The sequence below is a fragment of the Grampus griseus genome (assembly GCF_964374135.1).
Source record: "Grampus griseus genome assembly, chromosome: 14".
NCBI lineage: Eukaryota > Metazoa > Chordata > Mammalia > Artiodactyla > Delphinidae > Grampus > Grampus griseus.
The window spans coordinates 37,369,304-37,485,165 of record NC_139008.1 but is presented as its reverse complement, the minus strand read 5'-3'; the positions used below and the strand labels follow the sequence as shown (position 1 = coordinate 37,485,165).

At 57.7% G+C, this 115,862-nt stretch overlaps 10 protein-coding genes and 1 long non-coding RNA gene across 27 annotated transcripts; 5 read left to right on the top strand and 6 right to left on the bottom strand.

Moving 5' to 3' along the window:
* Window positions 1-8,001: 8,001 nt before the first annotated feature.
* On the top strand, window positions 8,002-13,228 carry RAB26 (RAB26, member RAS oncogene family; the record flags this gene model as incomplete). Its single annotated transcript, XM_082670284.1, has 9 exons — window positions 8,002-8,196; window positions 9,258-9,368; window positions 11,797-11,838; window positions 11,931-11,997; window positions 12,182-12,234; window positions 12,637-12,702; window positions 12,803-12,859; window positions 12,948-13,024; window positions 13,126-13,228. The coding sequence occupies 9 exons, from the start codon at window positions 8,002-8,004 to the stop codon at window positions 13,226-13,228; spliced, it is 771 nt and encodes a 256-aa protein (XP_082526410.1).
* Window positions 13,229-14,300: 1,072 nt separating this feature from the next.
* LOC309832348 lies at window positions 14,301-22,561 on the bottom strand. The gene is made up of 3 exons (XR_014297679.1): window positions 22,356-22,561; window positions 22,040-22,127; window positions 14,301-16,503 (listed from the first exon to the last, which is right to left on the bottom strand). It is a non-coding gene; the product is annotated as an uncharacterized lncRNA (long non-coding RNA).
* A 456-nt stretch (window positions 22,562-23,017) lies between these two features.
* On the top strand, window positions 23,018-41,428 carry TRAF7 (TNF receptor associated factor 7). 5 transcript variants are annotated; one of them, XM_082671442.1, is made up of 21 exons: window positions 23,018-23,086; window positions 30,408-30,526; window positions 30,781-30,838; window positions 32,373-32,464; window positions 35,204-35,320; window positions 35,812-35,904; window positions 36,071-36,104; window positions 36,790-36,973; window positions 37,071-37,199; window positions 37,852-38,069; window positions 38,152-38,225; window positions 38,452-38,500; window positions 38,587-38,714; window positions 38,911-38,993; window positions 39,728-39,767; window positions 39,869-39,985; window positions 40,071-40,193; window positions 40,343-40,462; window positions 40,551-40,682; window positions 40,763-40,882; window positions 41,053-41,428. In XM_082671442.1, exons 2-21 carry the CDS (start codon window positions 30,446-30,448, stop codon window positions 41,065-41,067), a joined length of 2,007 nt encoding a protein of 668 aa, XP_082527568.1. In that variant the 5' UTR covers window positions 23,018-23,086; window positions 30,408-30,445; the 3' UTR covers window positions 41,068-41,428. The 5 variants fall into 5 exon arrangements, with proteins under 5 accessions (XP_082527568.1, XP_082527566.1, XP_082527570.1 ...); XM_082671440.1 differs by having other exon boundaries at window positions 37,071-37,205; XM_082671441.1 differs by lacking the exon at window positions 23,018-23,086 and adding an exon at window positions 28,077-28,284 and having other exon boundaries at window positions 37,071-37,205.
* Window positions 41,429-43,278: 1,850 nt separating this feature from the next.
* Window positions 43,279-59,816, bottom strand: CASKIN1 (CASK interacting protein 1; the record flags this gene model as incomplete). 2 transcript variants are annotated; one of them, XM_082670966.1, is made up of 20 exons in its annotated part: window positions 43,279-43,375; window positions 43,736-44,141; window positions 44,817-46,862; window positions 46,941-47,079; window positions 48,499-48,600; window positions 48,681-48,791; window positions 49,586-49,677; window positions 49,763-49,847; window positions 49,924-50,012; window positions 50,117-50,218; window positions 51,228-51,345; window positions 51,511-51,605; window positions 51,696-51,804; window positions 51,886-51,994; window positions 52,448-52,578; window positions 52,695-52,790; window positions 52,881-53,026; window positions 53,232-53,329; window positions 53,437-53,488; window positions 59,723-59,816. In XM_082670966.1, the coding sequence occupies 20 exons, from the start codon at window positions 59,814-59,816 to the stop codon at window positions 43,279-43,281; spliced, it is 4,317 nt and encodes a 1,438-aa protein (XP_082527092.1). The 2 variants fall into 2 exon arrangements, with proteins under 2 accessions (XP_082527092.1, XP_082527093.1); XM_082670967.1 differs by lacking the exons at window positions 48,499-48,600; window positions 48,681-48,791.
* A 6,206-nt stretch (window positions 59,817-66,022) lies between these two features.
* On the top strand, window positions 66,023-70,003 carry MLST8 (MTOR associated protein, LST8 homolog). 6 transcript variants are annotated; one of them, XM_082670627.1, is made up of 9 exons: window positions 66,023-66,051; window positions 66,603-66,775; window positions 66,901-66,952; window positions 67,037-67,199; window positions 67,646-67,721; window positions 67,804-67,956; window positions 68,871-68,995; window positions 69,164-69,327; window positions 69,421-70,003. In XM_082670627.1, the coding sequence occupies exons 2-9, from the start codon at window positions 66,647-66,649 to the stop codon at window positions 69,537-69,539; spliced, it is 981 nt and encodes a 326-aa protein (XP_082526753.1). In that variant the 5' UTR covers window positions 66,023-66,051; window positions 66,603-66,646; the 3' UTR covers window positions 69,540-70,003. The 6 variants fall into 6 exon arrangements, with proteins under 6 accessions (XP_082526753.1, XP_082526758.1, XP_082526754.1 ...); XM_082670632.1 differs by having other exon boundaries at window positions 66,026-66,051; window positions 66,702-66,775; window positions 69,421-69,999; XM_082670628.1 differs by having other exon boundaries at window positions 66,032-66,051; window positions 66,526-66,775.
* A 25-nt stretch (window positions 70,004-70,028) lies between these two features.
* BRICD5 (BRICHOS domain containing 5) lies at window positions 70,029-71,480 on the bottom strand (the record flags this gene model as incomplete). Its single annotated transcript, XM_082670633.1, has 6 exons — window positions 70,029-70,123; window positions 70,228-70,381; window positions 70,594-70,695; window positions 70,772-70,927; window positions 71,137-71,259; window positions 71,430-71,480. 6 exons carry the CDS (start codon window positions 71,478-71,480, stop codon window positions 70,029-70,031), a joined length of 681 nt encoding a protein of 226 aa, XP_082526759.1.
* A 1,056-nt stretch (window positions 71,481-72,536) lies between these two features.
* On the bottom strand, window positions 72,537-75,335 carry PGP (phosphoglycolate phosphatase). Its single transcript, XM_082671134.1, has 2 exons — window positions 74,681-75,335; window positions 72,537-74,581 (listed from the first exon to the last, which is right to left on the bottom strand). Exons 1-2 carry the CDS (start codon window positions 75,318-75,320, stop codon window positions 74,256-74,258), a joined length of 966 nt encoding a protein of 321 aa, XP_082527260.1. The 5' UTR covers window positions 75,321-75,335; the 3' UTR covers window positions 72,537-74,255.
* A 5,582-nt stretch (window positions 75,336-80,917) lies between these two features.
* E4F1 (E4F transcription factor 1) lies at window positions 80,918-91,863 on the top strand (the record flags this gene model as incomplete). Of its 3 annotated transcripts, none has more annotated exons than XM_082671131.1 (14): window positions 80,918-81,083; window positions 83,511-83,659; window positions 84,626-84,731; window positions 87,207-87,400; window positions 87,498-87,618; window positions 87,792-87,944; window positions 88,045-88,214; window positions 88,564-88,773; window positions 89,048-89,156; window positions 89,316-89,533; window positions 89,715-89,913; window positions 89,987-90,129; window positions 90,201-90,263; window positions 90,345-91,863. In XM_082671131.1, 14 exons carry the CDS (start codon window positions 80,918-80,920, stop codon window positions 90,699-90,701), a joined length of 2,358 nt encoding a protein of 785 aa, XP_082527257.1. In that variant the 3' UTR covers window positions 90,702-91,863. The 3 variants fall into 3 exon arrangements, with proteins under 3 accessions (XP_082527257.1, XP_082527259.1, XP_082527258.1); XM_082671133.1 differs by having other exon boundaries at window positions 80,973-81,083; window positions 83,511-83,593; window positions 90,345-91,862; XM_082671132.1 differs by lacking the exon at window positions 83,511-83,659 and having other exon boundaries at window positions 80,980-81,083; window positions 90,345-91,862.
* Window positions 91,864-92,045: 182 nt separating this feature from the next.
* DNASE1L2 (deoxyribonuclease 1 like 2) lies at window positions 92,046-95,134 on the top strand. Its single transcript, XM_082671136.1, has 7 exons — window positions 92,046-92,198; window positions 92,293-92,381; window positions 92,460-92,543; window positions 92,625-92,725; window positions 92,820-92,932; window positions 93,076-93,327; window positions 93,695-95,134. Exons 1-7 carry the CDS (start codon window positions 92,055-92,057, stop codon window positions 93,746-93,748), a joined length of 837 nt encoding a protein of 278 aa, XP_082527262.1. The 5' UTR covers window positions 92,046-92,054; the 3' UTR covers window positions 93,749-95,134.
* Window positions 95,135-95,285: 151 nt separating this feature from the next.
* ECI1 (enoyl-CoA delta isomerase 1) lies at window positions 95,286-104,918 on the bottom strand. Its single transcript, XM_082671135.1, has 7 exons — window positions 104,823-104,918; window positions 104,615-104,728; window positions 101,794-101,921; window positions 98,119-98,265; window positions 97,209-97,330; window positions 96,910-97,088; window positions 95,286-95,546 (listed from the first exon to the last, which is right to left on the bottom strand). Exons 1-7 carry the CDS (start codon window positions 104,872-104,874, stop codon window positions 95,380-95,382), a joined length of 909 nt encoding a protein of 302 aa, XP_082527261.1. The 5' UTR covers window positions 104,875-104,918; the 3' UTR covers window positions 95,286-95,379.
* A 1,201-nt stretch (window positions 104,919-106,119) lies between these two features.
* Window positions 106,120-115,560, bottom strand: RNPS1 (RNA binding protein with serine rich domain 1). 5 transcript variants are annotated; one of them, XM_082669937.1, is made up of 9 exons: window positions 114,650-115,018; window positions 113,536-113,644; window positions 112,303-112,490; window positions 111,918-112,073; window positions 111,066-111,257; window positions 110,774-110,876; window positions 110,317-110,470; window positions 107,651-107,792; window positions 106,120-107,053 (listed from the first exon to the last, which is right to left on the bottom strand). In XM_082669937.1, exons 3-9 carry the CDS (start codon window positions 112,371-112,373, stop codon window positions 106,954-106,956), a joined length of 918 nt encoding a protein of 305 aa, XP_082526063.1. In that variant the 5' UTR covers window positions 112,374-112,490; window positions 113,536-113,644; window positions 114,650-115,018; the 3' UTR covers window positions 106,120-106,953. The 5 variants fall into 5 exon arrangements, with proteins under 5 accessions (XP_082526063.1, XP_082526062.1, XP_082526065.1 ...); XM_082669936.1 differs by lacking the exons at window positions 113,536-113,644; window positions 114,650-115,018 and adding an exon at window positions 115,479-115,560; XM_082669939.1 differs by lacking the exons at window positions 113,536-113,644; window positions 114,650-115,018 and adding an exon at window positions 115,087-115,226.
* Window positions 115,561-115,862: the final 302 nt, after the last annotated feature.

Below are 115,862 nucleotides of genomic sequence, written 5' to 3'. Positions count from 1 at the left end.
AATTTATTTGGCTGTGCCAGGTCTTAGTTGCAGCATGCGGGGTCTTTAGTTGTGGCATATGGGATCTAGTTCCCTGACCAGGGATCGAACACAGGCCCCCTGCATTGGGAGCGTGGAGTCTTAGCCACTGGACCACCACGGAAGTCCCTCACTTTTTTAAAATTGATGAGCATGAAAAATCAAAATAGTATATAAGTTGAACATCCCTGTCAACATTCTAGAAAAACAACTATAAAATAAACCAAAAGAAAGTAGAAGGAAGGAAATTAGAAAGCTAAGAACAGAAGTCAGTTATTTTAAAAGAAAGAGAATTGATTAATAAAATCAAGAGCTGTTTTTTAAAATTAATTTATTTATTTTTGGCTGTGTTGGGTCTTCGTTGCTGCACACAGCCTTCTCTTGTTGTGGATCACGGGCTCTAGGCGCGTGGGCTTCAGTAGTTGTGGCACACTGACTCAGTAGTTGTGGCTCGCAGGCTCTAGAGTGCAGGCTCAGTAGTTGTGGTGCACGGGCTTAGTTGCTCCGTGGCATGTGGGATCTTCCCAGAGCAGGGATCGAACCCATGTCCCCTGCATTGGCAGGCGGTTCTTAACCACTGCACCACCAGGGAAGTCCCTCAAGAGCTATTTTTCATATACAAGGCTATTAATTTTTTTTAAAAAACCTGTTGGCAAGTGTAGCTGAAAGAGAAATGAAAATAAAATATAGTGCATTAAGATTGAGAATGAAGGTTTATTCGCAGAAATAGAGAGTGAAAAGTTACAAGACAATTATGTGTAACTGTTTTTGGTTTTTTTTTGCGGTACGCGGGCCTCTCACTGTTGTGGCCTCTCCCGCCGCGGAGCACAGGCTCCAGATGCGCACACCCAGCGGCCATGGCTCCCGGGCCCAGCCGCTCCACGGCATGTGGGGTCCTCCCGGACCGGGGCACGAACCCGTGTCCCCTGCATCAGCAGGCGGACTCTCAACCACTGCGCCACCAGGGAAGCCCAATTTTTAAATTTATTTTTGGCTGTGTTGGGTCTTCATTGCTGGGTGCAGGCTTTCTCTAGTTGGAGCGAGCGGGGGTTACTCTTCATGGCTGTGCGCGGGCTTCTCATTGCAGTGGCTTCTCTTGTTGCAGAGCATGGGCTCTAGGCACGCTTAGTGACTTAGTGTGGCTTCAGTAGTTCTCGGGCTAAGTAGTTCTGGCTCGCAGGCTCTAGAGCACAGGCTCGGTAGTTGTGGTGCATGGGCTTAGTTGCTCTGCGGCATGTGGGATCTTCCTGAACCAGGGATCAAAACCGTGTCCCCTGCATTGGCAGGCGGATTCTTAGTATTTGTTTTGGTTGTTTTTTTTTTTTTTTTTGGGCTGCATTGGGTCTTCATTGCTGTGCACAGGCTTTCTCTAGTTGTGGGGAGTCGGAGCTACTCTTCGTTGCGGTGTGCGGGCTTCTCATTGAGGTGGCTTCTCTTGTTGCAGAGGCACAGGTTCTAGGGGCGCAGGCTCAGTAGTTGTAGCTTGCAGGCTCTAGAGCGCAGGCTCAGTAGCTGTGGCACACGGTCTTAGTTGCTCCGCGGCATGTGGGATCTTCCCGGATCAGGCCTGGAACTTGTGTCCCCTGAACTGGCAGGCGGATTCTTAACCACTGGACCACCACAGAAGTCCCTGGCAGGTGGATTCTTAACCACTGCGCCACCAGGAAAGCCCTAGTCCAGATCTTTTAATGGAAAAATCCTATCAAATGTGGAAAGATCAGATAGTTATGATTTTATTTATACTCTTAGAGAACAAGGATCATATCTCAATGTACTTTATGCATATTTATGCATAAATATGCAATGTGTTTAGTAACATAATTTGGATACCTAAAAAAACTTCGACAAAGATAGAAAAAGGAATCCTTAGTCCAGTGACTTTTAGGTCTGTTCAGCCACAGAACCCTTGTTTCAAAGTCCCAAAATAGAAAACTTGAATGGCCCTGTTGCAGCTGAATAATGGACCCCAAAGATATACAGGTCCTAATCCCCAGAACCTGTGAATGTTACCTTCCATGGCAAAAGGGGCCTTGCAGATGTGATTAAATTAATGATCTTGAGGTGGGGGATGATCCTGGACTATCCAGGTGGGCCATAAATGTAGTCACAAATGTCCTTATAAGGAGATTTGGGAATTCCCTGGCAGTTCAGTGGTTAGGACTCTGCACTTCCACTGCCGAGGGCCTGCTTCAATCCCTGGTCGTGGAACTGAGATCCCACAAGCCGTGCAGCATGGCTAAAAAAATAAATAAATAAGCAGATTTGATGGCAGAAGAAGAGAAGTCCAAGTGGCTATGGAAATGGAAATTGCAGTGATGTGGCCATGAGCCAAGGAAAGCTGGAGGCCACCAGAAGCTGAAGAGGCAAGGATTCTCCCCTGGAGCCCCCAGAAAGAATCAGCCTTGCTGACAGCTTGACTTTAGTCCCATTAGACTCATCTCACACTTCTGGCCTCTGAGTGTAGGATGATAAATTTGAGTTGTCTTGTGCCACTGTGTTTGTGCCACAGCAGCAATAGGAAACTCACCCAGGAGTCATTACCAAACCTAATAGTGGTTACTCCTGAAGGACAAGATCTGGTGGGGGAATGAAGACTTTTATTCTTGCCTTTCCCTTTTGTGTTGTTGACATGCCTGCAAAACTCATATATTATTTTTATAATTAAGAGAAAAGAAAAGACAATGCAAGTGAAGCACTTGGCCCACTCAGGGGTACTCCAAGTGCGCAGACTTCAGTGGTTGTCATGGTTACACCAGGGTTCATTTTATTCCTTTACACCAACACCGATGACTCCCCTGCCATGAGGCCATGTGTGGTACCCTGGAGCCACGAGGCAGCTGGCAGTGTTCTGTGCTGCTGGAGTCCAGAGGTCTCACCCACATGGGGCCTCAGTGCAGAGTATGGATCAGATTGAGGCCTCCCCCCGCACCCACCACTCTGCGGCAGGCACGTTTTATGTCCTGAGACCGCCAAGAGTATTCAGGTGTGAGTACCTGAGCAGCTGTGGGAAGCAAGGACAGAGGGCGGACCTACAGGGAAACAGCCCTGTGCTCCAGCCCTCCCACCAATTGGTCCTTTTCCACTCAGGCAGGGATGGACACACACCCCTTACTACCTACAGGGCCTCAGTGTCACATGGGGAAGGGCGGGGCAGGTAGGTGTGTCCTCTTGGGAGCAGGACACTCAGTGTGGCCCCTGTGCACCCAGGCCTCTGGGGCGGTGCGGGGAGGGCTCCTCTGACATGAGCTGCTTCCTCAGGTAACTCTGGTGGAAGTCACATTCCGTGCTACTGCAGTTCCTCTCTGATGTCTCCATAGCAACGTTCACAAGGATTTCATGGAACATAAGGTGTTTGAGCTGGAAGGGACCTCGGAGATCAGTTCCTCCCGCCCCCTCATTTCACAGAGAGGGGAGCAGGCCCAGACTGTGTATGCTACACGCCCGGGGTCAGTCAGCAAGCCAGGGACCCAGCCGGGGCCTCTGCCTTCTGGCACCACTCCCAGCCAGGGTCCCTTGTCCTCAGATCGCAGACAGCTGAATTCCTTAGGACTGTCTTCTTGGGAGGTTCTCTGAGGGCACAAGTTTTGGGGGCTCTGCCCTTCCCCCTTTGCTAAAGGACACTGAAGCCCAGCCTCACTCTGCCCTGCTCAGTCCTGTAGCTCTCATTCCCGTGCTTGGTGAGGGCAGGAGTGGGCACGATGGGCACTGTACTCTGGAAGCTCACAGGCTGGCGTGGAGGCAGTGAAGTCCCCCAAGAACCACTGGAGAGCAAACGTGTTTCCGTATCTGCGGAGCAAGAGTTGGGGTGGGAGAAGCCCGGGAAGTTTGCCCAGAGGAGGAGGCTCCAAGCAGAGCCTGGGACAAAGGTCGAGGAGGACTCTCATTCCTGTCTAAGGCTGCCTGGCTTGAGGGCCACACCCTGTGGGTGACTGGGAATGTGAGCGTGAAGCTTGAGGGCTTGGAAAATCGGGTTCCAGAGAGAGACTGCCCCAGGTCATAGGTTCCAGAGGGTTCTCGTGTCTGGGGACTCATGGCACACATCACTCTAGGACAAGGGGGTCAGACACATGGAAGGGCAAGTCAGAGGGCAGAGTGTAGGAGCTGAAGGCCCTGGACATGAGGGGACCAGGAATCTGGGCCAGCAGAGGGTGCTGGGATAAGGGTTCAGAAGTGAGTCCTGGGGTTGTTCCATCCCTTTGCTGGGACATGGAACCATGTAGCCCCTCCCCTGTCCAGCAGAGCCAGCCCTATACCGGAAGGGTTGAGGGCTTGTAAGTCTGTATCCCCCTCCCCAGGGACACAGACCTCACTCCTCACCTGTACCTCAGCCCCAGGGCTCACTTCAACTCCAAACCCTGCTTCAGGGACCTGGCCTGGCCTGTGGGAGGTCTTCTCTCTAGATTAGAAGATCCCGAGAATCTGGGCATCCCCAGATCCCGCCAAAGCTACCTTCCTGAACTTTCCCACCAAACTGGTCCCTTTTCTCCCCCTTGCTGGGTACCTGTTCTCCTTCTCTATGCCATGTGACAGACATTTCCAAATGCTCAGAGTCTGCAGTGTGGCCGGGACGCAGTGCTCGGTGGGGACAGCTCACCTTGGCTCTGCATGGAACCTGCCAGGGTGTCTTCTTCACTCACGTGGATGGCAAGTGGGGTCCTCTCCACCTGGGCTTCTCCATGAGGCCACCTTGGCTTTCTCACAGTATGGCAGCTGGGTTCCAAGAATAAGTGTTCCAGGAGACAGGAAGGGAGAGCTGCCAATCTGGAAGGTCTGGGTCCAGAAACAGGCACACTTCCATTGGTCAAAGTAATCACAGCTCCTGCCAGGGTAGGAGACATAGACCCTCCCCCTCACTGGGAAGAGTAGCAAAGAATTTGCCATCTTTAATCCATCTTAGCACCCTCTGTCTCTGCCCCAGGGGTTCTGACTCTTTCTTGCCTCCCCTCTGGGCCTGCAGATTCTGTCTCTCCTGGAGTTCTCCTCCATCCCCATTACTTCCCCATGGGCTACTGCAGTCCCCTCAAACTCATCTCCCTGTCCACAGGCTGCACCATCCATCCCCTCCTGGCCACTCCCTGTATTCCTATAGCAGTGCCCTCTCTCCATTGCTCTCCTCAGAAACCATGCATGGCTCCCTACTTCTCACTGAACAATTTCCAAGCTCCTAGGCAAAACATTCAAATTCACCTTACAATCTAGCCCCCTCCTATGTTACCTATTGAATTAGCACCCATTTCTTCCAAGCCACTGGACCACACTTTGGCCTCTTCTGCTCAGGCTCTCTGAGCCTGAACATATTCACTCTCTCCACCTGGCAAGTTTCTCTATCTCCACCGCTGTTGGACTCCTGCTCAATCTTCAAAGCCCAGTGCAAATGCCCCTCCTCCACAAAGCCTTGCTCTCACTACTCATCACACTAGTCTTACTCTCATTGTATGTTGAGGCATGTTCTCCCTTAAATCCTTATTGGTAATGATGTGTCCTCTTGAAGTGGGGCCCACATTTTTAACTCATACTTCTTTCACCAATTTAATAACTGTTTGTTGCAGCCTGGAGCCAGCTGCCAGGGATATGACAGTGAGCAAGACAAGCTGTTTCCTGTGCCCAGAGAGCTTACATTCCAGAGAGTGAGACAGATGGCAAATAGAGGAACCAAGAGACATAATGATCAAAGATTAGGAGGACTGTAGGAAGGCAAGAAAGGCAAGAAGCGGTGCTGCGAGGCAGGGACCAAGAATTCCCTCTTTTCAAGAGAAATGAGAGACCTGGATTTTTATATACTCTCCTAATTTTAAAGGTTGCAAGGTCAAGTCTTTCTCCTCTGCTCTCAGCTTCTCTCCCCTCCTAGCTTCCCACTCTCTCTGGAATGCCTGCCTCCTTCTCTCTTCCTGGTTACCCTATCAGCAGCCCACTCCCCAACTCAGGACGCCCCACCCCTAGGGCACCCAAACTCCTCTGTGGTTCCCATGCCCTGGCCATGCTCTGGCAGCAGCTGGCAGGAGGATGTAGGGAGCCCACTGCCTAGGATGCTAGGGCCAGTGGGCATCCCCTACCTGAGACCCTGGGCCAACCTCCCTGATGTTGGCCTCCTGGGAGTGAGACACCTGGAGTCCCCAGGGCCCCAGCAGTGGGAACCCAACACCCCCACTGCAGGCTTCACTAACCGCATCTGGCCTGGAAGAAGTGAGGAGCCAGAGGAGCGAGACAGAAAAGGACGCCAGGGGACTCTCAGAGGGCTTCCTCAGGTTGGTCCCCAGCTCTGACAGAGCCCTGAGGGATAGGTCTCCGTCTCCAGGGAACCTCTGGGCAAACCCTGCCGGGAACAGTTTATGCTCTCTGGAGCCAGAGTTCCCACGTAGAAATCCCGGCTCTGCCACTTCCTGCCTGGTGACCTTGGACATCTCCCTTCCCCTCTCTGGGCCTCAGTTTCCCATCTGAACACTGGGGATCAGAGCAGCACCCACCTCACAGGATAGTTCTAAAGATGACATGCACCTGGCACACGATGGCGCTCGGTGAAGGGCAGCTTTCCAAAGCCTCTCCCATGCAGGGCCCTGCCAGGCCCTTTCGAGGAATTGCTTTGTTGGGCGGCATCCTTCCATCTGTGTTCTCCCAGACCTCTGAGCCCTAGAGACAGCTTCTGCCCATTATAATTATTTGGACTCTGGGCACTGCCAGCTGAGAGGGCTCAGGCCTCTGAAGGGCCCAGGCTCCCAGTAACAGCTGTCATGTCTCAGGACGGAGGAGGACAGAGCAGGAGGGCTGCCCTTCGTCTGCACCTGCTGCCCCCAAGCCCTGGGAGAGGGGCATGTCTGCTCACCACTCCCAGGATTCCATGACCACCTCAGCCTCACTCTCAAAACCCAGAGCATCTTGGGTGGGTGGAAGTCCTGGGACAGAGCCCCAGGAAGTCCAGGAGGGGAGCAGGTGCCAGGTCCTGGAGAGGAGTCTGCCAGGGACCAGCATAGGGTTTGGATTATCAGCACTTGAAAGCACTGGAAAGCCAAGGAGACAGCCACAGCCTGGCAGAGGGGCCTCCCACCTCTTTCACCTCCCAGATCCCTGAGGGCAGAACCCCAGGGGAGGGGACTCTCAGAGGGCCTGCTGCTGGCTGTGACAGTGACTTCCCTTTCCCCAAGGATCCTGAAGCTTCAGCCCAGCAGGCAGAAGCTGCAGGGTAGAGCGCCCTGCCGGCTCAGCCCTGCCGCTCAGCCTGGCCGCTATGTCCTGTCTCTGATAACCAGCTGTCAGCTGAGCCCCGAGCGGCGGGCGCACCCGGGTTTGTTTGCCAAGCCCGAGTGTTGGAGCTTCCTGGACCCTCCTGCCCTGGAAGGGAGGGGGTCGGTGCCGCAGCAGGCTAGGTGGCATCTCCGGCGGAGAAGGGACAGAATCCCAGGGTGCCTATCCCACGCAGGTCCACTGCCTCAGTGCCCCCATCTCACGGCACTCTCCTTGTCCCAGGCCCGGAGGCAGTCCAGTGGGGGCCACTGGGCAAGGGGCAGAGCCGGGCGGGGTGGTGCACAGCCAGCAGAGGAACGACAGGACGCTGGGTACTCCCTCCCTCACCCACCGCCCCCAACCCGCACCCAGGCCCGATGCAGATATGGAAGGGCGTCGCTGGCTCTAGGGCAGAGAGGTAGCTGCCCCCAATGGACAGAGGCGCTCGGACCCCGAGCACCCAGGGCAGGGCCCGGACCTCCTGACCCCGCCCCCGGGGAGGCCATTCATTTGCATGGCCCCGCCCGAGAGCGGCCATTGGTAGCGACGGCGGGAGGCCGGGCCTGAGTGGCTGCGGGGCTGCGGGGCGGCGGGGGCGGCGGGGGCGGGGCAGCGCGGAGCTGGGCGCCGGGGAGGTAGTTGCAGACGCCGCGGGACAGTTTCGGCTTAGGGTCTGGGTCTGGCTCCGAGGGCGCGGGGAGCAGGGTGTCCCGGGGCGCGGCGGCTGCAGCGGGAGCGTACTGAGCGCCCGCCAGCTCGCCTGCCATGTCCAGGAAAAAGACCCCCAAGAGCAAGGGGGGTAGCGCGCCCGCTACCTCCGCACTGCCCGCCACCCACGGGTCCCAGCCCGTGCGCCCCGGGACTGCGCGCCCTGGCCCCGAGGCACCTCCCAACAGGCCCCCGCAGCCCGGCCGGTCTTCGCTTGGCGGCGGCGGCGACTTCTACGACGTCGCCTTCAAGGTGAGCCGGGCACCCCCAGCCCCATGAGAGCGCAGCAGGTGGCGTCCGGTCGGAGCCGAGTGGGGAGGGTCCGGGGAAAGGGTGCAGGGCCCTGCAGACCTTTGGCGAGGAGCTGGCTCGAGCGGCACCCCGCAGCTGCAGTTGGCATGGCTGGCGCGGTGCATCACACACACACACACACACACACACACACACAGCTGTCAAACCCGGGTTTGGGATACCCAATATATGACAGGGCCTGCCCCCTCCCCCTCCCCACCTAGCTGGCATGGCCGGACAAGGGGTCCTGCGGAAGTAAGAGCCTGGCAGGTGTCCTCTCCCTGTTCCCTTATGCTTCTGCCCCCACCCACGCCCATCATTTCCCACATGCTGCCTTCTCTCACCCCCAGGGTCTTTTGGTCTCTTCTCTTTAGGAGGCGAGACTAAGAAGAGGTTTGCCAGTTTGGTGGGGAATGCTGGGGCCTCCTTCAGGCCAAGGCAGAAGCTTGTGAATTGTGGGGGCGGGGGTGGCAGGCCCATCTTTGGGTTTTGGAGCCTTTGGCAACAGGCTGGGGGAGGGGAGGAGAGGGAGGCCTGACTGCCCCTCCCTGTCCACAGACGTGGTCTGAGCCTCTCCTCATGTCAAAATCTGACCTTCACTTGGCAAATTCCTCTAGAGCCTTGCTGGGATGGGAAGAAGCCCCCTGGCACAGAGGCCCCCCACCCAGGCCTCCCAGCGGTCAACCCTCAGGTTCTGCTCCCCACTAAGCCCCAAATGCTCCCCTTCCAGACCAAGCATGGTGTCCAGGTAGCAGCCCCTGGATGAAGGCAGCTACTCCCACTCCCCACTGATGGAGACAGGCCAATGTTCAGGAGAGGGGACAGAACCTTCTAGAGGTGGAAGATGGAAGTCCAGGCTCTGTGTCTCCCCCAGGCCCTGCTGAACCTGCAGACTTAGGATACCTCCCTCCACTCCTGACCCTCACCCACAGCCCATCTGACCAGGCCAGCTCAGAGAAGACCAGACACCCCTCCGGGTGGGCCAGCACCCAGGTCCCCTCTGCTCTTTCTTTGTGCCCCAGGTCATGCTGGTGGGAGACTCGGGCGTGGGGAAGACCTGTTTACTCGTGCGCTTTAAGGATGGCGCTTTCCTGGCAGGGACCTTCATCTCCACTGTGGGCATCGACTTCAGGGTAAGAGTGGAGGCTGATGTCCCGAGCACTGACTGGGCCCAGCCGATGCCCTGGGCCCCCAACACCAGCTAATAGCTGCTCGAAACACCCCTGGGCAGCTGGTTCTCTGGTTCTCCATTATCCCTGTGGCACCGACAGGCTCATGAGGTGGAGCTCCTGGCTGGACCACCTGGCTCCCACGGTCAAGGTGGTTGAGGTGAGATGCCTTAACCACCAAGCTGCCTGCCTCCCGACATCTCAAGGTCCTGGAGAGAGGTGGTGGCTGTATACAATCGAAGCAGAGATGGTACCCCTGTGCCTGGGGCTGGCACGACCCTGGGGGCTGTATCTTGTGCACTGGGGGCGGTGGATGCTGGTGTCCCCATGGGAACTCAAGACCCGTGTCCACTCAGGAGGCCAGCATCGCTGCCCCACTGTACAGAGGGGCCCTGAAGTGCCAGGTGGCCTGCCCAGGCCATACCAGACAGATGGCTGAGGCATTGAAGCACACACCCAGTCTCAGAACCAGGGAGAAGTCCCTGCCCTTGGGTGAGGAGGCTTATGGGAAATGCTTCCACCTGGATGCTTTCCCTGGCGGAGCGCCCTCACCACCTCACCCCCTGCTAGAGGGCTATGTCCTGGGGTCCTTCTGGGGTATGTCCCTCGACTCTTGGCTCCCCAAGTGCCCTCCAGCACCCCAAGCAGCCTGTGGGGTAACAGGGGAATGATGGGGGCCACAGCCTTAGGCATGCAGAGCTCAGGCATCAGTCTAAATTCCACGTGCTGAGGTGATGTGTTCTCAGCAAATCCCAAATTTGCATTTTTCTCACCCTTTCATTAGACCCAGTCAGCAGAAGGCTGGCAGGGAGGCTCCTTCTGGGGACTGGGAATGGGGGGCTCCGTCCAGTCTGAGGAGCCATTCTCTACCCTATCTGTGGGGGCAGAGCCCCTCAGGTCCTCTGGGATGAAGTAAGGGTTGAGGTGACAGAAGGGGGAGGTTTAGGCCCAGTCCTCTGCCTGTTCTGGCCTCACCTCCCCCCTTCTCACCTCCCTCTTGGCTCTGGGGCAGGTGGTGAGGCTGTGTGGTTCACACCCCTGTTCAGGGTGCTAGGGAAGGCGGGATGTCCTCCCCAGCCTCCCTGCAGCGGGACAGATGGCTGCACCCAGTTCCCTGGAGACCCAGAAGCACCCTGACAGCAGGCGCTGGGTGAAGAGGGAGGTGGTGCTGTTTCCGCTGCCTGGGGCCTCAGCTGGTGGTTAGCAGCTCCTGTCCCCACCCCAGCAGATAGGAACCGGGGTTGAGCCACTCCCTGCCCTAGTCCTGAACTGGGAGGGCCTGGCTAGGGAGCATCATCAGCCAGCAAGCAAGCACATAATGAGCACCCACTGTGTACCAGGCCAAGTTCTGGGCTCTGTGCTTACTGCATGGGGCCCTATCCTCAGGCAGCTGCCGTAGGAGCAGGAAGAGAGGCTTTCAAATTACAACAAACACTTTAGCTCGTACCAGGCCAGACTCGTTTCTCAGTGCTTTGCATACAGTAGCTCATAAAGTAATCGGGGCAGCCAAGTGATGAGCACCCTGGCTACCCCCATTTGTGGATGGGGAAACTGAGGCACAGTGTTAGTAATGAGCCTGGGGTCACACGACTTCAAATTAAGTCGTGCAAGTGGCTCTAAGCAAAAGGAGCAGTGTGTGCAGAGCTGTGAGAAGTGCTGGTGGCCTGGGAGAGGGGGCTGGAGCAGGGCCTTGAGACCTAGGAGCAGAGTGCAGGGGGCAGGCGTGCAGTGTGAAGCTGAACCAGCAAGTAGGCTCAGGGAAGCCACCCACCAGGGCTGGGCACCAGGCGGAGGAGGGCAGCTGCGGTAAAGGAGAGGGGAGGGGCTGGGTGCAGGACTCAGTGAGTGACTGGAGTGGGTGGCGACCGGGGGCCCTGCAGGGCAGGGGAGCTGGTGGGGCTGTGTGTCAGGCCTCCAGGAGGGGCAGAGGAAGAACCACCCGGCCCAGAATGGACACAGCTGGCCATGGAGGGCGGCAACCTTCCAGTCCATCAGGACAGCCAGCTAAGCAGGGGCGGCCTGAGCACCCTCTGTGCACAGGTCACCAGGAGGGGCTCAGCAGCAGGAGATGTAGGAGGTATGGGGGAGGGCTGGGTGGACACCAGGACTTGGATTCAAGGGGAAGCGTTACCTGTAGGTAGAGGACAGTGAGGTAGTCAAGAACCAGGTGGGCCCTGGAGGCAGAGCCAGCTGGGGCCAGGGATAATGAATTAGGGACACACCGGGGTCCCCTCAGTCCCAGGCTCAGTCCTGGCCTGGCACCGCCTGCCTCCCCCACCCTATCCACCCCCTTCCCCCCATCCCCCACCGGAGGGTGGCACCGGTCTAGCTGCTGCCTAAGATGGTGCACTCGGCCCTGGGCCCTCCTTGGAGCTGGCTGGTTGTGTTTCAGAACAAAGTTCTGGATGTGGATGGCATGAAGGTGAAGCTGCAGGTGAGAGGTGACTGGGGGAGGGGGAATTGAGGGCAGGGGGCACCTGGGAAGGACTGGGCAGCCCTGACAGCTACACTATGCCCTTGCTGCAGATCTGGGACACGGCTGGCCAGGAAAGGTTCCGCAGTGTCACCCATGCCTACTACCGAGACGCTCATGGTGAGCTCATGGGCACCGTACCCTAGCTCCAGGGAGTCGGGGCCACACTCCCGAGGCTTCTGCTTGGAGTAGAGCACCCTGGGTGTGAGTGGGCAGAAGTGTGAAGGGTGCGATGCATGAGGGTGAGGGTGATGGGGAGCCGCTGTGGGCTCTGCAGGTGTCCTCACTGGCCCTCTGCCCCCAGCACTGCTGCTGCTCTATGACGTCACCAACAAGGCCTCCTTCAACAGCATCCAGGTCAGTGGCTTCCTTCCTGGTGGTGGAGACAGGCCGAGATGGGGCCTGACCCCATCCCCAGCCTCCCTCAGGCACAGATGGCATCAGGATCCCAGAGAGTTGAGGTCCCTACTGACAGTGTGGAGAGGAAAAGACTGCCCCTCTGGGCTCCTAATGGCCTAAGTACAGTGGTTCAGGTTGAGAATGAGCTGAAGGGGGCTGGGGTGACCTTCTAGTCCACCAGCCCAACTCCTTAGATAAGGTACCTGTTGGATCGCCCCTGCACAGCACATGGGGAGCACTAGTTCAGGGGCCCTCCTGTTAGCCAGACACTGACAGGCACTCTGTGGGGTGTGTCCTGGAGGGGGGCAAGGGGTGCCAGGAGCTCCAGCCTCCAGCCTGTCCTCAGCTCTCCCCCCACAGGCCTGGCTGACAGAGATCCAGGAGTACGCCCAGCATGACGTGGTACTTATGCTGCTGGGGAACAAGGTGGGCACCCCAGCCTGTCTCATCTACCCTGGCTCTACAGAGGGTGGAGGGAGGTAGGGGAGTGAGCTGGGGCCAACTCTCACCAAGACTGCTGTGCCAGGTGGACTCTGCCCAGGAGCGTGTGGTGAAAAGGGAGGATGGGGAGAAGCTGGCCAAGGTGAGCTGCGGTTGGGTGGGCAGCCAGAGTGCCCCTGGGGCTGCAGGTCCTGAGCTGTCCCCACCAGGTTGCCAACGGCTGTTTGCAGGAGTACGGGCTGCCGTTCATGGAGACCAGCGCCAAGATGGGCCTCAATGTGGACTTGGCTTTCATGGCCATAGCAAAGTAAGTCCTGGCAGTTATCAGGAAGACCCCCAGACCCAGCGTCTGAATCCCCTTGTTGGGGGTACTGGCCACCCTATTCCATGGTCATCCCTGCCCCACAGGGAGTTGAAGCAGCGCTGCATGAAAGCTCCCAGTGAGCCTCGCTTTCAGCTGCACGACTATATCAAGAGGGAGGGCCGGGGGGCCTCCTGCTGCAAACCCTGAACCTGGCTGGGGATGGCCACCAGGGTGTTCTCCTGGAAGACTGGATAGAGTCTACACACCCCTGACTTCACCACCCAGCAGCCAGTCCCAGGGTGTCTGTTTCTAGGAATCCCAGGCTGAGCCTTGCCCTTCCCTCGTCTGGGCAGCCATCCAGAGCCTCAGCCCCAACAAACAGGCTTCAGGAAGCCAGAGGGTCCGCAGCCCTCCTTCACCTGCTGCTGAGGGCTGTGCCCCCAAGGCCTTCACAGAAGAGCAACCAACTTCTTCACAGGAGGGCTACCCAACAACGTATAGACTGCCAGGCACCTGGTCCTCCGGACCACGGTGCCCGTGCCCCGTGTACAGTGCCTGAACACCTAGAAAGCCATGTCTGCAGCTGCACATCCTGCCCAGGCAGGATTCCTGCCCACACCTGGGGCAGAGGGCTTCACCACAAATCATATCAAGGACCAGAGCTGCCTGCTACCAGCCCACCCACCAGGAGGCCCTGGTTCAAACATCAACAGGGTCTTTCATGTTACCCTGGAGGATGCCAAGGCTGTGGCTTTGTAATGCAGTGAATAGCATGTGGGAAGCCACAAGAAATGTCAGGCAAACCAGGACTGCCAGCCCTCGCCTGCTGACTAGGGCACCATCTCAGCAGGCTGATACAGGGCCTGGGCTTGGCAAGGTCAAGCCAGGGGGGTGGGCAGGGCACTCCACCTTGTACTAAAATCTTGAAATGTTTTGATTGAGAGTTTTTGTTTCCAGTCCTAGTGAATAAAGTTGTGTTTTCTGGAATGCCTACCTTGTCCATTGAAAAAAAGCAATGCTCAGGGACTGTTAGTGAGGAATTACAGTAATTAAGAGTTCACCACCCACCCCAAGGCAAAGGCACAAAAGAAAACCTATCCTTACAGGTAAAAACAGAGAAGGCTGTCCAAATAGGTGGAAAGTCACTGGCGCGAACTTCCATTTTCATGCTCTGCCCCTAACCGAGACTGCCCAGAGATGACCCAGTCATCCCATGGAGTCCTCTGGGGTGCAAACAGGCATGAAAATAAAGACACGTGTGCTCCAATCAACTCACCACCTTTGCTTTATTGCTAAGCACTTCAGAGACTTATAGATGTCTTTGAGAAGAGAATCCAACGAGACCAAGAATCCAGAAGAGACCAAGACTGTGAAACAGATGTGTTGGGCTGGAAAATCCCCTTGACCCACAAGAATGAGGAAACTGTAGTTACTTTTGTCTTCCACCCAGTCAGGGCCTGAAGCTCCTGCTACTACCTTATCTTGAAGTGTCAGCAGGAGAAATGGTTGCAGCTGCTCAGCCACCTATCTCTTACCTCAAATCTCCCAAGTGACGAGGACCCCAAGAACTCTTTATTGGGAGGATGAGGGGCGGAGGTCTGTCTTCTGTAGCTTCTTCAGGCTGGCACTGGGCTCATGGACCCTACCTAATTGGGGCCACGGAACTCTTGCCCTGTTTTGTCCAGGGGCCCCAGGGTGACTTCTGCTATTCCAGTACGATCTATTCAGGGAATGGCTGGAATCCCTACATCACCATCATCTTGATGTGGAACTGTTGCAACCTGGAAGCAAACTTAACAAGCAGATTAAAAAGGCAGGGGCCAAAGTTCAGTAAAAGGATTATGGCAACTAGAGGTCCAAGCAGGGGGCAAGAACCAGGTCTCACTTGGTAACATTTCCTTAATTGCAGTCTAGGTCAGCGCTTGGGTTACCCTGTCTGAAGGAATGAAGCCATTTGGCGTGGTCACATTTTCTTGACGTCCTCTTTTACTAGCCCAGAGTTATTGATGTAGGTGCAACATGTCTTGATAACTGCACATACTCCTCCTTGTTTGGCTAGGAGGAAGTCTAAGGCCAGTCTATTAGCCATCACTTTACTAGCCAAGGAACTTAGAGACAATGAGAGTCTGGTGAGTGCATTCCCTGTGGATTCACTCAGGACAGGGCATCTGAAAGATTGTGGAGCACCACTTCACGATAAACAAAGCTTCCCCAAGGGGCCACCAAACCAATGGCAGCTCCATTTTCTGCCGAAAGGAGACCAACTGCCCTTTTGCCCCAGAGGTGGGTGATGTTATAGATGGCAATACCTGGGTTTGTTTGGTTACTCAGTTGGCCTAGTGTTACATTGTCCTGTAAACAGAGCACTGTCTATACAAGGAAAGGCCACAGCTAATCCCAGGAAAGGGAAAGAGGAATTGGGGTTTTTTGAAGAGGACAGTCAGTTTGCACCTGGACCACAAAGGAATAGATGTCTGGGAGGGGCACATGCCTGACATACTGTTGTGGAATTAAACCACTTCAGTAGAGTCTGCCCAAGGGGGGGGTTCCAGTACAGTTGGAAGAAAGGATCCCACCACTGAATAAGGGTGTATGAGTCTTTTCGAAGGCTTTGGGAGAGGCAAAAAACATGTACTACACGCAGGGAAGATATGTGTTAGACGCTTGGCGCCAGGCCTGTCCAGGAGACACATCCCACCAGCCAGCTGATCTTGGAGGAACCAATGGGTGGCGTTAACTGTTTGATCTTCGCAATTAAAATTAGGGGTAATGGCGGTGATGTCAACTGCTGGTGCATTGCAGAATTTAGTCCAGGCTTCTGGCATGGGCAGCAAGATGAGTTACCTTCATGACAGAGTAGAAGACAAATATGCTTTGAAGGGGGGAGCTTTGTGTGCTGGATGCACTAACGAGAGGGGTCAGGTCCAGGCATGGAAGCTGTGCCAAGGGCTGGATGTGGACTGAGGGGAGCAGGGGTTGCAGGACCTTCAGCCAGAGTAAGTTCAAGGTCATCATTACTGGATGTGTAGCTTAGTTCTTTAAGCTTATAGGCGTCGCTTTGAGGATTGGGATGTTAGAACCCAGCACTGAGACAGATTCTCTCCCTGAACAGTAATTCTTGAGATTTACTATTGCGTTGGATCCTCACTCCCCTGACATGAATCCCCAAAGGAGGGGGAGAAAAGTTGGGGTGACTAATAACTTCATAATGACATCAGAGTTCTAATTTAGGAAGCAACCGGAATGCAAGTAGTGTTGAAAGAAATCCTGCAGTAAACAAGAGCCCAGTAAAAAATACGGGCTCCCAGCCTACCGTCACTTATCTTGCTTTTGTTACCCAGAGAGCCCGAAATAAATTAATGTCAAAGTGAGAGTTTACTTATCAATGCAGTTGTCACTGGCTTGGGGATCACGTTCTTGAAGAGGTATTTGAGGTCTTGGGCAGGTTCACAGGAATAGCTGGGATGTGGGTCTTCAGGTTCCTGTAACAGATCAGTGGAAACAGGTTTAATTCTGGGTAGATGAACCCAACTAGTGACTCCATTAAGTTTAACCACTGTAGGGGTGCTTACCAAAACTTGATAAAAGACTGTTTTGCTTTGGGAGTAGCTGGTCACCAGGGGACTCATTTTTCCAGGTCTTTAAGAGCACCCAGTACCCAGGGTTTACACTGGAGTCACTGGGGCTGTTATCTGGGGAGAGCTGAACTGTTTCCATTCTTGAATAGCCCCCTTCCGACCTGGCCCAGGTTAATAATGTATTTAAGGTGTGCCTAGCTTTCTCAGCTGGTTACCATGTCCAGGGTGAGGAATAGCCTACCATGTCATTTCAAAGGGGCTCAACCTAGTTATTTTAGGGGCTGCCCCGCTGGCAGCAGGTGGCACCACCTGCTATTACCAGGTTCTGATATTTCCTGCTAAGAGCTTACCCAAGGTTTTCTTTAGGGTATGACTGGTCTGTTCCACCTTTCCTGAGGACTGAGGTCTGCAGGACAAATAAAGGTAGTATCTATTTCCTAGAGTCTTTTGGGTAACCTTTGCTATGAATTGAGGGTCCACTGTCAATCTGGAGGTGTCAGGGCAACCCAAACCTAGGGATAATTTCCTTCAGAAGTGCTCTAGCCACTTCAGTTGCCTTCTCTCTCCTAGTGGGAAAGGCCTCCACCCATCCAGTAAAACTAGCCACAAAGACTAATATTTGAAGCCCTGGAAAGAGGCCATCTGAGTGATATCCATGTGGCAGTCCTCTCCTGGCTAAGGCCCACGTTGCTGGACTGGGCTAACAAAAGGGGGGCGGGGTTTGAGATGCCCTCCTTATTTATGGGTGGCACAGGGCACAGGCTCAAGTAACCCTTTAACATCTGGGAGTCATTTTCTCGTGAAAAGCCAGAAAACCACTGTACACAGTATCCTTCCCCAGATGGAGAAAAATCACGTAGCCCTTTGATTTTCCATTCGTCAGAAAAAGCAATTTTTGATGCATCACCAGCCTTCTGTTCCCTTAGTTCACCCTTTTTCTTGCGCCCAGGTTTCCTCAGTAGTACCTGGGAATGTTGTAAGGGGTAAGGGATGGGATTGTCATTTGTTGTATCAGGACTTTCTCTGCTTCTCCATCTGCCCTATTATTCCCTTTGATAATCTGGGAGATTCCCTTTTGGTGTCCATGGCAGTGAATGACTGTTACTTGATTTGCTTGGTTTTTGAGCTGCCTCTGTGAGATCTCAGCCCCATACTTTACAGGGGAATATTTTGCATTCAAGTCCTCTTTCCATATAGCTCCATTGGCATGTAGAACGAGGTAGGCTTATTTAGAGTATGCTTACAATTTTTCCTTCCCCTAGGATTAAGGTTTGGGTTAGAGTTCGGCCTTCTGCGCTGCCATGGGCAGCAAAAGTTTTCACCTCTATGATGCTCTACCCTCCTGAGCCCGTCCTTAATGAACTGCCATCAGTAAACCATTCTTCCTCAGGATTGTCAATGTCTTGATCTGTCATATCAGGCCTATAGGGATAAACCTGGTCAAGGTAGGAATGTATTACCTTTGGGATTTCAGCAGGCATCAGTGTAGTTGGGTTGAGGGTGTAGCAAGTTAATTTTATTGACGTAGAGTTGATTTACAATGTTGTTAGTTTCTGGTGTACAGCAAAGTGATTCACTTATATGTATATACTTTTCCATCTTTTCCGTTATGGTTTATTACAAGATACTGAATACCGTTTCTTGTGCTATACAGTACCCTGTTTATCTATTCTATATATTAGTTTGCATCTAACCCCAAACTCCTAGTCCTTCCCTCCCCCAAGCCACCACAAGTCTTTTCTCTGAGCCTGTTTTTCACAGATGTTCCTTTGTGTAGTTTGGATTCCACAAATAAATCATATGGTATGTCTAACTTACTCCGCTTAGTATTTCTAGGTCCATCCATGTTGCTGCAAATGGCATTATTTCATTCTTTTTAATGGCTGAGTAGTATTCCATTGTATATATCTACATCTTTATCCACTACTCTACTGGACATTTAGGTTGTTTCCACGTCTTGGCTGTTGCAAATAGTGCTGCAGTGAACACTGGGGTGCATGTATCTTTTCAAATTATAGTTTTGTCTGGGTATATGTCCAGGAGTGGGATTGTAGGATCCTATGGCAACTGTAGTTTTAGGAACCTCCATACTGTTTTCCATAGTGGCTGCACCAATTTACATTCCCACCAACAGTGTTAAGAGGGTTCCGTTTTTCTCAGTGTTGGGAGTTTTGAGGGTTACCTCTGGGGAGTCAAGTAAACCCTGGTACTTAGTACAGTGGCCTCCAGTTAGCCAGTGGTGGCCTTTGATCTCTAGAAACCTTTGTACTTGATGTTGGGGGGCGGGGGTCTGGACTTCCAGTGGCCGTCCAAGGTAAGCTTGTTAGCTTCTTCCACTGATAAAGTGGTGGCAGCTGCTGGCCGAAAGCAGCCAGGCCAACCTCAGGGCACACCATCTAGTTGTGTGGAAAAATAGCCTATTGGCCGAGGAACTTCTAGTTTCTTTTAGGTCGCCCAGAGCTTTTAGGGGGTTAGGACTTCTTACAAAATGAATGGCTTTTTAAAACTGAGGAGACCCAGAGCAGGAGCTTTAATGAGGACCTGTTTGATACTATTAAAAGCCTTTTCCTGTGTTCCTCAGCCCGAAGTAATGGTTCGGTATCTGGGCTTTTAATGGCTTCATACAGGAGCTTAGACATTAGCCCAAACCCTGGGATCAAGAGTCAGCAAAACCCTGCCTTTTTACCTTTGTAAAAAGGTACAAAGAAACGTCTTTGGGGCACTTAGGCCTAACATACTCGTTTTCTATCTTGCGACAGCTGTCTACTTCCAGGGTTTATAATGTGTCCCATGTATTTAACTTGTTGCATTGAGATTTGTGCCTTTTTCTGGGAGATCCTGTAACCCTGGACCTCAAGGAAATTAAGAACTTCAATGATGTTCTCACTTGAGCCTCCACGGTGGGGCTACATATTAATATATCATCTGCATGCTGTAGCATAGCCCCTTTTAGGCCTATTTCCCTTGGTTCCTTTCCCAGGGCCTGGGCAAACACTGTGAGCTGCCCCCAAACCCGTGGTAGGTAGTGTTGTCCAGGTGTATTGTTGCATCTGGCCCGAGTGGGGGTTAGTCCACTCGAAGGCAAACAAATATTGTGAGGGATGAACTGGGATGTAAAAGAAGGCATCCTTGAGGTTGAGCACAGTAAACCATTTAGCATTTACAAGGTCTTGGGCTAATATATTATAAGAATTGGCCACAAGGGGGAGTATAGGACCCACTGCCTCTGTTACTGCTGAGGTCTTGCACTACCCTATATCCCCCCATTAGGCTTAACTGACAAAATAGGAGTATTGCATTGAGACTGACAGGGAACCAAGGGGCTATGTTTTAAAAATTTATGTATGAGGGGTTGTAACCCCTTTTTTGCCTAACCTAATGGGGTACTAGTCTCTGGTTAGGGTAAGCAGCTTCTGGCTTAAGGCTAGTTTCTGCAGGTTGGGCATTTATAGCCCTCCCAGGGACTCCTTTGTCCAGTTTGCTGCAAGGTTCACTGCTTGTAGAATATCGCTGGGAACAAGCCCTTGCTCCTGTGTTGATCTGCCTTAGCCAGGGTTAAGATAAGGGGCTGCTCTGCTCGGGGCCTCCTAACAGTATCGCCTTGAGGGAGCCCAGAAGATCTCTCCCTAGTAGTGGGGTAGGATACTCAACTAAAAAGGCATGTTCAAAATGGCCAGTGAGAGCCCCAGAGAAGTGAAGGGTACGAGGCTTTCCATTGACACCAGTCACTGCACTTTTTAGAGGAAAGAGGCCCAGCGTGAGAAATCAGGGCAGAGCAAGTAGCTTCTGTATCAATTTAAAAAATTGATCTTACCTGCCACCAGGGGCTCCTCAAAGGAGATAGACATCTTGTGGGGACGGGGGGAACCGCCAGAATCCCTGGGCTGCTTCAGTTATCCAGCATGGCCATCTCAGGAGCAGGAGCCCCCATTCCCCTTGGGGACCAAGGGCAGTCCCATCTCCAATGACTGGTCTGTTTGCAGACTGGGCAAGGCCCGGGAGCTTCTTCTGGTACTCATGGGCCCAATGGTCAGGTGACTTGCATTTAAAGCATCCCCCCTTGGTCTTGCCTCCGGACTGATGGTTGAACCTTCTTGCCCCCTTTGGGTTGCCCTGAGGTTGCAAGGCACGGCTGACAGCAACAGCTATCAGTTTAGCGTGAGCCTCGGCGTGCCTTTTTCCATGTTGAGTTCTATCCTCTTCCTCAGTTTGATCTCCATTATAAAATATTCCAAAGGCCCCCTCTAGGAGTTTGTGGGCCTAACTAACTTTTGGAGTTTTTGCCTAATATCAGGGGCAGCAGGGACTGAACCCTGGGAGCAGAGAGATCTGTTAGCAAATTTTCTAAAAAGCCTCCACAAGCTGTCCCTGAAAGAGAACAGGGCTTTCTTCTTCCTCTTGGGTCACTTCCTTGACCTTTTCATAATTGACTGGCTTCCAAATGCACTTTCTCGTTCCTTCTAATAGGCACTGGACCTCGTGATTCCTGGCCTTCCCCCCCCCAGGCAATTATAATCCCAAATGGGCTTATGATTTGGGACATAAATGTTGGGCTGGTCCCTGGCAAACTGGTCGGCGTACACCTGTGCTGCTGCCCATATCCTCTGCTTCTCCTCATGAGTACAGCAGGTAGGTAAGATCATTTGGACGTCCTTCCAAGTTAAATCAAGCGCCAGGGTTAGGGCCTGAAATCCCCCGTGAACCTACTAGGGTCTTCAGAAAATTGGCCCAGTCTTTGTTTGCATTGGGCTAAATCGGTTAAGAAGAAGGGCGCATGTACTCTTGATTGTGCCTTTGCCATATGCCACTTCCCTAAGTGGGCGCATTTTCCCTGGTCCTGGGCGATAGAAAGTTCCACTATGGCTTACTCCAGCAGGACCAGCATTTTCAACCTGGGGTATCGTTGGGTACAGAAGAGCATAGGGAAGAAGGGTTTGGGATTGGCCAAGGGAATCCGGAGAAGTACAGGTACTTGTAGAGTAGAAAAGGCTCTGTTTCCCCCTTAAGAGTTGGAATGTAGCTAAGAGAAGACTGTCTAGAAAAACGGGAGGGTTCTCTGATTCCCCACGTCTCGTGATTACAGGAGCTGCACAGAGTGGGATTACTGGAGTTGGGCGCACTGGAAGGTGGCACGAGGGCAAAGGAGTGTCGGTAGATGGCGAGATAGGAGGACTAAGCAACAGAAGAGTCCAAAGTCATTCACCCTGCTTTCTTGGTAACAAAAATAAAACCTGAAGAGTCCTGTGAATTCTACCCAACATAGCACTGGATTTCGCAATGTTGCGGGAGCAGTTTAGGAATGAGGTTCAAGAAATCCTTTCCCCAAATGGTGCAAAATCCCAGCTTCCCGCCAAAGAGGGAAGCCTTAGAAAAGAAGAAAGGCAGAGAGAGGGAGAAGCCAGAGGTCTCCACGCGCAGCTGGGCAAGGCCCATGATCTACCTTGAATCCAGGGATCCGAGTCAGGGGACCAAGGCCCCTAGACCGATGCTGATTTACCTCAAGGTCTCCAGCCGGATCACCGACAGTCCTGAAAGTCAGAAACCGCCCAAATGCAGACAGATGCCCAATCCTGCCATTTCCGGCAAGACCTGTTTTCACCCCCCAGGCCCTTCCATCAAGAAGGCGCACCCTAAAGCCTCAGTCTTGCAAAATAATCAGACTGCGCGTGCAGTTTTCATGCGAGGTGTCAGAAATTAAAGCAATTCATCACAGGCTCGGAACTGAATTTGGGAAACCAGGCCCAGCCCAGCCTTACCTATACAGGGAAACAGATCTGGAGATTGCGACTTCCCGACGGGACTGGGGGCAGAAACGTGTAGAATGCTGAGGACCAAGATGGGTTTCAGACGGAGGCTGGACCCGGGGTCTAGGTTGGCAGGTTTGGGCCACTTCCCCAACCCACTCTGGGCCCGGTTCCTCCCTTGACCGTGACGTACGGAAAAACGAAAAACAAACCTTATGACCTCCTACTTGATTCGGAAAGAACGCAGAAGCCTGGGGCTCAAGCTTTTATAGAAACTGCTCCACCTCTGCGATTGGGCAATCCCAGCGGAAGTATCTTCCCTCTTCACCGCTGATACGCTCCTTTCTCTACTCTCCAAGTCTCCACCAATCGAGCCTTGACATTTCTTTTGGGGGCGGTCTCCCTGACCTGACACCCGAAGCTCCACCCTTTTGCAGAGGCCATTGAACTTAACTGTGAGCGACGGATATATATAGCCAATCAGAGTCCGATCTGCAACATAGAGTGATTCTGAAGCCACCAATCCCGCCCCGCAACATCTGAGCCGCCGGAAGTCGTAGTTTCTGAAGAGCCTCGAGTAAGGCGGCCGCCTGGGGCCCCGAGAGCCAGGGAACTGCAAATCCCGGCGGGCACAGCGCCTGAGCGCTTCCGGCTCGAACGTCCTGTCCCTTTCCCGGCCAGCGGTAGAGGGGGCACGATGAAGCGGGAGGGTGGCGCTGCGATTCCCGAGCGGCCACGGGCGGGTGAGTGTCCTAGCGGCGTGCCGGGCCTGGGGCTCGCGCCTTGGGCCCGCGCGGTGGGGCGGAGGGCCGGCGTGTTGGTGTCTGGGGAATGGGTCGGGCCTGGGGGGCGGGGCTGAGACGCTCCGGGGTCTCCCCGGTCAGTCCGTCTGTCTGTCAGCTGGTTCGTCACTCATTCCCTTTCTCTATTCTCTCCTTTATTCATTCCTTCTTCCTGCGTTTACTGATCGCCGCCGGGTGCCCAGCACTGTGGTAGGCGCGGGGAGACTGCGGAGAGCATGATCCCAGTTCTCCTAGGCTCTTCTCGTTCAGGGTTTGTCACAACCTCGCCACTCTTGATACTTCGTGCCCATCATTCCCTGCTGTGCCTTGTAGGGTGTTGAGCAGTATCCCTGGTGTCCACCCACTGGATACCAGTAACCTCCCCCACCCCCGAGGTGACAACCAAAAATGTCTCCAGACATTTCCAAGCATACCCGCTTTGAGAACGGGTGATCTAGAGAGAGGTGCGGGATTGACAATGCACAGACACAGTCATGAGGATTTGTGATAGGTGCCATGAAAAAAAGAAGCGAGGTGTTAAGAAAGAGAGTACCAGGGGCTCCTGAATGGCTTGGGGAGGGGGCACCTACAGTGAGCATCCCGTCCTGGAAAGTTGCTGGAAGAGCTTTTTGGGCAGAGGTAGCAAGATGTGCAAAGGCCCAGGGTGAGGAAGCTCAGCGGACACCCGCGGGTACTGGCAACGTCATGAGAGGTGAATTGGTGAAGATACACCAGAGTGCAGGATGGGGATTGTATTGTGCTTACAAGGGAGGCTGTTGGAGGACTCAAGCACAGGAGAGAGGGCATCAGGTCTAAGTCTAATAAAGAGCCTCTGGTTGTGAGTGGAGGATGGACTGCTAGCTTCAGTGGGGAAGTAGGAGAGAGTGAGGAGGCTGGCTTGTGTGCAGAGGAGAGTGGGTTGGGGCCCTCCTCTCCTAGTTCTCACTGGGTCTGGCTGCCCGGGCCTGGTTGTCTTGAGCCAGGTCAGGGTGGTCAGCTGCGGATGAGTCTGGGGTCCTGCTGGATGGCACCCTGCTCTAGTGGGGAGGGGTTCCACCCTACTTTGCTGTGTCCCTTGCTTAGAGCTCTATGCTGCCCAGCCTGTCAGCACACCCTTCTCCCATCCCTCAGACCCCTCCCCCCCCAACAGGCCCCCTCTCCTGGGACCTGCCCACCCCCTGGCCTTCGCCAACTATGTGGCCTCTCTCTTCCTCATTCCTTTTCTTGGGCCTCTCCCTTCCCACACCCCTTCCCCTCTCCGTCATAAATTCCCACTTTTCACTGCTCTGCGGATTCAAGTTTCTCCATGGAAACCCCAGGCCCTGTGTCTCAAGGTGCCTGCATCCTATAGCAGTACTATCTCCAGGAAGCCAGAACCTCCCTCGGGGGAAGAGCAGGGAAAAGGGCAGTCTGGCTGAAAGAGACAGGCTGGGAAGGAGCGTAGGGCCTGGCCTGCAGTGGATGTGAACCTTAGCCAGTTGGCTGGACAAAGGAATGGACAGTTTGGGAAATGGAAGAAGATGCAGTTGAAGGGCCTGAGCCACTTGGGAGGCTTCGGCAGCCCCGACACGGTGATTTGGCCGCTAGCTGGCATGGCTTGGGGAGGGGCTGGCTTACATGCAAGGTGGAGCTCCTCAGCTTGCCTGCGGCAACAGAGGAAGCAGAAGGAACAGGGCTTTGGTCAGCCTTGGTCATGACCCCTCGCTGGCTGTCTGTGCCTGGGGTGGTCTCTCAGCTTCCATTTTCAGTTTTCAAGGAGGAGCTGATGTCAGTGGAGCCTTCACTGTTAACTCACATGGCATCTCGCACAGTTCCTTCCAGACTTGGGTACATCCACTCCATTTAATAGGTGAGAAATCCGAGGACCTGGCAGGCAAGTAACTTGCCCAGAGTCGCACACCTGTTAAGTAGCAGAAGCAGAATTTGAACTCAGGTCTGAGTCTGGCACTTGTGGGTGGGCACCTAGGACTTCAGACCTCTGGCTCAGACCCATGAAGATGGACCCACCAACCCCTCTCAACAGATGCCTTCAGTGTCCGCTGTGCACTGGCTGTGGGGCAGAAGAGGTATGGATGCTTCCCAGAGGAGCGTGGAGTCAGGTGGGGCAGGCGAAGCAGGAGGTGGGCATTGGGGTGGTGCTGACGTCACTGTGCATACCTGGCCCTTGGCCGCCCTAAGCAGGAGGAGGCGGGCTATCTGGAAGCCTTTTGGAGGGGTGAACAATCCCAAGAGCACCTAGGGAGGGCACCCGGCGGGGAAGGAGCAGCCCAGCAGACACCAGGACTGGAGGAATGTGCCAGAGGGCTGGATGGTGAGGGCTAGACAGAGGAGTGGGCTGGGCCAGACCTCTGCCCTCCACGCTCCCGGTCACCTCCAGACCCAGATCTGGCCCAGGGACTGCGTGCCCTTCCTGACTTCTACAGGGGAGCAAGAAGGAGGAAGCCCAGGAGACAGAAGCCACGCAGGGAGTGATGAGAAAACGGCCAAGGGAGCCTGGAGGTGCAGACTGGGCCCAGGCACTGCTGGCCACTTGGCTCTTGGGTGAAGACCCAGGGCCTGTTTCCATGAGTTTAGACCCACTAATTTAGGGACATGCTTCCCAGTTCCGCCCCTGCAGTCGAAGCTAGGCTGGGCACTGAAGTGGAGGGAAGGTGTGGACAGGAAAAAGTGGCCCTGCAGCCGGACACTGAGATAGGGGGATGAATGCCACCTCTTCCCAGAACATTCTCTCCCTGCTCTGGATCTGGCCAACTCCTTCCTCCAGGAAGCCCTCTGCATGTCCCCCAGGCTGGGCCAGGTTCCCACCTCATACATGGCCATCAGATGTGGGAGATAAATGATGGGGAGATGAGGCTGGCCCCAAGGGCACTGGGGAAGGGAAGGCATTCCCATTGCCAAGTGGGGGTTAAGGCCAGGCCACAGAGCAGGAGAGACTCCCTCCCTCTAGCACAGGGGCCCGGGGAGGCTGGAGAGGCTGGACCTGGACAGGAAAGGCCAGGAGCCTGGGTGGAGGGTGCAAGGGGGCAGAGCCCTTGGGAGGGGAGGTCACAGCAGGTGTCTAGGCAGGCAGCTTTGAAACCTCTGGGGAGTCCAGGCTGTGAATACCGAGGGAAGGATGGCAAGGTGAGGGCAAAGGTCTGGGCTGAGTGCTGGGAGGGAAGGGAGGCCGGGCAGACCTCAGATCAGGGCCTGCTGAGGGGGTTCCCAACATCACACCCTTCCTGTTTGGGATGGAAAAGGCATATGAAGGGGACTCCAGGAAACAGCCAGGGGAAGTGTGTGTGGCTTTGCTATGGCAACCGGGCCTGTGTCTATAGGATTTGGCAACCTGGCCTGGGCTTGGGCCTGGGGACCTGGGGGACCAGGGAAGGGCTTACTGGGGGGCTGTGCAGTCTGCAGGTGATGCCAGGGGCTGCACCTGGAGCTCCGGCCACAGTCCAGCCAGCTGGCCACCCACGGCTCCGTGGCAGGAAGGGCCGAGGATTCCCGAGCCACCCACGCCCCTCCCTGGGGCAGTCGGTGCCAAACGTGTGGCCTGACGACATTTATAGGGCAGTCCACCCCCTCGCTGGCTCAGCATGTGCTGTTCAGGGAACCCCACCACATCTGCTGCCTAGGGCTATCAGAGGAGCTGCCTTGAGGTGGGGCTCGGCCTCGTCTGGCCACCCCACTGCCCCCAGCTCTGGCATGGCCAGCCTAGGCCACCGCTCCACTGGCTGCCAGCCACGGGACCATGCCTAACCCACACCCACTCTGGGTACTTACTAAGGGAAAGGGGGGTCATGTCCCACAGTCCTGAGGGTGAGGCCCCAGAAGATCCCTTTGGGCTCCCTCCAGGGGACAGGCTGAGGAGGGGCCCCGATGGAGCTGGCCTGCCCTCCTGCGCAGGCTGCTCAGAGAAGGGGGCTGGTGAGGGGCTTTCCTGAAGAGGGGCTGTGGTGGAGAAGTGCAGGGGCTGGGGCATTCTGGGTAGATCGCTGGTTCCTCATTGGGTGGTGAGTGCACCGCAGACCCCAGGAGCCCCTTAGACATGGATGTGGGTGGACAAAGACCCCTGGGTCTTGACCCCTGGCTCAGGCGAGGCAGGAGACGGGCTGCTCCTGCACGGACTCTAAGCATCCGTTGGTCCCACTCTCCCATCAGCCTTATCCAAGGTGGACAGCCCCATTTCCATCAGGACCTGGGGGCTTTTCTCTTTCTGGGATAGAATCCCTGAGTCCCTCCCCTGGGCTCTGCTGAGGCACCTGGGAACAGGTGTGGGGACTTGGCACGAGTGGGGAAGGACTGAGGGGAAGCCCTTTCTCGCCCTCCCCAACCCCAGGTCTCCCTAGTTGGCCCATCCCACACGGCTTTTCCCAGTTTGAGAGAGGCCAGGCTCTGGGTTGGCTGAGGATTCTTGCTCTAGTTGACAACTTCCTGCCTGCCTAAGAGCCTCAGGCTGACTGTGGGGTGGGGAAGAGGCCTCCTTCTCTGGGGGGCCAGGGCACACCCCCAGGACGGCTGGGCCCAGCCTCCCTGTAGCCCCAACCAGGGGAGTGCTGCGTGTGCTGTTGTTTCTGGGGTTTTGGCCTCCAGAGCCAAAGGATACTGGGGAAGACTATTATTGCGAAATGCAGCCCCCAGGGACCGGCCTGAGGGCAGGCTGAGGGCATCTTGCTCAATTCTGAGATGCTCTGGATGCAATCTCTGGTTCTGGTTCCGGGTGGGCGGGGCGAGCAGGGTCTTCCCCCCACCCCCCTGTCCAGGGCTGGGGCTGCACACTGAACCCTGTGAACCGGGAAATGGTTCCCTCCCTCCTTCCCTCACTCAGCTTGGTTCACTGGCCGGTCTTGTACATCCCCTCCCGGGCCTGACCGCTATTGGCTGTCTGCGGACTTTCCGGCCTGATTTGCATGTTGCCCTGCGGGCCCTGCGTGCCTTTCTGTTTACTTCACTTCAGAGTGCAGGACAGCCAGACGCCAGCTCTCCCAGGCTGCAGCAACAGGCACTTGGGCACCCGGCACCGAAGGGGGCCAGGCAGCGGGCTGGCTGAGGTCCTGGGGGAGCGCCTGCTGTGGTCCTGGCCACCCGGACCGTGGGTGCCGCTTGCTGGAGCCAGCAGCTGGCTTCTTGTTCCTGGGAGCTTGCACTGGAAGGAGCAGATGGATTGTAAAATCCAGGTCAGTGTCAGCCAGTGGCCTCCCTGTGACACCCCCCACTTCCGCCCCCGTGGTGCTAAGGCTGGAGCCAACCCTGGGTTTCCCCAAAGGATGGAGCTTTTCATGCTGATGTGAGGAATCTTGGAGCTCCTACTCTCCACTGTCTGGGCCTCACTGCAGCTAGAGTGTCCTTACCCCAAGCAGGGCGGCCTCCAAGACTTCCTGCTTAGCATGCAGACTCGCAGCGGGGCTGGAGGTGGGCTTCGGGACAAGCCCCTTTCACCCCTCTGCCTGAGGGCCTGGCACTGCCCACTCTCAGGAGCCCCCGTCTCTCCCCTGAGAGGACAAGCCACCAGAGAGCCTGGACTGGGGCAGGCAGCCAAGCCCCTCGAGTCACACCAGGGAGAGTGGTGGGCAGGACAGGGGGGCTTTGGCCAAGCTCTCAGGACCCCCTATATAGCCAGACCCACAGGGGCTCAGAGCCCTGCGGGGGAGGTGCCTCATGGCAGTGCCAATTGCAGGGGCCAAGAGCCACCCTGTCAATGCCTGAGTCTCAAAGTTTGGGGGGGTGGCGTGCAGGTGGCATTTGAAGGGGTGGGCAGCTTGGGAGCACAGTGCAGAGGGCCGGGTATGCTTGAGAGCCCACCCCCTCCCTGCAGACCTGCAGGCCGGGTTGGGGGACCATTGGGTGGGCCCCAGGTCACACTGCTTGGCTGTGGAGGGGTGGGGCGTGGACATCGCTACATGGTCCAGGTCAGGAGGACCTGGTGTGGAAGGTGCCAGAACCAGCTGGACTGTACAGTTGCTCTCTGCTGGACTCACAGTAGGGGGCAGAGAGCATCTCCCGCCTTCTCCCACAGTGTGGGGGGCTTAGCAGCCCTTCCCCCCTGGAGCCTCACAGTCCTGCAGGACTCCAGACCACAGAGTGGGCCCCTGCCTGCCACGCGGCCCCAGGAGCAAGATGAGCCTGACCTCCTAGAGCAGTTCCTGATGCTGGTCTGATGGCTGGGCCGGGCACCAGGCAATGAGCCCACAGTCCCGGGGATGCTGCTGGGGGTCTCCTGAGGTGGAGAGCTCAAGTGGGCCTGTTGACAGCAGTCCTGAGCGTCTGGCCTTCCTCCCCGTGGGGAGCTTGGCTTCAAGCCGGCGGTCTCGTGGCTCTCAACACAGCCGACTGCTGCAGGGGGAGACTGTGCTCCTGGCTACAGACTGTTGAGGGTCCTGACATGGGGAAGACCGCTCCCAGGGGGTGCCTGCTGATAGGGCCACCACAGGGTGGGCACTGTCTCGGGAATGGAGCAGCTCTCCCTGGGGTCCCGTCCTAGTGTGAGCTGCTGACTGGGTCTCCTTTTCTTTCTAATCTCTTCCTACTCTGTGGGTACACCTGGGCCTGGCCAGCTCTCTCAGGGCCCATCTAGCCCCTCTCTTCTTGGATGGGAGTCACCAGAGACCTGGGATGATTCCCACTGTGCCTTCTCCCTGCCACCCCAGCCCTTGAGACTGGGTCACACTGGGGCACCCTTTGTTCCTGGAGTGGGTGACCTGTACAAGGTCAAGAGTCGGAGTTCTTCGCTCCTCCCCCACCCGAAGGGGCTTTCTGCATGTGATGAGGCTGGTGAGGGGCTGGGCTCCAAGTACGTCACCCACAGGTTCTCTGTGGGCACAGCCAGCATCCCCGACATCCTGCAGACCAGGTGGCTTCGGCCTGACCACACCTGCCCTGGCAGGAAACAGGCCTGTGGCTTTGTCCTGCTGTGTATACCCAGCCTTGGCCCCAGGGACATTCAGACCTCGGACCCAGAGGAGCAGACAGAGCAGGGGTGAGGGGCTCTCCAGCTCTGGGGTGGAGCTGGTGGGCTTTTCCAAAGGGTTAAGCCTTAAAGCAAGGTAGAACTGAGTGTCAGCTGCCTGCTTGAACCCAGGGTCTCCTCCTTTTCTCTGGCCTGTGCACACCTGGGACGGGAGGGAGGGGAAGGGACTTTGCCCGCATGGACCTGCCCTTGTTGGGATTGGTGGTGGAGAGAGACTGAAGCGTGCCTTGTGGTGGACTGGCCAGAGGGGGCCTGCCTCTGTGGAGCGGCCCCACCAACCGACAGGGGCTTGGCCACCATCTCCAAAGCCCTTCATTTGTGCTCCACCCATAGGGGATGCTACCCGAGGACCTTAGATGCCTCTCTAGAGCATGAGCTCGGGCAAGAGCGCCCGCTACAACCGCTTCTCCGGGGGGCCTAGCAACCTTCCTACCCCAGACGCCGCCACCGGGGTAAGGGGGACACCCTCGGGGAATGGTCTGCCTCTGTGCACACCCCACATACCCAGGGCCCCAGAAGAGCTACCAGAGCAGTCCTCTCCCTACCTGGAGGTCCCTCGGGTGGGCCATGCCGTGTGTGTGGTTGGCACGTCTGAGTATATGCACGCATGTGGACTCGTTAGTGAGAAAGCATGTCAGCTCATGTCCACGTGTGTGTCCACATCCTCGCTGGGATCAAGGCCAAGTCTCCTCTGTTCTCTCTCCAGACCAGAATGGAAACGACCTTCGGGCCCGCCTTTTCGGCTGTCACCACCATCACAAAAGGTGAGCCTGTGAGCCCAGGCCAACCTGGGCTGGGCAGGAGTCCCCCATCCTGCTCCCTCCTGTTCCACTGCCACATCCTCCTCCCACAACCCCACATCCTCCTGCACCTGCCTCCTGGGGCCTCGCCTGCCACCTCTCTGGGGTGGGCCGCCCGACTTCTCCGGCACCACTTTGCACACCTGTCCTTTATCAAGCGACCCCTGACTCGTCCCACACAGGCTTCTAGCAGGCCCTGAAAGGTCAGGACTGGGGACCAGGCTGGGCATGGGGAGGTGATAAGAAGTACTCACGGGGTCCTTTCCCGAGTCTGGTCCCATGGTTGAGCCCTCAGCACTGTGTGTTCTGGGAGGTGGTGAGGAACTAGACCACGAGGGCACAGCCTCCTTCCCGAAGACATGAGGGCATGGGGCCCCTCCTGTCAGGACCGGTGCTTCTGGGGAGCAGTGTGTGTTCTTTTGCCTTTTCAGGACTGCCCTTCGTAGGAGAACACCAGCTGCTAATTAGTTTTTTAATTGCTTTTCCACGGTATCTTCTGGATACACTTTTCAGTGGGATCACCAGGCCGCCATGGACATCTGCTCACACAGGCTCCTTTTTACCACTGGGTGACCCCCTCAGGGGCTGTGAAAGAGCCCTCCTTTATTCTTAGATGTTCTTTTCTGAGGAAAAAACAAATATACATACCCCTTAATCGCATCACCCGAGTAATTGTTCTTTAATTTCTTATCCAGCTTTAGAAACCATGTAGCACCCTGTTGTGGCAGTCAAAAGCTCCTGGGCAGAGAGTAACGGGGGCCTGTCTCGCCCGTGGCCAACCCAGCGACTCCCTCAGTATCAGGGATGGTCAAAGCCAGTGACCAGGCACGAACAGTTGCCTCGCCCAGCCCCTCTCATTACAGACAGAGAAACTGAGGCCCAGTCACAGGGCAGCCATTTGAAGCCTGGATCATGAACCAGGCCTTTGGGGCTGGTTGTTGTGACATCTGGCCCTGGCTGGGGCCTGAGACCAGTGTTGGCCACTGTAGGCCTCTGGCTGCTGCCTTCAGGGCCTGTGAGGCTGGCTCCTATTCCCACGTGGACCCCTGACCAGTGCCTTCTCTGGGCAGCTGGGGTGACGTGCAGGAGGAGGAGGACCATGCCTTCAGCAGCCTTCCCTGTAGGAGGCCAAGAGGGCCTGTGGCCGGTTCCTGATTCTGGCCGCACCAGGGGAAGAGGTGGGCGGAGAGGGGACCTAGACCACCAGGCTGCCATCCTGGCCCCACCACGTACCAGCTGAGGGGCCTCGGACCTCTCTGCCTGTGGGTGGCAGGGCTGGGGCTGGGAGCTTCTGGACTCAGCTCTGGGACTGTCCAGGGCAGGCTGAGCCCTGCAGGTGAGCTGCAGGCACTGGTTAGACCTGGGGAGGCAACCACAACCCCCAGCCCAGCCTCCGCCCCTGCCTGGCCCATCTGCGAAGGAGCCCACTGCCTGCCACGGTGGTCAGGCCTCCCCGCACGGCCCCGCTCGCGGCATCTCAGCCCTGTTTTCTTCGCAGCTGATGGGACCAGCACATACAAACAGCACCGCAGGACGCCCTCTTCCTCCAGCTCCCTCGCCTACTCCCCACGGGACGAGGAGGACAGCATGGTAGGTCTGCACCTCGCTCCCCCCTCCCCACCCCTCCAGAGCCTGCCTCCCACCATGCCCTCCCTCCAGGCGCCCAGGGCCCAGGAGGAGCTGAAGGTGGAGCCTCAGCCGCGAGCTCAGGTCTGAGGGTGAAGCGAGCTGGTGTCAGAGGCCCAGCATGTGCGACACCCTGAGGCCTGAGCACCCATGGCTGGGTTTCCAGAGAGGCGCTGGTGAAGGTGGCTGAGCCAGAGGGTGTGGCGCCTGCAGGCTGAGAGGAGGCAAGTTTGGCTCTATCTTGTGGGAGTGGGAGCCACAGAAGGTTCATTCGGGAGAGTAACTAGATCAGATCCCCTTTTAAAAAATATTTATTTATTTATTTTGGCTGCATTGGGTCTTCGTTGCTGCACATGGGCTTTAGTTGCAGCAAGGGGGGGCTACTCTTCTTTGCAGTGCGCAGGCTTCTCATTGCGGTGGCTTCTCTTGTTGCGGAGCACGGGCTCTAGGGCGTGCAGGCTTCAGTAGTTGTGGTTCACAGGCTCTAGAGTACAGGCTCAGTAGTTGTGGCGCACAGGCTTAGTTGCTCCACGGCATGTGGGATCTTCCTGGACCAGGGCTCGAACCTGCGTCCCCTGCATTGGCAGGCAGATTCGTAACCACTGCACCACCAGGGAAAAAACCCCATTTTTAAAGCTTCATCTGTTGTTGAGCAGAGGATGAATGGGTGGGTTGCCGGGTAGAGGCAGAGGCCCCGAGTTTGGGGTTCCTGACGAGGGAGACGGGGTTCAGCAGGTGGGGAAAGATGGATAGGCCCAGGCTGGGGTCAGTGAGGAAGGGCTTTGGGTCAGAGTTGGAGCTGGCTGTCGGTACCCAGGCCGTGTGGCCAGGGTCACAGTGGCCATTCCCTGTTTGTCGGTCCTCGCCCGGCTCTGGGACTGCTGCGGGAAGCGAAGGCTGGCCTGGCTGGTGGGGGTGGGATGCGAGCAACTTCCCACTGCCACTCACCTCTCCTGTGCCTGCTTTCTGCTTTCCCTCAGAGCCCCCGACAGACCCCGGTCAGTGCTCCAGCCCTTCTAGCCTCCCAGCACCGAAGGCTTCTCCTCATGCTGGGCAGCCAGGCCTTTGTTTCCTATTTAATAGAGAGAAAAAAAGTATTTTTAATTACTCAAACAAACACGTTTGTGTGCCCAGCACTGCACTAGGCCCTCCCTAAACACGAGCTCCCCCTTCCCTTGGGCTCTGCCTGCCTCGGTCTCCGGGACCTGTGACCTGCCCATGGAGTGAGGCTGGGAACAGAAGGCTCGCCTGCCCAGCTGGGCCTTGAAGGAAGTGAATTCCCCGTGCCTGTGGTTTCTGGAATCCTTGGGTTTTGGTGGCTCTAAGGAGGTAGGCGTGTGCTGTGAGGGCCCTGAGCCGCGGCCACCTGGGCACCATCTCTGTTGGATGTTCGGCCCCCACAGGCTGCCCCTCTGCTTGCCCTGGGGAGCCAGGCCTTCCCCCAGGCTCTGTACCTTAGGGCCAGCTACCCTGCCCCCAGCCCAGGCCTGGCAGCCACAGCCTCTTCACTCAGGAGGAGTGGGAGCCCAGCAAGGGGCAGGCGGGCAGGGGGGCAGGGGGCTAGGGGGGCAGGGGAGAACAGAGCCAGGCCAGGCCCCGTATGCTTAGTCCAGCTCCTGTCTGGACCTGCTCTCACCCTCTGGTTTCCATCGCTGCCCTGGGGATAACTTGACTCACTTCTTCTGATTTCCCCTCTTGTTCCTCATGTGGCATTTCCATGCAAACATGCCACTTGAGATGCTGTGACGGGAGGTGGGTGCTGCCCTGGTGAGGGAGGTCCCTGTCTGCGGGCATGCTGGGGACGCTGATCTCTGCTGCACCCGCTCGGGGAAGCCGGCCCCTGGAACTGCCCGGCCAGCCTCCCTCTGCCCGCTGTGGGTCCCACACCCCGGGCTGGCGGGGAGGGGATCATTCCAACAGTCCCCACACCCACAGAGGCTCAGACAGAGGCAGCCAGGTCCCAGAGTGGCTGGGACCTAGAGGGGGCAGGTGGGCTGGGCGTGGAGGCAGGAGGTTTATGGCTCATGAATGAAGCTTCGGGGCAGGAGGGGAAGAGCGTGGGGAGCGATTGCTCTTGGAGTATCTCTTCTGGAGGGTTCCAGGCCCAGAGGGGAGGAAGGGACAGTACCCCTTGCCCTGGCACTCCCCCAGATCCGTGTTTCTGGTGGCTCAGACAGAGACGAGCACCCGTGGCCCCCCCTCCTGCTCTCAGAAGCTTGGTTGGGGTTTGGTGGGGGTGTCCCCACCTCCCCTCAGGGAGCCTCACTGGCCTGGGCTAGTGTCCCCGGCCAGGACGGCCAGGCGGGTGGCTGAGCCCAGCGGGCACCTGGAGCCCTGCAACTTCCCGCGGCCAGCCTTCCACCCCCTTCCCTCCAGCAGTCTGGGGGCCGTGGCCACCCCTGCCCCGGGATTGGCTGGTGGAGGTGTCCCCTCTGCGGCCTACATTCCCTCACGGGAAGCAGGAAGCAGGCCGAGCGTGTCCTCGTAGAATTGAATAGCAGGAAGTCTCTCCATTTACACAAAGAAAGTTGGCAGATGTAAGCAGGCGTCCCAACCACAGGGCCGGGACTGCCAGGCAGGCGGGGCCTGGGCGTCACACCGGCTCCCCGCGCACAGCCGGGCTGTGGGCTAAGTGGGCGCCCACTGGGACGGGGGTCCGAGCCCGGCCCTCCTGCCAGCTGACGGCCTCCTGTCTGCCCGCAGCCCCCCATCAGCACCCCACGCCGCTCTGACTCGGCCATCTCCGTCCGCTCCCTGCACTCGGAGTCCAGCATGTCCCTGCGCTCCACATTCTCGCTGCCCGAGGAGGAGGAGGAGCCGGTAGGTGTGGCCGGGCAGGCTCGGTGCAGACTCCAAGGGACCCTCCCCGTCCTGGGGCGGTGGGGGCACCTTCCCCTCAGGCCCTGATCGGGGCCCCTGATCCGCACAGGTCCACGTCAGGGACTCGGGGGGCTGGGCTGGGTCCCCCAGGCACCTTCTTCTCACTCCCCACCCTAGGGGCTGCCCAGGCATCAGCTTTGGGAATGAAAGGTGGGTTCCACGTGGGGCCCTTTCTAGTCTCTGTCCCAGGGAGAGGGTAGGTGTCATGGGGTGAGGGCATGGCTGGAGGGGTCCTTCCTGCTCAGGTCTGCTGGAGCTCAGGCCCAGCTGTAGGCTTCAGCGGACTCCTCCTCTCAGGACACATCCTGGCAGAGGTGCTTCCACCCCAAGAGGGCAGCCCAGGCCCGCAGAGGAAGGGGCTGGGGCCCTGGGTGCCCGCACTCATGTCAGCAGTCCCAGGCCCCACCCTCACCCAGCCCTGCCTGTTCTAGGAGCCGCTGGTGTTTGCCGAGCAGCCCTCGGTGAAGCTCTGCTGCCAGCTCTGCTGCAGTGTGTTCAAGGACCCTGTGATCACCACGTGTGGGGTGAGGCTGCCCCTCCCCGACCTGTGCACCACCGTGAGGCCCCTTTCATGGGGAGCCTTGGCCTCGCTCACAGGCCTGGTCTGGCCGCCCAGCAGGTGCCCTTTGCAGTGGGCACGGGGTGGGGGCAGCTCTGCGCCACACCCCAATCCGCCCATTGTCTCCACAGCACACCTTCTGTCGAAGATGCGCCTTGAAGTCAGGTAGGGCCCTCTCAGCCTAGGCTCGGCCAACTTTATTCCCCAGCGGTGGGAGGTCCCTCCGGGGACGTCCGGCCTGGGTCCAGCACTGATGGAGACCCTGGCTGCACAGCCGCTTCTCCCTAGTCCTCCTGCGGCAGTGGTTCCTGGGTGACTGCTCAGGCCAGGCTCGGGCCAGGCTCAAGACCTTGACGAGCACGGCAGCTCAGAGCCCGAGCACGGCAGCTCAGAGCCCGCCCCACGGCGGGTGTGGGTGGGCCTTCTGGGCACAGTGCCCACTCTCTCGGATGCTGCCCCTGCTGTCAAGGCTGCCGGCCTCACCGTCTCAGGCCTTAGCAGCTGGCCCAGGACTGGCCCTCTCTGTGCTCTGTCCTCAGCTCTCTTGGCCCTGCCCCAGACTCTCGGGTCAACTGAGAGGCCTCTGCCACCACCTGCTCACCCAGTGGTCATTCTTGGTGGCCCAGCCGTGCACCCTTTCCTGTTACGGGCGCCCCAGAGGGGAAGGTAGATGGGTGGATTAGGCCCCTGACAGAGGCTCAGCCCACCCAGCTGGGGGAGCATGTTCCAGGCCTGCCGCCCACCAGGGAATGGTCTCCCCCAGAGCAGCCTGGCCACAGTGCCCAGGGCAGGGCTGCCAGGGGAGATGGTGGCTGGGTGGGCTGTGGGGTCAGCATGCCCTCCCCCCCAGAGAAGTGTCCCGTGGACAATGCCAAGCTGACGGTGGTGGTGAACAACATCGCAGTGGCTGAGCAGATTGGCGAGCTCTTCATCCACTGCAGGCACGGTTGTCGGGCAGTGGGGGGCGGGAAGCCCACTGTCTTTGAGGTGGACCCCCGAGGGTGTCCCTTCACCATCAAGCTCAGCGCCCGGAAGTAAGTGCCCCCCTCCATCCCCAGTCCCCACCCCCCAGGGGTACTGAGAACCAGTGCCCCTGGGGACTCAGCCCCCCCCACGTCCCACCTCCTCCAGGGACCACGAGGGCAGCTGTGACTACAGGCCTGTGCGGTGCCCCAACAACCCCAGCTGCCCGCCCCTTCTCAAGATGAACTTGGAGGCACATCTCAAGGAGTGCGAGCACATCAAGTGTCCCCACTCCAAGTACGGGTGAGTGGGCGGGGGTGGGCGCACGGGGCTGCCCCGGGGTGGGGGTGGGCGGACCTGAGGGGGCGAGTGGGCCTGGGCTGGCATTCACGGTCCCTCCTTCAGCAAACCTTGGTTGAGATCCACTTGTCTGCCAGGCTCTGGGGAGACGACCTTAGCGGGAACCACACCATCGTCTATGTAATTACAAACTGAGGTACAGGTGCTGAGGAGACCTGCGCACCATGGGAACACGGGGGACGGAGCGGTCAGGGAGCTGCGGGTGGTTGGGGAAGGCACGAGCTGAGAATGAATGCATGCGTGGGCACGAGCCAGGCAAAGACCTGGGTGAGGGCTTCCGGCAGCAGAGGGGAGGTGGGGGTGGGAGAAGAGGCAGCAGCTGGCTCTTTAGGGCAGAAGCTGGTGAGGTGGTGGAGGAGCCCTTGAAGAGCTCTGAGCAGGAGTGAAGTGACTGGATTGCTGGGTAGAAGCAGGGTGGGTAGGTGGGTTGGTGGGCATGCAGGTATGCAGAGGATGGTGGCCCATTGGGGCTGCAGTGGGCACACAAGTGGGATTTGAGAGAGATTCTTGGGGTTGGGGAGGCAAAGGGAAGGGCCCAACTGGGCGGGCAGTTGAACAGGTGGGCAGGGCAGCTGTCCTGTCTCTCCAGGTGCACGTTCATTGGAAACCAGGACACGTATGAGACGCACTTGGAGACCTGCCGCTTCGAGGGCCTGAAGGAGTTCCTTCAGCAGACGGATGACCGCTTCCACGAGATGCACGTGGCACTGGCCCAGAAGGACCAGGAGATCGCCTTCCTGCGCTCCATGTTGGGCAAGCTCTCAGAGAAGATCGACCAGCTGGAGAAGAGCCTGGAACTCAAGTTCGGTGAGAGCCTGGCCCAGAGGTGGCAGGGGTGCAGCCCCTCCTCCTGGTCCCTGACACCCTTCTTCTGGTCCCTGCTACACAGATGTCCTGGATGAAAACCAGAGCAAGCTCAGCGAGGACCTCATGGAGTTCCGGAGGGACGCGTCCATGTTGAATGTGAGCGGGCAGGGGCCTGATGCAGGGAGGTGGGGTGGGGTGGGGGACACAGGACCATCCCTCAGCTTGGGTCCCAGCAGGAGGCTTGTTCCCACTTATGATTAGGTGTCTGTGCTGGGAGGGCTGTTGCTGCATCTGCCCTGCCCTGGCAGAGCTCAGGCCTGGGGCCATGGAGGGCTGTGGAGCCCCGCCCACCCCACCCTCTGCTCTACTCTTGGCCTCGCAGGACGAGCTGTCCCACATCAATGCACGGCTGAACATGGGCATCCTAGGATGTGAGTATGGGCCCACTGCCGCTCCCGCCGCCATCCCCGAAGCCCCCTCCAGTTCCCCCATCACCAGTTCCCCCATCTCTCTGCAGCCTACGACCCACAGCAGATCTTCAAGTGCAAAGGAACTTTTGTGGGTCACCAGGGCCCTGTCTGGTGTCTCTGCGTCTACTCAATGGGGGACCTGCTCTTCAGCGGCTCCTCTGACAAGACCATCAAGGTGGGTAGGGTCCTGCCTAGGGGCTTGGCAGCCTGGTGGGGCAGGGGTGGGCATTGCACACCAGCCTCTGCCGGCTCCAGGCCTGCTCATGGATGGGGCTTTCTCCCCTCCCCCCATGCTCACGTCATTCCTGCCATGGTGCCCCCTGCCACTGGGCTGACCCTGCTGGGACCTGCCTTGATCCTGGTCTCTGCAGGTGTGGGACACGTGTACCACCTACAAGTGCCAGAAGACGCTGGAGGGCCATGATGGCATTGTGCTGGCACTCTGCATCCAGGGGTGAGTGCAGGCACACGTGTGTCCACAGACCACGGGGCCCATGTGGAGCCAGGGATGGGAGGTCCTGTGGGCTGTGAGCTTGAGTCCGTGGCTGCACGTGTCCTAGAGTGGCTCTTGTCTGCTCCTCCTGGGAGACGCCCTCCACCCTGAGCAGGGCTGAATCATGGGTGGCAGCATGTGGGCCTTCCACCTCTGAAGCCGTACATTCACAGAGCAGAGCCTTGGCCCTGGAGAGCCTCAGGCAGCCAGAGGACAGAGGTGGGACCAGAGAGTGGAGGCAGGGCCTCAGCTACTGCTGGCCGACAGCCAGAGCCCGGGGCGCAGCACCACAGAGAAGCCTGCCTGGCCACCCCCTCACCCCTAGGGTGCCCCTTCTAGACCTTCCCTCCTGTCTTGTGTCATGAGGCTTCTTGTGGGCGTGAGTGTGTGAGTGTGTGTGTATGAGAGAGAGATGCTGGCTCACAGGAAGCAACAGCTTGACTGCCAACAACACTAACGGGGGTAATTACCTCCCAGCTCAGCTGTCAGATGCTTGCCAGGCAGGCACGGGGCTGGGCCTCCACTTCCAAGGTCCCCTCGCTAAGGCAGGAAAACCAAGGCTGGGCTCAGCAGTGATCCTGGCAATGGCCCAGGCTGCTGGTTCCCAGTGGCCAGTGCTCCCCCAGCCTGGCCAGGGCATTGTCAGCGAGGGTACTGGCTTCTCGCACCCTGACACCTTGGCTTTGCTTCCCCAGGTGCAAGCTCTACAGCGGCTCAGCCGACTGCACCATCATCGTGAGTGGGGCCGGCGGGTGGGCCGGGACCCCCAGGCTCACTGTGCCATTGGGGCCTGGGCTCGACCAGGGCCTAAGGCTTCCCGTCCTCCCTCCCGCCAGGTTTGGGACATCCAGAACCTGCAGAAGGTGAACACAATCCGGGCCCACGACAACCCGGTGTGCACGCTGGTCTCCTCACACAACATGCTCTTCAGCGGCTCCCTGAAGGCCATCAAGGTCAGGCAAGGTGGTGTACGTGTGTGCGGGGCGGCAGGGTGCCGGTGCCTGCCCCCCAGGCCTGCGCTCACAGCCACTCCCACAGGTGTGGGACATTGTGGGCACCGAGCTGAAGCTGAAGAAGGAGCTCACCGGCCTCAACCACTGGGTGCGGGCCCTGGTGGCTGCCCAGAGCTACCTGTACAGCGGCTCCTACCAGACAATCAAGGTGCGCCCTCCCTGTGCCGGCTCCATCTGCCCTGCCCCCACGCTGCCAGCGTGGGGAGACCCTCACAAGCACCCTGGGTGGTGGGCTGCTGAGAGGCCCAGGGGATGAGGCGCCTGGCCTGGGACCAAGTGGCCCGCACTTGCCCATAGATCTGGGACATCCGGACCCTCGACTGCATCCACGTCCTGCAGACATCTGGCGGCAGCGTCTACTCTATTGCCGTGACGAATCACCACATTGTCTGTGGCACCTACGAGAACCTCATCCATGTAAGAGTGGATGCCAAAGGGCAGGGTCTGACTCTGGGCCCCTGTCTTCCCCGTCTGTGTCTCTGACCTGCCTGTGCCACCCCCTCAGGTGTGGGACATTGAGTCTAAGGAGCAAGTGCGGACCCTGACAGGACACGTTGGCACTGTGTATGCCCTGGCGGTCATCTCGACGCCAGACCAGACCAAAGTCTTCAGCGCATCCTACGACCGGTCTCTCAGGGTGCGAGCTGGCCTACCGACAGTGGGAGGCTCAGGGCGGGTGCCAGGCCTGGGCGGTCCTCATGTCCCATGTGCCCCCAGGTCTGGAGTATGGACAACATGATCTGCACGCAGACTCTGCTGCGTCACCAGGGCAGTGTGACTGCGCTGGCAGTGTCCCGGGGCCGGCTCTTCTCGGGAGCCGTGGACAGCACCGTGAAGGTCAGTGCCTTGGCTCAGGCCATCCAAAGGGGCTGCATGGGGGGAGCGGGGGTGGGGGAGTTGGGATCTAGCGGCCCTGGGCAGGGGGCAGTGAAGGCAGGTATGGACGGCAGCTGGCTCTGGGACTGGATGGCCAAAGGGGCACCTGAAACAGAGCCTTTCCCCTGCAGGTGTGGACTTGCTAACAGAATCCAGGCCAGGTCTTGGCTTCCTCTGGGCCTGACCTAGGCCTGTCCAAGTCCGGCGAGCCACATGACTGGTCTTGGGGTCTCTGCCTACCCCATGGGAACAGGCAGGCAGACTCAGCCAGGCAGACAATGCCCTCCCTGCCCTGCGCCCAGTGAGCCTCTCTCTGCTTGGCCTTGTCATCGTCACTGCCAGGACAGTGCCCAGACCGTCTGGGTGCCAGGTACGACGCTCACCAGGCCCACCCTCCATCCCCACTCCAGATGGACTGTGGGCCTTTTTACTCACCTTTTCTACTGTTTTTAGACTGTGTATAAATTTGATTACTTCCTGATTGAAATAAAAGCTGCACAGACTGTGGCTTTGAATGGGGATGGTCCTCAGGGGGAGGAAGAGGCCACCTGAGGACACTGGGGAGCACAGGCACCAGCAGCCAGTGTGAGAGAAGCTGGGGTGGGAAGCTGGGCAGGGACCACAGGAGGCTCCTGTTGATATCCCCAGGATGTACACTCTTGGTGACTTCTCCTCCCTGTCGGGAACAGGCTAGCCCCCCACTTGCCCCAATGTACATACCCCAAAAAAGTGAGCCAGGCAGCTCCATATTCTGCTGTTTATTGACAGCTGACAGTAGCTCCCTGCCCGGACCCCCCCTCCCCACCTGCTGGTCCTGGCCTGGGCCACCCACTGAGGAGAGGCCAGGTAGCTGGCCAGGCCCACCCACCCGGGGACGTGCCAGCACATGACCACTGGAAGGGGCCCCACACACCCAGGCACCACCTTGGCAGACCCCCTCAGCCCACCCGAATCACAATCGCTGGTTTTCGGCGCTTTTTAATTCTCTTTTTTGTTAAGAAATGTCAAAGTTGTGCCCAACACGTGGATCAGCAGACACGATAGAGGAGGCCAGTCAGTAGTTTTTGGAGTGGGGAGACGGAGGAAGAAGGCGAGAACGACCACACAACACGGCCTCAGACCATGAGCAGAGCGTCTGTAGGAACTGGAGCGGGGGTGGGCTGGCTGCGTGGGGCCAGCTCAGGGCCCCAAGGAGGGAGGGTTGGGCACACCCTCACACGCACCACACGCAGCTTGGCATGCATGCCCTGCACCCACTGCTGTCACCCAACTGACGCGCCCACGTTCACCACGCTGTGCACACAGCTCCCCTGAAGCCCAGATGCACCCTAACACCAGCACCCATGGGAGAGGCAGAGCCCTCCCCACTGTCTCCACGGCGTGGATGACACAGCCCAGCGGCGAGCAAGGCACATCCTTCAAGTTCTTCAGATGCAGAGAAGTTAGGAGAGAGAGCAGAGGGAAGGCCCTGGCGGAGCACAGACCCCTCCCCCAGACCCCAGCCTCCTGTTTGTGCTACTGGGCCCGGGGGTCTGGCCACTCCTGGACAGAGAGAGGGAAGGATACACAGACAGATGGCCGGGGCCTCTAACAGCTTTTGTCTTGAGCTGGACTCCAGCGTCCTTGCAGTTGGTAAATGGTTTTCTATAGAATCAATAATATTTCTTCTTTCTTTAAATATATATTTGTTAAAGTTATACCTTTTTGTTTCTCTGGGGAAATCTGCCTCAGCTTATTCCCAATAAATTAATACTCTTCAATAGCTTATATTTAGGGAGGGGGGTGCAGTGGGGCAGGGGGCCCAACCCCAGCCCCTTGTGCTGCGCTGGAGTGGCTGGCAGAGGTCCCCAATGGGCAGTTCTGTGCTGGGCATAGGCCTGTGCTCTGCCACAGATTGGGGAGGGGGCTACAGCAGCTGCCCCCCTCCCGCTGCCTCCCAGGGTGGACCCAACCTGGACTCAGGGCAGGCGGTTCAGGAGTTTCCCCTCCTCCACCCACAGCGGGCAGAGCCTGGTGGTGGGTGGGCAGGTGGCCCAGCAGTTATTGCACAGGGAGCAGCAGATAAGGAAGGGCACCCACAAGGCAGCAGCATCTGCCCAGAGCCCTTGGGTCCACCAACCAGGCAGTCCTCCAAGCTGGGCCCAGGGGCAGGAGTTGTGCTTGTGCGGGGTCTGGACAGAACGGCCCACCCCCGCCTCGTGCCCGCGGCCGCCTAGCGGGCTGCCCCCTGCACCCCTCCCCCTTGGTCCACCGCCCTGCCCGCTCGCGCCGCCCCCAGAGGTACCCATCCTGAGGTAAAGGTCAGTGTGCGGGCCGGAGCCCAGGCGGCGCGGGTGGGCCGAACTTGGGCGGCCGCGTCACTCCAGCATGGCGTCCAGCTGGTCGGCCAGGTCGTCAAACATGCTGCCAATGTCGTCCAGGATGCTGCCGGTGCTCTTCTCGGCGGCCGAGGGGCTGGGGGCGGGCGCAGCGTGAACTGACTGGGTCAGCGCAGAACTTCCAGCCCCCATGTCCCGCCCATTCAGCGCGAAGTCCCGCCCCTCGCGGAGGCCACGCCCCCGCATTCAGGGGCGGGGCCGGATCAGTCCACGTACTCCCCACATCTGCCCCGCTCCGCCCCCTGCCCACTCACAGTAGCCTCTGTCGGGGACTGGGGCAGCTCGTAGAGCCCCGCCCACGCCAGGCCGTGCCCGGCGCAACTCGGGCCCGGCGCAACTCGGCCCCGCTCTCGCCGGGCAGCCTCCAGGTGTGCACCCGCCGCGGGAGCGCACAGCCCCCCACCTACGCCCACGCCGGACCGGGTCCTGCACCTACCGCGAGCCTTGCGCGTCCTCCTGCCGGATCTTCTCTTCTACGGCTTGCAGCGCCGCCGCCAGGCACGCGCTTGTCTCCTCAAGCTTCTGCCTGGCGCTGTCCCCCGGCGAGGCGCCGTCGGGTGCGGCGGGGGGCCCGGCTACCGCTGCAGCAGCGCGCGGCGGCTTGGCGGGCACGTGCAGCGCGGGCACACCGGGGGACGGGGGCCTGGCCGGGCTGGCACTCAGCGAGGGTGGCGTGCTGGCGGGCTTGGTGAGGGCAGCAGGCGGCTGGCGTGCCGGCGAGGGCGACGGGCTGGCGCTGCCCGACTGCAGCCCCGCCGCTGCCTTGGCCGGCTTGGGCGCCGTGGGCGGTGGTGGCGGCTTGGGAGACACGGGCGGCGGCGTGCCGTGGGCACGCTTCACCTCTGCGGGGAAGAAGAGAGTCGCACCGGGGTGGGAGGTCGCGCGGCGCGCGCGCTGCCCATCCCGGCATAAGCCCTGCCCAGGCGCCCTGCCTCGAACCCGGAATTAGAGATAACGCCCTTTGCACTGCCGCCGGGCTCCAGCTCCAGCCCTCCGCCCCCGGCCTCCCTGAGGCTGCCAGGGAGCGCGCTTCCCTGTGCAGGCCTGCTTTGGTCACTGCTTCCAAACCCCGCCCGGTCCGCCCCCCACCTCCATTCCCCTCCAGGTGTGGCCTGTTGCAGACACCGGCCCTTCCGTTGCTTGAATGCCACAGGGCCTTTGCACCTCTGATCCTTCTGCCTGGAAGTATCTCCCCTCCCTCCTGTGCTTGGGTCATTTTACAGCCAGGTCAGAATCCTCCCTTAGCCTTCCAGCATCGTGGGCCTGTCCTCCTTCCACAGGTGCTGCTATTCATGGGTTTCTGTGTCTCCTTCGCTGAGGAATGTAAGGATCATCCACCCTTGTCTCAGCTCTCGTTGGTGAAGTGGTCCAGTGGGTGGATGGACGAGAGGGTCTGAGGATACTTTCCCACCCCACTCCGCCTGGCCTTCATCAAATCCAAGAAGTGGAAAACCCCTCAGACCATGGCATGGGGAGCTGGAGGAGGGCCCTTCCCCAGCTGGTTCCCTGCAACCTACCTGGGCTGCCAGGACCTGGCAGTGGCACCTTCTTGGAGGCAGGTGTGGGTGAGCCCTGGATCTTGGGCACGGGCTGAGCCAGAATGGGCTTGGGAGAGACAGGTGGCTTGGCCGGCTTCCGGGCATCACTGTCTGGTGGGGGCAGCGGGGGCAGGTGCAACAGGTCAGAGGGCGGGGGCTCAGCGGGTGGCGGTGGCGGGGGCAGCTCTGGGGGCCCAGCCTGCTCAGAGGCCGGACGGCGGCGCACAGTGCCTGTTCCATTCTGGTACACGGACAGTGGTGGTAGGGGAGGCTCGGGACCTGCCTCCCTCTCCTTGGCCTTGGGCCGGCGCTTGACCGTGTCGGACTCAGTGAGGATGAACTTGACATTCTCCTGCTGGCTCTGCTTGGCTCGGATGCGCCTCTTGAGCGTGGCACTGGCCTCCACCCTGGCCAGTGGTGGGCCCTCCACACCCGCCTCACCCTTGGCTGGACCTCGAGGCCGCTGCCGGGTAGCGCCATCTTCCACAACGTGGCCGTGATCTGCAGGCCCCCCTGGCTCTCCCGGACCCCGGCGAGCAGTGGCCAGAAGTCCTGTGACAGGCCCACTCAGTGTGCGGCGCCGGTTCACCACCTCGCCGTCAGGCCCAATGGCCTCCTTGTGCTTCACCGAGGCCAACACCGTTGCCACCCGGCCTGGCTCTGGGCTGGCGGGGCGAAGCATGGGGTGGCCCTCAGGGGGCCTGCGGGCTGCCCGGCCCCCACCCCCAATGGATGACAGCTCGAGCATGGCTGCAATGCTCTTCACGCTGCCAGCGCTTCCTGTGTCCACACTGCCAGCCAGGTCACTAGCCCGCCGGCGCTGTGCCCGGACCCCCAGCCGGCCGTCCTCAGCCCCAGCCACCTCAGTCTCCGCATCTGGCACTGACTCATCAGCCAGGTTGGCACTGGCCATGGATGAGCTGGAGCGCTTGGGTGGGGGTGGGGGTGGGCCCTTCTTTCGCGGCCGCACAGCAAACGACTGGCTGCGGTTGACGTTCTTGTCAGCGCCAGCAGGTGCCCGCACCGAGTGGCTGCGGCCCACGCGCCGCTGGACTGTGGCGTAGGGCCCCACCGTGGCCGGCACCAGCAGTTCGTCCCGCTCCGGCTCGCTGTCAGACGCCGCATAGCGATTCAGGCTGTGGGCACGCTTCTTGGGCCGCCCTGACTCCATGTCGGCCTCAGGGGGCAGGCACAGCGTGGGCACAGGCGCGGGCACGGCCGCAGGCGCAGGCCCCGGAGCAGCCGGCCCTGTCTCGCTCTCCACGGGTTGGGGCAGCACGTAGGCAAAGCCACGGTGTGTGGGTGACTGAGGCAGCGAGCGGGGTGACATGGGTCGCTCCATCGGTGGCAGCAGCTGTGGGGTGGGCTTCACCTTGGCTGTGGCTGGGGCTGGACCATGAGGCCCCCCCAGGGCTTGCGGGGAGCCTGGCCGGGCTTTTGTGGGAGTCTGGGGGGGCGTGAAGGGGCTGGTACCTGGTGGAAGGACCTGCCGCGGCTTGCCAGGCACTGGGGGCACACTGGCCCGCTTGACGCTGTGGCCGTGGCGGCTGGGCCGGGCCTCCTTGGGGGGGGTACCCGGGGCCGGCCCCTCCTCCAGCAGGTACTCCTGGCTTCGTGACATGGGGCTGCCAGGCCCTGGGGGCCCGTCGCCCAGCAGCTCCTGAGAACTGCTCATGTGCCGTGCCCGCCCACCCAGGCTGGGCTCCTGCCGCATGGAGGCCCTTGGGGTGGGTGGCAGGTGGTTGGAGGGCTTCTCAGTAGGGGCAGCGGCAGCGGCAGCCCCTTCAGCCGGGCCCGTCAGGACAGCCTGCAGCTCACCGCTGAGCTCACTGTCCTGGAAGGTGGTCATCTTAGGAGACTGGCAGTCAGCCGGGGCAGGCTCGGGTGGGGGTGGCGACTCGATGGCCATCACTTCAAGTGACTGTGGTACCTTCCGGCGCAGGGGTCCCCCCTCATACTTGGCGTACTCTGCCTTCTGCAGCTCTGCCAGTTTCCTCACTGCCAGCATCAACTTCTTCTGGTGTCCTGAGTTGGGCGGGGGGCAGGTCAGGCCAGGGAGGGTGGCGGGGACCAGGAGGCAGTGGGGGCGGGGTGGGGCCTCACCCAGCTTGGTGATGCCGATCTCCTGCAGGTCTTCCCAGGTGATGTCGGTGATGAAGTCGATGTTCTCGTAGCCGTTGTCCACCAGCACCTTGTAGTACTGAGCCAGGCCAATCATGGACAGCCACATGGCCAGGTTAGCCTACGGAGCAGGGGACACAGAGGGCAGCCCGAGCTGGCTGCCCACACCCTGCCTATTACTCAGAGCTGTCAGAGGAGAGGGCACCGGGCCAGCCTGGCACAGAGAGACGGAAGGACAAACAGACAGGCCCGAGGCGTCAGCTTTGGAGACAGTGCAGCCTTGACAGGAGCCCAAGGCCAGCTCACACACACTTGAGAACATATGCAAACACACACAGAGGGGTGACTCTCTCCTCAGGATACCCTTTGGGGGAGGGGGAAGAATGCACTTCTGGCGGAAGAATGCGCTTCCTCACCTGCCCAGGCAGCCATGGGGACAGCATCCACGTGGACACACCACACACGTCATGGACACAGATACACAGCACCACCGACCAGATACGTGTATACACACACCCTGCATCCCAGCCATCCACGGGCACTGACACCCCTCTGAGTCATGCTCACGCCCTCTCACCACTTCCCCACCAGCATCAGGCACACGTCACACAGCCTCGTCACACGCCTGGCAAATATCTGTGATGGTCTTCACCCAGAACCACCGGTGGCTGGCTCCCTGAATGGCATTCACCCGTCCACACTCCCAGCTGGATGTCACTCATGCACCAACACAGGACACTCGGTCACCTCCTTGGGTGCACAAGCAAAGTGAAGCCCCTGGGACCCAGACGTGCTGGCTGGGAGGACCCCTGAGCCACTGACTGAGTGGGGTGAGGCAGAGTGGATGAGCACAAACCCACCTGTCACCAACCCACAGCCCTGGGGCTCTCGGTGGCCATGGCATCTCCCTCACAGACGGGTGGGAGCCCAAAGCACAGCGCAAGGCCCAGAGAGGCAGCATGGATGTGACAGGCCCTGGGCCCATCTTCTCCCAGCCCAGAGCCTGTCCCACCACAGACTGCCTGTTCGTGACAGCACGGGCCGCGGCTGGTGCGGCTGTCAGCCAGTGTGTGCAGTCACCAGTGGGTGCCTTGAATGTATTTAGCATACGCGTGCTGGGTACCCGAAGCACACACAAGCGTCTTCCCCATACATGTGCCTGGGTGTGTGCAAGCACGTCCCATCCCCATGGCCCCCTGCAGTGTCTGGGTGGGTGTGTGATGGGCAGTGCTGTGGTGTGCCGGGTGGCTCCGGTGGCCCTGTGTGGCTGCCTGAGTGTGGAACACACAGTGGAGATGGGGACTCTCCAGGCTTCAGGCTCCCCTTGCCCTGACAGCCCTCAGAGGTGGTCACCACTGCCCCTGCCCCTGCCCCAGGGAGGCAGGCCCCAGTGCTCCTGACGGACAAACAGAGGTCATCCTCTGCTCTCCTCTCTCTGGACTCCCCGGAGGGCAGGGGTGGGCTGTAGCCAGGGAGGCAGGCTGTCTGTCTGTCTGTCTGCCCAACCTGGGACTGGCCACTGGGGTGCAGGGGGCCTTACGGGTTTGTGCTCAGGCAGCCAGTCGGGGATGCTCAGGCCGCTGATCTCTGCAGTGATCTTCTTCCGGTGGCCTGGCTTGGTGACCCCGATGGCCGTGAGGTCCTAGGTGGAGGAGAGGCCCATTAGCAGAGGCTGGGGGCCCATCTCTGGGTCAGCTGGTAGATAGCCTTCGGGCAGCTCACCTCAGGGGTCATGCGGCTGATGGTGGGCAGGTCATAGCCGGCGCTGATGAAGTTGGGGGCGTAGAGCTGCAGCTGGAACGTGGCAAGCCACTGGCTGACAGCCTCGGCACCCTGGAAGACACAAGGCACCCGCTGCAGGCTTGCCCGCCTGCTCCCCCGCCAGGCATGCACCCCAGCCACCGCGGCGCCTCCTTCTCTGCTCAGCTGAAGACCACGCAGTGCAATCTGCTGTCCGCTGGGCCGTCTGCAGCCAGGCCCCGTCAGCCTGGCCCGGGTGCTCCTCCTCGCTCTGTGGTCCTGGGTGCCGCTGTCTTGAGCACTGTCCAGCACCTCGGCCTCCTTCTGTGATCTCCACCAGGAGGGTCCAGCTGCTGTCCACATCACAGGCCTCCCTGACCGTCCCCCCCATTCCTGGACCAGAGACACCCTGCAGTGTGGCCCCGTGTGAGGGGCTCTGGGAATGGGGCCTCAGGCGGGGCAATTTAGTGCTTCCCCTCTACACCCCAGAAGGTGGGCTCTACCCAGAGGAATGCAGGAGGACTCAGCCAGCAGCTCACGCCCGCCCTAGCACGCAGGTGCATGCACACAGGACCTGTCTCACCCACATACACGCCTTGGCTTGACTCACATCCATGCCATTCCACACACACACATGTGCACATGTGCCCGCATCACAATCACACCAGCCACACAAACACACCCCCACTCACCTCACACCTGTGTCACACTTCCTAGACACACTAGCTTACACGCACAGCGTGTACAAGAGACAACAGCTACACACACAGACTGACAGACCAACAGAAGGACGGGCCCGGCCTGTCAAGGGCCCTGGCCATGCTGCGGCCAAGCCAGGCAGGCTGCCCTGGGTGCCCCCCCACCTGCAGCCGGCCCAGGCCTTGTACCTTGCCCTCCGATGCTGTCTCCAGCTTTTTGGATGGCTGCTCCCCATAGACCTGCCCGGCATGGGTCACTGGAGTCTGGGACCGGGTGGCACCTGGGGACGAGAGGGTATGGTGGGGCAATGGCTGCCTGGGGGCTACCTCCCGGCCAGGCCAGCAGTGCTGTGTCCTTGCTCTTACCTGAAGAGCCCTCCGGAGGCTTGACAGGGCTGTCCCCGGGGCTGGAGTCGGAGACAGACTTCTGGGAGAGCACCGTGGCCAGGAGCTGCAACCCAGACAGGCTGGCTGGCCAGTGCTGCTCTAGACACAGGCCATCCTGGTCCTGCCACCAACCCACCTACCTTGACCCCTTCAGAGCCTGCGTGCAGGGTGTGGCCCCCGCTGCTCCGGCCACTGGCCACACTGCTCAAGCTGCCACTGCGGTCCCCGCCTGCCAGCAGGAGGGAGCAGCATCAGCTAGTGCCAGCCCTGCATAGCCCAGGTGCTGCCTTGCAGAAGTGCCACGACCACCACCCTCCAGAGGCCCCCACCTACCTGCAAATGGCTTCCTCAGCACCCAGATCTCCTCGGGAGGTGCAGAGGGCCCTGCTGAGCTGCATCCCTGGGGTGGGCTTGGTTCGGCGCCTGCTCGGGAACCTGCTGGCCAAGCACAGTCTCCCTGAATCCTGGACTGGCCCAGGCCTGGGGCATCCCCTGGCCTGGCCCCCAAGTCTGCGCAGAGCAGAGGCTGGACACACACGTGCCTGGGGGGTCAGTACAGCCTCCTCCTGCCCTGTGTTCGAGGAGCTGAGCGACCCTCAGAAGGCCCTTCCCAACCTTGGACATTTGAGAGCAGGAGAGCATGGTAGAGAGGGGCGCAGGCCAGGCTATCCTGTGGTCCTGTAGGTGGGAGTAGGGAATTGCAGGAGAGTGCAAACCCCTCTGTGCCTGGGGAGCAGGGGGAGGGAGGAGGCCCCCAGGAGCCTGGGTCCAGGCTCCTCACCCCAGGGAACTCGATGACCTTGGGTGGATTGGCCACACCTCCTAACTGGCTCCCCTCTGCCCTCTCACCCGGCCTGTCAATCTCCATATCCTCTCTGTGGGGTAAACCAATCACACCAGTCCCCCATCTGAAGCCATTCCATGGCCCTATGGCCTCATCCTGCACCCCCTCCCTCTCTGTCACCAAGTCAGCCACACTGGGCTCCTTTGGACCCTTACACAGTCACACTCTGTCCTGCTTCAGTGCCTTTGCACGTGTGGTTCCTGCTGCCTGGAATGCTCTGCCTGTGGCCAGCCCCTCCCACTTCTCAGGGTCTTCTCTGTCCACACTTGTCTAAAGTGGGTCTCCATCTGCAATCTCTGTGTCACTGGTTGGTATGTTTCCTTCCACATTTATTTTACTGTTCCCTTCTCCCCTCCCTCCCCGAGGGCAAGCTCCTTGGGAGCAAGAATGACGTCCATCTACTCCTAGTGCCTGGCATGCAATGTCTGTTGAATACATGAAGGAGTGGGTCTGGGGACGCTGATGAGGAGACAGCTGGCAAGACACACTCTGGACCCCACACCTAGCAATGACTAGAGCTGACAATCCTTGCCCTACCACCCAAAACGCCGTGCACCTGCTTCCTTCTGGCCCGCGAGCCCATCCCCAGGTGGGACTTGCCTGCTCGCTTGATGATGGCCTCGCCCAGGGAGGAAGGGAAGTAGCCCACACGGTCATTGCCTGTCCTGTTGTCATGGATACAGCCCTTCCACCGGCCGTCTGGATGCTGCTCGAGGACCTGGTCAGATACGGTGGGAGGAGCATGCTCAGGGAGACACCCCTCCATGTCAAGTGGGTAGGTGGCCTTGGCCTCCTGCTCATACCCCCCAGTTGCTGCCAGGTGTTGCGGGGAGCATCCCAGGTCCCATTCATCCCTGTTCCAGCAGCCCCAGGCCATCCTTACTGTGATAATGTCCCCGGCTTTCACGTTGAGGCTGGTCAGGTCGTAATTGTTGCAATAATCCTTGGTTGCCCGGACCTGCAGGGCTGCCGAGGCCTCTGGGGACACAGGAGGTGGCAGACCCCCCAGTCCTGTGAGCCGGCCTGGCCCAGGCCCCAGCCCTGCCCCCTTGCCCCGCCCGGGCCCACCTCGCAGCAGCTGCTTGATCTCCTTGCTGGCCTGGGAGGTGGTGAATTGGTGCACGATGTCCAGGGCTGTCTGGCTGTAGGTGTTCCTCACGTGGGCATTGATCCCGTTCTGTATGTGCCAGAGGGTGAGGACTCTCAGGAGCCCCCTACACCCCCACTTGACCCCAGCTCCCTCTGGCCCCTAACTCACATCGAGCAGCAGCCGAACCACTTCCGTCTTCCCACAGAGTGCGGCCTCGTGCAGGGCCGTGCCGGACTTGGTCTGGCGGTTAATGTCAATGCCAGCTTGGAGGAGGAGTCTGACAGGGAGGTAGGAGGAGCAGGCAGGGCCCTGCACAGAGAGCCCTCTGCCCCAGCACCCCCAAGCCGGGCTCCAGTTCCTGGGGGCTGAGGATGAGCTAACCCTGTCCCACATCCCCGACAACCCCTCCCTGTGTTAACCCTTCACGCTCCTATCTCGTCTCATCCTAGTGTAGGCAGTGCTGCGATGCCCACTTTAAGGATGAGGAAACTGAGGCTCAGAGAAGTTAAGAGTCTCCTCAAGGTCACCCAGCAAGTGGCACAGGCTGTGAGGCTATAGAAGACCACTCCCCACCCCGCTCCAGTAAATCCTTTATGTGGGCGGCTTGAGGCATCCTTCGTATCCAGAGACCTCACCACATCCCCATGGCTCCCTTGGTCTTATTGCCAAGCCAGGAGCAGGAACCCCAAGGCTGGGTGCCCCTTACCCCGCCCCCTCCCCACGGCCATACCTGATGATGTCGATGTGGCCGTTCTTGGCTGCCAGGTGCAGGGGGCTGGTGCCATTGGGGTTGGTGGTGTCCCCTGGCCGGGGCTCTAGCAAGGCCGCACACATGTTGCTGCTCAGGAGCAGCTGGACCACCTGGAAGGAGGGGTCAGAGTAGGGGGGCCCAGGAATGGGGTGGGGAGCTGCAGTTTGTCTCCCATTCCCACCCCAGGAGTTGTTGGAGTCCCACTCAGCTCCCTGGGGAGACTTACCCCAACGCGGCCGAACTCACAGGCAAGGTCCAGGGGCGTCTTCCCCGAGTTGTCCACCATGCACGGGTTGGACTGGTGCTGGAGCAGCATCTCAGACTGCAGGGACCACAGGGTGTGGTCAGGCCCAATGCATCCGTCGGGCTCATTCTGCCCCAGGCACCCTGTCACCCTTGAGGTGGTCCTTACCACGTCGTAGTGACCATGCTGGGCCGCCAAGTGCAGGGGGATGTGGCCCTCATCAGACGGGACATTCACCGCTGAGCCTGCCTTCAGCACCAGCTTCATGGGCTCCTTCCGGCCCTGCCAGGCCGCATAGTGTAGCGGCCGCATGCCTGGGGGCAAGGGGGCGGTTGGGAGCTAGCCCCTGACCCTGAACCCAACCCTGACTTCTAGGACGCTGATCCCATGAGAACCTGCCTCAACCCAGACCAAGACCCGGGGCTGAGACCTCAGTTGAGGGGCCATCCTGGCCTCCAGGGACCCCAATTTTGACCTTGACCCCCTGCTTCTGGCTCTGAGGTCCCTGACAGGCCTTGCCTTTGTTGTCCTTGATGTCCACAGCAGCCTGGGCCTCCAGCAGCAGGGTGATCAATTCCGTGTTGCCATTCAGGGCTGCGTGGTGCAGGGCAGAAAAGCTGGGACAGGTGACAGACATGTATGGGCAAGGAGCCGGGCAACCTGCCTTCCCCAGGAGTCCTTGACCCCCATACCAGACTGACATCTCCCCGGGCTGAGAACTCACCCATCTGGGTCTTGGAAATTGACATTGATCTTCTTGGTGGAGCCCAGGAGCTCTGGGGTGGGAAGGAGACATGGTGAGGGAGGCTCCGTCCAGGCCCTACTGAGGCCTACCTGGGTCCCAGCCCCCTCTAGACAGAGAGCAGGCAGAGAGCGGCTGGCTAGCTCCCTGGCAGGCTCAGAGCCAAAGCTATCTAGGTCTTTAGTCTAGAAACGTTCATTCATTCAACCCTGTTTCCAGCACTCAGCATCAGGTACCAGCTTTTGGCCCTTGGTTTCCCACTGAACTAAGACGTTGGGAGGTTCATAGGCCCTGTCCCTGTCTGGGAACAGAAGCCAGGGCTGTACACCCACACAGGCGCACACATGTGCACATGAACCCCCCTCCCTTGAGACGCTGGCTGAGCACCTGCCAATGGTGGGAGGGAGAGAGCCAGCCCAATCTGTCTCTCAGAAGGACCCAGATGGGGCCGGGGGTGGCCCAGGAAGGCTGGAACACCCGGAAATGGGGGTATCTCTGGGGAAGATCTGCATTTCCAGGGTTCAGCCTCCCCCAACTCCCAGCCCCGGGCCTGGCCTGTGTAGATGAGCCCCATTTGGCAGGGCAGGATGGGGAGGCAGGCAAGTGGGCCAGTGCCTCCAAGCAACCACATTACAATGGCCCCCTCATCTATGGGGGCATGCGCAGGCCCCAGGGTCAGCCCGCCTGAAGCCCGAGGGGCTCCAGCCCTCCCTTGGGGGTCCCAGTCTCCTCCCGGGGCGTCCCCAGTCCTGGCCTCCACCAGCCGCCTGCCAGAGGAGGGGAGCCCACCGATGCCCTCCCCGTGGGCTCAGGTCCAGCCGGACTCGGGCCAATCCCCTGCCTGTCTGGGCCACGATTACATAAACCATTTGTGGGTCAGTCACTCTGTGAGGGAGGGGCTGGCAGGACAGAAGCCCCTTTGTCCAGGCTCAGGACAGGGATGGGGGCAGGGGGCTGAGGGAGTCGAGTCACAGAGGGGCTGCTGCAGGGCCTGCTCTGTGACCAACAGCAGCCCCGGCTGCTCCGGCCTCAGTTCTCAGCTTTTGGATATAGGGTGTGGGTCCCCCAATGGCCCACAAAGTCAGACGGGCCTGAATTCAAATCCTCCCTCTGCCCCTTACTAGCCCTGAGGCCTTGGCTGTGAGCTCGAAGGGTCTAACAGGGCCAGCCTCACAGGCCTAAGGGCGCCTCCAGACAACACATGAAGGGTCTGACACAGAGTCAGCTCAGCACGTGGCAGTTCCTAATACTAGCCCTATAGGAATCCCACCCCACCCTCCCCAGCAAGGGGCTTCTCCGGTGAAGAGCCGAAGAGCTGAGGCTCCAGGACAAGAGGCATCTCCACTCCCCTGCCCCTCCCCCCACCTCAGACACTTGGCTGATGCTACCGGCTGTCTAAGTTGGCAGCAGTGCCACCCCTCCTTCCGCGTGGTGGTCCAGGGAAAAACCTTGTAGGCAGCCCTGGGTCCTTTCTTGAGCCCTTATAACTTCTCCATCGGTCAATCCTGTTGGCTCTACTTTCAAGACACTTTCAAAGCACACCTGGAATCCTACCCTTTCTCACCAGTACCATCATCACCACCCTGGGCCAGGCCAGCATCCCTCGAAGGACCACTGCCATCACCTCCCCCTGGCATCCCATTTCCACCCTGCCCCCTCCAGTCCATCCTCCATACCCACTGAGGTCAGGGGGACCCCGTTAGAACATGGGTCCGGTCCCATTGCTCCTGTCTCAATGGGGTTGGAGGTCAAAGCCGGACAATAGCCCTGTATGATGCAGCCCTCCTTTCACTTCGACTTCCTCCTCACCCCTGTTCCAGCCACCTGAGCCTCCTTGATGGCACTCCAACACACCTGTCTCCCCTGCCACAGGGCCTTTGCACATGCTGTGTGTGTGTGTGTGTGTGTGTGTGTGTGTGTGTGTGTGAGCCATTCTTCTCTCAATTATCCCCATTATTCCCTCTTCATGTCCTTCAGATCTCTATCCAAGACCTGCTTGTCAAAGCCTCCTCCCCCATCTAAAATGGTAATCCCCTGGGAGTTTCCTGGTGGTCCAGTGGTTAGGACTCGGCACTTTCACTGCCATGGCCCAGGTTCAGTCCCTGGTTGGGGAACTAAGATCCTGCAAGCTGTGCGGTGTGGCCAAAAAATAAATAATAAATAATAAAGAAAACGGTAATCCCCTTCCCATCTCGTGTCTGTTGTATTTTTCTCTTTAGCCCTCATACCACCATTTATCTTGTTTATTGTCCATCTCCATCACTAAATTACAGGCTCCAAGAGGACAATGGTTTTTATCTATTTTGCTCACTGCCGTATCCTTGCTGGCTAAAACAGTACCAGGTGCACACACAGTGCTCAGTGACTGGTGACTGAACTGTACCCTCATCCCACACACTTTGTCCACCTGCCAGAGCCGGCTTCAAGTGTGTCACCTGTGCAACCACTCAGAAGAGTCCCACACCTGGCTGGATGCTCTGCTGTTACGAGATTGTTATTTTGTTTGTTTTGGGGGGTTTTTTTTGGCCCCATCTTGTGGCATGCGGAACTTCCCTGACCAGGGATTGAACCCGCGCCCGCTGCAGTGGAAGCGTGGAGTCTTAACCACTGGACCACCAGGGAAGTCCTATTATTTTTTTGGACAAGTCACCCCCCCACCATTTTCATTTTGCGCTGGGCTCTGTGGATTATGCGGCCGGGCCTGCCACGGTCCCTTGTCGTAAAGCTGAAGGGAGCCCAGGCATCGCTGTCCCCAAGCACCCCTGCCTTGCTCAAGCCCACCCTCAGCACATTCCCCCACCAAAAGGCTCTGCCCCCCAACTCTAATGTCTGCTGCCCCCCACCCTTCTTAGTTCCCATGTAGCCAGTTCTCAGCTTCTCCCCACAAGACTTCCCAGGCCAGCTCGTTCTCCTCCCTCCCGCAGCCAGGGTGCCCAGGCAGCTACGGAGCCAGGTGCTCTGAGTGGCGCCCGAGGCCAGGCCCACCTGCTTGCCCAGTCACAGCTGCAGGTGCTGAAATCTCAGAGGGGCTGGAGATTGAGGCCCAGGAAGTGACACAGACACCAGTGGGGAGAGGGTGTCTCCATCCAGAAGGGGATCACTCCCCACAGGAGAAGGAGCATCTTGCTAAGGTCATCTTCCCCGCCCCCCTTCCGGCCACTGGTCTCCTCAAAGAGGAAAAGTACTGGAATTGGATGAAGGGGGGCTTGAGGTCTTGAAGCACCCCCAATTCCCATGGGGACACTGGACACCCGGGAAGGTCCCAGAACTTCAGCCTGCCTGGGGCTGGGGGGCTGCACCTCATGGAGACAGGTGCCCTGAATGAAGCTGGAGCAGAGCACGGCTTCAGGGGCCTGGGTAGGTGGGAGAGAGGAGGGAAAGTGGGGATAAGCTGAAGGCCCCAGGAGCCCCTTTCCCTTTTCCACAAGGGCACTAAGTCCTACAGATTGCCATCAGTCATAGTGCATATGCCTTGCCCCTGACCGCCCCCATGACTTGGGCTCTCCGGTCTCCTATCACCCCAGCCCTCTAACTGCTCTCCTGATACTACCCCTACCTTTTTTTTTTTTTTTTTTTGCGGTACTCGGGCCTCTCACTGTTGTGGCCTCTCCCGTTGCGGAGCACAGGCTCCGGACGCGCAGGCTCAGCGGCCACGGCTCACGGGCCCAGCCGCTCCACGGCATGTGGGATCTTCCCGGACCGGGGCACGAACCCGCGTCCCCTGCATCGGCAGGCGGACTCTCAACCACAGCGCCACCAGGGAAGCCCTACCCCTACCTTTGAAGTCACCTCCAAACTCCAGCTGCAGAGGCCCTGAGGGGAGCCCACCCCAGACCCTTTTCCACTCTACCCTTGTGGCCTCCCTCCACCCCTCTGCCAAGATGCTCCTCCAACCACGGAAGCCACCCACAAGCCACCTCCACAGAGCCACATCTGTCTCCTACAGGGACGTGGTCTTGGCCTCCTCTGCTCCCACCTCAGATTGGCTGAGCCCTGTGGCCTCCAGCATAGAAAGGCACCCTCTCAAATCCCCCAGGGCAGGCAGCTCTGAGCCAGACGCTGGAAGGGAACTCTTAGTGGGCCAAGGTGAGTGAGCACAGGAGTGCTGGCCGTAGTCTTCAGTGAAATGGAAGAAAGGGGAGGTTGGGCCCGAAGGAAGGGCAGGGTATCTGCCCACACCCCAGAAGACCAACCTCCACCCCAGTATTTTCTCTCCCTGGCAGTCTCTTCTTCACTTCAAGGATGATTGCTAAGGGTGACGGTGCCTGTGCCTGTAAGTGGAGGCTCCCTTCAGGCAGGATAGGGGTGCTGACAGAGCCTGGGGTGTCACTGGGGTGTGGGGTGAAGGGAAGGTGTCAGCACAGGGAGGAGACTGTGGAAACAAGAATCGTGGGAACACCTCTGGAGTTGGGGGCCCCAGGGAGCACCGCTGGATGCCCCTACCCCATGGCCCAAACTCCAGCTGTACTTTGCTGAATCAAAATACATCTTACTCCAAAGCAGGCCAGTGTTGCCATGACAACCGAGCTAATTCATGGAGGGATTTCTCCATCTGATTTATTATGCCCGCCCCTGTGAGTCAGAGAGCCCAGATTCGGGTGCCAGGGCAGGTGTCTCTCCTACCCGGAGACCAGGCCATGCAGGGTCAAATGCAGAGATCTAGGCGGAGACACAGGTAGAGGTAAAGGTCCCCACACCTCCCCCAGATGGCCAGAGTAGAAGGGGGGAGGAGTCCCCAAATCTGATGCCCCCCACTTCCTTGGCGCACCGCCCTGGGCCGTCTAGGGAATGGCCACAGTTAGCACTTCCGGAGCACTTACTAAGTGCCTGAGCTTCATGCGTGTACTCGCTGTCCTTACAACAATGCTACGAAGCAGGGACCACAAACGTCCCCATCCTACAGATGAGGAGACTGAAGCCCAGAGACTGGAGATGCCTGTGCCCAAGGTCGATGGCCACTAGGTGGAAGACTTTGCCTTGCCTTCCACCTCTCAATCCCTGAGCCTGCTTTTGAGGCTCAGCTAAGGTTGCCTCTGCCTGAAAGCCCTCCCTTTCTGAACACTGAGGCCCTGAAGCCAGCCCTAACTGGCAGACTATCCCTGGGCCTCCGGTGTGGAAGGCAGGGCCCACCTGTGTATGTGTTCTTGCGAGGCACAGATGTGTAGCTCTCTAACTGCACAGAGCAGATAGTAGCAGCCAGGCAGGGGCTGCAGTGGGAGGGGTCCTCCTGGGGCTCAAGGACCTACCCCCACCTGCCCCAGAGGCTGTCTCAGTTCTCAGCATCTCCCCTGGAGAGATGGGAGGGTACCTCCCTGGCTTACATACAGTCCCAGGGGGTGGCATGGGGAGTCGGGGCACCCAGACCCCACCTGCTACCCAGCAGAGCCCTGCCCGCGCCCGCACAGGTGCCCTGACACACTGACACGGCCATACATGCGCAGTCACACACGCGGCTGGTCCACACGCCCATCCATCCATCTCCAGAGTCCCCGGGGGAGGCTCCAGGCTGAGCTGGGATGAGTGCTGGGATCAGGGCACCAAGCTTCCAACCATCCCCTGGTACCCCCACAGAACAAACCCAGGATGGCCAGTGGGAGACCCCCTCCCCCCCCAGTCTCATTTTCCAGCAGGGAAGCCAGAGAGGACCAGGGTCTGCACCTACCTCGAACTCAGCCTGCCCTGGGCTGGGCGACCTTGGGCCTCTGCTCCCCCTTCAGTAAATGGCCCCCAGCCGGCCATGCCTGGGCAGCCACACCCCCAGCATGGTCCTGCCACCCCCCCTTCCTGCTAAGCACGTTATTAAACATGGGGCGGGGAGAGGGTCTGACAGAGACTGTCAGCCCTGTGGTCTCCCCTTACCGCAAGAGGCCCCTCCCTCTCTCCATGGCGTGGGGGGGAATCCGCCTCGCCCTTTAAAGGCCCAGAAGAGACCTCCAGCTGTCAGCCCGCAGCCCGGGAAGGGAGGGGAACGGAGGCAGGAGAGAGGGATGCGAATGCCTGCGGCCTGGAAGGTGGGTGCCGCCAGGTGCCCGCTGGGGGGCTCAGGTGACGGCCTGGCACTCGATACAGCCCCTCCTTCAGTGCTGGCAGCGGGGGGCGCAGACGGAGGGTCTGGGCACTGCTGGCCCCGCCCCGCCCCCGGGGACCCGACAGCATCCCCCTCCCCGCCCTGCACCGGGCGGGGTGGGGGGCTCGGCGCTGGAGACGGCCCCGGGGCGCGCCGCGGCTCGCGCCCGCTCTCCGCGCCCCCCGTACCCCCCGCACTCACTGGCCTTTCCGGGCCGCGGCCTCTGCAGCAGCCTCTGCGCGGTCCCCACGTCCTCCGCCTTCACCGCCTGCACCAGTTCCTGCTCCTTCCCCATGGCGCGACCGGGGCCGCAGCGACGCGGCTGAGCTCCGTGCGCTCGGCGCGGCTCAGAGGCGGCGGCGGCCCCACGGCACCCGCCGCATCCTCCTCCCTCCCCCGCAGCCTCCTCCGCCGCCCGCGCCCCTCGCTGTCCTCGGGCTCCGGTTCGGTCTCGGTCTCCCGGCGCGGAGGGGGCGGGGAGCGCGTCACGGGCGGGGGGCGGCCCGGGGGCGGGGGCCGGCGGCGGCGGGAGCGGGGCGGGGGCCGGCGGCGGCGGGAGCTGGGTGGGGGCGCGGCACCTGGCGCCACCTCCCGGACGCCTGGGTCCCCCTTCCGCGGCCGCTGACCTCGGTGCGCCCGCGCCGGCCGCGCGCCCGACTCCTTGGCTCCGCCCCTACATTAGGACCCGTCCTCCCGAGACGCCCCCTCCCCACGTGCGGGCCGCGCGGATCAGGCCCGGCCTCTGCGGACCCCCCGCGGCCCCGGCGACCGCCAGGGGCTAGGGACAGCAGCTGCCGGGGGGCCGGACACTGAGCCCCGAGTCGGCGGCGGCGCCAGGCAGAGCCTGAGAGAGGCTTCCAGAGGCTGCGGGACCCACGGGGGGAGGGACTCAGGCAGTGGGCGGGCGGGGACCTGGGCATGGAGATACCCGGGCATCGGCGGCACAGAAGCCGGCCCGCCGGGGGCTGTCAGACATTTCTGGCCCGTGGTTCCCGTGGGAGGTGTCGAAGGACTGTGAAGAGGAATCTCCCAATAATGAATTCGGTGTCAGGGAACCCGCCCTCCCCCTCCCGCAACTGCACCTTCATGCCCTGCAACCTCTGGCTCTCTCCACAAACAATGCTAGGCGACCCCCCACCGCCCCCTCCTCAGTCGAACCCCAACCTCAGTGCACCTGCCCAGCACCAACTGGGGTTCAGCCCCTCACACTTACCACTAAGAGGGGCTCGGCTCCCCCATCCCCAGCACCAACTGGGGTGTAACTCTTCAGGTCTACCACCCAGGGGGTTTCAGTCCCCCCATTCGCAGCACCAATGGGGTTACAGCCCTGCCCAGCAGCAGTATGAACCCCACAGAAGCCTGTTTACCCCCAGCCTCCAGGCACAGATTCTGGCAGCCCCACAGGGAACTGTTCTGCTTGACACTCACCCTCCCCCCACCCACCCCCCACACATCCAGAGGTCTCTCCCTTCTGACCTCCTGGGTCTTAGCCTCCGGTCTTCACCTTGTCATGGCTGCAGCATTCTAGAGACAGACTGGTTGGGGTCTGTGTCCTGGCCCAGGTTCAGTTTCCTCATTTGCAGGGAGGGGCATATCATCACCCCAACCAGGCAAAGTTGTTAGAACCTTGGGAAGGTTCACACATATGATGGCTGGACACCCCCCCATCTCCCTATGGCCCAGGCCATCAAGCTGGTCCAGGAAGAAGGTGGCCAGAGTGTGGAGGAGGGCAAGCAGCAGGCACTGGGAGTCCCTGATCTGGACAGCTGGTCAGTCCCCTCCGTGGACTCTTCTGTGAAATTTAGGGAGCAAGCCTATGCCTCCCACTGTGCTGGGCTCCCACAGGGGTCCCTAAACACAAGGGCCCTTCCCCCCACCCTTTATGGTGACCAATTCCTGGGCACCTGCTGGGTCAGGCACCATGCTGGTCACTTCATAGATGAGCTTGGACTTACTGTGCCCTTTTTACAAATGAAGAAAGTGAGGCTCAGAAAAGCCAAGTGACTCACCTGAGGTCCCAGAGTCTCCAGGTCATGAGTCTGAGATTTGAACCCACATCGGCCTCTTCATTTGTCCCAGATCTGCCTCTTACCAGGTTTGTTTTTCCAGTCACTTTGTCTTTCTGAGTCTCAGTTCCCCCTCCATAAAATGGGGGAATGATACCTCTCAGTAGATTATTTGAGGATTAACTGTGATGCTATTCATAAAGCACCTCACAGAACTTAGTAAGTTCTCAGCAAATAGCTTCTGTGGATATTGTGATATTCTTGGGCCTTCCTACCTGGGCCATCTGGGTAGCAGTTGCATTTTATTCATCTTCGTGTCTGCAGAGCCAAGCAGTGTGCCTAGCACACAGGAAACACTACAAAAGAAAAAAAAAAGATAGTTATTATCCTTACCATTATTTTCATGTTTTGGCTAGCTAAGGCAAACCACTCTGGCCTGAGCCTAACATTTTCAGGGCTGGGGCAAGAGTACAAACAGAGGCCCACACACCAAATGTCTAAGTATTCAAATGTTATAAATCATGCTAATAATGTATTAAATAAAATATATTCTGTCATCCTACCTTGACAAATACACCTTCATCATGAACTGAAAGGCCAAGTTCTAGTTGCGAATTATCGCATAGCTCTGGGAAATGAATTGGCCCCTGCCTCCAGCTGCCTCACCTCCGTTCTCTGCCCACTTCCAGCTCCAGCTCCAACTCCACCCAACAAACAGGTAGCCCTTAGTCACTCCTCAGACCTAGGCTTGGGCAACTTGCTGTGTGGTCCACCTTCTGGAGGACAGACCTGGGAAGAAAGCTGTACAGAGTCTACTAGATTCATCCTGGTAAGTGAGGCTAACGCCCTAGGAGGAGTCAGGAATTCTAGATCTGCTACCCACCAGCCCAGTGAACCTGGGACAAGCTCCCTAAGCTCAGCTGCCTCATCTGGAAAATGGGTCAGCAGCTCTGCCTGCAGTCCAAGGCTGATGGGAGGGTCCATCTGGAAACAGAGATGTGAATCTTCCTGGGGTCCCCCCAGCCTGGGGACGGGGGCAGCACAGCAGGCCATCTACTCTGGCTGGGGGTATGAGGATGCAGAGGCGTGGGACTTGGGCAGCCCTCCAGGAAGTCAGACCTCCGAGGACGATCCCAGGAGGAGGGGCCGCTGAGCCAGCAGAATTGCTGAGGCTCAGCCTGGAGTAGAGCTGGCTGCTGCTTCACTGCAGCCTGGGCTGGCCCCCTTCCCAGCTGCACGGCAACCTCCCCCTTCCCCTGGCAGCAGCGCAACCCCTGCTCCTGTCCACCAGCTGTGCGCCCGCTCAGGGACTCCCTGGTACCCCTCCCAGCCCCCCAGAGCCCTGATGCCCAGCCCCTTAAGTATAAACTGGGGATGACGAATGTACCCTCCTCACGGGCTGCTGGGAGCATGAAGCATGATAGCTGCCAAGGTTTCCATCTTCTCAAAGATGCCACCTCTGTAAAGTGCTCAGCTGATGCTTGGTACATAAGAAGGGATCAACAACCATGGGTCCTATCTCCCCTTCCTGCCCAGCAGAGATGCTGGGGCTGCTCAGGCTGGGCATGGAGCCTGGCCTGGTCTCTCAGTTACCCATAGGCATGGGACATGTGCAGCCCTCCACCCAGAGTCCCCACAAAAAGGCAGACAGCTCAGGACTTGCCCCCCTGGGCCACAGATACCCCACAGACATCTGGCTGAGTCTTCCAGACCTCCTTTGCTCTCACCTCTCTCTCCCGCTCTCAGGCTCTCAGGGTTTATCCTGCTCCGGACATCCTTCAGGTGCTAGGGTTCACAGGGCTCTTCCTCTCCCAGGCTTCCAAGCCCACATATCCATCTGCCACTCCCCAGAGCTGCCTCTGAGCCTGGTGGAGCTGCCCTGGGGAGCTCCTCTACGTAGAGAGGAAGATGAAGAGGATGTATGAGGTGCGGAGGTTGCCTGGGAAGTAGTCACCTCAGTCAGAAGGGGGGAGATCAGGGGAGGGATGAGCCCAGCAGGATGGGTTCTGCCATGTTCTAGCCACGTGCCCTTGGATACATGACTCTACTTCTCTGAGCCTCAGTTTTCTCGCCTCCAAAATAGGGGGTGGTTCCTCCTTGGCAGGGTTATTGTGAGGACCCAATGCAGAATGTGGGTAAAACGCTCAGCATAGTTTGGCGGTTCCTCGAAAAGTTAAACATGGAATTACCACACGATGCAGCAATTCCACTCCTAGTATATACCCAAGAAAAATTAAAACGTGTACTCAAAGAGATACTTGTACAGAAAATTTCATTTGTAATAGCTAAGAAGTGGAAACAACTCAAGTTTCCATCAATGAACAGATGAATGGATAAATAAAATGGGGTCCATCCACACAATGGAATATTATTCAGCCATAAAAAGGAATGAAGTACTGACACAGGCTACAACCTGGATGAACCTTGAAAATGTTATGCCCAGTGAAAAAAGCCAGACACAAAAGGTCTGTTGTAGGATTTCGTTTATATGAAATGTCCAGAAGAGGTAAATCCATAGAGACAGAAAGCAGATTACTGGTTGCCAGGGGCTGAGGGGAGGTGGGGTGGGGGGATGGCGAGTGAGTGCTTAACTGGTGGTGGGGGAGATGGGGTTCTTTGGGGATGATGGAAATGTTCTGAAACTAGATAGAAGTGGTGTTTGCACAACTGTGAAGGTACTAAGTGCCACTGAATTGTTCAGTTAAAAATGGTTACTTTCATGTAATGTGAATTTCACCTCAATTAAAACAAAACACCCAGTATAGCCCCCCACACAGAATAAGCTCTCAAAATGCTATGAAAAGTCCTGAAAAAAACAGTTCAGCAGTTGAAGAGGTAGAGGTGAAGCATCCTAGGTGTGGGCAAGCATTCAAAGAGAGGGTATAGTGAATTCTGAGACTGTTGTTCACTCATGGCTTGTGTAGTGGAGAGAAGGAGAAGCCGCAGGGTTGGCAGGGGCTGGGCCCAGGAGTCTGGAGGGTAACGGGGGACCCCTGTAGGCTTCTAACAGGGGTCAGACTTAGGTTTTTAGAAGACCACTCTGTAATGTGAAGGACAGCCTGGAGGGGGCAGGAGTGGGTGTGGGGAGGCTGTTCCAGGAGAGGGAGTGGTGGCCCATCTTGCCTCACTGTCATACATGGGTGGGCACTGCACACAGAAGGGGAAGCCTTTGGGGGCAGGTCGATCATGAACTGTCTTGGCCGTGGAAAGTGGTGTCCATGGGGCCTTCAATGGAAAATGTCAAACAGGGAGCCGGATGTGAGCTGGAGACAGGGTGGAAAGGCCCCGGACCAGGGATGGTACTGAAAGCCCTGAAGAGTGGGCAAGAGCCCCCAGGGATAGTGTGGAGACAGGAACTCTGGAGGCCACCAGCCTTTAGGGGAAGGCAGAGTAAGAGACTGAGTGCAGGGCAAGAAGCTGGGTGGCGGTCACGGGAGTTTTCTAGGAGCAGTGCTGTCAGCCACTGTGCAGACAGCTGTGGCGAGATGCAGAAGGAAAAGTATCCACTGGGTCTGGCAATGTGAGATGGCCAGGGACCTCGTGAAATTTTCACTGGAGAGCTGGGAGTAAAAGACATGACAGGGTCAAGCAGTGAGTGAGAAGTGAGAACAGATCTTTGAAAGAGAGCAGGCTGGAAAGAGTTTTGAGTTGTTTTATGGTGTTGAAATGCTGAGGGGAAGGAAAGAGGGGAGGTGGGGAAGGTACAGGAAAGAAGGTTCCCGGGACCCAGGGCCTGGGTGGATAGGCAGGGGACATGGCCTTGATCAAGGGGCCTGAGGAAGGAAGGGGGGGTGGAGCTGCATTTTTAAGCATGGTGAGAAGAAACCATGGGAGAGCCTGTCTCAAGGACTCTTTCGAGGATGAGGCCACGTGTGTAGAGTGTGGGAAGGCTGGATGGAAAAAGCAGCAAGAGGGACCCCAGTTTTTGAGGGGTCACTGGGATTAGTGAGGGGACCCGAGGGTCAGACCCTGGCTGGACAGTCCTGAAAGGGACCAGAGTAGGGTTGCCTGATCTAGCAAATAAAACCACAGGACAACTAGCTACACTTGAATTTCACCTAGGCGATGAAGAACTTTTTAGTATAAGTATATCCCATGAAACATTTGGGATATACTTATACTTAGCAAAACAAAACATGTTGTTTATCTGAATTCAAATGCAACTGGATGTCCTGTAATTTACCTAGGAATCCTAGCCCCGCGTGGGAATCAGGGGATGGATGGGAGGGAGTCGATGGTGCAACCCGGCCTGGAGAATGGGTCTCAGAAGGGTGAGGTGCCCGAGTGGGGAGAAGGCTGGGGTCGCTGCTTCGTCCACCGGCGCCGCCCGATACCGCAGAGGCCCGTATTCAGGAGCCCCTGCCCCAGAACTCTAGTCTCGTCCCCCGTGCCTGCTCCCCTTACGCCCCTTGGTGTCGCCCTAATGGCCCATCGATAACTCTACGCTCAGCCTCGGCCTCTATCGACTTGCTCCGGCTCCGCTAGGCGTCCTGGACCGCGGCGGAACGCAGAGCAGCAAGTAAGGTACGGAGGCCGCGGGGCGAGGGCTGGAAAGCGGCTTTCAGTGGCCGGGAGAGCGCGCCCGGGGGAAGCTGGCTCAGCGGGACGGAGTCAGGGTGGTCGACGGAGCACCGGGAAGCTCGAGGGTCCAGCCAGAAAGCGCCCCCGCCCATCAGGTCCAGCCACCGGCCTGCTACGCATGCGCAGCCGTAGCATTCAGGCTTTTCCCTCCGGCCTGCCCGCTTCGCTGCGCATGCGCGGCCCGGCCCTGCGGCGGAGTGGCGCCCCGGACGTGACTGTCCCCTGCCGGCCGCGGGTAGGGTGGCATTCCGGCAGGGTTCTTGGGACGGGGAACGGAGCATGCGCCTTGGAGCTCGGCGCTGTCCTTCGCCGGGTGTCACGCGTATCCCTGAACCTCTCTGAGCCTCAGTTTCCCCACATCTAAAATGGGGATGATTTTATTTTTTAGCACCGAGTAATCTGTTGTAATCTGTTTAGGACATAGAGAGTATTCCCTAAACACTGCACTCCTCTCTCTTCTCCGGATGCTCTGATCTCTGACTCCTGCCGGTCAGAACTAGGGCCCTGTGTAGATCCGAGTCTTTCAAGCAGCCACACCATGAACACGTCTCCAGGTACGGTGGGCAGTGACCCCGTCATCTTGGCCACTGCAGGCTATGACCACACGGTGCGGTTCTGGCAGGCCCACAGCGGGATCTGTACGCGAACGGTGCAGCACCAGGACTCCGTATCCTCCACTGTGGAATTGGGGCAGGTGGTGCTGGGCAGGATGCCTGGTAGGGATAACAGTCTGGGCAAAGGCCTCCGGTGGGAAGGATGGGCTCTGTTTGTCATCTTCCTTAACAGACCTAGCAGGTGAACGCGCTGGAGATCACACCTGACCGCAGCATGATTGCTGCTGCAGGTACCTGTACTCTCGACCCCAACCCCTGATTTCTCATAGGTCCATCTAGGCGCAGCCACACTTCAGTTTGGCCTGTGCCCCTAGGTTACCAGCACATTCGCATGTATGATCTCAACTCCAATAACCCCAACCCCATCATCAGCTATGATGGGGTCAACAAGAACATCGCGTCTGTGGGCTTCCACGAGGACGGCCGCTGGATGTACACTGGTGGGGAGGACTGCACTGCCCGGATCTGGGACCTCAGGTGTGGGGTACTGGGCAGGAGGGGTCTGCTGCCTGGGTGTGTGGGGGTGAGGGCCAGGCTGGGAGACTGTCTTAGGTCAGGTCCCCTCCAAGCAGAGGCTGAGACGGGGTTTTCTGTGCAGGTGACTTACTGAGGGCCAAGTGAGGAAAGATAGGGCAGGGATGAAGACCCACAGAGACAAGCAGAGCCTCAGCCTGATCCAATAGGCAGCTCTGGAATGAACTGCATCAAACAATGAGCCCCGCCTTGAGGCAAGGGGCCACCCTTTATGCCCCTCTGAGTCAGTTATTGGCTTCAAGCTGCCCCTGGGGAGGGCCAAACCGCCCAAGTATTTCCTATGGGATAGCGCCCATCGTAGAGAGACAAGATAAGTAGCCAGGGAAAGGGCCTTTCGGTGGAGTACCAATGGCATCCACTATAGACAGAGTGTGTCCCCCACCTCGAAGGTCCCGGAACCTGCAGTGTCAGCGGATCTTCCAGGTGAATGCGCCCATTAACTGTGTGTGCCTGCACCCCAACCAGGTGAGGGGGAAGCACAGGGCTGGGCACCCTGGGGCTTTGGAGGGCAGGGGTCCTGCCCCACCTCACATCCCCTGCACCTCAGGCAGAACTCATTGTGGGTGACCAGAGTGGCGCCATCCACATCTGGGACTTGAAAACTGACCACAACGAGCAGCTGATCCCGGAGCCTGAGGTCTCTATCACATCGGCCCACATCGACCCGGATGCTAGCTACATGGCCGCGGTCAATAGCACTGTGAGTCCCAGGGACGGGTGTGCAGCTCAGCTCCCAGCCCCTTACCTCCCTTATTCCCTGAAGGTGGGCTTATTCCCCAGATGTCCCTCCCCTCCCCCCACAGTCCTGCTTCCCCGTCCTGGGCTTCAGCTCTGACCCAGCCACCAAAGCCAGAAACCTGGGTGTCACTCCTGATGCTACCTCTCGCTACCTGCCATAGCCCACCCAGCAGTCCAGTCACCTCCATCTCCAGAGTCCTTCCAGTTGTCCGTTTCTTTCTCCTCCCTGTCTCCTCCTGATCCAAGTTTCCCTCATCTCTCCCGACGGTGATTGCAGCCTCTCTGACCTCCTTCCTTCCTCTGTGACCTCCCCCTGCCCCTAACCCATTTTCCCTCGACTGCCAGAGCATCCTTCAGCAGTACCAGCCTGACTGCATCCTTCCCTGGGTGAACTGCAAGATGCCCTAGGCTCCTTACCAGGGCCTCAGGACACTGTGATTTGACCCCTGGACTCCTATCCAGCCTCATTTTCTTCCTTTAACGTCCATTCAGTCTCAGCAAATCAGTTGTTCCCGACATCCCCAGACCGCCCACTTCCAAGCCTTTGCCCTGCTGTTCCCTCTATCTGGGTGCTCTCCTCTCATCTTGTTCTTCACATTCTTGTTGGCCAGCGGCATCCTTCAGGAAGGCCAGGCATGGCCTCCTGCCCTCAGCTCATCAGGTATGGATGGCCCTTGGTTGGGGCCAGGTCACCCAGGTGCTCCTTGCAGGCAGGGCCAGATGTGCCTGTCACATGTCCCCTGGCCCCCAGATCCTTGTGCACAGCCACAATGTTGGATGGCAGCCCCTGGATCTAGGTCTTGCTGCCAGGGCATCCTTCCCCACCTGTCAGACCGGAGGCTCCGGGCCTCCCGTGACTTCCCTCCTACACCACAGGGGAACTGCTATGTCTGGAACCTGACTGGGGGCATTGGTGACGAGGTGACACAGCTCATCCCCAAGACCAAGATCCCAGCACACACCCGCTACGCCCTGCAGTGCCGCTTCAGCCCAGACTCCACGTGTGTGCAGGGCCTGGGGGGCCGGGAGCCCTTGCATGGCTGCGGGGAGGAAGCAGTGTGCCTGGGGCTGAGGGCCTAATGCGTTGGGCCTGCTTGGAGGACGGCAAGGGGGTACAGGATGGGAGTGGCCGTTGATGACACCCCTGCCACGCTCACACCCACCCCCAGGCTCCTCGCCACCTGCTCGGCCGACCAGACATGCAAGATTTGGAGGACGTCCAACTTCTCCCTGATGACGGAGCTGAGCATCAAGAGCAGCAACCCTGGAGAGTCATCCCGAGGCTGGATGTGGGGCTGCGCCTTCTCGGGGGACTCCCAGTACATAGTCACCGGTGAGCCCCGCCTGCCTGCCGTGCCTCCCCGCACCCGTTGGCCCGGCCTGGGGCTGCACTCTGAGCCGCCACCCACGCTCTCCCTCCCTGCAGCTTCCTCTGACAACCTGGCCCGGCTCTGGTGCGTGGAGACGGGAGAGATCAAGAGAGAGTACGGCGGCCACCAGAAAGCTGTTGTCTGCTTGGCCTTCAACGACAGTGTGCTGGGCTAACCTGTGTCCCCTCAGGATTGCAGGCAGCTGTCCAGGCGGCACCAGCTGGATGTGTCTGTCCAGCTGCCCAGATCAGAGTGACACCCCATGGCTGGTCTCTACCATCCTAGGCTCGCTGGACCTGACTGACCTACCCTGGTCCCTGGCCAGACTAGACTGGCCAGGCTGGTCCATCCTGGGACTCTCTCAGCCCCGGCTGCTTACATGGATGTGAGGAGGCTCAGGAGGCCCACCCTAGGCAGCTTGCATTCCCTTCAGAAATTCTGGACCCACAGGGCCTAGAGCCGCTGAGGGGGATCCGAGGCTGGTGCCCATCCCCAAGCCAGTGCCTCCTCCTTCCCCTCCCTGCCACTGTTTCGTGTCCCGAGGCCACAGAGGACACCGTCATGGCCAGGTGGAGTTGTTTATTAGCCCCGCCAGCGGCTACCCTCCATGGACTGGTGATCGCGCTAGCCAGCTGGCTGGCCTGAGGGGCTGCGCTGCAAGGGCTTAGTCCGGGAGGTAATAAAAGCAGACGGACATGCAGATGTTGCTTGGGAAGCAGATGTCGATGCATAGGTAGATCAGCCGCTGCCTCTGGGGCCCTGGGGGGAGGGGCCTCCATGATCCCTAAAGGACTCCTTCCCCACCCCGCCACCGACTGTCCTGCGGGAGCCCAGGCCCCTCCGCACAGCCTGCCCCAACTCACTCTCTGCTCGTCGGGCCCAGTAAATGGGGGTCTTTGCACAAAGGTTCCGCACAGAAGCCCCCACCTGGGCAGGGTCCACCTCACGGCTCCCAAGCACTGCCAGCAGCTCCTGGGCATAGTGGGTGTCCTGGCTGGGGCTGCGAGTCCCTTGGGGCTGCAGAGAAGGACACTCGCACTGCCCCTGGCTGGGTTGGGCCCACGTCCCTGGACATGCTGGCATTGTGCCAGCCCTGCCCTGGCTCTTGTCAGCAGCCTCAACCAAAGGAAGATAGAGCTTCTGTTCCCCTGAAACTGGAGCCCCATCCTGCCCCGGGCCCAGACCACACACAGGACCCTTTGTCTGGCCCCTGGCTGGAGGCTCCTTACCCAAGAGGTGTTCACCAGCAGCTGCAGGGTCTCGCGGTCTCGGGGTTCCATCAGGCGGAGGAAGCAGGCCCGGTGCTCTGAGGGGCGGTAACAGACACAACCCTGGGAAGGCAGGCAGGTGAGGCAGGGCCACCTGAACATCCACCCCCGCCCCCACCCCCCTCCCCAGGCCACTCACGCTCTGCCCGTCGAACAGCACTGCCCAGCTGCGGTTGCTCTGAGCTGGAGTCACCCTGATGGTTGCCACGTTCTGGGCCACGTCCACCTGTTCGGTTTGGTTGGACCAGGGTACCCTGGGGCTCGGGAGGGTCAGACGGAGCGTCTGCAGCAGTGGCTAAGAGTGGGAAGCAGGAGCTCAGCTGGCCAGGCTGGAGCAGACCCCAACACTCCCCCAGCCCTGCTGCGAGGCTTCTAACCCCGCCACCCCTCTGGTCCTCCTGCTGTCTGCTCCGAGCCCTGGCTCCACTGGAAGTGTGGGCTATGCTGGTCTCTCCTCCTCCTCCCCACTGTCTGTGCCCTGCCCGGGTCCTGAGGGGGCCTCACCTTGAGAGGGCTGTGAGCGAAGCCAAGAAGCCCTCCAGCCACAGCCCCAGCGGTGGCCAGTGCCAGCAGCAGCAGTAGGAGGCCAGGAGCTCTCCAGCCCCCGTGGCAGGGCTTGGTCTTCACGTGGAGGCACATTGCAGTCAGTGGGGCCTGGAGTAGAGACCAGGCAACAGGCTGGCTCAGGGAAGGAAGGGGCTGAGGAGGTATGGGAGGTGGACGCTTCTCCTGCCCCTGCAGGACAGGCCCTGGGTCTTTGTCCAAGGAGAGGGCACCGAGTGGTGGGAGGCACTCACCCCGACAGGTCCAGACCCGGGTCTCTCGGCCCGGCAGCTCCCCTGCTCCATGATGCAGCCCTGGTGACAATGTGCTGATTGTCTGCTGCAGCCCGGGAAACCTCAGGACACCTCCGATGAGTCAAACAATCGACCTGGCCCCTTCCCCTCCTGACCCCCCTGCCTCCTCCCCAGCCCAGCTACCTGATATCCGGGTCAGAGACAGGTCACTTGGGGAGGCTGCTCGTCACTGTGCCTGGCTCTCCCAACACCTGGCCTGTGCAGACCAGAGCACACATGGTCACGGGAGGTCATGAGAGCGTGGCCACTGTGGAAGTCAGGACCCAGCGGCTGGCACAGAGAGCAGCTGAGGCCTGGCCGACTTTATATAGGGAGTCTAGTTGGGGGCAGATTTAATTTTTCCTAAAGAAGCCTGTTTCTAGTCTCTCGGGTTACCTCTACACTCCCAGGACTGGGTACAGGGCCTGGCACGCAGCAGACCATTAACAAGTGCCTGTTTCATGAATGACAGGCATGGGACTCTGTGCCACTTCCCTTTCCTCCCCATGCACCCCAGCGGCTCCCAGCTGCTTCCCAGCCCCCACCAACACAGGGCACTCCCCCAGGTAGGTGCCTGCCTGAGACCAGGATGGCTTCCAGGAGGCTCCACTGCGGTGAGGACAGCTTCCTGAAATCTGCACGCCCCAGGATGGTTAGGTCAGCCTCATGTCCACTGACCCCTGCCCTGCCCAGCGTGGCTTTCTCTGACTGGTGCCGTGCATTTCTAGCTGCTTGATGCTGTGGATCCCAACAGTTACTGGCCCTCAGCACTGGCAGCTTTCAGGAAGTGCATTCCTTAACCGGCTTCACCCCATGGCCCTTTCATACTTTCTTTGTCCCTTGTTTTTCCTGATTCTTCAGAACCTGACTCCCTGCAGTGGGCCTGAAATGGGGTGGAGTTGCTGTGGTCAGCGTCCCAACTCTGGAATTGGAATCCCAGAATGGCCTTGTACTGAATGTACCCGGCCCTGCTGCCCTTTCCACTGCCCAGCTGTGGTGAGACAGCTGCACCCTGTGTGAAGGCTGCTGTCTAGGCGAGAGCGAGGAACACCAGAGTCAGCTGGGGTTTGAGAGTTTAATATACCTTTGGGTTCACACAGTGCAATGGGGTGTAGACATGATGCACAGGGCTCCCGGGCCGCCGCCCAGCAGAAAAGGGAGGTGTTGCTGGCTGCTGCACCTGCCGCGTGTTCCTGGTGTGGGTGACAACGCCCTGACAGGCCTGCTCAATATCCTGACCCACCTTGAGCCGACCTCGCAGAGCCAACGTCAGCACCACCAACCTCACAGGCGCCCGCTGCCCTCGTGTTGCCCACGGCAGAGTCCGAACCCCAGACACCCAGGCCTGGGGGGAGCTGGAGGCTCAGGACACCCTTTATTGCTCTAAGCACTCTTACGAGAGTTAATGAAGGAGCACTGTGACCCTGGGGCTAGGAGAAAAGTCACAGGATCTGGGCAGATGCCACTGGGTGCAGGGCGAGGCGCCAGGAAGGAGTCGGCCAAAAGGAACAGCTTCCCAGGCCCTACCCTACAAGTGCGGCCAGAGAGTCTGCTTATCAGGCCTATTCTCAACGGTCAGCAACTTAGGGAACAGGCAGAAAAAGCACGGCCCCCTGCCAAAAACCCTTGGCTAGCCAGTGGACCCTTCCAGTCCTCCAGATGGCAACTGACAAGGGACTCCAGGGTCAAAATAGGTGGCCTCATGGACCATTGACATATGACACCCATCCCAACCAAGACAGGAAAAGACTGGATGCTCTGTAAAACGACTTCCTGTTTTGAGGGACACCTCTTTCCTCCTCTACCCAGAGGGAGCCTTGGGTGACAAGCATTCCTTAGCCAGCACATGCCTTTGGCCATACTGCTGGCTGCAGGGCACGGAGACTTCTTCAGTGGGATTTTCCCTACAAGACAGAGCACAGCTATTAATCGACACGCTTACGGTTCAATTCCACCACCTGACAAAGTTGTTCAAAAGTTAAAAAAACTTTTGGTACCAATGCTGCTCTGAGCTCCCTGCACGGCAGCCCAGAGTTCAACGAAGGCATTCATACCCTCCTGGCGCTCAGCAAACAATATGCTCAGTCCAAGTCACCTGGGTTTATATGCACATTTGGAAAAGATGAGGTTTAGCCAGGCTGAGTTTACAGAACTGCACAATCGTGCATGAGGAGTTGCAGCCCTGGGTATCTAAAACGGAACATACACTCAATTGTGACATCAGAGTGGTTTTTAAGGAAGTGTGGGGTGGTGGTGAGGGCAGCACCCACACCCCATGGACAGGGAGACACCACCTGAGACCAGCCCTTTCCTCCACTCCCAACCTGCAGGTGAGGGGCTGAGGCAGCAGTAGGCTCCTCTGCTGATGACCACACAGACGGGGCCCTGGGTTTCTCACAACAGTCAAAATAATCAGCCCCTCCTCCCCAAGATCCCTGAAATTTTCAATAAAATACATGACACCCCTAGACCCACCTCAGTCCCATTAGCAGGCCCCAAGGTTACCTGAATCCTAGACATATGCTGAACCCAACTGCAAGACCAATTGGCACCTAAGGCCCAGGACCCCCACAATGCCCTCCAAGCTTAAAAGTGCATCTTAAAATATAAGCATTTGTAAAAATCCAACCCCCCAAACATTTACTTACAAGGTTAACAACTAGTACCTTTGCTTAACTCCAAGTAAGCAAACTTGAAGCCACCTAGCTGAGTGATGCTTAAGCCCCACCTATTAATTTGGGTGATTTTCAATTTTTTTTTATTCTGGAGATTAAAGACACTAAATCTTTAACCTTGAAGGGCAGGCAAAAGGTCGGCTATGCTGTCAACATAGAAGTCAGGGACCATTTTCTTCTTAGACAGGCAGTCACTTTCCTGATTACTCTTCACATCCCGCAGAGTGGAGACCCCAGTGAGGGTCAGGATGGTCTTCAGACCACAAGTGACGCCCAGGAGGATGTCTGTGTCCAGGCGATCACCCACCATGATGGTGCGCTCCGGGTTGATGCCATATTCCTGGGACACGCAGTCGAAGATGAAGCGGCTGGGCTTCCCTATAACGTCGGCTTGGCGCTGCGCGGCCATCTCCACGGCTCGGACCAGACAGCCGGTACCTGCGGGGCGGAGAAGGAAAGGAGGAGAGTGCCGGGGGTCAGAGGCCGGGAGGGACCCGTCGCTCGCCCTCCAGCCTCCCTCCCCCGGGGCGCACGGACCCGCGATGAAGCGGCCGTTCTCGAGTGGGAGCCGGTTGTCCATGTTGGTGCCCACGAGCAGGCAGCCGGGCTGCTGCAGGTAGCGCACAGCCTTCGTGAGCTTCATGTAGCTGAAGTGTGGGTCGAAGCCCACCACGACGGCGCGCACATCAGGCTCCAGGGGCTCATCCAGCCAGGCGCTGGGGCCGTCGCCCTGCAGCGGCTCGGGCCCCACGCCCACGCAGGAGACGCCCACGGCCTCCAGCTCGGTGGCCAGGGCCACGCTGCCCAGTACGTAGGCCTTGGGGGTCGGTAGACCGGTCAGGCGCTGGCGCAGGTAGAGCGCGGTACAGTAGGCCGTGCCGAAGACCTCGCTGCCGGCGCCGGGCCCCGTCGGGCCGCCGAAGCCCAGGCGCCGCAGCTTCTCGGCGTAGGCCTCGCGGGTCTTGCTGCTGTTGTTGGTGATGAAGCCGAGGCGCTTGCCGCGGGCCCGCAGCGCCGTCAGGGTCTCGGGCGCGCCGGAGACCGCCGTCTCACCGCGCCACAGCACGCCGTCGCAGTCGAACAGCACCGTGTCCACGTCGGCCAGCAGCTCCTGGGCCCGCTTGGCATTCAGCCGCACGCAGCGGCCCTCGTCGCCGCCGGCCTCCACCTCCGCCATGGCCCGCCGCCGCCGCCACCGACCGCCAGCTCTTCCTCGCAGCCGCCCGCCACCGCCCCCGCCCCGCCCCCGGCTCACTCATTGGCCACGCGCCTCGCACTTGCCGCCCATTGGACACCGCCTGCGCCAATCCGCCCCCGCCTCCCGCGGGCTGCAGGAGCGCAGCGCCAACCTTCACGGTCCGGCGCGGGCAGGCAGGCAGCCATTGGCTGTCAGGCCCTAGGCGCCCCGGTGACTGGCTGGCAGGGAGCCAACCGGCATTCTGCGTGGGACGCTCACTGCGGAAATTCAGCGGAGGAGCTGGAGAGTCGGCGCAGGACGTAAGCCTGCCGTTCATTGGCTGCCGCGGGGCAGCTCGCCCATTGGAGGCTCTTGGTCAGCTTAGGTGACGGAGGCCCTTAATCCAGTGACCCCCCCCCCAAACCGGCCGAGCCGGCTGCTGATTGGCTGGCTTGTCTCCGATCTTGCCGGCGGGGCTCACCGTAGCACCGCGGCAGAAGGCGGGGCCGCGGTCCCCTTTTAAGCCGGAGTCACGTCCGCACCTTTGCCAGGGCGGGGCTGGGCTGTGCCCTCCGCCGTGGACACAGTCCGGACGGTGTCTGCGCGTGGGCCGACTACGGCCATTCCTGAGAGCCAGCCGCAGGCTCCTTCCCAACAAGCGTCACGTTCTCATTTCCAGTCGTTCGCAAAAACGCTTTCCTTGTGCCTTGGTGGTCATGTGGACGAGTAATTACAAGACAGTGGCTTTAGGGTCTAAGAGAAGGGCAGTAGTGCCTAGAACAAGCACTCAACAATTGGTCGCTATTATCATCATTATTAGGTATTATTAACTTTTATGGAGGCGTAACATACAGTAAATTGCATAAACTTTAAGTGTGCAGCTTGATGGAATTTTTACATCCCTGTTATGCGTGTGTAAACATAGCCCAGGACTTCCCTGGTGGCTCAGCGGTTAAGAATCCACCTGCCAATGCAGGGGACACGGGTTCGAGCCCTAGTCCGGGAAGATCCCACATGCCGCAGAGCAACTAAGCCCGTGCGCCACAACTACTGAGCCTGCGCTCTACAGCCTGTGTGCCACAGCTACTGGAGCCTGCGTGCCTAGAGCCTGTGCTCTGCAACAAGAGAAGCCACCGCAATGAGAAGCCCACGCACCGCAATGAAGAGTAGCCCCTGCTCGACACAACTAGAGAAAGCCCCCACGCAGTAACCAAGACCCAACGCAGCCAACAATAAATAAATTTATATATGTATATAAAAACATACCCTAGATCAAGGTATAGAATATTTCCATCACTCCAGAAAGTTCCCTCAAGTCACAATCCAGTCCATAGCGGTACCCCTCCCCGAACTGCTTTTCTGACTTCTGTCACCATAGAGTGAGTCATAGCCTCCTTTGCCTGTTCTAGACCGTCTTACAGGAGCTTACCCTGTGTACTCCTCTGAGTCTTACTTCTTTTGGATCAACATAATATCTGTGAAATCCATTCTTCTGTTTTTTTTTTTTTAATTGCCACATGGGTCATTGTAAGAATATGCTCCCCTGATTTTTCTCCAGGTGATGGACATTTGGGTCGCTTCCAGTTTGGAGCTATTGTAAATAATGTCCCTATGAAGGTTCTTGTTCCTACACACTCATTTGTGGATGTGGGCCCTCATTTCTCTTGGGTATATACCTAGGAGTGGAATTCCCAGTTCATAGAGTAGGTGTATGTTTCTCCTTATTACTTTCACTAGGGCCACGTGACAGAATAGCAGGCCCCAGCTTCCTGAGCGCTTACCCTGTGACAGGCGATCCAGGCCTCCAACTCCTAGCGTGTCAAATCCCTGCTCCTCTCTTGGGCCCCAAATCTCCATAATGTCTACTCTGGACACCCCTCACCCCCAAACCCATGAGGTAAAGCCAGTAACCTCAGTACCCTTAAGGCCCTGATTGTTTACCTTCAGCCTGTTCTTTGGTCTTGGCTGGCCTGGGAACACCTGGAGGGCAGGGGCCATGGCCCACGAGGGCAGGATATGCAGTGTTCCTGCCTGGCGCACCCACTAGCCAGGAGGGGAGCAGCACCTTCCTCCCTGTGTCTTCCCACTCAGTTTTGTTGGTGGAGCCGACTGACACTGGGAAGAACTGGATTTGACAGAAGATCACAAATCCTGCTTTACCACCCGGAAACATTCAGTGTATGTGGTTCACTGGCCAGAATGAGAAAACACTGCTCTGTTCAGCCGTAGGCTGCCTGGTGCAATACTTGCCCGGTTGCCTTGGTTTACTGGGCACTCAGTAAGCATCTAGGCACTGAGTGCTGCTTCTTACCTGCATTACCTTGTCAGAATCACAGGACAACCCTGAGAGGCAGAGACAATTAGTGTCCCCATTTACAGATGAGGAAACTGAGCCACAGAGAGTCACCAGCTGAACAATGCAGAGTTGGGATTAAACTCAGCTGACCCCAAAGCTGAGCTCTGTTTGGTTTAACATCCCCTGTAGGTTGTAGAGTCTGAGCTGGCATAGTGGGAGAGATGGAACGGCCAGTATCAAGAGAGGGGATGGCTGTGGACAAGGTCCTGAAGGAGGTTGGAAAGGACGGTGCCCTTTATTGGGGAGGACTGTCCTTGGACAAGGTGCCATGCATCTGGATGGGAGAGGAGCACAGCATGATCAATCGCTTTGTGTCCCTGACACACAGTAGGTGCTCATTATATACCTGCGAATGGACGGCACCAGGGTCCTCCCAAGTGAGGAAGCTGGACCACAGGTGGAGTGGGGCGTGGACTTAGGTGGTACAAGGACACTAATCTTCATAGCATTGCATGGATTTGAATTGTATTAGAAAATACCAATAGCCACTGAAAATGTTTTCACAGATGTTATCACTTCCAATGAGCTAAGCAAAAAAGGGTGTCATTGAAAAAGGACTGAAGGGAATTCCCTGGCAGTCCAGTGGTTAGGACTCCGAGGTTTCACTGCCGAAGGTGTGGGTTCGATCCCTGGTTGGGGAACCAAGATCCCGCAAGCCGCACGGCGCAGCCAAAACAAAACAAAACAAAACAACAACAACAAACCCTTAAAAAAAAAAAGAAAGGAAAAAGGACTGAAGTGGCAAAAAAAAAAATTGGAAGCAACCTAAATAATCTTCAACATGGGATTGGTTGAATAGATTTAAGTACATCCAAGGAAGGGAGATTGAGTAGCCATCATAAAGGATAATGGAGTTCCTGTCAGGCTCTGACCACAGAGAAGCCATTATTGACTATCAAACACACAGTGTGCAGGTGGAGCCCACGCCGAGGGCAGGGTGGGAAAGGAGGCCATCTGGAGGAAGGAGGACTTTGGGGAAGGGAGAAGGCCTGCCCCTGGCCACTCCGCCTTCCAGTGACCTCAGGCCCACTCCTGTTGCCGCTGGTCTGCCTGGGCTTCAGCTGAGGTGGGGCCTAGAGCTCACTGGGTCAGGATTCCCTTTTCTGACCCCCAGGGAATAACCAGGCAGGAGCCCTGGCCCGTCCCTGACAACTCTGTCCTACAGGCTCTGGAGCATGGAGCAGGGCAGGTTGTCTGTCTCCCCGGGGCCAGCTCCTCCTCATGTCCATCCACAGCCAGGCTGTGCTCTGTCTTTGAAATCCACCCCCACTCCATTCCTCTAGTGGTCTTCCTCTTCCTCTCTGATGCTGGCTTTCCCATCACTCCCCCACACATCCTCAAGTGAGGTGTCCTCCTGGTCCTCTCTTCCCAGGTGCCCCCTAGATCCCTCCTGCTCCATAAGTACCCACCTGCTCCTCCGCCTGTTTGTCCCTCTCAGAGACTGTCCATCCTAGATCTTCCTTTCCCGCACCACAGTCAGGAGGATCCTTCTGAAACACTGTCACTCTCTGTTTAAATGCCTGCAATGGTGAGCAAGCCCCCTGCAGAAAGCAGCCCCATTTTTACCCCAGCCTGACTTCTGGTGATCCAATCTGTGCCTCACACATCCCAGCTCCTGACAGGCTAAGGGTCCTCAGTTCCTTAGCTGGGCAGCCCCAGCATGCAGACAATCTCTGCTGGTGTCCTTCCCAGGGCAGAGCTGCCCACTCTCTGTCTGGGCCCTTGTGTCCGTGCTTGGTCTTTCCCGGAGATTGGCCTTCCTGGAGGGAACTGGGTCTGATTCACCTGAGTCTTTGGAATCTAGCACTGGGCTGAGCCACAGAGAATAATCAAGCTGGGAGAGCACGACCTGTGGGTTTCTAGCCCATGACTCTGGACAGACCTGGGTTAGATCTTTGGTCTGCCCTTGGGCAAGTGTTCCATCAGTTCTGTGCCTCAGTTTCTTCTTCAAAATGGGGATGATTGGTATCTTAAATGAGAAAATCCTAGAACGCACTTAGCTTCAAAGAACTAATGCTACCTTAAAAAGAATAAAAAGAATCTGTATGCACATGTTCATAGCAGCACTATTTACAATTGTAGATTAGGTGGAAACAACCCAGACGTGAAAAATGAAAATCAGTCTATTCATATAATGGAATATTATTCAGCCACAAAAAGGAATGAAGTACTGCTGCATGCTACAACCTGGATAAACCTCAAAAACATCATACTAAAGTGAAAAAAACCAGATGAAAAAGACCACGCGTGTAATTCTGTTTATATGAAATGTCCAAAAAAAGCAAATCCACAGAGAAAGAAAGTGGTTTGCTAGGGGCTGGGGGGAGGGGAGAATGGGGAGTGACTGCTAATGCGTACAGGTTTCCTTTTGGAATGATGACAACGTTCTCTAACTACATGTTGGTGATAGTTGCACAACATTGTGAATGTACTGTCACTAACGGTAATTTTTATGTGTACTTACCTGCTATCTAGAGCTCGTGTGCCACAACTACTGAAGCCGGCACGCCTAGAGCCCGCGCTCCACAACAAGAGAAGTCACTGCAGTGAGAAGCCCGCGCACCGCAATGAAGAGCAGCCCCTGCCCACCGCAACCAGAGAAAGCCCGCACACAGCAACGAAGACCCAACGCAGCCAAAAATAAAAATAAAAAATAAATAAAATAAAAAATAAATAAAGAATGAAAGGGTTAGTGAAGCTACCCGTGAGCCATCCCCAACTCGGGTTTTCCCCTGTGGCTGGGTCAACCATCAAGGGAGGTTCTGCCACCCGAGGGGGTCGGGGGCGGGCAGCGAGCACCACTCTACTGGTCCGAGCTGGGGCGGCGTCTCGGCAGCCGCCCACTCGAGCTCGGATCGCGGCTGGGCACCTGCGGCGGCAGCACCGGCTCAGGGCCGGTCAGTTGGCTCCGCCAGTTCGCTAGAACCTTGAAGGAGCTGCCGGAACCCAGCCCCAGCCACGCCCAGCGGGCCCTCCCAGGCCCCGATCCTCCTCCTGTCAGTCCTCTCCACCGTAACTACACCACTCCCAGTAGTCCCGCCCCGTCTCTTCTCTCCCTGAGCTTGGCCCCGCCTCTGCGGTTCCAGGCCACACCCTTCGGACTCCGCCCCGCCTCCTGCCAATCAAACGCATCCTGGCTCCGCCCCATCGCCCTCCTCCCGTCTTCTCGCTAGCCTTGGCGCGGCCCGTTGTTATGACGACACGGTCGTAAATCCGCCATCTTCCTGCGGCGCGTTGCGACATGGAAGGCGCGATGGCAGTGCGGGTAACAGCCGCGCATACGGCAGAAGCCCGGGCCGAAGCCGGGCAGGAAGCGGGCGAGGGCGGGGTGGCGGCGGCGGCGGCGGCGGCGGCGGCCTTGGCCCCCGGTGGCTTCCTTGGCCTCCCGGCGCCCTTTAGCGAGGAAGGTAACAGGGCCGGACGGGGCCGGGAGCGGCCAGGGTGGGGACGGCTCAGCTTGGCTGGTGGAGGCCCCGAGGGCCTGAGCTGATGGCGCGACAGACCCTCCCAGGCCCGGTTCCTTGCAGACCTCACAGGTCCCCACGGCACCCCTCATAGCCTTCCACGAGCCCCCTGGTTTCCTCAGATCCTCAGGCCTAACCCTGGAGGGGCGCCCATCACCCCCGTGGGCTCCAGTGCCCACCCGCGGATACTCACCTGTGTCCAAGCCACCGGGGCTGTCAGTGTAGACCTCGGCGATCGCCTCCACTGCCTGCCCCGCCCTCAGGCCAGCGGCCCGGCCCCCCTCTGCCTCCCAGTCTCGACAGGGCCCTGCCCTCCTCCGCGCCCCCTCCCACTTCACCTGATGGGCCACTGGGGCCCTGGCCGGGGTGTGACTGGAGGCTCCGGGAGGGCGGGGCCTCGGGTCTTTCCAGCACCCGGGGGGAGGCAGCAGAGCCCAGTGCTGGAAAGCTGCAGCCAGCTCTGTCCCAGACCTGCCACTTTCTAGCTGTTTGATCCTGGGCAGGTAACCACATACCTCTCTGAGCCTCCATTACCCCTTACAGAATAGGGATGCTACTGTTGAGGATAATGTATCGAGTACTTTCCATGCATCAGCATCTTTTCATTCTCAAGCCAGCCCTAGATGCCATTATTATTATTACTATTATTATTCCCATTTTGTGGATGAGGAAAATTGAGGTTCAAAGATGTGAAAGTGACCAGGTCACCCAGCTAGTAAGTACCAAGGACTTGTTGGATACCAGGATTGTGTGACTCCTCAACCCACTCCCTTAACTTCTGGGTTCTGCTGCCTCATAGGATGGTGGTGAGAATCAAAATAGAGGATGTATGTGAATCTCTGAGAACAGTTCTGGGGACACACAGGGGCACTGATAGCTTTTGGAGACAGAATTCTGGTCTCTACCCTCTGAGCTTGTCCCAGGAAGCTTTAGACTGGGCCAGGCAGGAGGGGGTTGGTGGTGATATCGGGGTGGTGGTCTTTGTCCCCACAGGATTTGTAATTCTCAGTACATCATTTCTTGCTCCTTATTCCAGCTTGGGTAGGTAGCTTGGCATGGGGGGCAGTGCTACCCGCAGAGGGGTCTCTTTGGAGGTTGCTGTGCCCTGCTGGGCTTACCCAGGGCCTTATCTCACTCAGTGTTACAGGGGCCGGGTGTGTCCCCTTCTGTGGTGGGGATTCCTTCAATGGCAACACGCTGGTGCTGAGTCAGACTTGGGGAGTGGGGTGGGAGGGTTAGGAGGGTACAGTCACCTCAGTGCTTGGCTTGTGACTGTGAACCATCTGGAGGGGACCGTCCTCTGTCAGGTGGCCTTCTGTGAGTCTTGGCTGTAGTTTGGCCCTTTGCTCATTAATCCAGTAGACATCAACTGGGCTCCTTCTGTCCTCCAGGCCTGGGTTTGACCTTGATGTGGGACTGCAGTGAGGTGGTGGGAACTGGCAGACGTTTATGAAAGCAGAAGGAGCATCCCCCTATCCCTTGGGGTAAACAGCAGGGTGTCTGGGGTAGATCCTCAAGTTCAGGTTCTGGCCCCAACACGCACCAGCTGGGTGGCCTTGAATCTCAAGTTGTTTTTCTAGAGAGGGAATAGTCACTTCTGTTTCCTCAGGGTGCTGGCCGGATTTGCTGTTGGCCCCAGTAAGATGCCCAGCACATAGTAGGGGACTCAGTGAGCTGGAAGTCTCTCCTGCAGGACCTGGGGCAGGCACTGGCTGGTCAGCCCAGATGGTGAGGGGCTCAGGTGCGGTGGCCCATGGCCCTGGGGTGTGGAACCCCTCTGGGAAGTCCCACCCTGCGCGTCTTCACCAGAGTACGGAGGTGCCGCCTGTTTGGAACCAGTGAAGCAGAAGTCAGAGTGAGAAAAGAGTGGTCATGGGTTGAGGGTGCCCTACCTCTCCCATGTTTGCTGAGGACTGGCCTCTCAGCTAGAGCCTGTACACACACACTGAGTCAGCCCATTTTACAGATGAAGAAACAGACCCAGACCTGGTCACTGAGGTGCCCAAGGGCACATGCAAACCCCAACCAGTCTTAAACCCTGGTCCTCCACTGTCCCCAAACCAGCTTGGCTGAATCCCTCTGCCTCCCAGCTGCTCCCTGGGCCTCTCTCCCCTTATCTGTGAAGTAGGGGCTTTGGATCCCTACAGCCTAAGTGCATGGTCAGGGTTATCCCCTGCTGGATGCTGCTCTTCCTAGGGTGGGCACTGCTGTAGACCCCCGGAGAAGGCCTGGCACCCTGGGCTCCCAAGAGTGTTCTCAGCCCCTTTGGAAGGGCTGGGGAAGGCGTCTCTGGTTCTGATGCCACCCTTGGGTGCATCTGCCTGGAGCTGGAATCCCTCCCAAGCCCCACTGACCGCAGGCTCGTTGCAGATGAGGATGACGTGCACCGATGTGGCCGCTGCCAGGCGGAGTTCACTGCCTTGGAGGACTTTGTTCAGCACAAGCTCCAGAAGGTCTGCCAGCGGGTGCCCCAGGAGGCCCTGCCTGCCACCAATGCTACTGCGCTGCTGGGTCAGGAGGTAGCATCCCCCTACTGCCATTGCACACGTGCGTGCCCTCCACCCTGCCCCTCGGCGGACAGCAGGATGAGGAGGTGGAGGCATGTCGAGACGGACCTGTGCCACCGGGGTGGGCAGAGGGCAGGCATCCGGCTGTGGGTGGGTGACTCCCGGCGGTGCTCTGGGCTTTCCCGGATGGCCTGGGATGCGGGCCCTCTCAGCAGCCTCTGGTTGAAGCCTGCACAGTTGGGGCCTGGGGTCCCTCCTTTTTTGAAGCCTGAGGGCCTGCCCTGGCTTAGGGATATCATGGTGGCTTTTGTCCTTTTGTCTCCTGTCCTGTACATATGGTTCCTGGGGATCCCACAACTCTGTCATAAAAATGGCCAACTTTGTTGCACTCGGTGTGTACTCGGGCTGTATACGCACAGTCTACTGAGGCCCATGGCACCCCTGTGGGCGCTCTTGTCATCCTCATCCTATGGAAGTGGGAAAGGAGACTCCAAGAGAAGTCAGGTGCCTCTGGTCACCCCGGGAATGGCCCAGAGGAGTGGGCCCAGAATTGTCTCACTCTGACTCTGTGCTCTTTTCCTGCCCCTCCCAGAGGTGTCCTCTCCTCCAGAAGGCCCCCGGCCCCACATCCCTGGGGGGCCTTTGCCCCGATCACCTGGCTGGGCTGTAGGTGGAGGTGCTCACCTTCATCTCTGCAGAGCCAGCTGAGCCTCAAGCTGGAGCTTCTAGTCACTTCATCCTGGAGTCCTCCCTGAGGGTGCTCAGGGCTCCCCATGGGGCCCTTGGTGGCTGGAGGCATTAGAGTGATGGGGCCGACCCCTGGGCCTGGGGTGGAGGGTTCAGGCTGGGAGTCAGGCTCAGAGCAGTGGTCCGTTGGGGGAGATGAGAGGCCCCACCCCAGCCATCCTGCATGGACATAAACCTGAGCTCTGGAGCCCTGGAGACGAGTCTCCTCTGTCCCCTGTCACCCAATGGCAGGTGGAGCCAGCAGCAGCAGGCTCAGAGGAGCCCATCACCGTGGCCCACATCGTGGTGGAGGCAGCCACTCTCACGGCAGACATCAGCCACACTCCTGACATTGTCGGTAAGCTGGTTTGGCCCCACCATGGCTGTTCACGTGTGGCTTTCTCAGTGCTGAGGCATTGCTGACCTGTTAGTCATCCACGGTCAAGGCTGGAAGCTGGGGACCTCTGTTGCCTGTGCCCCTCTGCTGTCCCGAGAGCAAAGCCTGGCTGAGGAGGGGCTGAGACCTTGTGTGCACCTTCCCCAGGGCAGGGCCTGCAGCAAGAGCAGGCATTGGCCACCAGGCCCTGCCCTGCCCAGAAAGCGGAAGCCCAGAACCTGGGCAGCCCTGGGGGACACCTGGGCCTCGGGGAGTCTTCACTTTGTGCATAAATCATCAGCTGGCTGCTCTCACCTGCTGCTGCCCCGGACTGTCTCTGCCCTGGTTCTTCTGGAATCTTCCCTACTTTTTTGCCACCCTCCAACCCCAACCCTGGTTCCTACTTCCCACCCCACAGTTGGCTCTGGAGGGTCAGGCTGGGGTGTGCGTGGGGTGCACCTGCTGCTCCAGCTCTGCCCTGACCTGCTGCCCGACCTTGGCCTTCACCTCCCCAGTGCTCACTCCCTCCGGCGTGGGGGTGGCGATTCCTATCCTGATTCTCACATGGCCTTTAAGAGCATACAACGCCAAGTCAGGCTCTTTGATGGCTTTTTTAAAGTGCAGTAGGGCAGGGAGTGTTGAGATGTTGAGCGGTCTGGATTGGGTCACGTGCTGCTTAATAGGAGGCAGGTGAGCGTGCAGCTGGGACATTCAAAGGGCAGCCCGAGGGAGCCGGGGGCTGGGTGTGAGTGTGGCAGTGCAGGGAGGCTGGACTGGGCCTGATGGCACGGGAGGTTGGGAAGGGAATGGGCAGGGGCCTTGGCAGGGACGTGAGTAGGTGACTGGACAGGAAACAGGTTTGGGCAACAGGTAGAACTTGGCCTTGGGAAGCCCTTGGGACCAGCTGGAGTAGGAAGAGGTGGGGAGGCGACCTGGGGGAGGGGAACCTCAGAGCAGGCTGTTCTGCCAAGGTCCCATCCCAGGGAAGCTACAGGACCTGTCCCTGTCTCCACACTGTCTTTCCCCCGACATTCCTGTGGACGAGGACGGTTGCCTGTTGCTCCTCTGGGATAAGAGGGCTGACGTGGGAGGTGGGGCCATGCCCAGCCCTGGTGTGGAGTTTGGCTTCTTGGGTGGTGGTGTCATATGGGAAAACAGGTTCCCTGGGTTCAGGCAGCATCTCCAGGCTCTGGCCCCCTGGCTAGCCAGGCCCTGCCTACCATCCAGCCTCCAGCTGGCCCAAGCCCGCGGCTGGGCAGCTCCTTGTGCTCCAGGAGCTCCTCTCTGGGCACCCGCAGCCTCTCTTGCACCCTTGGGAGTTTCCCCTTTGGGAATTTCCCCTTTGCAGGCATCCTGGGTACCCCAAATGTCCCTTTGGCGTCAGCTGCTCAGCGATCTGGAGCCCAGGCCAGAGTCCTAAACCACCAGCTGCTGGCATCACAGGGCTGGGGGTTCTCAGTCCTTGCTGGGCTGGGGGGTGCAGTTCCCAGGGACTGCACAGGGGGCTGGATACCCACTGCAGGCTCTCCTGCCTCTTCCCTGGAAACAAATATGCATTCTGTCTCTGGACTCGGGGCAGCCACGTTCCCCCCTTCTCTGATCCCTCTGTCTGCTGTGCCACACTCAAACTCAAGTCCTAGCCTGGCAGAAATCCCTGTTCTTTTGGAAATTCACTCCTGAGGGGGAGGAAAAATAAAGCTTCAAGCATGTCAGCTAGGGCAGGAGGGAGAGGTGCCCTTAATTGTTTGAGTCACGGCACTTCTGTTCTGTTTTGGGAAAATGGCTTGTCAAAACACGATGCCAGCCTGATTGAGATGGTTTCTAAGAAGCGGCTTCACAACCGATTGCCACGTGTTGTTTTCATGAGCAGAAATTGTGAAGTGTGTTTACAGCTTAGCTTTGCACAGTGTCAGATTTCTTCAACCCCCATGAGAGCTGCAAAAGCACAGCCTTCCTTCCTCAGACTGTCCTAGGCGTGTCGAGCGCTCCCTCTCCCAGGCTGGGTCTCTTGCCTGCCTGTCTTGAAACCGATGCTGGTGGGTGATCCCCAGAGGCATTTCCTCCTCACGTTAGCTGGAGCCGGAGCAGCGAGGAGGCCGATGGTGGCGAGTTGGCCTGTCCACTGCCTCTGTGCCGGAACTCTGCCGCCCTTGGACACGGCGGGACCCCTGTGCACATCTAGTCGTGCGTGCCTCTTGGCTGAGGGGAGGGGGCATCCGTGCTCATGGTGGGTTTCCCTGCTGAACACATTCTGGAGGCCTGGAACTCCTCTAGGCAGCTCCATGGAGTCAGAGCACAGTACCTCCCACCCTTTCAGGCTGAGCAGGCGCCATGTGCTGGGGCTGGGGGTTGGTCAAGACAACTCCACTGTGCCACAGCAGTGTCCTCGGGCTGGGATCCGAGGAAGCAGCAGGGCCCATGGCATCCCAAGGCTCAGGCTCATCTGCCTCTCCTCAGGTGGTGGACACATCAAAGAGGTCATCGTGGCCTCTGAGGCGGAGCCGGGGGACAGCGGGATGGCAGAGGCCCAGGGCAGCCCCAACTGTCAGGGGCCTGGGCTCTCTGGGGAGGGTGAGCAGGCCCAGGTCAAGCTGCTGGTGAACAAGGACGGCCGCTACGTGTGCATGCTGTGCCACAAGACCTTCAAGACGGTGAGGCCCTGGGGCCGCGGGCGCACTGGCTGTGGGAGCCAGGCCTTCCCACTCCTGCCCAGGGAGGTGCCTGAGCCTCGCCGCCCCTCCCCCACAGGGCAGCATCCTTAAGGCCCACATGGTCACCCACAGTAGCCGAAAGGACCACGAGTGCAAACTGTGTGGGGCCTCCTTTCGCACCAAAGGCTCACTCATCCGGCACCACCGGCGGCACACAGGTGAGCCGGCCTCGGGCCTGGGGCCGGGAGCTGCACAGCACGCTGCCGCTGGCCCTGGGGGTGCCCCGGCTCCTAGGCTTCGTGGCCCCTTCCTCCTGGTGGTACTCCAGGCCTGCCTTCCCCTCAGAACCAAGTCAGCGTCCCACCCGAGGCTGACGCCATTCTCTCTGCAGATGAGCGTCCCTATAAGTGTGCCAAGTGTGGAAAGAGCTTCCGCGAGTCGGGTGCGCTGACCCGGCACCTCAAGTCTCTCACCCCGTGCACAGAAAAAATCCGCTTCAGCATGAGCAAAGATGTGGTTGTTGGCAAAGAGGACACTCCCACAGGTCAGTGTGGTCGGGGGCTCCCTGCCCCGGCCCTGCCTGCTCTCTGAGTGCCACCCTGGTTGGGTGTTCCCTCATGGATTCTCTTGGTTCTGCCTTAAAGGGCCTGGTGCCTCCACCGTGGGGACTGTTACATCATCGGCAATGACAGGTGGGCCCATGGAAACTTCGCCTGTGATTCACCTGGTGACAGATGCCAAGGGCACTGTCATCCACGAAGTCCACGTCCAGATGCAAGAGCTTCCCCTGGGCATGAAAGCCCTCACCCCAGAGGTGGGGATAGGTCAGGGGAGGCCTTTGTCTGCTCAGCACCAGGCTCTGTTCTGGACACTGGCTCCATTGGGAACAGGACTGACATGGGCCTGCCTTCCTGCTGCTCAGTCTGGTTGCTGGGTGGGGAAATGGGAGACCCAGGTCATGGCAGGGAGGGGCAACGGAGAGTGAGCTGGGGATGAGGTGGGGCAAGGGAAGGCAGGTGGAGTGGGCTGTGGGGCTCCCAGGGGCATTCCTGAGTGAAGATGCCAGGTATGCACGGGGGCCCCTGGGGCTGCCCTGTGCGGTGGTGGCGGGTGGGTGCTGCGTGCCGGGCTGCCTGGCCAGCCTCCCTTTGCCTCCCCTGCAGCCCCCCGGCCCTGAGGAGCTTCCCTGTTCCAGCGAGGGCAGCCGTGAGAACCTGCTGCACCAGGCCATGCAGAACTCCGGCATTGTCCTTGAGCGGGTCCCTGGGGAGGAGGGAGCCCTGGAGCCAGCCCCTCCCACTGTGTCCAGTCCCCAGCCCCTGGGAGATGGTCCCCCAGAACTGCCGCTGCTGGAGGTGGAACAGGTGGAGACAGTAGGTGCCTGCGCTGCCGGTGTGCCCCTTCTGGGGGGCTGGACCTTGGGTACGAAGTCACCATGCTATCCTGGCCGCCACCAGCCTCCTTGCTGTGCTCCCTGAGGTGGAAAGTTGCATCACTGTCTGCAGTGACTTTGTCCCCTGATCTGTTTATCGCCTTTCTTGGGCCCATTATGGAGCCTCCCAGGGTCAGGGTGCCTCTGTCTGGCCTCCACGGTGCTGCTTGGGCCCAGCCCGCAATGGGTACTAGAGGTGTGCTGTGGTCCCCCAGCAGGTGGCCAGTGAGGCCTCAGCTGTGCCCAGGACCCACCCGTGCCCTCAGTGCAGTGAGACCTTCCCAACGGCGGCCACCCTGGAGGCCCACAAAAGAGGCCACGCAGGTGGGTGGCAGGATGGTGGGGGTACTGGGCAGTGGACGGCCGTGGGTAGCCAGGAGGGGTTCTCGGGTGTGCCGTGGATGGTCAGGGTTGCCTGTGGGCAGGTGGCTAGGGTGGCGCCCTTGGGTGGTGGTCCCGGCCTGACACGGAGTGTGGCCCCAGGGCCGAGGCCATTCACATGCCCGCAGTGTGGCAAGGCCTTCCCCAAGGCCTACCTGCTCAAGAAGCACCAGGAGGTGCACGTGCACGAGCGCCGTTTCCGCTGTGGGGACTGCGGGAAGCTCTACAAGACCATCGCCCACGTCCGCGGCCACCGGCGTGTCCATTCAGATGAGAGGCCCTACCCCTGTCCCGAGTGTGGCAAGTGCTACAAGACCAAGGTGGGCCCCTGATCCCCCATCTGTGGGCTCCCTGCTCCCTAAGCCAGATTTGTCCCTTGTTCCGTGCCCCCAGACCTCCCTCCTCACCCCTCACCTGACAGCCTGCTCAGTCCTAACCGGGGCCCTCAGAGGGGGCTGGGAGAGCCAAGGCCAGGCTGGCCCTGATGGTGGGTCTCCACAGAATGCCCAGCAGGTGCACTTCCGGACACACCTGGAGGAGAAGCCGCACGTGTGCCCGTTCTGCAGCCGAGGCTTCCGGGAGAAGGGCTCGCTGGTGCGGCACGTGCGGCACCACACGGGCGAGAAGCCCTTCAAGTGCTACAAGTGTGGCCGCGGCTTTGCCGAGCATGGCACACTCAACCGGCACCTGCGCACCAAAGGTAGGGCCAGGAGGTGGCAGGGACGGGGTGGGGGGCCGCGGCCGTCCAGCACTGACCGAGCTCCCTGCCACAGGGGGCTGCCTGCTGGAGGTAGAGGAGTTGCTGGTGTCCGAGGAGAGCCCTGCAGCAGCCGCCGCCGTCCTCGCCGACGACCCGCACACCGTGTTGGTCGAGTTCTCATCCGTGGTAGCCGACACCCAGGAGTACATCATCGAGGTGGGTATGGGGCCACCAGAGTTCGGATGGGGCCTGGGGCGGGCAAGGCTGACTTCTGATCCTCCGTCCAGGCCACTGCGGATGATGCAGAGACCAGCGAAGCCACGGAGATCATCGAGGGCACCCAGACAGAGGTGAGGGGCTGGGGGATGGGCGGGGTGGGGTGGCCTGGCACCCTCACCAGACTCATGGGCTGAGCCTTGAGCCACCCACAGGTGGACAGTCACATCATGAAGGTAGTGCAGCAGATCGTGCACCAGGCCAGCGCCGGGCACCAGATCATCGTGCAGAATGTGACCATGGACCAGGAGGCAGGGCTGGGCACAGAGGCAGCTGCTGCTGACACCATCACTATCGCCACCCCCGAGAGCCTGACGGAGCAGGTGGCCATGACGCTGGCCTCGGCCATCAGCGAGGGCACTGTGCTCACAGCCCGCTCGGGTACAAATGGCGCCGAGCAAGCCACTGTGACCATGGTTTCATCAGAGGACATTGAGATCCTGGAGCATGCGGGAGAGCTGGTCATCGCCTCGCCGGAGGGCCAGCTTGAGGTGCAGACAGTCATCGTCTAACACGGGCGCCTGCAGGGTCCCGGGAGGCTGGGCTGGGGCAGGGGGTGAGGACCCCGAGTGCCCTGCCCTTGCCTGCCTGGCCGAGTACAGAGAAGATGGGCATAGAACTCAGGCGTTCAGAGGAGATGTGGAAGTGTAAATACACAGAGTTTTTGGTTGCTTTACAATAAAACATGAAAACCCGCCGCTTGTGATGTTGCGGCAGTGGCAGCCTCAGGGGCTGGTGCCACTGCCCTGGCAGGTTCCTCTGTGGCAGCCCCTGCCCGCCCAGGGATCCCAACAGGGCTGGCGGCACCTTGGCAGTGTGTGGGTGTCATTGGTATGTGGACAGGCAGCCTCCTGCTGCTGCCTTGCCCAGCTGGAGCTGTGACCCCAGCTTCCTGAGGCCCATAGAGGTGGGTGGGAGGGGATGCTGCTTCCTAGCCTCCAACCCTGGGGCCTCCCTGGGGCCGGGGAATGAGACTGGGAGACCCAGGAGTCTCGGCTTTTTACCTTGAGGTGACAGCACGTGGAGAAGCAGCAGGAGATGCTGGGCCACAAATGGGGCCGGTCTTTCCTGATTGTGTTGACTTAGTTTCCCTGAAGAGATGCAGCTTGAGGGAGATTCTGGGTGACCGAGTTTCTCGGGGGCAGGGACAGGAGCAAGACCTGGACCATGGGCATGTCTGGTCCTCTTTCCCAGTCCTGATGTAGCTCTTGGGCTGGCAGGGCCTTCTGAGTCCCTGTTCTAACAGGCTTGGGGGCACCACAGCAGTCTCAAGGTGGATCCCCTGCCGACTTGCCCTGCGGGGGTGGGGGTGGTCTCTGTGGGAATGGGAGCTAGGAGTTACAGTGTCCAATTCGTGGAGGGGGCGGGACCCAGTGCAGTCCCGGCCCCTCCCTGGAGCAGGGTTTCAAATACTCACGGAGCTGGGGCGCCAGAGCTGCTGCTAGACCAAGCCCTTGCAGTCTGTCCTGTGCTGCAGACACACCCCCAGCTGGGACCTCTGACTTCTACTGGGACCCAGATCCTAAGCCTCTGACACAGCCAATCCACATCCCTCAGGTGAGTCTGGAGGGGGGGGGCGGGGTACTGAGCCGGGGGCTGGATGTGAATGGAGTCTCAATATTTGGGCCTCCGTTTCCCCACGGAGGAGAACGGCCACGGCCGTAAGCCCAGCCCACCACTTTGGGGAGACCTGGAGAGTGGCAGGGGGAGGATATGCCTTCCTGCCAGCCACCAAAGGGTGGCAGAACCTGCCCAGCCCCCGCGTCCCAGCAGCCGGGACTGAGAAGGGTGGCCTGGTGTGTCCGATTCCACGTCCGCGCTCACGCGGGCTGTGTCTGTCCCTCTAAGCCCGCCAGCTTTGCGCCATGGGCAGGCCCCTGGCCTTATTGGCTGCGCTCTGGGCGCTAGGGGCTGCAGGAGATGCGGCGCTGCGCATCGGAGCTTTCAACATCCGGAGCTTCGGCGACAGCAAAGTGTCAGACCCGGCCTGCAGCGGCATCATCGCGCAAGTGAGGCTGGGGACCCTGGGCGGGGTTGTAGCTGGGCTCCGCGGGCTAATTTGCCGCGCACACGTGACCCCGCACCTGCCGGCCCCTCCCCCAGATCCTGGCTGGCTATGACATCACGCTGGTGCAGGAGGTGCGGGACTCCGACCTGAGCGCCGTATCCGCGCTCATGGAGCTGATCAACAGGTATGGCGGGCAGGGCCCAACGTGGGCCCAGGTCTCCGAGCGATGCCTTGACCCCGGGCTTGGCCGGTGTCTCCGCAGCGTGTCCAGGCACGAGTACAGCTTCGTGAGCAGTAAGCCCCTGGGTCGGGACCAGTATAAGGAAACGTACCTGTTCGTCTACAGGTGAGGGGCGGGGATGCGGGGGAGGGGTGCGCAGGGCAGGAGGGGGCCCACTTGGGGCGCCCACCCACCCTCTACACCCAGGAAGGACACGGTGTCGGTCGTGGACACGTACCAGTACCTGGACCCGGAGGACGCCTTCAGTCGTGAACCTTTCGTGGTCAAGTTCTCGGCACCCGGGTCAGGTGAGGCCCCGCCCGTCCCGCAGGCCCCGCCCGTCCCGCTGGCCCCGCCCGTCCCGCAGGCCCCGCCCCAGCCCCTGACATCTACCTCCTGCAGCTGCCGAGGAGTTAGTGTTGATTCCGCTGCACGCGGCACCGCACCAAGCTGTAGCCGAGATCGACGCGCTCTACGATGTGTACCTGGACGTGATAGACAAGTGGGGCACCTACGTAAGCCCCTATGTCCGTGCGGCTCCGCCCTGCCCCACGGCCCAGGGTCCCGGAGGTGCGCCCTGGGGGTCGGCCACAGGCGTGAGGCTCTGCGCGCGCGGCCCCTCCCGCAGCCTCAGACCCAGTTCCGCGGTGCCCCACAGGACATGCTGTTTCTGGGCGACTTCAACGCCGACTGCAGCTACGTGCAGGCTCAGGACTGGCCGGCCATCCGCCTGCGCAGCAGCGAGGTCTTCAAGTGGCTCATCCCGGACAGCGCCGACACCACGGTGGGCAAGTCAGACTGTGCTTACGACCGCATCGTGGTCTGTGGTGCCCGCCTGCGCAGCAGTCTGAAGCCCCAGTCGGCCGCCGTATACGACTTCCAGGAGGAATTTGGCCTGTACCAGGCTCAGGCGAGTGCTGGGCCCAGTAGGAGCAAGGCCCAACCTCAGTACACCTGGCGCTCCCCTCCCTGCACTGTTTCTAGAAAAGGCCCTTAGAGGTTCAGTTCTGGCTGAATGGAACAAATCTGGGATGGCAGTACAGGAAGCTCTTTACCTCCCCAGAGTGGGGTCCCGAGGCCATGCTCCCACCGAACCCGCACAGCTGGGATGGATAGCCCAGGCCTCGCTGTTTTGTTCCCCCACCCCCAGATGCAGTGGTTTGTGGACACCCAGTGGGCCCCTTCCTGGGGGGAGATGGGGCAGTTTTCTGGGGGTGGAGCCTGAGGGAGGACTGGCTGCTCAGCAGGGCCTCAGAGTTGGCCCCTTCTCCCTTCAGGCCCTGGCCATCAGTGACCATTTTCCTGTGGAGGTGACCCTCAAGTCCTACTGACAGCCCTGAACCCTGGCCAGGGCAGGCTGCCTGCAGACTCTGGCCACAAGGAGGAAGCCCCACAGGGCTGCAGGGTAGGGTCAGCTGGGCCTGGACAAGTGATGGGACTACTCCGAGCCTGTTTCCCCATCGTGAAATGGGCCGCCACCACTACCTCATAAAGTTGTGAGAAGCACCTCGTAGAGCACTGGGCATACAGCTGAGCTCAATGAACAGTGAACCCTCAGCCAGGACCACACACACGTGTTGGCTCGGAAGCCTTCATGTCCTTTCTTAGGACTCAGCTCTTCTGGGGCACAAACCTTCGTCTTGCAGCCAAGCAGGTCCCCGGTCCCAACCCATTTAGGGGACAGGGACAGCCTGGCCTGCCCATTCCACATCCTGCTGGGAACTGACCACCTCCAGACCAGGCTGCCTCCAGAAGGCAGATCCTGTGCTCACTGGCTGAAGCTCCCTGCTCGCTCTTTGTGCAAACTAAATGCTTTCAAGCACCTGTACTGAGTGCAGCTGGGGTAAGTGCTCACACAGGGTGTAGGGTGGATGTGCGAGGCCAACCTCCCAGTCTTCAGTGTTCCTCCTATGGCCCCGGTTCCCAGGCCTGCAGGCCACTCACAGGCACTTGTGTATGAGGGTCCTTTCCTACCCAGCACTGCAGTTGGCGGGGGGGAGGTCAAGAAGGCTGGCCCCCTGCAACCAGCCGGCTGGCGGCGCTGGGACATGTGGAGAGCCTCCTCAGTGGTGAGCAGGCAGGTTGGGTTAAGGTCCTGTCCACAGAACCTGAACAGCTCACAGTGGTTACAGCCCCTTCAAAGGTGCCTTCCTGGTAGCTTCTTCCTCAGGAGCCCTGGGCTGGGCAAGGACTCAGCAGGGAGGACAGTGGCCTGCACCCTGAGTAAACCCATCACCTGAGGATTGGGAACAAGTAGAACTGGGGTACACAGTGTAAATGACAGGGGCCTGATGAGGTTTCTGGTTTTCGAAGCGTCTCACCTTCGGCAGGATTTAACTGGCCTGAATTGTATGGGAGAGAAAAACCTTTGTTTCAAGAATCTGAACAAGCTTTTCTTGTTAGATCTTTCTAAAGTCAGATTTAGGACACCTGTGATGTAAAATGCCTCCCTCCTCCCTCTCCAAGTCACCCAATTTCTCTGAAATTTATACAGGCTTTCCATCCAAACAGAAAACCATGGCAGCCCAAGGGCTTTTCCCTTTTCCTTTTCTTGTGTGGCTTGCCAGGGCCCACAACTACCTGGCCTTATGCCTCCAGCAGTCAGGCATCCCACCAGCCAGGTATGGGAAACTCAAGGGCTTTATTCTGCTCTGGGAGAGGAGACACTCAACAGTGACATCGCTGAGGTCCAGAAGGGTGCCATCTACTACTTTATGATTCCCAAATCAAGACACTGCTTGCCAGCTGTGCCCATCTGCCCACCCGCCAGGCACAAAGGGTACTCGTGAGTGGTAACAGGCCTTAGGACTATGGCTACAAGGAACAGGTCTTTTAGGGAGATGAGCAAAACAAAGAGCTAAAAGTACATTTAAATTGGAAAACACCTTCTTTAAATCCCTTGGAACCATAGGGCCCCCAGAAGGGTGCAAACGGCTAAAAACCCTGCATGGCAGCCCAGCCCTTAGCCTTTCTTTTGTTTGAGGTTTTCTAAGTACATTTGCAGGGACTTCTGGATGGAGTCTCTGGAGATGAAACTGACAAAGTTCTGGATGTCCGCGTCGCGCTGCTTCACCAGGCGATCTACCGTGGTCTTTCGCATCATGTTCTTGGTCAGCTGTCGAGCGTGATCTAAAGAAGATGGGTCCCACCTGTGAAAACCCATGCTCTTCTCTGGGACAGTGGTATTCCCAAGCTTTCCAAGGGAGTTCCAACTGAAACTCCGGTAGAAAACTTAGAAAATTCAAATGAGCAAAGAGAAGAAAATGAAAGCCACCTGTTCCCTACTGTCCATCGATTTCCTTTAAAATCATACAGGATGATATTGTGAAAGTTGCCTTTTTAACCTGTTATTTTCCCTCAACTATATTGTCGGCAATATTTTCCATGTCACTACATACTCTTTTACAACATAATTAATGGCTGCACGGTATTCAGGCATTTGTCTGTGTCAGGCATCGGCAAACCTGGCCCCCCAGAGCTCAAGAGCCAAGAATGGTATTTACATTTTTATATAGATGGAAAAAATTTTAAAAGGGTAATATTTTGTGATACGTGAAAATTACATGAAATTCAGAATTCGGTGGCCTGGTTTTATTGGAACACAGACACGCTTGTTAGTTCACGTGCTCTAAGTCCGCCCTCCTGCTCTGGCGTTATGGCAGAGACCATGTGACCAACAAAGCCGAAAATCTCCCTGGCTCTTTACAGACAGCCTGCTGATCCCTGGTTTCTACCATAGTTGATATAAGCAGCCCTATTTCTTTTTTGGCCACATTGCATGTGGGATCTTAGTTCCCTGACCAGGGATCGAACCTGCACCCCCTGCAGTGGAAGCAGGCAGTCTTAACCACTGGACCACCAGAGAAGTCCCAAGCAGCCCTATTTCTATACACAGACACACAAGCTGTTTCCAGTTGTCTGTGTAGTGGGTTGAACAGTGGACCCCAAAAAAGTATCTGCAAGAGACCTTACTTGGAAAAAGGTCTTTGCAGGTGTAACTGAGATCATCTTGGATTCAGGGTGGGCCCTAAATCCAGGGACAGGTGTCAGTAAAAGGAGAGGGAGCTCTGAGATATAGAGACACACTGTGGGAGAAGGTCATGTGAAGACACAGCAGGGATGGGAGTGACGCAGCCACAGCCAAGGACACCTGGAGCCCCCAAAACTGAAAGAGGCAGGAAGGAGCCTCCCCCAGAGCCTCTGGCAGGAGCGAGGGCCTGCCCACACCGATTTTAGACTTCTGGCTTCCAGACTGAGAGAGAATGCATTTCCCTTGTTTTAAGCACCCCCCTGCCCCGCAACTCCCCCTCTTGTGGTAATTTGTTACATCAGCCTCAGGACACTAGGTCAGTCTGCTATTGTGAATGGCTCATTTGTGAATTGCTTGAGAACCTCCTGTCTCACCAGAAGCTCCAGGCTGGGGAGGGGACGGGGCTCTCTACTTGCCCACCGGTACCCACAGCTGTTGCCCCCCCCCCGCCACGCCCCTCACCTGGAATGGCCATCCACCGGGCCATCACCGAGAGCGCTGTGCTCAGCACCTGGTCCTCAGGCACCACCTGGTCCACCAGGCCCACCTGGAGGGCCTCTGCTGGCAGAAAGAGCAACCCCAGCTGCAGGGCCTGCTCTGAGGCACGATGCCCAATGGTGTTCACAAGGGTGTCTTTGAACCTGGAAGCAGACACCCACTCACGGTGGGCTCAGGGCTCCCGGGGAATGGGGGTCGGGGGGGGGGCGGTGGTGGGCTCAGCCCTGGGTCTGGTGGAGTGTGGGTGCAGCCCCCGGTCTTACCAGAAGGGGGCGACGATGCCCAGCAGGGTCTCGTTCAGCCCAATGAGGTACTTGGGGTTGTCAGCCAGGATCCGGTAGTCGCAGGTGAGGGAGATAAGGCAGCCTCCGGCCGGGCAGGCTCCCTACAGGGGAAGCAGGACCAACGGGCTCTGGGTGCTGCTGTGGCTGGTTCCGGTCATCTTCCAGAGACCCAGGGTCCCAAGGAAGGGCCTCAGGTGGCCGTGAGCTCTTGGGTGCTTCCAGCCCCCAGGATGCTGTACCAACACTGGGGGTGTGCGCACAAGGGGCTCCGGCTTGCCCATCAGCCTGAGGCCGCGGGCACTGGCAAGGTGGCCAGCGCTCAGGCCCAGAACACCCCCTCTTTTCTCACGCACATGTCAGGGCAGCAAGCGGCCTCTCCTCTCCTCCAGCAGGAGGTCCTCCGAGGCCCGACCTCACCATGCCCTCATCTCATACATCCACTGCCCCAAACAGAGGCTGTCAGCGGCCACCACACCCCATGGAGTCTTCCTGACTCTGGCCATCCCTCCTCTCCACCCAGCTCAGGCCCTCCTGGCACCTCTCTGGCCTTAGCCCCACCCCTGCCTTCCCTAGGTTAGGCCAAAGTGATATTCCCAAAATGTAGATCTGATCCCACTTGCCCCCACCCTCATAACCCTCCTGCTGGACCACGTTGACCATGGGCCCTGGTTCCTGCCCCCACACTCACCCCCACCTCAGTGAGCCAGTCCCCCCCAGCCCCACCCCTTCACCTGGTCTGTAATGGCAAGCTGACCTGTGCACCTCTGAGGGTCTCCCGACTGCCCCCTGCCTCTCTGAGGGCTTTTTGAGGGCAGGGCCACATCCACACCCACCCTAAGGGCTGGCCCCCAGCGAGCCATGGAGGCCCCTCGGGAGCGGGGACACTCACGTTGATGGCGGCGATCAGCACCAGGTTGGATAGGTACAGCCGCAGCCACAGCTCCTGCACCGCCTTCCAGTACTCGGCGTAGTGGGCCGGGTTCTTCCCGCACATCTCTGTCAGGTCCAGGCCTGCGGAGAAGACCCTGGGGCAGTCCTGGGGAGGTGGGGGGGGTGGGCAGGGGCCCCGTCAGAGTCTGCCCCACAGTGCCAACACAGCCCCAGGGCCCAGGGAGCCCACAGGTGCTCAAGAGACAGGGGAACTGAGGTCATGCTTGGGCAGCAGGATGCTGCCTCCAGGAGCCCAGAGCTGGGGGCTCCAGGGAGGCAGCCTGGACCTCCCTTGGACTCTGTTCCTTCTGCATCCTGGGATATTCTTCCCTTTCCAGCTTCAAACTGGAAGAAAAGGCAGCAGGGCCAGGTGCTCCCCCAGGGACATAAACACACCGGACTCTGTGCATACCTCTGTACTCATCCTGGGCAGAGGAACTCAGGGGCGGGGGAGGACTCCTGACAGTCGGAGGGGACACATGTTCTGATGTACCCCAAAAGCAAACTGCAGACTCCGGTGCAGGCCAGAAGGAGCTGTCAGGACCCGGCCAGGGAAGGAGGGAGTGGTGAGCAGTCAAGAAGACAGACCTCGGGACTCCCCTGGTGGTCCAGTGGTTAAGAATCTGCCTTCCAGTGCAGGGGATGTGGGTTCGATCCCTTTCGGGGAACTAAGATCCCACAGGCCGCAGGCAACTAAGCCCGTGAACCGCAATGAAAGATCCCGCGTGCTGCAACTAAGACTCAACACAGCCAAAAGTAAATAAATAAAATAAAATGGTTTCTGTTTAAAAAAAAAAAAAAAAGATGGACCAACTTATGTCATGGCTGCAGTCTGGTCATCATGCAGTTAGCTTTTTTTTTAAAAAAAGAAGACAGACCTCTGCCCTGGGCTGTCACACGTGAGACATAAGCCTGGGGAAGGATCTGTAAGGCACGTGTGTCCTGTGTGGACGCCCCAGGCCCCAACACAGCCGCTGAAGTGGGGGTGGGGAGCGCAGACCAAGGCAGAAGGTGCTTCTGGGCATGGGCACCAGGTTCTGGGTGCTCTGTCAAGAATGCAGGCCAGGGGAGGGGCAGCTCCCCAGCCCTCACCCGAGAACACCGCACCTGGGGTTGCTGATCACTAACCAGCACTGGCCGCGGTCACCATGTGCTGCTGCAGCAACGACCGAACCCCCTCCCCTGCCTGCAGTGTCTGTGAGGAGGGGCAGCCACACTCGAAGTCCTCTACATCCTTATATTAAGCGACAAAAGCAAGTTGCAGTGCAGGGCATAGATGCAGCCCCGTGTTTCTCATATACACACGTGCCTGTGTGTGCACTGATACCAGCAGGCTGGCCTTTTGTTTACGTGGAACGTGTTCCACTCCTGTCACTAAAAAGGCCCCACAGGGATGGAAAGACTGGCGGTCGGTACACCACGTCCTGCTGTCTCACAGGCCGAGCAGGGACCCGTGAGCCAGCGCCTGTTGGGGGTGGGACGGCAGGGGGATGGAGCTGCTCCTGCTCTGAAGATGTGGCAGGACTGACGTTCAGCTTTTCAGCCTTCCTCCTTAATCTCTTCCCACCATGAGCTCCTGGCTCCCCCCTCCTCACTGCCTCCCCAATTCATTTTCTCAGCACAGAAGCTGGAGGGGCTGACAGCACTTGCCCACAGTCCTGGCGCTGGAGGGAAGCAAAGGCAAAGAACTCTATTCTGGATGCGAGAGAAGCGAACACATTAATCCCAGCTGGGGATGGCCTCTGCCAGACAGATGAAAATGGATGTGGGTTGGCCTATTTCCGTGATTTCTGTGATTCAGCAACGTATCTGTAGTGGGCCGAACTGTGTCACCGAAGAAGACAAGGTCAAGTCCTCACCCCAGTACCTGAGAATGTGACCTTATTCAGAAATAGCATCTTTGCAGATGAGATCAAGTTAAGATGAGGCCGTACCGGAGTATGGGGGTCCTAAATCCTTTGACTGGTGTCCTTCTGAGGAGGATTCGGACACAGAGATAGGGCAGACAGCCACGTGGAGACAAGTACAGGAACCCAGGGGCCCCCCGAAGCTGGCAGAAGCAAAGGATTCTCCCCCATGGCCTCTAGATGTGATTGGCCCTGTTGACACCTTGATTTTGAACCTGTGGCCTCCAGACCGTGAGGGAATACATTTCTGTTGTTCTGCCCCACTGCTACCCGTTGGTGGTCCTTCGTTAAGGTGGCCCCAACTAACACAAGTCCTTCCAAAACATTTGCTGAGGACCCACTTTGGGCCAGGCCTTGTGCTACGTACACAGGAGGAACTTGATACAGAACACGAGGCGCAGACACATTGCTGGAGGGGAGGACACTGTCACAAGGAGAACGCAGGCTCCGGAGGGACAAATGCTGGCTCCCTGTCCCCAGAGCACAGGGGCTGGGGGCCTGGACAAGCGACAGGTCTTCCCCTCTTTCGTTCTAAAGGTCCTATCTCTGGTGACACGCAATTCTCTCATTTTCAGAGCATAATAAAGAAAACGTCAGGCTATGAAATGACACCTTAAATGGAGTATTTTCAGGAATTATCCAGGGTGAAAAGTTCCTAGGCAATTTCAGCATCTCTAGGCAGGTTAGAAAGTTCCCTCAAATGATCTACACCCAGTATAAGTCCTACCCTTGGAGCAATAAGGTCATCTCACTCCCATGGGATGGGGCAAGGCTTGGCTCTGCAAACCCCAGCTTCACGGGACGCACTGGGTGCGTGCATCAGGCCAGCCCCTGAGGGTTCCCTGCTGGTCCGTGCCTCCAGCACAGTGATGGGTCCCCTCGTCAGAGGCAGCCAGGCTCTCCAGAGCTGCAACTCCAGGCCACCCCAGGACAACCTGAGGGTTTAAGGAAGCAGGTGCGAGCCCACAGTGGACCTTCCAAACCTTGGCCTAAAAGGTGCAGGAAGCAGGCTGTGACCGTCTGCTTCCTGCACCTTTAATGACGGCAGGGCCAAGGTGTTCCCATTGGTCTCTAGTATCGTGGCACTTAGCTTTGGGGGACGCTTATGCTGTCTGTGGCTCCTTCTAACTTGAAAGGTGACCCCAGTGCTCTTCCTGACCCAACAAAGTCCTGTTGTTACCAGCATTTGCTGGCTTGTAGGGGAAATGCTGCCGTTCCCATTCCCCTCGAGAATTCAGAAGGGAAAAGCCTGCCCTCTGAGACCTCAACTCTAGGACCTGACCAGATGGGAATGGAGGGCACAGCTTTTGGGATGAGCACCGTCACTGGGGCTGGCCTGGGTAGGTCCCCAGGAAGCTGTTGCCAAGTTTGCACAGGGTCCACCCTTCGTGAGGTCGAATGGCCTCAAGGGTATCCTGCAGAAATGTCACCTGCCCTCACCTACATCCTGGCCCTGGGTGTGGAGGGCCGAGGCTTGCCCCAGGTCTGGCTCCACAACCGCATGACCTGGGAACTAAGGATCAGCCTCCTGCAGGAGAACCAGCTGCCCATGGCACGGCCCCCTCGAGCCCCCACACCCAGGACTACAACCCCTGGAAGCCCTTTGTGGTGGCACCCACACCTGGGCCGCCTGGGTTTTCTCCACCATGTGAAGTGTGTAGGAGGGCTCCTGAGTCTGGACTTCGACCTGAGAACTTGGGGCCTTGGGGGAGCTAAGGAGCACCTACCGAAGTCAGGATGACGCCTCGGAAGGTCTTGTCATTCTCCAGCTTCTCCAGGCTGATAATGAACTCTGTCAGCAGCTCTAGGCTGAGGCTGTTCACTGGGGGGTTCTTGAACTTCATCACGGCGACCCCTAGTTTGAAAATGAAAAGGACAAAACTCATACCCAACATGGGAAAGGTACCCCCAACTACCCTGCACCCTCAACCAGGCCATGGGAAGCTACACAGATTTTGGGTTTTTTAAATTGAGGTGAGATTCATATACCTTATAAGAAAGGGAACCCTGTACCCATCAGCAGTTACCATTCTTCCTGTTCCAGCCCCTGGCAATCAGTAATCTCTTTCCTGTTCCTATGGATTTGCCAGTTGTGGACATTTCATATAAGTGGAATCATATGTGACCTTTTGTGTCTGTCTTCACTGTTTTCAAGGTTCATTTATGTAGTAGCATGTGTCAGTGCTTCATTCCTTCTTAAGATCAAATAACGTTCCATTAACTGTGTACAGCATGTTTTGCTTATCCAGTCACCTGCTGATGGACACTTGGGTTAGTTCCACCTTTTGGCCATTGTAATACTGCTGTGAACATTCATGTACAAATTTTTGTTGATCTTTTTCTCCCAGATGTAAGTCCTATATCCTCAGGGGAGTAAGAAATGGCCTTAGTTTCTTGAGTAAGTGAGCAAACACTAAACCAGATGTGCAAGGAGGAACGCCAGTGGGGGCCTCTGGTTCATGCTTGTTTAAGGATTGAGAGTAAGAATATCAGGGGTCAGATGTTCTTAAACACTCCATCTATTCATTTATACTGCCAGCAGCAGGGAAAGCAAGAGTGGTAGGGCCTGCCCTTGTGGACAGTGCAGCTGCTGGCCTGGGCCGGCTGGGGCCATCTGTTCTCACTGCCTGGCCCAAGGGCAGACCCCAAGGGCTTTAGAAATGCCACCGTTCACTTTGGGTACATCTCCCTGGTCAAGGCCTTGGAAATCTCTGGATAGTCAACACAAACCATTCTCTAGGAATGAGAATTAAGTCCTGAAGGCAAGGAGACTCTTTTGAGACCTATGATTTATGAGGAAGAGGTAATTATTAACTGGCTACAGGTATGTACATGTAAAAATAAGAAGCAATCAAAACTTTCAGAAGTGAGCTCCCCAAACTTGGTTCGGAGGTAAGTTTCTTTTTTCTTTTTTTAAAATTTATTTATTTATTTTATTTTTGGCAGCATTGGGTCTTTGTTGCTGTGCGCAAGCTCTTCTCTAGTTGTGGCGAGCAGGGGCTACTCTTTGTTGCGGTGTGTCGGCTTCTCATTGCGGTGGCTTCTCTTGTTGCGGAGCATGGGCTCTAGACACATGGGCTTCAGTAGTTGTGGCACGTGGGCTCTAGAGCACAGGCTCAGAGTAGTTGTGGCACACAGGTTTAGTTGCTCCACAGCATGTGGGATCTTCCCAGACCAGGGATTGAACCCGTGTCCCCAGCATTGGCAGGCAAATGCTTAACCACTGAGTCACCAGGGAAGTCTCAAATGAAAACATTTAAAAAAGTACTTTTATTCCATTAATTCCTCCAAGCCTCAAGATGCCTGAAGGTTACCCAGGTCTGGCAGTGAGGACAGAACCAAGCCTGGCTTTCTGACCTCAAACTCAACCTTCTACCACGATAAGCCGGTGAAGCTAGCGAGTTCTTCCATGGTGGGGTGGGAAAGCACTTTGGTAAAAAATTGTCTCACTGATAATTTTTTTCTTACTTGTTTACATAAAAGAAAGTCTACCATTCAAACCATTTTTAAGTGTACAACTAAGTGGTATTAAGTATATTCACAATCTTGTGCAACCACCACCACCTACTTCAATACTTTAAAAATGTGTTTTATTCAAGTTCTGATATATATTCAAATCTGTCACAGAAACAATCCTTTCAGAAACTCAGGTTTTTGTTGGACTTGTAGTTGGGCCCCTCATCACCTGGCTCGGGCAGCCCCCAACCCAGAGAGGAGCTAAACTAGAGAACTGAACCAAGGAACACGGTGGGTGCCCTGACAGCAGTCCAGGCACAGGCAGCGATGCACAACCTGTGCGTGTCTGGGGGGCTCTGGGGGGCTGAAACTGTAGCCCCTTTTGGGGAGGAGCTTGGCTCCCTGCCAAGCCAGAGTGGACTGGGGATGGGAGGCATCTTGAAAGGCTGAGGCCAGGAGCTGGGAGGTCATGAGACAGCTTGTCCTAAAATCTGACACTGCACGTCTCCGATGTCAAGCCTGCTCAGGACCCAGCTCTGAAGTGCCCTCTGGTAGAGAAAGCACTGGTTTCTCTTTCAAAAGTGCTTTTTCTATCTTTTTAAAATCCCCCTTGGAGACTTTTAGGAGGTGTTCTGATGGGAGTGGGTAGGAGTGACTTCACTTGTGGCTCCTGGCTTTAATTAAAAAAATATCTGCTGGGTTCTGTGCCACTTGGGAGTATTAAGAAAAATTAAAATATTTTATTCTGAAATACTTCCAATTATTTTAGTTCCCAATTTAACAGCTAAGGAGCACATGCCCCAAACTTTAAAAACTGAAATATTTTTATCTTCATAATGAACTGGGGGGCGAAAACACCTAGACTGATGACCCTTAAGCTTTGAACTCAACAGAAACTGCCTTTAAAATTGGGCTTTATCCCGTGGCCTTTAGAAATTCGAGCGTTCTCCCGAGTCTGGATTCCAGGTCTGGGCCTGGAGCTGGGGGAGATCAAACGCACTGCCCAGTGAAGCCCGCTCTGCTGCCAGCGCCCCCCTCTTTCCCCACAGCCGGGCGGCCGGGCGCTCGGGCGACCGCGCTCCGGTCGCTTACCTGCGGCTGCGTCCGGCTCCACCAGCACCCGCTGGGTCCCGAAACGCCGCGCGCTGTCCCCGCTGCCGGCCGTCGGCTCCGTCCGCCTGATGGTCGCGCCCCGGAGCAAGGCCCCTGCGGAGGGCAGCGCGAGGCCCGTTAGCCTGCTGCGCCCCTGCCCCCCTCCCCAGGCCCTTGCCCAACCCGGCCGCCGCCCCCAGTCACGCACAAGGGCAGAGCAGGGCACGCGACAAGACGCGCGCTCCAGCCGCCAGCGCCATCTTGACCGCACTGGGTCGGGGTCGCGGCGCCGGGGTGTGGCCTTGCCGCCCGCCCCGCCCCCAGGGCCTAGGCCTCTCCTCCGGGAGGCGGGGGCTACTGCACCCGACCAAGGCCGCGGTCGGAGGCCCGAGCGGGCGGAGCCTCGGGCTTAGCTGAGCAGGACGCTGGGGCTGCGGGGTGAAGGGTCGCCGATAGGGAAAACCGGACAGGCCAGACGCCGCACTCCCCACGACCTCCCCACGACTCGCAGCTGCGCCACCACGCAAAGATCGAGCCGCCCAGGCCCGGGACCACACGTAAGTCACGGAGTGTGCGAGTCCCGGAGAGGGTTGTGAACCGAGTGGTAGTCAGGGACTGTGGGGACCCCGGCAGCTTGCGGCCCCGCAGAGCCGTCAGCAGAGCTGTGGGCACTGGAAAGGATGCTAGAGGGGATGCTGATGGGGGCCAGTGTGAACTCCGCCTCCTGCCTGTGGGGGGGACCAGGAATCTCAGCTGGTGGTTTAGCCACAGGCGTGGGGCAGCATAGCCTGGTGACTAAGAACTGACCCTTCACCTTCCCCAAGGGGTGAGGTGCTCTCACACCACTGTGGGACTGCAGTGCTCCCCACAAGGAAGGGGAAGGAGACATCTCGTGTTTGTATTTACTTGATCCTGCCTGAACACTGTTCTGACCATTCAGTTTGAACACTGGACCCAGTAAGGGCCAAGGGTCAAGTACGGGGGGGGGGGCAACTGAGACTTGTTTTTGTAACATCTTAAGTGTTTTCAATTGTTCCTTGTGAAACAAACCAGTTTTTGAGGTGGAAAATAGCTTTTCCATGGCCACCTAAAATAGCAGCAGCAAATGAAATCCACATTTCTGGTCAGGCAGAATTCAAAGCTCCTGTAATATAAAGGTGATAAAACACCTCTTTCTGGGACTTCCCTGGTGGTCCAGTGGTTAAAGACTCAGCACTCCCAGTGCAGGGGGCGGAGGTTTGATCCCTGATTAGGGAACTAAGATCCTGCATGCTGCATGGTGTGGCCAATAAAGAAAAACAAAAAACACCTCTTTCTAAAATGTGTCTAGCCAAGGAGCAGCCCAACACTCATAAACACTTCCAGTGTTTTTCTGGTTGAGAGGTTTTGGAGCTGTGACTTTGGGAATGAAACCAAAACATTTTTTAGACAATCATGTTTAATTACCTCACAACTGAAGCTGCCTTTGGGGCCAAGGGACAGGAAGGAGGCAGCGAACCCAACACTCGAGCTGCACTCTAATCCTAGGTTTATTCAACACAATTCTTTTCTCTACAGGACAAAGTACAAACACAATATTATCTAAAATGCTACAAAGTTACAAAACTCAAAACAGAAAATGTATAGTACTGACTGTACAATAAAAGCCAAAAAAGCAATGTACACGTTGCCAAAGTAACCTGCACCACCACCATGAATACCAACACAACAGGGGGTTCTGTGATGACCGGACAGAGCTGGCTCTCAACTTACAAGTTTCAGAGAGAAAGGGAGACATGGGTTTGTCTGTGTGTGTGTGTGTGTGCACGCACATGAGTACACGTGAAAAGAACCATTTTGGGTATTTGGCCCTAGAGGTCAGAAGAGGACTCAAGCAGGGGAGCAGGGCCAGGCTAACAGGAATGGCAGCTGCGTAAAAGCACACCCTTTCCTGTGGGACCCTGCAGGCCAACAGGTTAGGGCACGACCAGCCCACCAGATGGACCCCACGTCATCTGTGGAATGGGAAAACATGCTCCCAGGCTGGGGCTGTACCACCGCCTGGAGCCCCCTGCTCATCCCTGCTGGCTTTGCCACTAAACTGACTCTCAGGAACTAGAAATGTGGAAGCTTTCTAGCCAGAAAACTGGAGGGCATCATTATAAGCACGACCCCAAACCAACAACACTCCTGCAGCCGGAACTCTGCCGCCAGGGGAAATGTAGCAATTACTGCCTTCACCTTCGAAGCCTGCCCCTGAGTGAGGGATTTCTTTCCTACCGATCCTCCTTCTGCTAGAAAAGTGACAAAAGTGAGTTGGATGGTATACAAGTCACAGGGCAGAGCTTCGGTGGCCCTGCTTATCGGGAGGAGTTGGAGCTGGAGCGGCTCCTGTGGCGGCGGCGGCCAGGGGAGCGGGATCGCCGGCGCACGGGGGACCTGCGCCGAGGGGAACGTGACCTGTGGGAAGAGGAGAAACCACATCAGACACGAAACCCACGCCCCGGGAGCAGCTCCGCATCTGGAATCACAGGGGTAAAGCTGCCTTCTTTCGGGAACAATTCTACACAGCTTCACACTCCAACACTCCAGTCAGGACAGCTCCCTTTGGATGTCCCTGACGCAGAACCCTTGGGAGACACACAAATGTTCTGGAGACCAAGGGCATGACCCCAGGCACTCTCTTCTTCGAGGGCTGTGCAAAGTGCACCTTGACACCGCTAGCAGAGGACAGCCTGACACTGGCCTCTGCCAAGGGTGTTGTTAGCCTCTCCCCTACTCCTCTGACCCTTCCGGTTTTCTCATGGAGGGAGGGGAGGGGTCACACCTCCCGAGGGTCCCTCAATCAGGCAGCTCTTCCTTTCCCCAGCTGGAAAGAACACGATGAGCTCTGAAGACTGCCTATGCCAATGCTGCTTTCCCACCCCCATCATGAGGCACAGAGGACAGGCAGGGCTGGACAAAGTCCCAAAGTCATCATCCTAACTTTATGTTTGTAAATAAGATAAATGGAAACTGGCCCTAACCAGTCCCCTGTGAGACCCCGAAGTGATTCACCTTCTCCTCATCCGTGGGGGTGACCTGCGCCACATGGGAGGTGGTGGCAGCATTCTCCTGGGAGGGCTGAATCGCCTGGGGGGTGGCCGAGGCCAGGGGGCCAGCACAGCAGTGGCAGTGATCTCCTGGCCATCGATTTGTCCTGTTGAAAAAAGGATAAAGTCACAAAATATCTAACAAGCACCTACCCTGGGCCAGGCCCAATGCCAGCTATGGGCATACCATGGTGAGTGAGACAGAGAGGAGCCTGGGGGGACAAGGACAAACTACTCTGGTCACAGAAAGAACCTCATAATTACTGTTATTGGAGGTTTCATAAAGAAAACTACCAGGAAGCAGGGAACCTAATCTTAGTGCATTGGGATAGCCTTCCACGGGAAGCACCATCCAAGTCAACACCTAAAGAACAGCCTGGAATTTGCTAAGTGAGGGGAAGAGCTATGCTCCCGCCCTGAGCTGGAAGGTGGTGTTGCACTTGAACTTCCTTCTTAAGAGCAATGTGAAGGGGGCACTGCAGTGAGGAGACCTGGCAGGGGGCTTTGGCAGGACTGAGATGGGGGTGAAACATAAGAACTCAAGGGATAACGGGGAGGTATAATCACCGGAGCTTGGTGATGGATCAGGTGAGCAAGCCCAGGGGTGGGGTGAAGGATGATCAGCACCAGGGTTTTGGATGATCTGTGATCTCCTGAGAGGTGGGGCCCGAGAGGAAGAAGGGACTTCTGGGGTGGGGAACAAAATGAAAGGATGTTCAGGAGCTGTCAAGTCTGTCTAAAGAGTTTGAAAAAAGTGCTTCAGGGAGGTGAGTCCACGTGCAGCAAGTACTAAAACCACGTGTGAATGAAATCGTAGAACGGCAAGGGGAGGCAGCTCAGAATGGAGGCACAAGGAAACTGCAGGACCTCAGGGAAAGAAAGAGCAAAGGACACTGAGGCACAGACCCAAGAATCCCAGGGGATAAGGCACCCGGATCCAGTCCAGGGACTGCTCAGGGGACCAAGCACAGCCCGTGTACCCCCAAAGAGTGGAGGGTCTTCTATCTTCTCAGCTCCTACTTTCAAGGGAACTTCTGAGGTATTAAGGTGACTCAGGAATTTGGACCTATGTTCGCAACATACTTGAAAGGCTCAATTTAAGTAAACACGGCTTAAGGTGGCCCTGGCCTATGGCCAAAAGCCAGTCCAAGTCAGGGATTTCACAGGCACTGACTATGTAACAACAGAGGCAAAGTCATCCTCTGGCTAGCTACCAGTAAAGGCAAAGCCCCCCCCGCTTTCTTTCTGGAGACAGTGTGGAGCTGTTCCATTCAGTGGTGCACAGCACAATACACACAGGAAAGTCCTACCAGAATCTTAAGAAAACGTGGAATATTTATAATCACACACATCCTGAACGTGCCCAAGTCTCCCAAATTTTTAGCAAGTGCTCAGACTCTATCAAATACACAAGATCAACAGTCTCTAAAACAAAGGTGTGACTCAACAAAGCCAAGAGCTGAAGTGTGCAGAGGGATGGATCATAGTTTATGCTTAACTCATAAAACACTCCAGAGGGATTTAAGTAGATTGAAAGAGTTGTACCTCAGTACCAAGGAAAATTCTGTAGTATACAAACTCTACCAGAGCTCAAGGGCCAAAGACCTGTGAAGCTATTTATCAAATGTATAAGAGGGCCTCCAAGGATGTCAAGATTTTAAGGGGTTCAGAATCTCCTTCCCACTTGGCCTGGCAGCCCACACAGTGCTGTGGGCAGTCCCGGCTCAGCTCCAGCTGCCTAGAGTACAGCAGCAGTGAACTGGGGCACAGACAAATCCCATATTCCTTCAAATGCAGACTATTCGAAATTTGAAGCTATTCACAAGTGTTCAAAGGTTGACAAATCATTCTACCGAATAAAAAGTGGCTATGGGAAATGGGTAAAATTTGTGAATTCAGCGAAGTTATCCTAAAAATGCTGAAATGTTAGCAAAAGACAAAATGATTCAGGACTTCCCTAGCAGCGCAGTGGTTAAGAATCCACCTGCCAATGCAGGGGACATGGGTTTGAGCCTTGGTCCAGGAAGATCCCACATGCCGCAGAGCAACTAAGCCCATGTGCCACAACTACTGAGCCTGCGCTCTAGAGCCTGCGAGTCACCACTACTGAGCCCGTGCTCCGCAACAAGAGAAGCCAACGCAATGAGAAGCCCGTGCACAGCAACGAAGACCCAATGCAGCCAAATAAAAAGAGAGAGAGAGAGAGAGAGGGAGAGAGAGGGAGAGGGAGAGAGAGGGAGAGAGAGGGAGAGAGAGAGGGAGAGAGAGGGAGAGAGAGAGAGAATGACTCAGAGAGGATTAAAGAAAACATTTCCATATAAAAATGATGCTTCGTTATATTCATAATATACTCCTTGGCGGGGGGGGGGAACCGTTCATTTGATGCTTAAACTTTGATTGATATTCACATTTGATGAATTTTTTTTCAAGAACCATGCTCCACAAAACATGTTTTTGGTAAACACCCACCCACTGAGTAAGAACTGGAATCTTGAAAGAGCTCCAGGGAGATTCTTACATGCAGCCAGGATGAAAGTCGGTTTTAAACACACTATGCGTGGTGGGTAGCTGGTCGTGGACAGGGGACAAAGAAACAGGGGTTCAGAGGGGAGCTGGCAGGGCTTAACTCACCTCCGTCCATGTGCTTCAGCGCCTTCTCGGCCTCATCTGGATTCTCAAACTCCACATATGCATAGCCTTTAGACAGATGGGGGTGCATCCTTTCTACAGGCATGTCAATCATTTTAATTTTCCCATAGGTGGAGAATATCTCCATGATATGATCCTAGGGAGAAAGAAGAGTCACTAATGCTCACCCACTAATCACTTGTGTAAGAGTCAGAGAACCCACTACACAATGACTACAACCTTGGCACCTGGGGGTAAATCTAAACACATACATATAATATATTCCATTAAAATGAATTAACCAGTGCTCTACTTGGTCATGCACCACCAAGTCAGCCCTCCGAAATGCTACATTCTAAGTTCACCTTCTGGCAGAGGCTTGCTTCTCCAGCTTTCCACTTTGAAAATTTGCAAAACAGACACACCCCACTGTCTACTGGACAGAAACAGGATTCCTCACCTTGGTCACATTCCTGGTGAGCCTTCCAATGTGCACTTTGGTGGGTTTAGGGGAAGGGCTCCGCCTTTTCCTTTCCTTTTCATCTCTTTTGGGTGGTTTGGATCTGATTGAAAAAACAAAAAATCCTATTAAGACAGTAAAACTCCTTTTTTGGTCTATTTTTATAATAACTATGGTGACTTTACAGCCCCCCGTTTGTTAATTTAGGTCCCCAGGTAATTCACAGGTTTTCGGGGAGAGCCCTCAAGCCAATTACTCCCGGGTGGAGAAGTGGTGCTGGAAGGGAGCTCACTTCGAGCGGGAACGCCGCCTGTTGTCATGTCTGCGCCGAGAAGGACTCGGTGAGCCAGAGGAGCTGCTGGAGCTGGAGCTGCGGGATGTGCTGGAACTTCCTGAGCGGCTTGATGCTGAAGATGAGCTGGATCCGCTGCTGGAGCCTGTGCTGGTGCTGGAGCCTGAGCTGGAGGTAGAGCTGGACCGAGACCTGAGGGGCAAGAGGGAGGGGGTCACAGACATGTGGTGGGAACAGCATTTCTTCACTGAACAGGCAAGCCTGCACATGCTCCCAAGATGAACCGCTGGCCTCGTATTTTCAAAACCCACTGCTTTCCCCAGCGGGGCAAACACTGACATCCTCCGATCCCTGCCCTAAGCCAAAGCCCTTGGTAGGGACAGAAAACAGCATACATATTGTGCAGTGATAGGGAAGGAAGAATGAGCTGCTTCCAACCTACACAGAAGCCTTGCCTACTGGGAGGTAAAGGAGGAGCCTGGCAAGTCAGAGCCACTAACTCAGCTTGGAAGGCAGCTACTGACTAACACAGGCTGGTTTTCAACAGAAGGAAAAGGAAGCTCCAGGCTAGGGCAATCCAAGCACAACTCCAAATCAAAAGCACTTGACAGAAAAGCATACCCCAAGATGTCCCATTCCTTAACATCTCCAGAAAAGAAAGAATCCCAACACCATCCTCTGTATATAATGAGAGCAAACCCCAAACCAGTTTGCCATAAATTAGAGTCTCTATTAAAAATCTGAGTGTGTTCCTTTATAAGAAGACAGAGCACTCTGCAGGCTCTTCGGGAAGGAAGATGGACACGGCTGTGGATGCGAGGCCCTGGCAATGCTCTAACCCGTCAGCCCCACCTGGTGCTGCTGCTACCACTGGAAGCGCTGCGTCTCTTTCGAGTTTTATCCCTGCCACGATCCTTCTCGCTTGACTCCTTGGTGGCCCCCTTATCTTTAGAGCGATCCTTGGACTTCTCATCAGAGCGGTCTTTGCGTTTGGTAGGAGAAGGAGCCCTGGATAGTGAGGAAGAGTATGAGATTACATGCCCCTTTGAATGAACCCTGAAACAACAGCACAACCCCAAAGGGCTACACAAATCCCAGGCAATCACAGGGCAAAATATCTGTGGCTTAGGACACTTTCACTGTAAAATTCAAGACATTTCCAATTTTCCCCTTTCTGAGGGTCCCTAGCAATGAGCACCCCCAAAGTAGCACTAGAAAAATCTAACAGAAGGATTACCTAGTGCTGGACTTTTTATTATTTTCTTTGACTCCTAGCAAGCTCTTCTTTTTCACTCCTGATAAATCCATTCTCCCCTTCTGAGGTGTTCAAAGCAGCAATGGCGGCCTCACTTATCTGAACTCTCACTTCTAACTTGAGTCTGAGAAACGATCCCTAATCGATTGCAATTTACGCCAAAGTGCAGCCTAATAACAAGATAAAAGGATTTACAGAGTAAATTGGCAAGGCAACATATCTACTTTGCAATCAAAAGCTGAGCACAGGAGAAGGCAGCAAGGAACACAGTAAGCAGCAAGCATCCACAAAGCCAGGAACACACGGGGGATGAGCACTGTTTCCTCAGGGGGGGAAATCCCGCCCCCACAGGAGGCACAGGTAGAACCATCACCTCAGCTTGTCTTTTTCTTAAGGAACGGTGTGGATGGTGGTGTCCTGTTATTTTACAGGCGGTACAATACCCGTTTTTCATTCTTAAGTTTGATGATGAGCCCTCCACAGTCCTTTAGAAATACTACAGCACCACATTTGCATGCAGAACAGAGAAAAACCCAACTGATAGGATTAGATTTCTTGTTTCATTGCTGTAATCTTTGTAGGATACATTGAATATATGATATGACTGGAAGCAAAAACCATTTCAAAAGTGACTGGTACCGGCATCAAAACATTTAATACCCAAACACAAACAAATGAAACGTTCCCCATGAACACTTAAAAAGCAGTAAAATAAGCCGTTGAAGAATAGTCATTGTAAACACTGACTAATGTTAATGATATGCATATGAGTTAGGGGGGGAAGTATACCAAAGTCTGCAACTTACTTTGAAATGCAAGAAAAAATAAGATTGATGGGTGGCTAGATATAAATAAAGCAAATGTTAACAGAAATGTATCATGTAGAATCTAGGTGGTGGTGACGTGGCTATTCACTGCACAAAATTTTTTCAGCTTTTCTGTATGTTCACATTTTTTCAAAAATAAAATGTTGGAGGGAAAAAAGTAGACATTGGAATTGGGTGAGGTACCACATGTACGGGTTTAGCCAAGTGCCTGGACTGCCATGTACTCAGTGAACAAGCAATAGTAAATATTACTCAAGAACAAACAATTAATTATGTGCCCTGTTTCCTCAGGACTGTTGTCTTTAGTATTTCCACTGAGGTTTTGTACAATCTGCTTGAGTTGCAAGCAAAGATCTCGGGATGTCAGCCTCAACTACCTCTAGCTCACCTTCCTGTAAGTAACTTGGACACGGCACACCAATCGGGATCCTGTTTCCACGTGAATAGTGCTGCCAAAATGCTGGATAAACATTCTGACTGAAGAAAAGAGTACCCAGCTTTGGACATGCAAGTGAAGTACAAAAGAGAATGTCACTTTTGCTGCTCTTTTCCAGGACTATAAAATTTTTAAAGATGTTTTGTTTTAAAATAATAAGGTACTATAGACACCCAGCAGGCAACATTGGATAAGGTTAGTGTCCTTGGACAATCAGTGAGTATAATTCAATGGTTAAGAGTCTGGAGTCAGCCTGCCTGGGTTTGATTCAAAGCTCTGTTGTGTGACCTTGGACAAATCACTTAACCTTTCTGAGCCTCAAGTTCTCATCAGCAGTACAGTGACACAGACAGTTCCTACACCTCATAGTTATCAGGGACATAAACCAAATTAACCCATAAAGGAGTTAATTTGGCACCTAGTTAAGGCTCAATAAACGGTAGCTAATGTTAGAAGAGAGGCTCTGGAGGCTCTTCTCCCACATAAATTCTTGACTCTAAAGTCACACACAGTCTCTGAATGCTCAACAGGGGTCCCTGGATTGCCCCTATTAGGGTCACCAAGAGCAGCACTGTCCAATAGAAAGAGTGCCAGCTACAAGAGTACTCTAAAATTTTCTAGTAGCTGCATTACAAAAAATCTTGGTTAACAGATAAAGTTAACTATTAGTAATATATTTATTTGACATGCTACACACCAAGTATTATCTTTTCACCAATCAGTATACAAATTCATTAATAAAACATCTACACCTCCCCATACTAAGTCTTTGAAACACCTCAATTTGAACTAGGTATATTTCAAGTACTCAATAGCCACGTGTGGCCAATGGCTACCTTATTGTTTAACTGTCCCAGAATGCAGATTCCTGGACCCCACCGCCGTCCTAAAGATCTGCCCTAATGTACTTTGTGAAAACAAGCACCACCGGTTATTCTTAAAACACTAAAAATTAAGAACCACAGAGTAAGTGAACGCTTTGCTGGGCGTGGCCTGAGTACTAGAAAGCAAAGGTTGAGGTTCTCCGTTTACACAAGTTCAGGTAACAGCACAGGACCTTGATTACCTCCCCCATCCTCCGGAAAGGTGCGCGTCCAACAGCCAGAGAGAGGAGAGAACAATTAGTTAAATCTCGAGTAGATGGCGTTTCAGCTCACATCTTCAGAGCACCTTCCCCATTTAAAAGTACATTTTAGGCACAATTCATGCGAAATAACAAAGAGAAAAAGCCATGCCTCTCCTCCATCGATTTTAACCTTCCCGTATCCTCCCTCCTGGGGTTACCCGTCAAACTGAGCTCCAAGACGTTAGGGGCCTATCCCCAAGGACTAGCACCGAGAACGGCACACAGGAACCCGGCAGACGTTCGTGGAGTCGATGTTTGAATTAACGGCTTCGAAGGGAGGGTCAGTCGGTCACCCAGGGCATCCCACAAAGCAACTCCGCACCCACCGGCACCGGCCCCACACGCGATCTCGCCGCCCACCGTCCGCGTTCACTCACAACTCCCCAGTCCAGGCGCCGGGCCGCGAGCACTTCCAGGGTAGGGCCCGGCGTTGCGGGCCTGGGTCTCCAGCCCGGCGAGAAGGCCCCGAGGGCGGAGGCCGAGCTCCCGGCTGCTCCGAATTCCGGGGGCCTCACTGGGCCCGCCGCAGAGCGGACGAAGCGAGGGCGCCCTTCCGCCCGCCGCGGCCCCGACCACTTCCGGGCCGCGGCCTCGGCGCCTCCCACTCAGCCCGCCCCGGGCCACACTCTTTATTCTCAAACACTGTACCGCGCCGCTAGGCCGCCGTTGTCACCGCGTGGCCGGGGAGCAGGCCGGCTCCACGATGCGCCCCGCCGAGCCTGGCGGGCGGCCCCTGAAGCTTGGATGGGGTCGGATTCCCCCTACTTACATCTTCCCGCCGCCACGACCTCCGCTCACTCTCCTCAGCCTCTGACGCGGGCGCCGCTCTGGCGTCAGGATTAGGGAGCGGGAAGGCACCCTCGCCCGGCGCGCAGCGATGACGTAGACCGCCTCAGCCAATGAGTGCGAGCGAGGAGAGGGTTAAAGGGCCAAGGCCTTTTTGGGGAGAGAGGAGTCGGGGCGCTTATACTCTGTCTCCCTCTCTGGAGGGGCGACTGGGGCTGTCCCGGGCTAGCTGCACCCCTCATGGGGTCGGCAAGCTGGCAGCTCTGTGGGGCTGGGAGGACTGCGCTGTGTGGGTAGCTCGCGGGCCGGCGCGGAGCGGGTTAAGGGGGCCGTGGCCCCGCCCCTATCCGTGCGCGTGCGCACCGGG

Excerpts from the sequence above, each read along its gene's own strand:
- TRAF7 (XM_082671440.1), top strand. The coding sequence starts at position 30,446 with ATGAGCTCGGGCAAGAGCGCCCGCTACAACCGCTTCTCCGGGGGGCCT. Across the intron at positions 37,206-37,851 it reads TGTCCCCACTCCAAGTACGG|GTGCACGTTCATTGGAAACC; the intron begins GTGAGTGGGCGG and ends CTGTCTCTCCAG. Across the intron at positions 38,501-38,586 it reads GAACATGGGCATCCTAGGAT|CCTACGACCCACAGCAGATC; the intron begins GTGAGTATGGGC and ends ATCTCTCTGCAG.
- MLST8 (XM_082670627.1), top strand. The coding sequence starts at position 66,647 with ATGAACACGTCTCCAGGTACGGTGGGCAGTGACCCCGTCATCTTGGCC. Across the intron at positions 66,776-66,900 it reads CGGTGCAGCACCAGGACTCC|CAGGTGAACGCGCTGGAGAT; the intron begins GTATCCTCCACT and ends TAACAGACCTAG. Across the intron at positions 67,200-67,645 it reads GCCCGGATCTGGGACCTCAG|GTCCCGGAACCTGCAGTGTC; the intron begins GTGTGGGGTACT and ends CCCACCTCGAAG.
- PGP (XM_082671134.1), bottom strand. The coding sequence starts at position 75,320 with ATGGCGGAGGTGGAGGCCGGCGGCGACGAGGGCCGCTGCGTGCGGCTG. Across the intron at positions 74,582-74,680 it reads GAACGGCCGCTTCATCGCGG|GTACCGGCTGTCTGGTCCGA; the intron begins GTCCGTGCGCCC and ends TCCGCCCCGCAG.
- DNASE1L2 (XM_082671136.1), top strand. The coding sequence starts at position 92,055 with ATGGGCAGGCCCCTGGCCTTATTGGCTGCGCTCTGGGCGCTAGGGGCT. Across the intron at positions 92,199-92,292 it reads GCAGCGGCATCATCGCGCAA|ATCCTGGCTGGCTATGACAT; the intron begins GTGAGGCTGGGG and ends CCCCTCCCCCAG. Across the intron at positions 93,328-93,694 it reads TTGGCCTGTACCAGGCTCAG|GCCCTGGCCATCAGTGACCA; the intron begins GCGAGTGCTGGG and ends TTCTCCCTTCAG.
- ECI1 (XM_082671135.1), bottom strand. The coding sequence starts at position 104,874 with ATGGCGCTGGCGGCTGGAGCGCGCGTCTTGTCGCGTGCCCTGCTCTGC. Across the intron at positions 98,266-101,793 it reads GAGGCGTCATCCTGACTTCG|GACTGCCCCAGGGTCTTCTC; the intron begins GTAGGTGCTCCT and ends CCACCTCCCCAG. Across the intron at positions 97,089-97,208 it reads GGCATCGTCGCCCCCTTCTG|GTTCAAAGACACCCTTGTGA; the intron begins GTAAGACCGGGG and ends GTCTGCTTCCAG.
- RNPS1 (XM_082669936.1), bottom strand. The coding sequence starts at position 112,373 with ATGGATTTATCAGGAGTGAAAAAGAAGAGCTTGCTAGGAGTCAAAGAA. Across the intron at positions 110,877-111,065 it reads AGGCGGCGTTCCCGCTCGAA|ATCCAAACCACCCAAAAGAG; the intron begins GTGAGCTCCCTT and ends TTTTTCAATCAG. Across the intron at positions 110,471-110,773 it reads TCACCAGGAATGTGACCAAG|GATCATATCATGGAGATATT; the intron begins GTGAGGAATCCT and ends CTTTCTCCCTAG.